This window comes from Pyrgilauda ruficollis, unplaced genomic scaffold, assembly GCF_017590135.1.
Source record: "Pyrgilauda ruficollis isolate IOZ18807 unplaced genomic scaffold, ASM1759013v1 scaffold94, whole genome shotgun sequence".
Lineage (NCBI taxonomy): Eukaryota > Metazoa > Chordata > Aves > Passeriformes > Passeridae > Pyrgilauda > Pyrgilauda ruficollis.
Genome location: NW_024531488.1, coordinates 814866 through 925929, shown reverse-complemented (window position 1 = coordinate 925929; position 111064 = coordinate 814866). Strand labels below are relative to the sequence as shown.

The 111064-nt window shown below is 38.8% G+C and overlaps 2 protein-coding genes across 14 annotated transcripts; one reads left to right on the top strand and one right to left on the bottom strand.

Moving 5' to 3' along the window:
- Positions 1 to 42369: 42369 nt before the first annotated feature.
- Positions 42370 to 90619, bottom strand: TTC37 (tetratricopeptide repeat domain 37). 11 transcript variants are annotated; one of them, XM_041489492.1, is made up of 41 exons: positions 89738 to 90619; positions 87882 to 87979; positions 87222 to 87365; positions 86067 to 86158; positions 85367 to 85442; positions 83585 to 83725; positions 81449 to 81547; positions 81244 to 81352; positions 79614 to 79754; positions 78044 to 78145; positions 75101 to 75234; positions 74381 to 74467; positions 74189 to 74292; positions 73951 to 74077; positions 72626 to 72805; positions 72114 to 72238; positions 71409 to 71662; positions 68344 to 68446; positions 67437 to 67613; positions 66452 to 66596; positions 66162 to 66240; positions 65984 to 66045; positions 65810 to 65866; positions 64660 to 64728; positions 63260 to 63334; positions 62464 to 62605; positions 61141 to 61234; positions 60490 to 60567; positions 59061 to 59185; positions 57272 to 57395; positions 55668 to 55886; positions 54818 to 54890; positions 54047 to 54100; positions 53829 to 53940; positions 52511 to 52639; positions 51758 to 51879; positions 49770 to 49928; positions 47296 to 47448; positions 45402 to 45532; positions 44035 to 44158; positions 42370 to 42666 (listed from the first exon to the last, which is right to left on the bottom strand). In XM_041489492.1, exons 2-41 carry the CDS (start codon positions 87969 to 87971, stop codon positions 42589 to 42591), a joined length of 4689 nt encoding a protein of 1562 aa, XP_041345426.1. In that variant the 5' UTR covers positions 87972 to 87979; positions 89738 to 90619; the 3' UTR covers positions 42370 to 42588. The 11 variants fall into 11 exon arrangements, with proteins under 11 accessions (XP_041345426.1, XP_041345429.1, XP_041345424.1 ...); XM_041489495.1 differs by having other exon boundaries at positions 87882 to 87976; positions 89738 to 89756; XM_041489490.1 differs by lacking the exon at positions 89738 to 90619 and adding an exon at positions 89194 to 89248.
- On the top strand, positions 89279 to 110531 carry ARSK (arylsulfatase family member K). Of its 3 annotated transcripts, XM_041489502.1 has the most exons (9): positions 89279 to 89617; positions 93578 to 93707; positions 95614 to 95773; positions 98366 to 98648; positions 102111 to 102282; positions 104192 to 104416; positions 107540 to 107764; positions 107842 to 108102; positions 109539 to 110531. In XM_041489502.1, exons 1-9 carry the CDS (start codon positions 89480 to 89482, stop codon positions 109544 to 109546), a joined length of 1602 nt encoding a protein of 533 aa, XP_041345436.1. In that variant the 5' UTR covers positions 89279 to 89479; the 3' UTR covers positions 109547 to 110531. The 3 variants fall into 3 exon arrangements, with proteins under 3 accessions (XP_041345436.1, XP_041345437.1, XP_041345438.1); XM_041489503.1 differs by lacking the exons at positions 89279 to 89617; positions 109539 to 110531 and adding an exon at positions 89624 to 89767 and having other exon boundaries at positions 107842 to 109471; XM_041489504.1 differs by lacking the exons at positions 89279 to 89617; positions 109539 to 110531 and adding an exon at positions 91108 to 92402 and having other exon boundaries at positions 107842 to 109471.
- The last annotated feature ends 533 nt before the right edge of the window (positions 110532 to 111064 follow it).

The window sequence follows — 111064 nt, the reverse complement described above, 5'->3', positions numbered from 1 at the left end:
GGGGTGGAGCTTAGTGCCATGTGACTGTGGCTAGGTTGCTATTCTATACCACTCTCATCATTTCTGGGGGAGTTGTCTCAGGGGAAGGAAAGGTCAGCACCCCTCCACCAGTGGGGAGAAGTGAGCTATTTTGTTCCACTCTCCTCAGCGGGAAGATTGTTGGGTTTGTTGCAGACCACCTCCTCTGGTGCTGCTGCCCATCCTCTGCCTGTCGCTTCGAGACATGGCTCTAAGATGTGGTGTTAAAAAGTGGCAACGCAGCTCCAAGACCTGCTGAAAATCAGCACCAGTGTGGGAAGCGACACAGGAGGCCAAGCAGCTGAGGTGAGCCCAAGCCCAGTTGAGCCTGACCAGAGCCAAAAGGAGCCAAGCTGAGCCGAGCTCAAGCTGCTGAGCCAAGGGGAGCTGAGCAGAGCTGGGCAGAGCGGTCAAAAGCAGCAGTGCCAGAAGCAGCAGCATGGGATGGTGCTCAGCGTCTGAAGCCATGGTGCCTCACAGTGCATGCTAGCTAGCTCTTGGGGGCTTGTCCCACAGCTCTTTCCATTGTCGTGGGCAGGTACAGCCAACTGCAGGAAGCAGCTGCCATCTTGTCTTTATCCCATGGGTCATATGGACACAAGCCATGGCGGAGCCTCTGCCATCTTGTCTTTGTCTCAGCAACCACATGAAACCAAGCTGAGGTGGTGAACACCTTTTCTATATGTAAAGCACCTTTGCTCTTTGTATTTAAATTAATATTTTAATGAATTTTGCTTCTGTTACTAGGTGTTACTTGTTCCTTGTTGTATTGCATTTCAGTAAATAGTTATCTCAGCCTATAGTCTCTATCAATAAGAGGACCTAATCTGGCAGCAGCCACACAATTCAATTCAGGTAAGCTAATTTCCTGCAGAACATAAAAATAATTTCATTTGCAAAGCTATTAAAAGCAAATTTACCAGTTACACAGCAGCAGAGTAAGTATTACCAATCTTTGTCTGTTACTTTGCGGAGCAGCATTCTTACTTTGATCAAATAATTTAAAAAGTCCCCTTTGTCTGGAAAGTTATGATCAGAGAACTTGAGTTGGAAAAGCAGAAATTTAGAAAAAGTAGAGTAGCTGAAAAAAAGGTAGACTATATCAAACAAGGAGAAAAAATGTGTGTAAGATGATTTACTTGGTGTGGTGGTCTTAATTGATGTCATCTGTAATGGGAATATTCTCAAGTGAAAAAAACAGTAATGTTTCATAATAATGAAATAAATCACAGTATCACAGAATCATAAACATAATAAATAATGTTTATTTTGAAACAAAGACCTATAAAGGCACTTTATTTTCCATTAAGTATGTGAAATTATACCTATATGTATGTATATTTATGCATATACAGATGAAACCTGGTTAAGAGCTTTTGCTTGTGTTTCCCCACTTTGTACTGTGTTTTCTGCTGGACAAGAACTGGTTGTGTAGAGAACTGAAAAACATAATGATTGTCTGATAGCTGTGTTGAGAGTATAAGGTATCAGTCACACACCTTTACCTGCAAAGAGTCACCCTAATTGTCCCAAGTCTTTATGGCAAGTGTTTGAAATTATATAAAAATCCAAAGTATCCATCACTGAGGAAACTTATGTGGATCTTCTGTGCTAGAAGCAAGCCAATTTGGTTGTGTGATGTGCAAGAGGCTTCCTTAGCACCTGCTCTTTTATGGAATTTGTAAGGAAACCAGAAATTACCATTTTACTTGAAAGATTTTCCACACCTTATGGTTGCATAGGAAGGGTTTGGTCTTTCAAGATTAATAGACTGCTGCCCTTGCAGTTCTATGTATCTAGTAGCTGCAGGATGATAAACTTCCCCAGTGAGATTTGTTCCTTCTCTGGTCCCCATGGAACAGCATAGTGAATATTTGTTTTTCTTCTTTTGGGCCATTGTGTGCAGAATGTACGATATATTAGGCATTCAAGTCTACATATTTGTGCTGAGTTATAGCTCTCTCCTAGAGCATGACAGGATCTTCGAACAGGATCCTAAAACAAGGAAGCTGAGCAAGCTGCTTTTATCCTCTAATAACCAAGTCCTTCTTGTGATACTTCCTAACCACATTGCAAATGCTCTCACTGCCCAAGTATCCTTTCCATCATTTCATTTCCATTAATCCTTCTCAGCACGGTAATTATGCACTGCCTTTTTTTGTGTATTATCTGTATTATTTAATCTCATTCATTCTTCTTTTGACTAGTTTGCTTTTTCAGAGTTGTCTTTGCTTTTTCATTTCAAGTGAAATCCGAAATTCTGTAAAAATCAGTTGCACAGTCTGTCATAGCACATTTCAACTCTGAGTGCCACATATAAGAAGTTCAAAGTGTCAGAACATTTTAAGGAATATTATGACAAAAAGTAAAAGGTTAAAATCCATTTAAGCATCACTTGAACATTTCCCTGCTTGCTTATACTACCTAGATATTTAAATACTTTGTTTTGCAAAAAATACTTCCTTTCTTTCTTATGACAGATGTGCTTTTTGTCCTGGTGCTATTTTCTCCATCCTTGAAAGCATCCCTGAGAAATATATTCATTAGCAGGAAATTAGGAACGAAGTTTAATGATTTTTCTTTCACTATGAGCTCTTTTTGTCTTTTTCTCAACGAACCTGTGACAACAGCTGGTCAAAGAGTTAATTACGCATAGAAGAAAAACAATTTTGGTCTAATGAAATTTATGGGAACATTTTCAAATACATCAAAAGGGCTAATGAGTGATGTTGAAAATCATTTGATGTATTATGCGACCCAGAAATGGAGACTACAGTTTATGAAACAAATTAATTAAAAAGTATTTGTTTGTACTTAAAACCACAAATAGCTACAATTGAGTATTAGTGACAACTATCTTAATGTTCATATTTTTGTATACTCTTGGAGGGTGACGGGTGTGCACTGTTTAGGTAATGACGGACAGAGCTATGCCATGAATCCCTGATCATTTGATCTTAAGGTATTTAACTGTACACTGGCACATACAGAAAACTCATACAGACAAATTTTAGAAAAACCTGGAAATTAATTAATACCAGGCAAGCTAAGCTGCAAATCTCTTTGACAAGCTGCAGGGTTTATAAGCCCTTGCTTCTACTGCCAGAATCTTGGAAGCCCTCCACACCTGTGGAGGCCCTGGTTCAGAGGCGGCAGAGCAGATAGCGCTGGCCTGGGCAGAGCAGGTGTCCCTAGGCTCCTGCTGAGGTGCTGTGGGCACTCAGGGTCACCTGCAGCCCTGGGAGTGCCATCAAGGGAATCCCAGTAGAATCTTACCTACATTTCTACACACCTTTGCCAAACCAACACACTCCTGTTTGCAAAGATCTTGTGCAGACTCTCATTAAATATCCTTCTGAGACACAGTTGTACAGCACAGCTCCTGTGTCAGCTTTTGTGGAAGAGCAGCTGTTTCTGAATTCAGTGTTTGTGAAGAAAACCTTGTACACATGGCAAAAAAAGTATCTGTTCATCAGTCACATTGTCCTCTGTAGGACAAAAAATAACTACACACAACAGGAGCAGTCCTTTTTTTGTTCTTTTTTGTCCTTGTGCTGCAGTATGGGTATGGTATGCAGTATGGGTTGGATGTATTTATTTTTTAACACTGTACTTTTAAGATGCTATAGACTAGTATCATTCCTCTCTGAAAAAGTCCCTTGGCAAGCTGTTCAATTGGCCTAAAAACTGCGTAGGAAAAAACACCATAGGAATAAATAATGTTCTTTATCACTGGTCATGAGGGCTGGGATGCTGAGTCATGACCCTCACCTGCTATCCTTCAAATCCTGTTTCTGAGACAGTCGTGTTTCTAAACACTAAGAACATGTAAAATTCATACTCCCTGGGATATGCGTGGTTTTTGATTCTGGGTCAAGAATGACTGACCTACCAATTAATTTACCAAAAAGTCAACATGGATATAAAGTCCATAATCTTAATTTCTCATGTAAGGTTTGCAGTAGTTCTTTCTAATTTGCTCTTTCTAGTGTTTTATTACTGGATTTCCAATGACAAATGACGGTGTGGAATAGAGTCCATAAAAAGCATTTCTCTGCCTTTAACTTTCAGAACTGTAGTGATCTGGTGTACAGATACAGTTCTTATTTGGTTTCATTAACACACAGAAAGCTGGCCTGTATTTTGTTCACAAGTAGAAAGCAATGAGTAATGACAAAATACTGCCAACAATTATTTTGTCCAAAATAGATGGCAGTGCATACTGGGAAGAGGACAACACTTTATAAGAAACAGAATGTAAGTGCCATGATACTGTATGAGGAGACTTTCTGTATTCTAGTAAATTCACTTCTATGTAAGTAATTCTGCACTGGGACCCCAAATTCTTACCACCTGAAACAGCTCTGTCGCACTAGACTGAGACTAGCAATAACAAGTCTGCAGGTTCTGCTTATTTAATAAAAGCAGACTATCACATGCTGAGAAAGCCTGCTGTCCACATCCATCATTACCTATACTTTGTAATTAGAATTCACAGGGGATTGTCTACTGTGCTGTTTCCTTGCAGAGGCCTAAATAACCTGCCATCCACGGAGATCTTCAGACTGTACACCTGCGTGGATATGGGCAGTAAGCAGGATAATCCCCTTTTGAGTCAAGTGGAAATGACGTTTCTCTTAGCTGAGTTCAGGCCAGTGTGCATTTTTAGGGTTAAGCCAAGGTGAGGTACAACAAAAATAGCAACATTCTGAAGGAATTTGTAGTCAGGCTTTCTGTTCCTTCTCTCTTGCTGCAGTCAATGAAGCCCTCTCAGACATCTTCAAGCAATCACATGAATTAATATATGATAAATGACATTTTAATTCAGGACACCTTCTCCTTAGTGAATATGCACAACAGTGCTCACTGTCTTGTTGTGTATAGGAAGATAAAACCACCACCTGACATCAAGTGGTTTGGGACAGCATAAATACACCCTAAAAATGACATATCCAGTCCTTTACAAATGTTCTGTGTTGAATTTTGATCAAATTATAAAGATGTGCTAAAACAATAAATGAGTTCATGAGTAATTTTCTTCCTGGAAGACACAAATATACTCCACCATCATTACTTTAGAAATTCACTGTTGGGTAGGAAAAAATAACATAGCCCTCCTGCTGTACTTCACACCTGGAGTTAGTTACTCCAGATATCCTAGCACTGCTTACATATGGGAATGGGAACATGTCACTTTTCCCTGAACAGCAAAGCAGGCTGTTCACTGCCTCTGGTTATGCCTTGTGTGACCTTCTGTAGGAATGGCATGAAAGGGTCACCATGTCGGCAGTCTGCACAAGCTTAGAGGAATCAACCATCAACATTTTTTGGAGTGATTGTTACAATGAAATGTTGTTTGACATGTGCTAAGTAGATTAAATATACTAGATTTTAGGGAGAAGTGTTGGTGAGATGCTTATTTGGTAATCCATCTGAATTGACTAAATAATGTTTCTGATCTTCACAAGCTGATGATCTGTCATTGACAGGGACTTAAACATTCTATGCTGTAGGAATGTCAGCTCACTTGAGGTAACATTATCTTCATTACACTGCATTTTATTTTTTTGTTCATTCTTTTTTTTTTTACAATAAAAATACTCATTTATATTTACACATTCTGTCAGTTTAAACAAAAGTCAATTAAAAACACATGAAGTTATGAAACAGTATTTATGAGTACAACAAACCTTCTTATGCTTTCCATAGGAGCTTTTTTCTGTAAATAAAATTGCATAATTCTATTGAGCATCACAATGTTCAGCCAAAACTCTCAGAACTATAAATGGAAGAATGTTACAAAATCAGTGTACTCAGAGTTGTTTCCTAAGAGACTCCTATCAGTCATTTTTGAGTCATAAGGAAGGCTGATATTTTTGATAAATCTAACTCTGGTATTTTAGCATTTTGGAACAGGGATGGGATTTGAAAAGTCTTTTTGCTTCTACATTCATCCAGCATGAGGGTGACGGACAAATTCCTCTTTTCTTTGGCAACTTTCACTATTTTTCATAGGCAGTACTCCTAGACTCTCCTATGATTATTTTTCTTTATGTTTGTTTCCATCCTGGACTATGTGCCAGTTTCTACCTAATTTGCTTTATTCTCTTGGCAACAAAATATTCTACATTTTTTGATTGAAACATATTTGAACCAAATGTATTTAATTCCTACCAACAACTGTGAGCCAAATTTCTTCCTTCAGTTACATCCCACAAAACATTTCTCTGAGTCAACTTTTGCTTCTTCCACTAACAAAAATAAACATGCTTATATTGACTTTTTTGTGTCTCAAGATATTTTAGAAAAACATGACCACATCTGCTCTCTCTATGGAGAGGACTACATGCATATATTTCAAACTTTAACCTACATTACTTGTTCTTCTCCATGGCTACCAAGAGAGTAATTCTTCACGACTGAGGGAGACCTCAGAGTGACTCACTGAGTCTCTCAAAGACACAATACATGTCTCTTAAAGTCATAGTATGAGTATCTTGCAAAGATGTGATGCAAGTAAAGTGTTGACCAACAGAGATCATGCTAAAACTGGCTCTGCCTCAACTGCTGCAAGTACTGCAATTTCTAAAATAGCTGTGATACCATTCTTGCAAGTAATAGGAGGAATGTAAGCAGTAACCAGCCTAACACTGACAGTTCAAAGGCTGTCAGTGATAGCGCCTGACTGAAAAAAATGTATTCAAAATAATCCACAGACAAGCTCTAATCCCCAGTAAAATGTTCTGCCTGCAGAGAACATGATTGACGCCCAACAGGCGTCACTGTAGGGGAGAAGACAGGTTCAGCCCATTGACTGATCCCAGCAGTTATGATGGACTCTTGCCTACCATTTCCCCCATTCTCAACTCACTTTTGTACTATTTCTCTGTGTTTAGGTGCAGCTTGAGTGACTCCAGCCGTGCATACCTTTGGTTCTGATTGGTGTCAAGTTCTCTCACTTTGCTTACTTTGCTTTTAAAGGTACAATCAAAAAGAATATGGACTATGTGCCCAGTGAGGAGGGGTGGTTGCCCCTTGGAGGTGGGTAACTTTGGGATGGAGGTGGGTATTAAGATTAGTTTTAGGCTTTAATGAACCAAGTTCATCTGAGAAGAGTGATTTAGCCATAGTTGTCTCAGCAGCAGGATGTGTTCCCCTCTCTCCCCTGGCTGACAGCTGCTATGCAGTTCATCAGCTGCAAAGAACCACCCAGTTCCCTTCCCTGCTGCAGCAGACCCTGGCCATGATAACTCCACACAGCTCGACCTGCCATTCCATTCCCCTTAGCATATGTGTGAATGGGGAATTATTGAAGAATAGGTTTCAAGTCATGCCAACTGCATTCCATCCAGGGAGCAGCAACTGTGATTTATCCTATAATTTCCGTACTATTATAACCCTTTTTAAGATGCCAGTACAACTCCTCAGTTTCTTCTAATTGTATCCCTAATTACCTGTCCACAGGGTCCCCAGATATTTTCCCACAGTATGTGTGTGTGAATTTTTAGTTTCTGTGTGAGAGACTCTCTCTGGTGTTTCCTACAGAGGTTTACTCCAGAATCTTGCTCCTGACCCCAGCAGTGGACTCCTGCTGACTTTAGGAATCTTGGGGCTCAAGTAACCTCTGGTCCCCACACGTGGGCTTTGCTATCACATTGCCCCACCAATGGTCCCCCTGCTTTTCAACAGCATCTTGTCTGTCCCTATGCTCCTCCCTGTGATTACCTCCTCCATGCCCAGCTGTATTAAAAAGTCATGAGATTATTTCATTATGTTTTGTGGGATTTTCCTTGCACAGTGTTTTCTGTCTCAGATTACAAAAAACTGGGGTCCACCTCTGAGCAAGCCATACTCTATGACTGTGCTTCTCTGAACTTTGTATTTCTTTTCCACAAATGGGTGGATTGCTTATTTTGCTTTTCAAATCTTCCCACTTTATAAGCTGTCTCAAAATAACATTGGAATCATTTAGCTGACAATTTATATGGGTCACTACTGAAAAGCATACTAAAAATGTGTATTTTAATTTTTGTTCTTACTGAGTTTGTGGCCTATGGAAATATACCAAATTTGCATAGCTGAGCAAGAACTTCTTTACTGTGCTGTGTGGGTGACTGTGCACTGGAACAGATTGTCCAGCATGCTTATGGAGTCTCCCTCACTGGAGACCATCTGCAATTCCATGCAATGTGCTCTAGCATGACCCTGCTTGAACAGGGAGGTTGGATGAGATGACACCCTGTTGTCTCTTTCAACTTTCCCCATTCTGTGATTCTGTTATAAAATTACTGAAGAATAAAATACCAAAGTAAGTCTGAATAACTAGAAGAAATTGAAACAAAGGTACAAGTGCAGGATGCCACATGCCAGAGTAGACAGAGCTATCTATGCAGAACACAATGATATTGTTAAGAGAAGTTTCAGTAAATGGAAGGCATCCAAGAAACTTGATTTTTGAGCAGCCCACATTCCTGTTAGAAGTGCACAATCATGAAAACACAGCATGGGAAATTCAAGCATGTCTTCCCTGAGAATTGTGCCTATCTCCATTTAATCCCTGTCTAGACAAGATATGCATTATTCTCACACATGCCATGTAAGTAGCCCATCTGTTCCTCCCCACACCAAATGGTGTGCTGGATCCTGCCATGCAGGGACTTGCTTCAGAAACACGTGGTTATCCAACAGCTCTAACAGCTCCCCAGACAATTTTCTAAGGTGCAAGATATGTGGGAGCCCATCTGTCTGAAAATACAGCTTGCCACAGACACCATGAGCAACATTCTTCATCTGACTCACGGGGAAAATGGAGCAGGAGGGCTCATTGGGCAGTGCTGGGTTCCAGAAGAACATCGCTTGTGCACTCACTGGGGCAACAGCAAACCCAAACCCAGACACACCCTTACAGAGCCTGGGACTTCCCACCCAGCCAGGAGCTAGAGTGCCACTCTGCCAGACAGACACCTAAAACCAAGGGGTTTCAGTCACTAAGTTAAGAAACCAGTTCCTCTACCCTATTGTCTTCTAAGCCTATCTGCTCTAGGATAGACGGTTCTATCTTATTTCATTAATATTTACTCTAATATTTAGATTGTAACAGATAACACTACAGCTGTCTAATGTTTTCCTGTACAAATGTATTTAGAGCAAGTCCATGCTACTCATCAAGAGAACATTCCTTCTCCTCTTAGAAGGGGTTATAAAAAAACTGCCCCTTATCCATTGTTGTACAAGTATGAATTTTACCTCATTTTTAAAAGATGGTATATCAATAACAATGTATTTTAAAGATAAGAAGAATTATATCCTTAATTCTTACTACTTACTGCTTAGAAATAATTAAAAAGAGGTACACCTCTACATTGGAAAATACAGAATTTTCTAATGCAACATAAGGCTCTTCAGTTTATTGTCTAAGTGTGATGAATTTTTTTCTTAATTCTTCTGTTTGGGAAAAGAATTTCCACCTCTTGAGCAATTTTTGGCATGAAAGAAAGGTCAGCTGTGTAGATGAGATAATTTATTATTATATTTACTTCAAGTTATTCTTATTCTCAGAAGCTGAGATTTCCTGATCATCACTACTCTGCTTTTTTGTAAATGATATCTGAAACCAGTGGGATACATTAAGAGGTAATAAGATGAGGACATATTCCAGAAAGATCAAATGTGTGTCATTCTACTAGTGATTCTTAAGTTCGTTCCTGATATTCAGAGTGCAATATCTATTGCTACATTTTATAGCAGATTTCAGTTTCTGTTTTGTCTGTGGATTGCCCTGACAAAGAAAAATACAAGCTTTTGGCTAGATTTCATATTCTTTGTTCCAGGTTTTTATTGGATTCTGTTTGTCATCAAATACAGTTCTTTGGGGTTAGATTTACTCCAGGAACAACCAAAACCAAGACAAACCCCACAAACAATCCAAGAGACAAAGAAAGAAACCTCTTGTGACAGTATGAGTCCATGTGAAAACTGCTGCTCTTACTCTTTCTTTTTAAGCAGGATGCTCTGCCAGGAATGGGGTGAAGACGACTTGAACAATATCCTGTTAGCAAAGCCATTGATGGTGAATGAAGAAATGAGGAAGGGGATGCCGTATGGCTTTTGGTGTTGAAGAATGCTGGGATCAACCTGACTCATCAACCCCAAAATTAAATGTCCTGATAGTGAAATGAAGGTATGGCACATCTGAGAAAGTACTGACAAAGGAACAAAAAAGTGACACTATGGACAACTTGTCTAACTCAGTCATAAAAAGAGAAAAATAGGACGGATATATATATATATATATAATCTGTTAAAATTTCATGTTTATACATGTTATTTACTGCTACAAGAATAAACAATTTTCACAAATATTTTAAATCTTATCTACGTACAATGTTAATTCTTTCTTGTAAGATTTAGGATAACAATGCATCTTTAATTTTTAGATTCTTTCTTACTCAATAGGTTTTCCTACTGCATATTATCTTTCTAATTTATAGATTTTATACTACGTGCTGTACAGTATTTTCTTATTTCTGTTGCAGTCTCTTGGGATGGGAGTGCTGATATCTCTGCCCTTTAGTGCTGGGCAAAACTTCTAAGTGCAGACCAGCTGCATAGCACACAATCAGGCTCAGGCTCATCACAATCACCCACAGGCATATCCCTCTGCCTTTGCCACGCCCAACTGGGTTGCTACCAGCGGCAGGATGAAGTCATTCTTCTTGGCAGCAAGAATATCCTTTCAGGGTACCAGGACTGAGCCGTATTTTGCCTCTTAAAGGCACCCATTTACCCTAGACTGCATTAGCCTTACAGGGTATTTTACTTTAGTCATTCAATGGCCAAGATTTAAACTTCTGAATTTAAAGCATGGTTTTTAGAGTGATTCTGTGATTTGCAGACCAGAGTTGTCTAATTTTTGCATGAGAATGTTTTGACCTTGTTCAGCTAAAAAAGTTTCTAAGCTTGTTTCATCTTCCTTTCGGACAATCCAGACCTTTTTCACAAGTGACTCTAAACTCTTTTTCATACAAGAAAGAATGCAACAAAGTATTACAATTACAACAAAAACAATTGCAATAAAATGAATACCTTCTATTAATAGAGTTTTCAGCCAGCCAGTGATTCCTAACTCTTTGAGCCATTTGTCAAAAGGATTTTCCACAATAGTAAGTTTTTTCAAGTTGTCTTGCAGCTGAGAAAGTTTTTTGTGAATAGATTCGGAATGATCAGAAAAATTCATACAGCACATGCCATCAAAATCTTCACAACCATGTCCTTGTGCTAGTAATACAAAGTGAATGGCTGCTCGATTCTGTAACACAGCATGCCGTACACTGTCAACATCAGTGGTAAGCTCATCTAATACTTTAGAGGTAATGTTGATTTGTTTCCCTGCGCAACAAGCTAGTCATTTTAGCTGAGTGAGGGCTTTTGCAGAAGCAACTTGTGGTGTAAAGAGTGAGGCTAAAATGACAGACGGTCTTTCCCACAATTCAACATTGTCTTTACATTCAGGACTTAATTGATTAACACTGTGTCTAACATGCTTAAATTTGTGACTTATATTGAGCATCTGATGAATAGTAGGGGCAAACAATGTTAGCTTACTAAGATAACAGGGTCCTCCTTGTGCTTTTGCAGGTATGGCTAGCCAAGCTCGATCCCCACAGATAAGGAATACACCTGGAGGCAACATTTTTGCTTTCTCTGCTGCCTTGCCATACCATTGAACAGACCAAATCCAATTGTTACAGTAACCAGTAATGTTAAAATACCAGGGGAATTCAGGGGCAATCCAGATACTATCATCTTTTGGTCTGTGAAGTTTGAAACTGCCTGAGTTAATGTCTCTTATGTAAAGCCCAAAAACTAAACAGTAATTTCCTGGCATAGAGCCTAAGATGCCAAGCTCTTGAGGTTCTATGCTTGTAACATTCAATCCTTGAGTAATCTGAACTGCTTGAGCACCTAAAGGGCGATCAAGATATATTTTGCTTGTTGTCCAAGGCCCAAATTCTCTCATTTGGTTTAAAGGAACTCCCATCAAACAGGTACGAAATGGATTGGAGGGAGTAGCTAATGATAAACAGAATGAATCTTGTCCTGTCTTGTTGGCCCAAGTGACCCAAACATTCTGCCCTTCAGGCAGAGTGTAAATTGATAAAATGCAGGGAAGGTAACAACTCAGCAACGATATCAATGTCCAGGTTACCCATATGCTTAAACTAAACAATTTCATTACTTTTGAATTTTTGTTCCTAATTGACAAAATGAACACCAAGTGCTTGGAGCATGTTTTTACAATTCCTTGTGCATCTGCCCAGGTAATGTCAAATTGTCTTTTTAGAGATTTAGCTGATTGATGAAACATTTCATTACTTTCTCTGGCCATGGCAAATGAGTTAACAGGTGCAGGCAGTGCTGCACTAACCAGTGAATCAGCTATTGCATTGCCTTCTCCTAATCCTAAATTGGTGCAATGGCTTCTTATATGAATAATGCAGCAAAGCTGAGTTCTAATTTTTACAGCTCTTTGAATCTGTAAAAACAGTTCTCCAAGTCTCTGATTTTTGGGGAGTTTGAGCACAGCATCTTCAATACGCTGTGCCACTCCCACAGCATACTCCCCAGAGAGTCTGAGACAATATTTAAAGGTGTATTTGTCCATTTTGACAAAGCCCAAGCAATTGCAGCTAGTTCTAAAGTTTGCAGTGAATCCTCTTTACTTCCTTAAAGCAAATGTTTTTGCCTTTGATCATTTTCTTTCCACACACACACACACAGCTTTTTTGCTTTTCTTGCCTGCATCAGTAAAAGCAGTTACACCTTTAACTGGTTGTCTCACTACTTTAGGCTGTTCTAGCCAAGTACAATCAGCAAGTAAATGCAAGCGCTTATCTGAAGGCTTTGTATGCAAAAGTTTGCCAGAATATCCTAATAGAGCCACTTGAAGTGGATCAGAGTGATGCAGTATCCATTCTAAATCTGCTGTTTTAATAGGTAGGCTAATCCATCCAGGATCCTGACCACTAACATCTTTACATCTTTGTCTGCCTTTTTGAATTAAATAACTGATTACTTCTGTTTTCTGCCAAATGCTTTTTGGAGCAGTAAATGGAGGAAAAAGCCATTCAAGGAGGGCAATTTGTTCACTTTTTTGCGTTTTTTTGTATCCGTGTCTGTGTCTGCATCTGTGTCTGTGGTGTCTTTCATTCACAGGAGTTTCACTTTCACTTTCATCTACAGGAGTGATTCCCCCTTTTACTTTTTGCCAAGCAGACCATTGTATCATTAATACAAAGGGATGATCTGTATTACAGATTAAAAGGCCAATTAACTCTGAATCTAATTTTCGATCTGCAAAAGAAGAAACAATAATTTGTGCAATTGTCTCTAAAGCTTTCTGATGCTCAGGAGACCATGAGACTGACTGTTGTGGGTCAGTACCTCGTAAAAGAGGCATAAAAGGTGCCAGTTGTTGATTTGTGATACCAGCTATGTTACGTATCCATTGTAAATCTCCAATTAATTTTTGTACATCATTCAGTGTTTTAATGTTTGTGGTAATAGATAGCTTTTGTGTCTGAATCATAGTTTTAGTAACTTCCCATCCTAAATATTTCCAAGGTGATTTTCTCTGAATTTTTTCAGGGGCAATTACCAGTCCTGCTAAAGCAAGTTGTTGTTGTAAAAACTGAATAACACTGTCTTTGATGGGATCTTTTTGACAAAGTAAAATATCATCCATGTAGTGATAAATTAAAGTGTTAGGTAGCTGTTGTCTAACTGGCTGAAGTGTCCAGGATACATACAGCTGGCACATAGTAGGAGAGCACCGCATGCCTTGCGGAAGGACAACCCACTCATACCTGGCAGCAGGTGAGGCTTTGTTAGCAGATGGCAAAGTGAAAGCAAATCGCACTGTATCGTCAGGTCGCAAAGGAATTGTAAAGAAACAGTCTTTTAAATCAATCACTAAAATGTCCCAATTTTGTGGTAACATAGTAGGTAAAGGCATACCTGGTTGCAAAGATCCCATTGGCCACATCTGATCATTGACTTTGCGAAGGTCATGCAAAAGACGCCACATCTATAACAAAGGCTTACAGTATTTTTATTAGAAAAATTATTAGATTAATTGTTTTTTGACTTACCAAGCTTTTGAACAGCAGCAGCTCTCATAGAAGTAGTTGGAGCTATGGCAGAAGACACAGCTTGTGCAATTATTTTACTTTGCTCTCTGTCCTGGGAACGATTTGCTAATTCAATCATATCTCCTACTTCAGCAGATCTGGGCAAAGTAGCTAACAATGATTTAGTTTTAGGGTTTGCATTTTCAAAGGCTAACAATTTAAAAATGTTTTGTTTTGCTGCTTTCTCCATATCAGGTTGAGAAATCAGTGCTGATGCAAGTCTATCAATAAAATGAGTATATGGTTCAGAAATGCCTTGCTTAATGTTAGTAAAAGCAGGTGTAGGGTGTTCACTTGGTAAAGCAAAATAAGCTTGTCTAGCTGTGGAAGCAGCTAAATGATGTAATGCAATTGGATAATTTAATTGTTGCTGCACATTTGCAAATCCTCCTGTTCCTGTTATCATTTCAGCAGTGATCCCATTTAATGGATCATTCTGACCTCTTTGTCTAGCAGCCTCTACGCTAGCTAGACGATACCATTCTCTTTCCCAAAGAATTTGTTGTGATGTATCAAGAAACATTCGTGCAAGAGTTCTACAATCATGAGGAGAATTTACATAACCACTATGAATCCAATCTAAAGCAATTCTCCCTGCTTCAGATTTTATACCATTTTCCTGTATAGCTTTCTTTATTTGTTGTAAAATTTTCCAATCATGTTGTTCATAAGTGTTTGGGTTACCAGCAATGACAGGGAAGGCAATTGCCTGAGCAGTGTGCCAATCCCCTTCAATGATAGCATCTCGTATGACACCAGACCACTGTGGGCCACTTGGATGTTTTACGGTTGATGGTTCAGCATAGGGAGGGGGACAAAGTGAAGTGATTGATGGTGCAGAGGGAATGCAGGGTTGAGGCAACATACTTTTAATTGTTGGAGCGGGTCGGGTATACTTACAACTACTGTGGCTGTTGATTTTTTCCTCTGGCTGGGAACTGTGGACTTTTCCTTCTCCAAACAACTGAAGAGAATTTTCCAGCTGATCCTGCAATGCCTGCATTGCCGTTTTCATCTGGTTTTGCAGCTCTTTTAAACTTAATTTGATTTCCTGTTGTTGATCCTCCTTATCTGAGTTTTCCTCCTCTTCATCACCTCCTGGTAAAGCAATCTCCTCCGGACACACAGCAGACGGGATAGGCGGGTACAATTTCGGCCGACAATTTGACCCATCTATCTCGTCTGCGGATGCCTCCGGATTCAGGCTCAGTTTACTTTTGCCCTCATCGGGAGTGAACCCAGAAGCAGTGCCCCCACTCTCACCCAAGTCATTCTGCTCACTTAACTGCAAAAGCTCTCTCACACTCGCACAGGGCTTAGTTGCAGTCATGCCTTTCATAGGACGCGAGCGTCCCCCCCCAAAAAGCTCACCAAACCGATTTGCACCTGACGGAGGTGAGGCAGCATCAGCAGGGGCATCTGGAGAGGAGGTGAGAGCTTCCACAGCAGCAGCAGCTACTGTAGATTCAGCTTTTAGAGCTTCTAAAGTTTTTATAATTGATCTCCAAGTTTCCCCACAGCCAGAAAATGGTTCTTTGCCTTTTTTATCAATTATGTTGTCCCATAAAGCATCCCCCACTTCACGCCACGCCGCCCACTCAAATAATTGAGGGGGAGCGGATAGTAAATTCTCTGATCTTGCCCATGAAACGAGCTTATCTAATGCTTTTTCAGAAACTGCCTCCCCTCGCTTAGTAAGGATACCTAGAAGCAGTTTTTTCGCTGCAGCATATTCAGTTTCCATGATTGCAGCAGAAAGCAGAGGGAAGAAAGGTTGGGACTCTTTGACTTCCTACCTTCAAACCGTAGTTCGCTGACTCCCAGCTGAACTCTGCCTGGGCTCCTCACAGCCTTCGCTCCTAAATCGAAGCAGCACAGTTCAGCTTTTCGATCCCAACAGCTTTTTGCTCATTAACTTTTATTAAAATGTCGCTCTGGCGTTCCTGTGGTCCTTGTTGTTCCTGTTTCATGCACCAAATAAAGAGAGAGAAAAATAGGACGGGGTGGGGAGAGAGAGACAAAAGGAGAGAGAGGATCCCCCAGAGTCAGAGATCAGTCCTCATGGAGGTAATGATCAATGCTCAGTTTATTGCAAATCTGAGGGTACATTTATACTAGCAACGTGGGAATATATTTGATTGGATACAAAGCAAGGCAAAAAGCTAACATAGGCTTAGTCACGTAGCATATCTTAGTAAAAGTATCAGTAGAACATCTCGCTCCATATCTTCTTTGCTTATCCTCGGAACATCCTGCTTCACATCCCTTCTCCTTGGGCACATCTTGGCAAGTGTATCCATATTGTCTTGTCCAAGGGCAGCACATCTCTGCTACCACATCTCTGCTAGCAGGCTCGCATGCAGGGTTGTGCAAGCAGGCCTCTCAGACCAGGGTCTGCATAAAATGCTTTCTTCAGAGTCAGCTGGGCCAGGGATGCATGACTGACTCTGAAACTCTATGAATGCTCGGTGCCACCTTTTAATAGCAGGGTCTTTTAACCTACCACTCCTTGGAGTGTGTGGAGATTCCTCCCTTGAGAGGGGACCTCAAGGTTACACTCAAGGTTACTCCTGTGTTGATAGGGGAGAGAAACAGCAATCTCAATATAATTGATTTCCTATAACGACTTCAATATTGCTTCAGAAATGGCATACTATACTATCCTAGTAGTTATAGCCAAGTATTACATGTAGGAAATTATTTTGATTAAGATATTTTTGTCTAATAATTATAGTGACAAAAAAATGTTCAGTATACATCTGACTTACCGTCCTTAATCCCGCAGGACAAAATTGCATAAAGATTCACTTCCATATATAATCCTTCAGATTATAAACTGGTGACAAAGACAGGGGCTAAGACTGTGACATCTCAAGAAATAGTTAACAGTTTGCCCAGAGAGTTACAAAGAGTGAGTAGGGGGTTGAGAAACAGGGTCTTCCTTTGTCAGTGAAAGAGACCTTAAAGCTTCAAAGGAGGAACTGTGAACAAAGGACCACCCAAGTGTTTCTACCCTTCACACATGTGGTATTCATATTCTCTGAACAGAGAGAGACATAATTCTCTCTCACAGGTTTTTTTTTTTCTGGAGAAGCATAGAGAGAAAAATAGAAAACAATTCTTATCTCTACTTGCTGCGCCTGGTTGTTTTGCACATGTGGAATGTGTTAGGAAGACTGTTTACCTGAAGGGAGTTCTTAATTGGATTCTGGTGATGGTTGTTTATATTAATTGGCCTATTGATTCAAAGCTGTGTCCTGGCTGTCTCAGACAGAGGTTTTCTTTAGTATCTCTTTAATATAGTTATAATATAGTATATTGTAATATAATATATTTTAATAAAGCAGTTGTTCAGCATTCTGAATCAATGGAGTCAGATGCCAAATATTGCCTACGTGGGGGGTACCTTGCATTATGATACATACATATTCTGGAGCATTCCTATGCAGTTCACTGCTGCTGCAGCTCTTGTCACCTGGCTAGCATCACAGGTTCCCATGCCCTTTGCAATGCAAGGAATTGGCACCAGTTCACAGTGTCTTGCCTCAGGCTCCTGCCACACCTCAGTGTGGGGTGTGTACAGCAGCCAGCTGGTTGGAAAGTAATTCAAGTGGGGTGAGATTGCAAGCACCAACTCACAGACCACTGACTAAAGAAACCCACTGACTCCAAAGAATAAGAGTGTGTGAAACAACTGCTCACTTTATTAAATCTTGACAAAAATACAACAAAAGGACTACATAAGGAAAAATTCACAGCGCCACCAACTGGTGGATACCACACAGCCAGTTCAGCTTCAAGAAGGATGCTCAGTCTTTTATACCCCAGGGTGTTGCATCAGCCAGCCCTGGTGCCTCCCAAAGTCTGTCTGTCAGCTCTTCTTTGCTATTTATTGGTGGAGACTGCTTTCTTGTAACTTGATTGGAGATCAGGTGTTGCCCTGCCACACCCCCTAAGCAACAAGCTTTTACATTCCCAACTGCCCCAGGAAAGGGACACACGCGCCCGCCTTCTTTCTACCTGTCTTTGGCAACCCTGGCTGTCTGATGGCAACCATACAAAGGGGGGGGGGGGGGAGGAACTGCGGGGAGAAAAGAGGACATCTAAACTACAATAATATAAGTATACATCACTAAAGCTTTTCTTAATATTCACACAATAGTTATCCCTTAATTGCGAGAACCAATAATCTCATTATCTGTCTATAACAAGAGGAAGACTCAGCAGGCAGACTAATTAACATCAGAAGTGAGAGAATCATTCAACAAATAGACAATAGGATACTAATTAATAAGGAAACTAGGCAAGTGGCAGGCAATGAATTATGATTTCTTTTTTGCCAAAATAGAATTAAAATATAAAATTTTGAGAAGTTTTGCTATGCTAGCTTTGTGGATTTACCATGTAGCACCCTCTTTGCACAATTGTTCAATAAACAAACACATCAGCTCTGTGTATAAGGTTGGCTTACTGCACACTGGATGAATAATATGGCCTTTAGGGACAGCAGTGGGATCCAGCTGCACACAGACTCATCTCTGAGAAGGAGTTTAGAAATCAAAGGTATCCTTTCTGCCCCTCATAACTGAATGGGAGGACTTCTCTAACAAATTTTGTCTGAAGCTCCTAGTCTGCCCCTGGCAGATGATTGCTCTCAAGGTCTTCCCGATCCCACCCTTATCATCCCACTACTCTGTAGGGTGTTGTTACCATGAAAGATAAACATACGTAAGCAGCATAAAGGAATTTTTTTATGTGTAAGAGTCATTTCACCCACAATTGCTCATGATGTGGAACTTAGCAACCCCTTGAAAGGAATAAGAGACTCATCTTTACAAACAAACTGTGGGTCTGCTGGTAAATAGTTAGATAATGAGAGACTAAAAAAAATGGGAAGGATTTTACTGATTGATAAATGGAATGAGAGATTTGTCTTTACAAACAAACTCTAGGTCTGCTGATGAATAAAATTGATACTGAAAGATGAAAGAAGTGATGGGAAAAACCATAAATTCTGTAGCCATGATATTATGAAAAATCCTTTGCTGGGATTTTTCCTCTCCTGAGAAGCTGAGGAGCCTCAGGAGAGAAATGTAAACAATTACTATCTGCTGCTGTGGAATGCAACAGGTGCATCCATAATTGGTCCATGTGATTGTTTTCCATTGATGACCAATCACAGCCACCTGTGCCAAGGCTGTGAGCAGTCACAGGATTTTGTTATTCTATTCTGTTCTGTTCTTGTTGTAGCCTTCTGATCTCTCTGTTCTTTTAGTATAGTCTTAATGTAGTATTTTAATATAATATTTAACATAATAAATCAGCCTTCTGAAATGGAGTCAAGCCTCGTGCCTCACACGGAGAGTCCTCAACAAAATTCCATAAGGAATTCCACTGAGTGACGCAAAGAAAAGACAAAGCTGGGGGGATATACATTAGAAGGGGGTCTTAGGCATTTTGGGAAGTCTGTACCTCTCAAGTACCTCAGCCAGTGGGAAAAGAGAGAGGGAGATGCCATTGAAAAATTAGGATAAAAAGGAGACTGCGTTCTCCAAAACTTAGATGCCAGGGGAAATCCCCCATGGTCTCTCCCTTTATTCTAATAAAGTTGCAGGACTCCTCTCTCTCCTTTTTAAGCATAAATGTCTGATGTTTGTGGATTAATTTTCCTGACATCCTCACTGCACACCCCAGCAAAACTGGAAAAACACTGCCCTACTCCATTCCCCCAGGACATGGTGTGAGGTGGTATCAAGTAACTTCAGGGTCTGGGCTGTGCTACTCCTGGCTGCTGCAAAAGTTAGCCCTGTTCTGGATGGAATCAGGACACTACAACTGGGCAAGGATTGGCTTCCCATGCTGTTTATTGGGACATACAAAGCTCCTGGATTCTCATCATGTCACTGAACAATCTCCTACTACTAGACCAGACAGTCAATGAACATTAAGAGTTTTTGGAATGCTGAGGTCCCACATAGGGTTGTATCTCTGCACACTCCTATGCACAATTGTTTTAGATCTTCTGGAGCCCTCTTGCACGGCCACTGGTGCCTTTCCCTTCCCCCGTCCTCAGGATCACTTATGTCTACCTTTATGTGTCTGCAGCAGAGATGCTGTACTTGCACTTCTGCTAGAAACATCACAATGGCCAAGAGAGGTAGACTCACAGCACTTATTTCACTATTTGTGGAGTTAACATAAAGATGATTCTAACCCATGTTACAGCACACTTAGGTGCTGCAGGTTTCCTTGGTGGATGCTGCTGGAGCTCTTGCCCTGTGGTGGTGCTGAGCAGAGCTTCTGATACATGGCCTCTTGTCTGCCTCACAAGTCCATGCTTTGGTTGACATCATGTGGCTGCTGCTTGAGGAAAAATCTCAATCACATATCTGAAACATTTAACCTGCTAATTTCACTAGCCAGAAGAGTAAGCTAAAAATAACTCTTAAATATGCTGGCACCTTCATTTCTTTATTTTATTGGCCAATTTTTAAGCCATTAGTTTCAATGACTCTTCAAGGTCATCTCTCTCAAATGAGTTGAGTCTCACAGCTAATTAGGCTCTCTCTCTGGATTTTGTCCAAAGCTTCTGCAAGCATGGAATGGGTTGTAGATAATTTCTATGAGTAGGGAAAAACAGCTATAGGACCAGCTTTCAGCTATTTTTTTGTACAGGCATTTTTTTCCCCATGCTGAAGTATTGTAAATGTTTATAGTAACTGATCTGGGAGCTGAACGTCACTCACTATATTGCAACAGCAGCTGCACATAATTTGTGTCGCTATGTAGTAAATTCCTTCAAAATTTGGAAGGCTCTTTCAAGATTAGTGTTAAAATAGCTCCAGTGAAACCATTGTGTGGACAGATTTGCTCTGTGTTTCCAACAGTTCCTGAAAACTAATCTTGGTGTCTTTTAACAGAGCTCTGCACAGCAGGTATGGCCCCCGGTTCTCACAGAAGACTGGAAAAATTGCAGCTGGGCTATAATGAGGAAGAAGGAGTGACTGAGACACTACAGGAGGGTCACTGTGACCTACATCAACAGTGCAAACTGTTCTACTCCTTGCAGGCAAAAATTTCAGTATGCAGGTCACTGTGAACTGTGCTTCACTGGTTATAAAAGTTCTTCCTTAGGTATGGATTTCCAAAAGCCAAACAAAAAGAAGTGATTTATGAAATATGTTAATCGACTCAGTCAACAACTCAGGTTGTACAGGAGCTATTATTCTTCAGTTCTGAAAAGCATACCTGCTTTCTCAGTCCTGTCTTTTGATCAGTGAGCAGGACTCATTTTTGTAATTGACACCATGCAGGGATGGTGGAAGTGGCTGTTCAGGAAGGCACATACTGGTGAGAAAGTCTCTGTGTCAGGAGTGACAGCAGTGTCCTGGAATAACATTTATGTCTTGGTTATATTTTCACCTATGCCTCTGTTGGCAGCTTGACCAGAAAAAAAGTCCAGACTCTCCTTTAGCCATATCCCTGCCTGCTCTCTGCTGAATAATCAGAGAAGTGAGGACAGAACTGTCCAAGTTTCTTGTGAGTTGAGGGTGCATGTTGATTTCTCACATTCTTTTGAAGTGACACCACAGTAAATTGCCTTTCCTGTTATAAAATGGAGGGAACAACTTTGAGTAAGGACAAATTGATCAGCTCCACTTGATGTCACATTTATAAATGTTTCTCCTCTGAATTTCATGCTGTCACTTTAATCCTTAGGGCTCTTGACTTAAACTTGGTTTCCCAAAGTTGAAAATGCAGCTGTGACACCAGAAAAGTCTGTTAGGAATGGTTTCCTAGCCCTTTTTTCCCCCTAAAACTCTCAGAAGTAACAATAATAAAAAGAGAAAATCTAGATGCCCAATTTGGATAGTTTTCTCCTTGTGCAAAAGAAGATACATTCCTTGCACATATCCCTATATTGCTGTTAGTGTGCTTGTTGGGGAAAGTCAGGACTAAACTACCATCAGATCTGTTTAACATGCCCAAGAAATTAGAAAGTTGTTAAAATGCTGTGAACAGCAGAGAAACTTCAAACTCTTGGATTTTCTGCAAGTTTAGAGAGAATTAGTAGTCATGCAGGGCTGCACAGAAGTGTCACTACTGACATTCAGCATGGAGGTAATTTTATATAATTTTGCCTGATTTTTTTTTGGTCTTCTGACCAGATAGAAGTGGAAAAACAGCTTGAAGCTACCCCAGCTCTTCTGTCTTTGTGCTGGTGGAGAAGATTCGCAGGCTATGTTACTGGGAGTGAAGGAGGAAAGAAAGAAAGGAGGAAGGGAAGGAGTGAGGGAAGGTCTCTGGGCCACCATGGGAAAATGGGGGCACCCCAGCTGGAGGGATGGGAAGGGTCCTGGGAAATGGGGGAAAGAAAAGGGATTGTTTTGGCGAGAGGCTGTAAAGCTGCAGATTTTTGGAATGGCGTTCTGTTCACCAAACAGTGTTTTTGAGTGGGGTTCTGCTTGGTATAAGCATAGTGGGGACCCCAGCAGCCTATGGCAAGCCCTGGTTTTGATTGTCCTGAAGAGACTTCCGAAAGAGGGATATGAATATGTCAGTAGGTACACTGGGACGTGTAGGTGCCTCTGCATTTGTCCAGTGCCACTTGTCAAGGGTAGGAGAGATGCTGGGGCTGCCATAAAGAAGCACTTTCATGTTTATCCTACTAGAGAGCAGTAGGATAAACATATTTGTGCCCCCTGGCTCAGCAGGGGTTTTAGGCAGCAGATTCAGAGGAGGCAGTAGATGTAAGAAAACTTGTAGGATTTCATACTCCTTTAGAGTGGGTAGCTGTATGTAATACAAGCCAAGCACAGGCATTGCTGGTCTTGCCCACTCTCAGTCGGGAAGCTGGGGATGTTCTGTACAAGCATCACCATATCCACTAGGGTGTTTTTGGACATTGTCACTGACCACGTTATTTTTGCCTTTATTTAAATTGACACAGGAAGAGCTTAAAATGAGGATTTTAATAATGGCATTACAGAAGTAGGTCAAAACCTCTGCCTCTGAACATTAGCCTAGATCCTGATGCTATCTGGGTTTTGCGTAATTGCTACCAAAATATCATTTACATCTCCAAGGCCATTAAGGGCGCCAATGCCCAAATTGGCCCTCTATGTTGCTGTTTCTAGAGCTAATGCAGAGATGCATAAGCAGCGTGGGGGACAATCAAAGACCCAGTACAATAGCCAGCGTTGACAGCTGGGGTGAGAGTAGCCCCACTGCGGACAGAGAGTGACCATGCCTAGCATGACACAGATTCTTTGTTTTCATAGGATAGTCATTTCCCCTCCTCCTTACCTTGGAGACAGGACTCGCCTGCTGGAAGAGCAATTATCTAGTCAGGAGGGGACCATGGATTTCCATGTCTCCTACCTCAAGGGAAGCAAAGGTTCTCAGCACAAGAGACTGATGCCCAGCCGCCTAAAAACCACATCATAAACGTTGTCAAAAAGCTCAGCCAGGATTTTGAGGTAACACATAGCGAAGAGCATTTCCCTTCCTCTAGTACTGCAGCTCTAGCCCATGGTCCATCCAACACTAAGATTGGCTTCAGTGGCAGCAAAGTTCTCACCATGGCCACCACATTCCAGTTAAATTCTGATTTTTTTCTTGTATAGTGGCACTTGCAGTTACTTATGAAAACAGAGGGGAGGGGGCTAGTCAAAGTAAAGGAAAAAAGGTGTGTGAAATAAAAAGATTAATGAGTCTTGGTGGTGTTTTAGTTTAAAAGCTTAGATTCTATTTGCCTTCAGTATTGTTGGAGTGTGGAGACGGAGCTCATGGGAAATACAGATAGTGCAGGGCATTTTCTTCAAGAGAAATAAAGAGTGAGTGTATTTCTATCTAAAGTATAACATCAAGACTCAAGTTTTGGTTTACTTCTTACTTTTCCTTACTCAAATATTCTAATATTCTTATCTATACAAACTTCTTCATAATCAAAACTCTTCACAAAGTTCAGTACAGATGGCAATGAAAGTTCAGACTCACTTTCTGTTTAAACTGATAGATGGTTTTGTACTGGAGAGGCATAATGGGTTACCCTTCTTCTGCCTAAAAAGACCTTTGATTATTTACTATTATTTGTCAAATTTATGTGACATTTACCAACCCCTGTTTCAGGCAAAGACATAAAGTACAAAAATATTCAGAAATAGAATTTCAGACTGTTTTTTTGTTGTTTTTGAAGCCTCAAAAGTCTTACAAATGCCACTAAATTCAACTGGTTTTCTGTGTACTTCAATAAATAATTGATCTTCTATACACTTATCTCAAGAACTATGCAGTCATGGCTCATCTGAATTTAATTTGAGTTAAAATCAGGGTCTCTGCTAATTTCATACCTTTTTTTTTTCCAAGACTTTGATACCATGGTAGTAAGCAATGCTATGAAATCACTTCCACATTTTAGACTATCCAGTTCCTCTAACACCATGTGCAGATCAAGTGTCTGCAGTACAGCTTTGCTAGAAATATGCTCTAAGCATCTAAATATGCTGTAAGCATCTAAAGGTAATCTTTTCCTTTGTTGTAAATTACTTTTCTCTAGTTCCTAATCTCAGGTGTGTGTTTGCTTAGTGTATCATGGTTGTGAGGATTTGATAAGGGTAGAGCATTGACAGCACAGAAAACAGTGAAGTGAGAACATGTCAAAGCCTCTAAAGAATTAGCAGAGATTTGGAGAATTGAGTTTGGCATGTAGCAAATCAGAGCGGCTGATCAATGTTGATTTCTCAAGCATTAACATAAAAAGAGAGGTTCCATGAGGAAATCTTACTCACTCATACTCTAAATCTTCCCCAAAGCAGGAAGAGTATCCTCCAAAAAAGCCCGTGTTGGAGAAAATGCTGGCTTGCTCTTCCCACTAAGAATGAAACTGAGCCTGGCTAAAGACAGAGGCAGGGAAATGTTCCAGTTGCATCAGGGACATCAAAGGAATTAGTGCCAAGTGGAACATCATAGAATGGTTGTCAATGGAAAGGGTCTTAAAGATCAGAGCTTTGATAAGACATCGTTCATCAGGCCAGGACAGGATTGCAAACTGCAAGAGAAAAACATTTCGACTAAAAGTCTCGGGGTGTAGGAGAGATGTGCCTGTCATCAGTTCTGACAACACCCGTAAGATAATCCTGTATCAGTTGAGAATCTGCACAGAGACTCAGGGTGACCATCAGCCAGGAGCAGGATGGCTCCATTTTACCCTGGGGTGGTAAGCTCCAGGACAGTAATGCTGGTAGGAGAGCAGGGAACAAGATGGAGACTTTTGATTTCCCTCAGTAAACAAAAGGCAGCTGCTTTTCATCCTAATGAATGGCTGTATCTTGTACTGCTTTTGCAGCAAGGGATTGGTGGTCCCATTCTGTGTCTCTGTCTTCATGGGCTTGTGGCATCAGGCTTGCATCAGTGTGAAATGCACTGCCAAAAATACACTTGTGGTATGCAGTACATTCCACCCTTTGAGAACGTTATTCTCTGATGCAGAACAAAAATGGGAATGCCTAGGATACTCAGTATTTTGGTTGTCCATAGTCTGTGTGCAAAGAGGGCAAGGAACAGGGGCATAAATGACAGATTTTAAATTATATTTTATTTCAGAGTCATTACAGCTTTCTCCATCACCTGTGCCCCAGTTTTGGTGGATACTGAATTGTCTCCCTTTTCTGGAAAAGTGCGACTGACACAACTATGACCTAATTCAACAGGGCTGTCCCTGTGCCCTCCCACAGCTCCAAGCCTGTGGGACCAACAAACCCATCAGGAACAATTCTTGCAAACTTTAGGCATTTACAGTTGAAATTTTCCTTCATATTTGTCCTTTTCTATATTATTAAAAAAATAAAATCCACTCAGTGGGGAACATTTTGACTAAAAAGCCAATAAAAGAAACTTATTTTTACACAATAAGGTATTTATTTTTAAAGGGGTTAGAGCTATACTTTGACTAGATGAGTGTTGTGTCGTGCTGAATTACACTGAAATATCAGCCTCAGGCTTCTCTTTTCAGCCTCACAACTAAAATCAGATTTTAAAACCATTCCCTCACTCCTCTCTGTATTGTTAAAGGTCACAGAAACTGCACAAGGGTTTCCTTAAATTAATATTTGTGACCTATTCAGATACCATCAGGATGAGTCACTTCAGAAGAGCCTACTCCTTCCATCTTTAGATCAGACTTCTAAAACTGCAATGAATCACATATCAGGACACATACTGAATTATAAGGGTAGGACAAGATGTTAAAGACCTACTTCTGCTGGACTGTATCCTCGTGCAGGGCTGGTAGGGTGTATGCATAAAGCACTGTTTGACATGCTTTCACTGGAACCAGGACAATCCCTTCATGCAAATGCCTTCTCCACTTAGCCATTGACCCTCTCCTAGGAGACACCTGGTGTTCCCTGCTAAAAGGAAGCCAAAGTAGTGTGTTATTCTTTAAGAGCTGCCCTGTACTGCAGGTGTTTGAGTGGGAGAATAAAATTAATTTCCCAATTTTTGCATTTCCTGGTTTTCTTGTACACTTTTCAACCTAAAGTGTGTTTTCTAAAGGGAAAGTGGATGTATTATTTGTGGAGATACAGATTTTTGAGAAAAAGATGTAGTTACTTTGCTCAAGAAAGAAAAACAAGTTGAGGCACTGAAAAAGGTTGTCCTCAGAAGTTGTAGATGCCCCATCTGTTCAAAGCCAGATCGGGTGGGCTTTGAGCAGTCTGGTCTAATGGAATGTCTCCCAGGGAGGCTAGAATAAGACAACCTTTAAGGTCCTTTCCAACCCATTCTGTGATACTATGACCTGTTCCCAGAAACAGTGCTTTGAGTTGTATTTTGAGACACAAGCAGGAAAACGGGATTGTGCCACTATAGAAACTAATTTGGTAGTTCAAAGTCTGACCACAAATACACTTAGTATTGGAGACCTATGTGGAAGAATGTGTTGTGGTTTAAGACAGTTTAAAACGTGGACACTCCAAAATGAGTTACCTCCCCTTAGTTTCGACCAATCCCTTTCCACCAACAAGGAGAAAATGAATAAGAGCATAAATACGGGAAAAAATCAACAGTTTGCTAACAAGCAAAGCAGCTTGGAACAGCAACAGGAAAAAAAGAGGATAATCACTAGGTACAAAATCTCTAGATCTCACAAACTCCTCAGGAACATAGAGAAGCCCAGAATGGCAGGGTAACTCCCACCCTTCACAAGATGAAGGCTGCCACAGGCAACCTCACGTAGGGAGAAAAAGGGAAGGTGGCTTCATCCTTCCTCCCTCTCTTTACTGCTCAGAGCAGGAGCACTTCTGCTGAGAAAGGCAGCCTGGCATGCTCTGGCAGCTGGCACTCGGTCAGGGTCTGGAACTCACTGAGGGGCTTTGCCCTCCTCGTGGCCTGAGACAGCAGGGCAGGGCAGGGCAGGCAGGGCAGGACAGAACAGGGCAGAACAGGGCAGGGCAGGCAGGGGAAGCAGGGCAGGCAGGGCAGGGCAGGCAGGGCAGGGCAGGGCGGGGCAAGACACAGTCACACCAGGCTCCTCGACCAGGCACGGAGTGAAGCCGCCTGGCCCAGAGGTGCTGCAGCTGCAGGCAAACACTTGCAGAATTTCTCTTGAGGCAGTACAAGAGGGAAAATAATATACATTAAAAAAAAAAAAAAATACAAAAGCACCAAAGTGGAGAGAGCTTGCCTTCCCTAGTGGTGCTTTGACCTTCTAAAGGGACCATGGGAAAACTCCCATTCTTGCAATTCCATGTTCAGGTGCACCCATGGGCATTAAAGTAACAATTTTTTTCACAGATGGATATGCATTTTTGGCACAGATGGAAATGGAATACAACAGCGTTTTGGGTGTATCCTAGGACACTCATTTTAATTTCTGCTGGCCCATTGGTGCAAAAATGATTCAGAGTAGCATAAATGTACTTCACATTCATATCTCCATTTTAGTACCAGATATGAGCTTTTGCTCTGTCATGCTAGAAAAAAGTTTCAAGCCAGAAAAAAGGAACTGTATTGTCCTGTTTTATTCTTCATCCCACACTTAAGATTTTGGTGACTTTTTTCTTTCCTAACATGTCTGCATTTCATCTGAAGTAGTTATTTCTCTCTACTTTTAACTCTCCAGGTTTTTTTCAGTAAAATCTGTACTTTTTCTTTTGGAAAGTAGGTCTTGTTGAGTAAACTTGAGCTATTCCTTTGGTGAGATTATAAATTTCCATTGATACAAGTAATTGCATGTATTTAACATGTGTGGACTTTCATGGGGCCCTTTGTAACAAAAATACTATGATTCAAAAAGAAAGGTGAAACTGGGCTATGTAAGACAGCACATAGATCAACAAAGCAATTATTAAGGAAGCAATCTTCTTGAAGTAGCTTGCTGCTTTTTTTTTTTTTTTTTACTCTGGAGGCCACATACACTTTTCATATAAAACTCTGCAGTTGACATTTATGGATAACACAAAAATAGATCAAGTAAGAACCAGGCAATAATAAAGAATAACCAGAAATATTGTTAATATGGTCTGACTGAGAAATTCTAAACAAGAGATATTTCATGACTGAGTGTCCCCTGAAAAGTTTGGGGAATACAGCAGGTAAATAATTAAATAACTTTTGTAATGATGCAGCATCAGAAATGCCAGGAGTATGACCTTGGGCAAGAGAAGCACAGGGAAATAGGAAGCTAAAACCACTCTTTTTGTGGCACAGAGATTGATACCAGAATAGTGTACCAAGCCCAGCATCCCATTTCTGAAATTAAGAAAATTATATGGTGTAAAGAAGAGCCAGGAATGCAATGGTGGGACAGGGAAAATTGCTGGATGAGTGTCTCTGCACAATTTATAGACAAGAAAAAAGAAATGCATCCAAAGATGTCTTCCTTTCTTTTTACTAGGAGAGCAAGGAAAAATCATAGGGTACCAAAGGATTCCAGAATACTGCAGAGAGAGACAGGGAATCCAAGATGAGAAATTTATGTCAGCAGAGAAATTGGTAGAGAAATATGTGGGGGCATTTTAACTCTGCAGTTGATTTACATTAGAACAAAGTAGGTGATCCTGCAAGAGTCTCCTGATGTTTTTAAATTCAGGTTGACAGACTCCCTAGGCTTATGCTTTTAGGAAAGCCATGACCTCATTCTCCAGTGTTTTGCTAGGTGTGATGCGTCTCTTCATCATCTTCACTGGAGCTTGGTCCCATCTTCTTTGCTGGAGTATCTGCCTGCAGTAGCAGAAAGAAAAGCAGTTTGGGAAAGAAGGACAGCAGGATCATTGTGGGCAAAATGACCAGTCTACTTCTACTTGCATGAAGAAAAAAACCAACCCACACTCAGATAAAACAAGAGGCTGAGCACTCACGAAGTGCCACAAGAATGCAATGAGGCCCCCTCTTCCTTCCTTGTCCATGTATTAGGTGCACTGGTTAGCGTTTCCCACTTCTGAAAAGGGGGATCTCAGAATAATACTGAAGATAGAAAATGTACAATGACAGCACCAAAGTAATCATCTTATGATGCTGGAAACAAAGTCCTTAGCCCATTTTTTTTTAAGGTGAGAAAAAGGGAAATGACATTAAAGGAAAGCCTCATTAAAAGCGACTGTAATTGCACTTCCTGACCTGCCATTTCAATAACAATATTATAATAGAGTTTTAGTGAATAATTGCCATAAAGCTAAGGCATAATGTTGTTTGATTCAGGATTCATCAGTGCTTTCTTTTTTTTTTTTTTTTTTTGCTGCTGAAGTTCCCTTTAGGAAATGCCAAGCTTTAGCTGTGTACCTGGCACCAGCACTGTGGTTGAGATGTGAGCTGGAACTCACAGAGGACTGCCACTACATCATTAATTTTTCACATTTTCCTGTTCTCGAGTTTCAGGATTTGAAATTGTTATGTACCTTCAAAACAGTACAGAGTGATCAGAGACAAATGCTCATGTTTATGTAATTTACACTTATTTACGCATTTGGAAGATGATACATTCCAAATGCAAACTTGTGATGGTAGCTTTCCTCCTTATTTGTAGCTCAACCTTAATCCAATACTATCTGGGAATAAAAAAACTTTAATGGGAGTAACTGCTCTTTCTCACAGCAGATAATATATTCTCCTGTATTCTGTCATGTATAAAATATTAATGTGGATTGGTTCTTAATTCAAATTGTGTCTATTATTTTACTGTCTCTTTGCTTGAAAAATAGATGGATACTTGCTTACTGTGGTGCATTTTGGTAATGTTCGGACCTTCTGAGTACATTTCTGCACTATGTAAATATTTATGTGTCAAGTAGCAGTGATCTTTTAAAAAACGGCCTTGAACATCTTAGCTATACTGACATTTCCATTGAATGAAATATATATTTAATTTGCATCCTACCTCTCAATAAGAATTTCTTTTGGCATGGGAATATGTGTTACAGTAACAAGAATTAGGTAATAAACTGTAAAAAAAGCCACTCTTCTGATAAATACAGATTCTCTTTTTTTTTTTCAGTCACAGTGAGAAAAGAATAAATGAATTAAAAAATGAATAAGTAATCCACAGATGTTTACAAGTGTATTACTTTATCTTGTGGACATTTTTGTTGCTCAGGGGAAAGGTCCAACACAATACTACACAATCAAAAGCCCTGGTGTGCATCTGTGAGGTTGTTCAACTCTTCATAAAATGTAATACTTTGGGAAGTACAGGAGTCCAATATACACTGTTCCTACCATGACTTTCAATGATAAAGGTCCTTGAAATATAGAGAGGATAGCTATACTTTCATCTCTAATCAAATGCTTCGATATAACCATCAGAGGTTTTAATTTCTGTATACTTTTTGATCTGTGTTCAAAGCTCGCACTTTCTGTACAATTCCCAGTCCATCTGCACTGGTGCTGGCACACTCCTCAGACTCTGTTTTGTGTAACTGAAGAATCATGATCTCACTGTAAGCTGTGGAATGTCTTCTCTGGCAAACAACAAATTAGAGTAACATTTATGCAAATCCCAAGCATCCCCATTCTCTTCCTCATTAAATCTGCCAAACAGCAATAATGCATTTAATCACTTTGCAAACAATAATGATGTTATGTGAGAAGGCACAAAGGTGCATCAGGTCTTGAGGCACTGTGAAGACACTTGAGGGTCTTTGCAAAGCTTTCCCCATCTGTGGGTCCTCAGGCAGGGCTCTCAACCCTCCAGCTACACAGTAATGTGGATGTAGTTGCATTAACCCCATGCTGAAAACCCTTTTCTCTCTTCTCCTCAAACAGTCTATTTGTAAGTATTCCCTGTATAGAATATTCAGGATTCTTTCTCTTGTAACTGAGTGTCTGCCCCATTAATCCTCTTTTCTCATCTTGTGTGATGCTTGTGAAGTCTTGCAGATCTTGGGTTTCCTAGGGGAGCGGTGAGCCTGGGTCCCCTTGTTCTTCAAATCAATGGCTCCTTTTGATAGAAGTTCTGGCCTTTGCCACTCTTATCTGCAGTTAACTTGTATTTGCTTGATCTATGCTCTCCAGAGATGTACCTCAGTGTCCGTGCATCATCAGGTGATGACAAAAAGCTGGTCTATTTAGGCTGTCAGCAAAGTGATTGAGGGCTTTTCACTATGGTAATTCACTCTGACTGCTTTAATGTGATGAACAGGGTGCCATGAAACAGCAGAAAAAACCTGTTAATCGACATCCATTTGAAACACTAAGAGAAAGTTAATCAAGATCTATGCTATAAAAGAATGAAAACACAAAATGGAAGTGCGTTGTCCCACAAACTAATTAACAAAGTGAGGTACTAAATGCCACCCATAAGAAAGGTATAGGCCAATTAACTTTCCATACTTTAAAGAAAGGTACGAAATACAAATGTTGTATTTACCTTTACAATTGTGGCTAATTTGTGACTTGACTAATATACAAAAGAAAAAAAATCTTTATGCATTTGCACATCTACCCACTTCTCAGACAGCTCCCTGGGACAGTGGTGCTGCTGATGAAGAAAGGTGGACACACCTTAGTGTGGCTGCACAACATTGTGAGCCCACAGTTTTGTGATTTATTTGTTTATCATTTATTTGTTTATCATTTACGTAATGTATTTTTGCTATTGTTGATTCAGAAATACTTTTGGTTTTAGATGTTACTCTTGTGAAGGTTTAGAGAAGAGGGAGCTCCAGGGAAGGATGCAGTGAGCAAAAGTATCTGGCATCCATATTCAGAACAATGAAAAACAGCTAAGCACTGCATAGCAGACCTAGCGCAAAAAATTTAAAATCTGATTAGAACAATCCTTCACTAACAATATTTCAAGTATTTCTACCCCTTAAAATTGTAATGTAATTGAGTAGAGACTTATTTTAAATAAGACTTAATCTGAGTTCTATTCAGCAGTAAAAATAGACTTTAAAAGAAAACATTTTCATCAAGAAAAAGGAAAATGAATATGGGTGAATGAGGAAATAACAGGCTAAAGTGGCCAACATATGAAAGCTGGGGAAAGAGAAGGAGAAACAGGGAGAACGAGAGCAGTAAATGACAGAGATCAAGATGATGTGAAAGGGACAAGAAATGTCACCAATCTAAGAGGGGAGAAAAACGAGAAAAATGTCAGAAAAGAAACTGGAAGCTGAATAGAAGTAAAATCTGAGCTTATCAAAAGCTAATGAGACCCTACTAAAGTTGTGATCAGAAATAGGAATCTTGAAACAAGGAAGCTTTGTAGACACTAAGATGTGTTGGCATTGAATATTTAAAATAAAATACAAAGTATTTATTTATTAAATATTGAAATGTTTTTCCTGTCAATATAAAATTTAAATAAATTCCATGTCCTTTAGGGAATATCTGTCTCCTTTCCCACTTCTGATTTAGAAGTCTACCATATTTATGTGCTCTTTTTATAGAACTGAAATAAAATTTAACTTCTGGAACAGACTGGATCTTCTGCATAAAACTTGACAAATCAAAATGAGTTTTAAAGCCCAGTTACCTCGTCAATTAATGTGCAGCTGTCAGGGACCCAGTAATCTTTGACTGTGGTCTGCAGTTGTGCTGTAAATGTACAAACTGATATTTTTACTGAAATCCAGATGAATTTTAAACATATTGCAGGATTTCATGGTAAATGAGACTTGCTCAGAAATTTGACCCTTCACAGAAGAGTGGATGCTTATCTATTCTTTCTTGGAGTCAGTTAGGTTAGAATAGCTGCATTCCACTGTCTAAAGTAATTTCAATAGATCTATTAGATAGGTCTATTTTCACATATGAAAATTAACTGTAGTACTACTGGAGCATGCTCTTATTAAATATCCACAAGTATATCTTTATTGATATTTCAAGTCTTTGCTTGTCAAAAGAGTGTAGTAAACTGTCTGTATCTGTGGCCTCACTCCTGCTATATATATATTTTTGTAAGCTCCATGGAAGAGGGGTACTAATGAAAGAAAGTTTAAAGAGTAAAATAATTACATTAATAATAATAATAATAATTTTGTCATTGTCAAATGTGTGCCTCAAGATTGAGCCCAGCCATCTTCATCCTCCTCAGCATCTTGGCTGAGGCTGGCAGGATTTGCATCCCAAAAGGACCATTGTTCTCATTTGATCTGAACCACAGGGGCCTTGTAACCTCATGAGGTAACTGCTAGTGTTGTTCATAACAATAATTTTCAGTATTTGTAAAATAACTTTATAAAAAGTCAATTGTTTCCACAGTTCTCCCTTTCTCCTCAAGGCAGACTTTGCCAAATCTTTCCTCAGTCACCTAAACACAGTCTCAAATAACTAATTTTTAGGTATAAATATCTTCTTTCTCCTTTTCCATTCGCAGAGAAATTGAAGTAGAATCAGAAGCCAGCTTCCAGGGTTTGGTTTTGAGCCTTTGGACAAAACTGACCATTGATTCTAGTTTATGCATAATTTATTCACCTTATTCCAGTGTCCTGGCTCTGGTCAGGACAGGGTTAATTTTTGCATTAACCAGGAGGAGCCGGACTGGAACACAGAGGTTGTTTGATACCACTCATGTAACAAACAGCACCTGTAGACCTCTCCTTCCCCTGCTGAGGCTGGATACTCCTCTGCATCACAAACACACTATCACAGCACCATTTTGTTTTCTTTTGAACAAAAACTGGTGCTGCAGGAAACAAACTTTCTGACCACAGGTGCTCGGTTTAAACTAAAATTAACAAACCCAATGCAACAATTTTTTATTCTTGAAAAATTAAATCTTAGAACTACTGAAATTACTAATAGTGATAAACTGACTTAAAAACTGCTTCTGCAAGGGAACTGTTTGAATGTAAAAGAGAGATTTAGATGAGGTGTTAGGAATAAATTGTTTATTGTGTGGGTGGTGAAGTGTTAGCAGAGGTTGCTTAGAGAAGCTGTGGATAACACTTCCCTGGAGCTGTTGAAACCAGGCTGGACAGGGCTTGGAGCAAGCTGGTCTAGTGGATGTGTCCCAGGACACAGTGGAGGGGTTGGAACAAGATGATCTCCAACGGCCCCTTCCAACCCAAACCATTCCATGATTCTATGATTTTGAAAAAATAGTGCCTATAGCAGACTGAAATAACATACAAATTGAATAGATTTTGCTATTGTTAGGGTTTTTTACCACTCTTACAGTCATTATCACTTCATTTGACTGATGCAGAGCTGTTATTACTCACACTCTATATAAAACACTCCAGTTCAAACATCCTTTTGAAAAGTGATATTAAATATTAGAAGGACTGGAAGCAAGTAGGCTTTTCATCCTAACTGAGGTCCAATCAAATTGTAAGTGATTATTGCTTGCTAGCAAGCATGTGTTTGAAATTAACACAATGACATTAAAATTTTTTTGATACTTGCCTGTCTTCAGGTTCTGCCTGCTTTAATGCCTTTGTGTGGGCTTTCACATGTCTGTCCAACTGCTGCCTTAGAAGCAACTCTGCATTCTCTTTTTGTTTTACTTCCAAGCATTTTTTATCCTTACAAACTTAATTTTCGAACTGCATTCACTGATGCCCAGCAACACAGTCCATGTTAAATGGGTTGGTGTAGTTTCTTCAAAAAGAGTTAATTCAAATGTAAAATTAACACTTTTCACCCCTCAGGTATTTTCCTAAAGTAGACACACTGCAGAAATTGTATTTTGGCATGTAGGTACAACCTTCAAGACAAGGACTGATGAAAAAATTAAATTTAGGAGTCACTAGGAAGCTATTGAGGACATTTGGATTAATTTACACAATTTACTCAAGTGACTCAAGACTACTCCATAGTCTGACAGAGACATAGTCATAATTTTAGGTTGACAAGTATCCTAAATGACCTCAGGGATCAGCTACTCTTCCACCAGATGTGGACAGAAGCACCAGTGACATGGTCTCCGGAAGATCATGCCTAGCACAGGCATTGGCTTGGTTAAGGAGAGACTGGTAAGACTCTCCAGGATGACATCCCACAGCACTGGGGTGGCCTCCAGGCATTCCAGGAGCAGGAATGAGCAGCAACACTCCTTCACCCTGATCCCAGGAGGTACCAAATCATGCACACAAAACCTGAGATCCAACACAAAACCAGGTGCCTTAGGACACAGCCAGCAAAACGGTGAGTTATAATCAGAGATTACTTTTGGAAGGGAAATCTGCAAGGTAAGGTTCAACCCTTGCTGAAGCAGGGCCAACGGCAAAGTTAGGGCCTGATCCTCATCCAAGGGATTTTTGTTCACGAAGACAGAGATCACACAGAGTGCTGGACATCCTGGGAAAGGAAGTAATCCTGGATTATGGCACCACTTTACATCTGTGTAACCCCAATGTACTCAGCCATGGTGTTTCCCTATACCAAGGTGGGCATTGGTGCCATCACAAAGTACCATCCACTATCATTCATTGACAAGAAATTATAGAATGATGATCTCTTAGAAAAGGAAGAGATGGTCTGCTCCAGGTTTTAAATTTAAACAAACCCTCACCATTGTGTGGTCAGTAATAATATGGCATGTTTCTGTTCCACAGCAGCAGTTAGTCCTTGGAACAGGACCAAACCTTTAAATTAATTCCTTCACAGCTTTTAAAGTTTCTCTTCCTTTGCTCTGTGCAATTAATTCCACTTCAGAATTCAAAAGCGATTAGAACATCATCACCATATCTTAGCATCAAGGCGAAGGTTGCACATCAAAATCAGATTAAGAAATTGCTTAGAACTATAACACTCCTGGACTTTAATCTCCATTTATTCTGCCTGATGATAATCTTTTGTACTCAAGGCAGCCAACACTTAGTGCAGCCAGGAAGAAATTAAAAACGTTTCTGACTTCTCAGTTGATATCTCAAAGGTATCATTTGAATTTCCTTCCTCCACTAACAGATTTTGTGATTATTTTGCAGAAAACACACCAATAAATGTGGTTACCTTCCCCTAAGACAGACTGCTATGACAAAAAAAAATACAGAATTACCAGGTGTTAAATCTTTCAAAGCCCCTATTAAATAAGTTGAATAAGGAATGCATTATTGTGTCAACACATACATGTATGCAGAGGCAGGAGCTGTGCTCCTGTGCATGTCATTTCAGTGGAAGCACAGCTCAGGCCCTGGGAGCTGAAGGAAACCTCAGCAGCAGTGCTAGAGAAATGCAGATGATGAGATTCAGCCTGCACCAGGAGGGCAGTTCTGCTCAGCAGATTCTGCTCTGGCAGCTGTCTTCAGCAATGCTCCTTTGTGCATCAGTCTGAGAAGGAATGCCATCCCGAGGATGATGGATCTGGCAGGCTGTCTGCGGGTAATGGAGCCATACTGGGAGCACAGGGAAGCAGCTCAGTTATTCACGGAAATTACTCACTCCATCAGCCACCTGTGCCCCACAGCAGTGTTTGTAAACTCAGAGCTGCGTTCAAACACAATTCTGCCAGGTTTGCAAACATCTTCCCTGGCAGGCAGTGCCACAGGATTCCCTTGTGTTGCAAGGGCTAAAGAAGGTTAGAGGATTTTGACCATATTGACAAGATTTGGAGTTGACCAGAGGATGCGGTGCAACTTGAAGACCAATGGGTGGGCAACTGGTCAGCTCAGGTTTGAGCATATCATCAAGGGGGAATAGCCTCCAAGAGCTGTATTGGCTCAGAAGTGGGAGGAGACACCTTGCCATCCCTCAGATAGACAGCTCTTTCAGGGCTAAGCCTCACTATTCGTGCCAGCAGCTGAGCAGGATTTACACCACTGCATTGCACTTCTTTGGCTGGAAAGCTTGGGCTTGAGATGGGCTCATGAAAGCAACTTGAAAAGGGTTATTTATGTTCAGAGTCTCACACTGCACAGTATGAGATCAAATAACTGGATTTAAATGACTGACTAAAAATAAATAAACAAATAAATATTTAAAAACACGTTTGTCCTGGCCCAGCCAGGAAAAGAAATTTCCTGGTTTATTTTGTTCATTGTGGAAGAGAGGATTGACATGTTCTCTGGGGTACCAGACCTCTCCTTGCAATTCATGGAGTACTGTTCCACATGGGATTAGAAAGCTAGACCAACTCAACATATGGGTAGCAGAAGACAGGTTAATGTGCGCATGAACCTGTATTATGTATTCAAAGGAAAGAGCAGAAAAAAGAGCAGAAGAAAAGCTGTGTTTCCAGAAAAAAAACCAGAAAAAATTTATAAACCACAGAAGTATGAAAAGTTGTATCAGATGAAAAGTGATTTAAAAAACTGCATGCAAGAATTGCCAAATTTAAAAGACTGATCTGGAAAGAGCTTGAGGAAGTGCAAAATGAATAGAGATCATGTGAGAATGGGATTTCATTATATTTATTTTAAAAAGATCTTTTTACAGTAACATGCTGCTGCAGAAACCACTTTCCAACAAAGACAAAAAGAAATTAAAATGACGCTGTCTCTCTCAAAACCCTGCACACAGACGTCTCTCAGTTCAGCCCACCTGTCTTTGCAAACAGCCAGCATGACTCTTGCACAAGAGTTTCAAGGTAATGGTCTTTCATTTAAAGGGAATGTCACAATCTGTTTTCCTGGCTTTTTTAGAGCACCCATTTCGTTTTAGGAAGATCCCTCACCTTCATATGGAGGCAGCAGTGATTCTCTCTCGTATAGATCCTGCTGCTGTGATCATATTTAATGGTTTTCTATTATTTCAATATTTTACTTTCCATTCTCCACCAACAGTAGCTGGAAAAAGAGGCAACTGGATGAATTGCAGCTACCCAACATAGAGCATGCATTATGTAAATGAAGAGAGAAGCAGTCAGATGGTATTGCTGATACATGGCAGCTGCTTCTTATGGGGACAGTCACAGTGATGTATCTCATAAAGCGTAAAGCACTTCACCAGATGATTCTGGCTGTTCACAGCAATTACAAAGACTTTCTCCTGAGTCACTGAGTATCCACCCACTGTAATCTGTTCTGTGTGACTCAAACCTAAGCCATTGTAATACCCTCCCGTTTGCAGCTGATGGTAAAAACAGCGGATGTAGCAGGTTATAAAAAAAAAATCACTCAGCCCTCTCTCCAAAGGAACAGAAGTCTGAAAATCACTGCATATGTATTTCACATCTTACATGTTCTCAGTTGAAACCTGAGCATCTGGTTTCTCATCTTTCAGGATGTCTGTGATCAAGTACTCTGTCTCCTTACTTCACCTCCAATTCCTTCATCATCTGCAACCCACCTGTAAACCCTGCCCCAAGGCTGTAGTAAATTAAGCTCTCTGTTATGTAAAGTCTTAGTGCAGCTTGACAGGACAAGGCTTAGCTACAAGAAGTTCTCTACAAGAACTTCTGAGTGAGCACAAGATAACTCTCAAAGAAAGTCATGGCTAAGAAATTTCAGAATAAAAGATCTTGGTGCTGAGAGAGTTCTTTACTTCAAGGAAGTTGAAGATAAACCTGTGGAAAACAAGGATAGAAAACCTCTGTTTATAGCAAACTTTGGCCATGCTTGTGTTCAAACTCAAGTCCAAGGACTGCTTCTGCTTGCCAGTCCTCTGGCAGGGCTGACCCTACAACAGGGGGAAAGGGGGCTGCTGAAGAGGTGCAGAGCAGCCTGAAGGGGACAGAGACAGCCTCTTGACTGTCTCAGCAGCTGTTGGTGCTTCAGCACAGATTGGCATTCTGGAAATCAGATGTGTCTGGAATTTGTAAATTTCTAAGCTCTATGAAGAAATTCGTTTTGACTGCAGCAGTGACAAAATGATTCCATATTAAAGAACTGTTCCAGAAAAAAAAAAAAAAAAACATGTCATTGGCAGCCACATTACAATAAGCACTTCAAGAAAAAAATAGGCTGCTCAGTTCTTGTTCTCAGTTCTCAGTTTTTCTTAGCTCCTAAGAAGTTAACACCTATGTGAGATGCTGAACAAACACAAAGAGCTACTGCACTGTAATTTGAAAGTTATTGCAATCAGTGAGGTAACAACAGCTTACAATTCTACAATTTTTCAGACTTTATTGACAGTATTTGATTGTACCATGGTGCAAAAAATGTGTTACAGGTGCTTGTATCTCTGTTCTGGAAAAAACTGTTAACAGTTGAAAAAACTTTTAACAGTTGAAAGCAACCACTATTTAATCAATTGTTCCAATTCTTTTACAGGACTTCAGTAAATGAAGTCCGGTTCATGAATCTCTGGAGCTGCTCTAACAAATATGGAACACAAAATGAAAAAAAGAAAATTCAGAAAGACATGAAAAAAACACTATCCAAGTGACCTCCCAGAAGAGTGACCACCAAGAGCAAGCCTTCTCAAGTCTCAGAGGTGCTCTCTCTAGTGACAACCCGCATGGGATTAAAAAAGCAACCTCTAGTATATGAAGACATGAAAAGTTCTACCTTCAATTCATTAGATTTCATTCCATTCTGCCTTCAGCATAAACCAACATAATAACTTATAGTTGGACAATGTTTTTTTTCCCTCCTTTACAGCAAGAGCAGCTGAAGAACACTGACTACCCAGGCAATGAAATCCATAAGCAACTCTCAGCTCCCCAAATCAGTGATGCTTATGTGTCTTTGTATTTTGCTGTGCTCTACATTACATAAAATACATGGTTCCCTCAAGCTGCAGGAATTTACAAGATTTGCCAGTGTTACTTTGCCAGTACAGCAGACTAGCTACAATGTGCCAATTTTGCAGAGGCTATACATTGCTTAAAAATCAGGAGAGCAAGACTTTTACCTTGTGTTGTTGCATTTTACAAAAGCTTACATTTAAACTCATATTCCCTGAGCACTTTCCACTGAGTACTTCACAACTTACAGAGATTTATGGAGTGTTTTTTCCCTACAGTGTATGTAATACAACTTCTGTATAATTATCTTATACAAGGAGCTCATCACTGTTTACAGTGAAAACAAGTTAATGGTCTTTTGAACAGAAAAAACACTGTACTACTACATTTTTTTTCTAATATGGAATGTTCACAGTTGACGGTTACTCAGCTGGCGTCTCTGGGCTGTTGTCACCTGTTGGCTCTCCTAGATGCTAGAAGGTATTCAGGGCTCAGTACTAGCAAAGTCTAGGCTAACGCTCACACAGAAGGATTAAGAGGGGCAGGCAGCTGCTTACTGTGCTGCCAGGAGGCTGGTGATGACAGCTTTTCTACCACTAGAGTGGGTGGCACACATACCAAGACCATATGCCAAGGATACAAACCATAGGCTGCAAGCATTTCTCCAAGTTTTTAATAGCAGGAAGCTAAAAAAAGTTACAGCTACTCTTGAGAGTCACGTCTGGCTTTTGCAGCATTTCCATTTAAGATTTGCAGTTACTGATAGTTCAAGGCTATTTGACAGCAGCTCTGTGAACTATAATCGACCTAAATTTAAAGAAAATAATTTTAAGGAAAGTGAGAGAATGAAAGTGTGGAAGATAAGGAGAGATTCTTGCTATTTAGAAGTTTCGTCTTACCTCCACAGACTAGAAGCCCCAGCCCACTGAGCTGAGTTTTCCTGTTAAAATGAGAGTGGCACACTCTCCAGAGATCAGCATGTGTGACTTGCACTCCAACTCAGCATCCTGTATTCTGTAAGCCCAGTACAACTGGCTCCAAAAGCAAGCGCACGTTCAATGCTGTCCCACTGCACACTTTTTTTAGTGCCCTTTCCTGCCTATAATATGGGATTGTATAAGCCATTGTAAGACTCTGATGGACAGAAATTTTAAGATTTAGAGAAAAAAACTGCTATCATGACTCCTGTCAACAGAGTGAACATCCTCATGGTAAATTTCACAAGTCAGAGTCATTGCTTCATTCATTTTATTTCATGTACATAAAAGTAAAATAACAACATATCTTAAAAACGGCTGTCATAATTAAGCAATCAGCAGCTGAGTTACCAAGAGATGACAGAAGTTGTCTGCTACCCAGCTCTTAAGATTCTGTGCCAAGAAAACCTGGCAGTGGAGTTAGTAATTGTACTTCTGTGTGTGTCCAAATGATGCCTTAGGTTTTAGTGTTTATATTTTCCAGATTCTGTGCTACTTTAGTGTGTAGCTCTAAGCTTCATATTAAGGGATGGTAAGCTTTCTTCACAAAGTAGGGAGACAAAACAATTCCTTTCCCAGCTTGGGACCAAGGACAACCATCCAAATCTCAGGCCCAAGAGCATAAACAACGTGGATTGAAGAGAGAAAAACAAAAAGGATGGGACTTCATAACCTAAAGCTATAACTGGACAATTAACTCCAATATGCTAACGGACCAGGACTTATAAAAGTGTGAGACCCCATGACCAGTCATCTGTTTTGTGACCATTTTGGGTTCATCTGGGGTGTAGCCCTGGCTGGGCTCTTGTACTGCCCAGGATGTATCCATTGAGGCCTTCCAATAAATACCTACTTTATTCTTTAACTCCATCTAGTCTCTGTTCTAGCTCAGCCTTCACAAGGCATCAGTTCTGGTGACTCAGATGGGATAGAAGGCATCTGGAAGATCCCTGGACCAAAGGAACACCCAGCTCCTGTGCCCCCACTCCTGCCAGTACTCCTGGGGGGCCCCAGCTGCGGTCCAGAAGGTATCAGAGCCCAAGAATCCTCAGACCTGACAGAGACACATGAGTAGATAAAGTGGAATTCTGTTTGCTAGCTAAGTTAGGGGGGAAACACTCTATTGTGAATAGCAACAAAGTTTAAGTGGGGGAGCAAAAAAAAGCAAATTTCAGGGTTTTCTTTTCAAAATAAATGTGATTTTATGTGCGTAACTCAACATGAAAATAACCTACTTTTGTTCAAGAAAAAGCAAAAGTAAAGACAAGGCTGCAGTTGATGAAACAGAAAAAAATAAATCAGACACAAACAAAACAGCCCAAACTTTATATGCTTCTGGAAGGTGAACTAATTCAACTGGATCAACATAAAAGTATTTTGCTTGAGATAGTCCATTCTAGGCACTTGCTGACAATTTCTCATTTAGTTCCAGAGCTCTAACATCTCCATTAGCTTTGGCATTTTCTATAAGCACCTGCAGAGAAAAATAAAGAATGACCTGAGAATTTAAGTTTTTTTTGTTATTGTCTTAATGGCAATCTGAAATGTACTTTAATTCCTGTTAGACAGTTTCGATAAAAGATCATCTAACCCATAATCCCCAAATAGGAAATACTCACAAATACACATCAACTTACTTAAAAGATCCAAACTCTGCACTATAGTGACTGTAATCACTTCCAATGCTCTGTAAAAGCATTATTGATTACTTTGACAAGTAGTTAACCTGCTGGCAATTAAACAAGCAGACCTATTTTCCTGCTGACACACACCTGTCCCCTGCTTTATATAACTCTTACCTTTGCATAAATCTCCATTTGCCAAACTGAAGTGTTCTCTGCAGCTACTTAAAAAAAAAACTGCCACATCCTTTTCCCTCCCCCAGTTAAGTTCATACTTCCCTGATTTATTTTCCACACATCATATTTCGACCTTTAAAAAAGGTCTCCCAGCAACTTAATGTTCATAAGCTTCTGGCACATCTCTTGTAACCCAATGACATTATACATACTGAAAAGGAAAACCATTAAGCAGAACCAAGCAAATCTCCAGCCATTATTATCATACTCATCAGCAGGGACTATAAACAACTTTGCAGAAGCAAGAGCAGCAAGATCATACCAGGATCTTCTGAACTCATTAAATCTAGATTTTTTTATCTGTGTCTGTGCATGTCTGTGTATGGATTTTTGTCCACACCTTTTTATATGTATCCCCAAATGCACTTTATATTGGATTCACATTTCACCAGGGAACAGCCCTCATCACCTCAGTGGCAGAACTGAGGATAGGAGAGTGTATTCAGATTTTGAGGAGAAAAGTAGTTCTCATTATAAGCCAAAATGAATGACACCCCACTTGCACTACATGAAAGAGCTGCATGGATTTGTAAGTTTGATCAAATACATTAGTGAAGCACTGTCAACACAAACTAATGCAGCATCTACTATGTACTGAAAATAATGTACCATTACACACATTAAGAGAGAGCACAGAGATTCTGCTGCTCAGATCTTTTGGGCCAGGGACATGACATGTTCTAGCCAGGCTACAGGGAATCAACATTATTATTGCTAAAATTTTAATTAAATGGTCCTCATGTCTACTGAAGAAGCACCAGTAGAACTGTTCCAACTTTGGACTGGAGACTTTACTGTTTATTTTTCATTACTGCATGGAGGAATGGAAGACATTCAAACAAACTGGTGTTGATTTCAAAAACTGAAGTACATTGCACCTCAAGAGCAACACCTTCCTAGCCTCCTTCTACCCCACTTCCCAGTTGCAAGTACAATATCAAACATAAACAGACAGAAGTTCTGTATAAGGTGTACTGTCTTACATCTATTAATTCACAATCATCTTTGGCATACAGATGTTGCAGGAGGTACCAGCGTGCCACTGACACTATGGTCTCTGGATTTGCTGGTTGGTAAACAACTCTCTCCAACATTCGCCGAGTCTCCCTGGAAACATAATCAAAACATAACCAAATCAAATGCAACTGAGCAGGCCCCACATAACATAACAAAGGAAGCAACAATGGCCAAAAGTAATATACGGGAAAGCCCTTATTGCAGTTCCTGCAAACAGAGACAAGACGTGAAATTGCAAAAGAGAAGGTAGTTGGAATAGAGTACTACACAAAGCCTAAAATCCTCTTTGGCTGATACTACCTTCCAACACCAACACACCATGTACCTAACAAAGGGATTTTCAAATTCACAGTGCCATTAGAAATCTGGTAAAAACTGGCAACTACATGTAGGGATGTCATATTCATTCACTGGTGCTCCATCAGCTTTGGCTCTTGTTCTAAGAATTCTGTGCTTTATAGCCAATGCGATATTCCACTACATTGTGATTTAACAGGCTGTTGAGAATTTACATGTTTTAGTTTGTTATTAGTATTCAAGATTACTTTATTGTTTCAGGATTTTGAAACACCTAGGCAGATCAATTAGATCTTGTAATACACTGTTCATGTAATTTAATATCTGGAATAGTAATAAGACTGATTTTAATTAAATTTTTATCTTAATTTTATTGTAAGTGACAACCATCACAATCACATTAGGCTGTCATCTGAAGAGCCAACAAAAAACATAAGCCAGTTTCCTAGAATTATCATCAAAATGGCTGAATTACTGGACAAAACCATACAAAAGCTGCCAATTTTCCATAGCTTAAGCAAAAATACTACAGAAGACAAAATGGACATAGCAACCATATACACAACACAGCAAGACTCCAAGAACCCCTTCCCTAAATCCTTCCTCAAAAAGCCACTATGTCCACCTGGATGTTCAGGAATGGGCATGAACTTTCACTGTGAGTAAAATTTGGGATGAAAATTAATCCTAGCAGTAGTCAGGTCACTGATATCGGTTTCCACTGTGCTATTTTAGAAGATTTTTCAAAACGTGTAGAGTCCCTGATGAATTTATTTAGATAGCATGCTTTTAAAATAAAAGTTGCCTTAGAGCTGTTTTTTTCTGGGTGGTTGGTTTTTTTTTTTCCACAAATAATGGAAGATTTGGCTGCTCCCCACATCACTAACCCTTTCTCCCCTCTCCCTTTTATTTGCCACACTATTTCAAGAATTAATTTCCGCTTTCAAGTTTCTTTAAGATCTTGAAGTTAGATCTGCAGATAATGACCACTTGTATTTTTAGACACTGTATTCCACTGACAACGGATCATGCATACCGTGCTCCCATTTTGCGATTATACTGTAGCAGGGCTTGAAGCAGAGCTGCCAAAGGGCAAGGAGAAAGTTTCAAAGCTTCAGTTGTTGCCTCCTGAACCAAGGATGGCCAGTGTTCATTGGAGACATTAGCCTATTATAAAAGTTAAGAATAAAATAAAGAGAATAAATAAACCAAGAAATTAAAAAAAAAAAAAGAGGAGAAAAAGCAGGGAAAAAATGACTTTATTGTAGTATATTTGCATCGCTCTAGAAAGCAGGTTTAATTCAAGCCATTCTGAGAAGTATTTGGCAGGTTATAAAGACACTTGTTTAAAAAAAAAAACCCACTTCTAACAGTGGTTAGAAGTTACTAGAAAAGTCATGTTAACTTATTTAGGATCAGCCTTGCCAGCATTCCCCCCTGCTAATTTATGTACATAGTCTTTTTGTTTTTTTCATATAAATTTTAGTAGTGCTTCAGAAACCCTTGTAAATCTTCATACCACATATAAAACTATTCTAGAAGGTAAAATTTATCCCCAGAAGTGACATCATTTTTTACCAGAAGTCAAAACCAACTCCTAGACTGCAATCACCTAACAGAGCGACTATTGAGCAAAGCCATATTTCTTAAGAATATAAGCAAAGCAAAGAAAGAAAAACTGGCTTTAGAAAAACCTTATTATCCCCATTGTGTCTGTATAGCATTCAAATTACTGTATTTAAAAGGGTGACCAAATCTTTACTTAAAAGATAATTGGGAGACAAGCAATATTCAAATACAGAGCTTTCATGGACCTGAGCAAGTTTTTCACCAGGCTTTTATACATTTCATTAAACCAGTGCAGAAATGCCGAAAAAATATCCACTCATCAGCTTCTCTGCTCACTTAAAAAGGTTGAGATGAGATAATCAAATTCATACTAACCACATTTTTAAACAAAGTCTTGTTTATTCTTAGGCAATTCAGGCCAGCCCTTGAAAAAATAGTATTAATCAATTTAGTCGGTATCTTGAGATCTCTGAAAGCATTTAGGAGCAATAAGGAACAAAGCAGACCACTAAAAACTGACAGAATTACAGCAGGAAAAATACTTCCGCTTGACAAATTCTGCCTTTGGAAGCAATGGGCTTGTGAGAAAAACTGAGGACAACTCTCTTCTCCGAAAAGGAGAACAGTTTTGCAGGTTTATCCTCAGTAAACTGACTGCCTTTTCTTACACAAGATCTCAGGATATATGGGGGTTGCTTTGCCTGATTTTGATTACAGATTCATTAATTTATGAAAAAGCACTAGCCAAGATCACAGCAGTATCTACATTTTACAGTAGACTTTAAAATCTGGTAGTGAACTTCAAGTTTCTACAGTGACACTGCTAGAAGATAATAAACACTTGCCAAGATTCTGATATATGTTCATCTTGCCCCCCAGTGCAAGGAATAGAGTACTTTTTTTTATTCCACAAGATACAATTCCCTTAGATTGTTCTTAGACTTCAGTGCAAAGCATCATATCTGGAAATGACTATACAGCATAAAAATACTTGAAATATGACTGACTGATTTCTCCAGGCACCAGTGAAGAAAAAAATCTGTTGAGGCAGTTGAATAAGACAGACATTTGAGGGGTATGGCAATTTGGATGATCAAACTAAAACTGTTATAGACAAGCCTTACCAAGCAAGTGAGCCTCTTAGGCACAAAGTGGTTCTATGTGATTATTACATTGCAACCACTCTTACAAAGACATGTTCTAAGAATACTCCACTGCCCCTTGATGTCTCATTTTATTCTCTAGCTATCATTCATAAAACATAAAGTAATTTCAACAGGGACATCATTTATGACTACAGAAACCTTCTATCCCACCAACTTCTGTGAAATCATGCAATAATGTTATACTGGTTATCCTACCATGCAGATTTCCAGTGCGAGCATAGCTAGCCTGAGAAGGCTGGATAACTTCCCACTCCAGTTGCCCTGCTGTGATGCCAACTGCAGACTCTTCCTATAACACATCTCTGCTCCAGTCATCATTCTCTGAGACTGATATATTTTTGCCAGCCACTGAAAATAAACATCCAACAAAATCAGTTATGAAGCCACCAAAATACACATCCATTAGGTAATACCATTTAGTCCAATTTATGAGAGTACCACGGCATACTATTAGCTGACACCATGCACCCAGTCCTCATTCCAACAACATACTGTGCATTGCCCTGCAGAAAAATTAGTCTGCTGCAGAGCTGGCAGTACACCTCACTACAGTAACTTATTTTGAGAATTCCCTAGCCCACTCATAGACTTATTTTGATAGGTTGTCTCAGCTGCTGCCTGCTCTGCCAGCACAAGATGTCCTGGATTTCCTCATGAAGAGAAGGAAAAGGATTCCAGCTTCTCTATCTTTAATTCTGTAGTCATCACACATTTTTTGAAGCAGATGCAGTCATATTTGCAAATCCTTGACATGTACATGATATGCATGAAGATGTGCAAACCATATTTAGAAATATTCTTTGCTGGATCACCAAGTAAACAAAGTCATTACCTTGCTTTTGAGCAAAGGCCTCTAAACTTTTCCTAGCTATAGACTGCAGGGTGTTAGAGGAGGCAAAAATTATTAGTGTTTTCAGGTGCATAGAAGTTACCCCCAGTTACAAAGAGCAACACACTGCAAAGTACTAATTAGCACTGGTGAGATTGTGCATTCTTGATGTCAAGCTGCAGGTCTGCTTTTTAGAGTAAAACGTTTATTCATGTGAAGGAAAAAAAGCCTCCCTCAGCCTCAGCTCTTTGCAGTTGAAGATGTCTAGCATTCAAGAAGTAAAGAAGAGAACCTCCATGCAAAGGCACAAAGGCAGCTTTGCCAGATCTACTTTTCTCTATTTTCCTGACAAGTCACAGCACAAAAAGTAGGACAGCCATGAGAACAGCGGTCCATAAGCACCCTTAAATCCCATGTAACAATTTAGACAAAAGCCAAAAACTTAATCAGAAAGAAAAATTAATGGCCCCTCTAATGTAGTAAAACTGTAAGGCATCACAATGGATAAATCAAACTCACAGGAAGTCTAGAGACAGAAAACATAAAAGCATCCACTAGAAGCAAATGTAGCAGCCAAATTTTTCAGAATGCTAAGCCCTGAGAAATACTTCCTTTAATTGAAGATGAAAAAGATCTTCTTCACAGGTATTTTATCTGTGGCCTGGATTAAGAAGACTAAAACAAATCATCCCCTCCCACTCCCTACATCACATGCACCCATTTCACTTACTCTCCCTGCTTGTAAGGAAGATGACTTGGCTATGCAAGAGATGCTTGAAGAATGTACACAAACCCCAATTTAATTTAAAAAAATGTTGTTAAAAAAGACGATACAATAATTTCTTGTGTGCCCCCTATTTTGCAAATTCAACCTGAATGAGTTCTGTATTCAGAAAGATGAAGTCTCACAAATCACAGAAAAATGCATTAAAAAAGCACCTTCCCCAGAAATAAAGTTCTTGGTGTGTCTGAAGAGAAGAGGATCTGCAGCTTTCTAAGAAGCAAGATCATGATCTGTAAAGCAGCCTTGCAGTGATCTTCTAAGAGTGAAAACAACTTCACTGAATCTTACCACAAGCATTGCTTTATTTTATCAACACAGAGAGGAGTATTATCAATCCTTCAGCTACATAAAGGACACTAAAAGTTCACGTAATTTCTTTAAACGATGTGCTACTTACATTGATAAAGACAGATAACTGCAAACTGAAAAGCACCTGCTAGAAAATGAACATATTTGGTGTTGCATCACCAAAAGGATCTCTTGGCATGTGTGAGTCTTCTCAGACAGACTCACAGAAGCAGCATATGAAGTGAGATGTAGCACTTCAGTGTCAATTAGAAATGATTACTTATCATGCCATGGAAGGGAATTAGTGAACAATGTTACTGGGAGTGATTCTCTGCAGTCAACTTACTCAAAAGAACAGTGACACCTGAAGTCAGGACATTATGGAGAAAGAGAGTTATTCAGGTTTTCAGACCCTTAAATAAGAAATTGTGTATTACTGCAACCATTTACTTCCATTTATTCTTATGAAGTATTCAATTTGTTTCTGCTCACATATCAAATCACAGATCCCTCAAAGGGACTCCAGACATTTATCTCAAGCTTTTAATTCTCCTGCTTCCATGTCTGCTTGGTCTTACTAGCAGTCCTTAATATTTGAACTTCTACAGACATTAACATGATGTGTCAACTTTGGAACAAATAGAACTTAAGCTGTTTTTTCTGTCAGTGACTGTCAGCAGATAAATAAAATCAAGCAGTGAAATAAATGCTCACCCTCTTGCAGCAGGTGTGAGTGGCACACCAGTCAGGGAAAAGATTCACACTTACTTGCCAGGCTGCAGCTGAGGATGAACTGGACATAACTGTCTTGCGAAGTTCCTCCAGGATGTTGTCTGGAAGTTCTTTGTGAGACTGCAACAGCTGCTTACACTGAACTTGTCTCAAAAGCAAAAACAGAGCTGGGTGCTCAGGGCAGCTTTTTAAACCCTAAAACCAAAACAGTCAGAATTATCATTCTCCAATATCAAGGACACTTAGATTTTCCATTCTGTTCTTTCCAGAAAACAACACTGAAAGCCTTCTCAGGGTGCTTGAAATACAGCATTTTTCTCCTCTGCTGCACAAAGGAGTATTCCAGGGACTGACCCATAAAAACAGCTAACATTTTTTCTGTCCTCAAAATACATTTGAAGTCTAAGCTCAATTTTACATTTTAAATTTACATTTCCAACTCTTATTGGTTTCTGAAAGACAGTTCTCACTTGGTTTGACAATTATTAAAAATTTTAGGCCTATTAATATAGGCAAAAACCCGTCTTGAGGCTAAAAGGGACCTTGATTATGCTTCAAGCAATTTCAGTTCTCCCAGATAAGACACTTTATTTTCACTGGAACAGAAGCACTTTACTAAACATTTCCTATTCAGTAACAGCAGGTATCCAGAGAGTATTTCTTTGAACCAACACAAAAAAGCGAAGACAGAAAACTAGCTATCCATTGCTTTACTCAGCTCAGGTGGAGCATGTGAAGCTTCTGCAAACCTCACTGCATGTTATTTTCTGTGCTGAAATCACAATACTTCCAAGAATTATAACTCAGAACAGATTTGTTTTAACAAACAATACCTGAATTTTTCACACATTTTTTAACAAATTATGTTGCCTGTGAATGCTTCACAATTGAAGGACAGCAGTCTCTGACTCTCCACTCCCAATTATACTGCCTTCTGAGAATTCTGGGGTCCAAAACTACCACTGATAGTTTGTGGTAGGAATATGCTATCCTTTTTTCTTACACTAATTGCAGACACTGACTGTCCTCTCCCCATGCTATTTCATCAAACAAAAATTAACATAATACAAGCAAAATCCATCACAACCTTCCCCCACACCAAACTGGGAGAAGGACAGACCTTGTATGTCTCAAAATCTCCAATCATTGCTAATATAAGGCAGGTCAGTAGACAAGTTGGCCAGAAAAGGAAAAAATCTCACCAAGCAAACAAAGAGGTAAGAAAGTACTTCCTCCTGAAAACCAGCACGTTCCATCAATCTGCTTGTCTGGTTTAGGTTTTTTGTTGTTTGTTTGGGTTTTTTTCTTTTAACTCCCATCCACTTTAATGAAATATACCAAAAACAAGGACCATATTTGCATGCGATTAGTAATTTTCCTTAATGAAAATAAGGGATGTGTGCTTTTTTGCTTATCTTTTGCCAAGTCTTCTGCTTATGAACACCCTCTTGAATGCTGTTAACAGCCCAGCTCCCTTCCACAGCTGTGTTGCAGCAAGAACTCTCTTTTTTATAATTAAACTCGTAGCATCCACTTGCAGCTCTGAAACAAAGTACCAACACAACCCAGAAGAAATCCAAGTCCCATGTATGTCTCCTATCCTGACTTCTTGCCTTGAATTTTGGTAATGTTTTGCTTAATTCTAGGCAGAAAGAACAGACTTCAGCTTTATCATGACACACATGCTACTTGTTTCAACTATTAACACAGTTCTGATGTTGCGAACAGGATACTGGGGAGAGGAGAAGATGTCAACCATAGTTCAGTTGGTCAGAGCATGGGGCTAGTACTGCCAGACTGGAAGGTTTGATTTCCATACAGGCCATTCACTTCAGAGCTGGACTTGATCTGATCTTTGTGGGTCTCTTTCAAATCAGAATATTCAGTGATTCTGTGAACTATTGTATTTTGTAGTTATTATGGAACAGACAGTTGCTAATTCAAACATTACCTTACTGTATAATGCACAAAAATAATGCCTTCTGTCAATTCTATCACGATCTGCCAGTGTGACACCATCATACCTTGTTACAAAGAGCTTCAGCTTCTGACAGTTTACCGGTCTCCCCTAGACTGGTAATAGCTTGACACAGACACCAGTCTTCAAGAGTACGGACATAATTTTGCGGAAGATTACTTTCTCCAGCTGTAAAGACAGACAACACACTTAAACAGGTTAGTATTTATGCTGTAGTACAACACCATGGTCACAGGCTCTAGATCTGGTAAGGGAGAACTTTTTAAAGTTTTAATGTGACATGGCTCCCTTCATTAGTAGGAACATTGAAAGACCGCAAAATCAAAAGCATGAGGGGAAAAAAGCATACACCATTTAAATTAATGGTTTGAGATCAATCAAGCATGGAATTTTAATTCCAGTTTTCAAAACACTATGGGCATTGAGCAAGAATGAGCACCTACTGGAAGAGTTACAGAACTCAAAATTACTTTAGCCTTTTCCTGTAAGTACTGCTGCTGCAATGTAATACATCCACAACCTTCATGGGTGTAGGCATCAGAGTTCAGAAATACTATTTTAGAAAACCATTTGGAAGTTTGAAGGGGAAAGCAAGCTGCCATTAAGTATCTAAACCTATGTGTATATTAGAATTTACCAGTTTTTTTGTGTAAAATACAATTACAGTTATTGAGTAATTGCCACTATTGAGTAATTGCCACTAATCCTCAGCCTATTTGCAAGTTCAGAAGAGTATTGCAAGCTTAGATAATTTCAATTTTATTTTGCTTTTTTTAAATAGGAAACCCACGTAGCTTACTTTTGGCTGAAACTGTAGACACAAGTGTCATCTCTAGGCCTGTTCGTTTCGGTTCAGTGTTGTTTAGACAGACAACAGTGTTTTCAGCATGACAAGCTGCCATTAGCACTGCCCAAGCAACAGGATTATCTAGAAAAGAATGATCAAAGGGAACTCACGCCCATTCTAAATATGCTGGTAGTTCACTTAGAACGGGATTTACCAGATAAAGCATAAAAGCATACCTATCAATGGAATCACACACTGTAAATAAGATATCAACAATAAGAGAAGTAACTGCGTTCAAACCAAGGAAGGTGGTAACTACTTGCTGCTAACTAGTAAGATTCATCAGATCATAAAAGGCAGATGCTGTTCCTAAAGCCAGCTAATATATTTTCCACAGATAGCTTCAGTGTGCTAACCTGAAGCTGCCAATTTATTTTTGACTGTTCTGTTCAGTCTGTTCTGCCCACGAGCATGAAAGTTATAGCAATAGGTGCCTACTTTCACTGCCAGCTAATTCCTGTGTCAATTTCACCTTTAAATAGCTCTGTGAAGAACACCTACTACTGTAAGAGCAATCTCTGTCCTGAATTGGACAGAGCTCAGTTAAAGTTTTTATTTATTTAAATTTTCATCCCTAAAATAATTAATTTCGCCAGCAAAATGAAACAAAACTTGAAGATCTAACAAAGTAAAACGTAAAGTATACTGCTTTTAAATAGCAGTCATACACTCATATTTTCTCTAGGAAAGTAACTGACATTTTTAACTTGCAAGCCAGCCTTATACATCAGAGCAAAATGACTCTAGAAGAAGCAATGTTTTAGTATTTCACTATCAAGTAAACATTAGCCATTAAAAACCCCACCAGGCTTGCACTTCTTATGCTATAGGAAGAAGACTAGTAAGACAACCACAGAGTTCTCTATAGTTCATAATCCACACATTTTAACAGAACTTTTCTAATCAAAAATCTCAAAGGAGATGAATAATTCTCTTCTGTCTGGTGTTTCATACTGAGGGAACCTATGTTTTTCAATTTTGTCTAGTATACTAAATAATACTTATGTATTTTCCTGTTGAGAGATTAAGAAATTGCTCATAGTTTAGAACAAGCCTTAAAACCCAGTGATATTTTTCTTATTGTCTGGCTTAATTCCCATTCCACTAAATTTGGAACAAAAGTGACAATTTCCACTCTAAGCATTATACATGGATAATCCTAAACAACAAATCAACCCAAGAAAAGCAGATTTTACTTTAATCCAGTGATTTTTGCTTCTGATGGAAAAAAAGACAAACAATCACTACTGTGTTTGAGAACAAGAGTAACCTGGACAGACATGGATGGCCTTCTGAATATTTTTCAGAGGATTGCTTTTCTTATCTTCTAACATGTGACATCCTGCTACCAACTGATTAACTGCAATATTCAGCAGGACTTCCTATAAAACAGGACACAAGAGTTACTTAACATTGTAAGTGATCAGACAGAATTAATTTTAGGACTGTTTATGGAATAATAAAATCTGCATTTTAAGAAAGGCAAACCTTTCCACAGTTTACATCAAGTGTATGTGCCACACTTCCGGCCACAGCTCCTCCCTGCAAGATTAAAAAAACAAACAACTGATTTAATTACATGGCTAATTAATTTTATGCAAAATATAACACCAAAATATTTTTATCTTTGTTATTCACAAGTACAAAATTTGTACAATGAGGCAATGTCCTTGCTTACAGCATGATCTTTTTATAAAAAATTAGCAAGAGACATTCTGGACTAGAGTTTATCCATATTTCAGCCCCATATTGAAAAGGGTTTGTTTTCAGGTGCTATTTCTGTTTATATAATTAGCATAAATTAAGGCAAGGAGTATTTATTTGGAGGAAAGCTAATAATAAGCAGAAAAGTGGCAAGGAAACACTGACTAATGTGAAAAGTGAAGATGACTACATTAACCAAATTAAAAATAGGTAAATCTTAATATATATTTATTTACATAAACACATCTCTATAAAACTAAACAAAAGAAATGATACATAATTATACATAGTACAGCCTTTTATTGTTAGCATAATTCTAGCAGATCTTTCCTCTAAGTTTACTTCAAGAACCCTCATGGAAGATGCAAATAATGGTATATAAATTCAGTATGTAGCTGCGCACTGCTTTGAATGTAAGCCTTACATTTTCATATTAACTGGGGAAAGTCCACACACTGAAGGGTGGGTTTTTTTTCAGTTTTTCAGAAACAATAGAGACTACTTGGAATGTACACAGCACATGCGCATTACACTTACTTTTGGCAATACACTTACTTTTGGCTTTTTTGATGCATACAGTGGAACTAGTCGAGACAGAAGAGACCAAAGGGCAGGATTATCAGGGTAACTAGGGAGGAAAAGGGTATTAGACTGTCTGGTTTAGATATGCACCTGGTCTTCCAGGACTCAGTAGGCACTTGCTACAAATATCAAACAGAGCTTTTTCTATTAAGAATACAATGCAATGTCTTAAAAGGTAGACATGGGTAAAAACAAACAACACAACATTGAAATTATACTGCTAACTAAAGAAATACAATGTACAGCATGCATATTAATATTCATGGGAAGAAAACAAACTTTACGCCTACACGTCTTGTCTTCATAGTAAGAAGAACAAGAAATTTTAGTTGTAGCTGGAAAAAAACAATTGCACGAAAATATTTTCTGAAAACCCTTGGAGAAACTATGATGTGTGCCTTCCTGAAAGGCTCAGAATGGTAAAGCTAATCAAATTGAATTTAAACACAGACAGCTAATGGAAGAAACAGCTTCAAAGGCTGCTAAATATTAATAAAAATGCAAGGGACTTTTCTAGGTTATGATACACAGGATGAAAAATGCTTCCATAGAGGAGTAAACTAACCTACCTGTCAAAAAGCCCTCCAAACAAAATCAGAAAACACTGAAAAGCTATGAAACTTCTGCTATTTGATTCCATAAATAAGAAAGCAAACTTGTCTGCTAAAGGTACAACCTTAGGTGAGGATTTCATCTTTGAAAATGAATTTTTTAAAATAATTTTTTTTTAGAATAATGATTCAAAGAAACAGGTTTGCTTACTCTTCAATGTAATCAGAGCAATACATTTACAAGGCAATTTAAAGCAAGACAATCTATATACCTGTGTATTGCTTTGGAGACTTCCCTCTGGATTGCCACATTTCTACCTTGTAATGCATAAACAGCAGATGCAATAAGACACCTCTCATAAATCCCATCATCCCCTTTTTCATGCTTCAGTAATTCTTTTAGGGCTGCTGTTGCAAGTGTTGCATCCTGCTTTACCAATCCCAGCGTGCACAAAGCCTTCAGACTTTCAGTACTAGGTTCCTTTAATGAACTGTTGAATCAGAGAGAAGGAAAGAGACAACTATTTCAGAGTACAAACTAAGCTTACTGATAATTGTTACTTCTGAGTCCTCTTGCTCCTATGTATCATGAAAGGTATACAGAATTAACACTCTCTGTGGGATCCTGGATCAGGTTAGATCTATATCCTTGAAGACCAGGTGACTACAGGCACCTAATCAAGCTCTTAATGATTACTTTTGCCTTCAAAAAAAGACAAGAATGTAAGCTTCTATGTTTTGTTTTCAGTCCCTAGCAAGAAAAAAAAAAAAAAAAAAGTTTTTAATTGAACTTGAACAGCCATCAAAGGGACTCCCTGACAAGTAGGAAATGGTACACTATCATACTAGTTATCCCAACACACTCACTGCTAAAAATCTCTGTGCTAAGCTGGTAATGAGAAATGAAAAAAGAAGCTTCATGTTCAAAGTCCTACTCAGGCACTTCAAGTCACCTAGCACAAATTCCAGACAAGAATATGACAATATCTATTGCACCAGAATGCGTAATTTTTGTTCCTACTAGTAAAATCCACCAAAATCTGTTTGTAGCACTGTTTCCAATTCAGATCTAGACATACTCATTGTGATGTTTCTTTCCTAAGACATTCACTACCTTTTTTTTTAAACACAAACATATAATGTCATTAGACTCTCACTGTTCATGTTTATGACAAAAATAGAAGCCTGCAGTGATTTATAAGATGTAGGAAATATCAGTTTCCTAGCCAACTAACCATTAGAGTTCACTGTATTAGTAACTTCAGGAGTCTGCTGGTAAGACAGGCACTGCACTGACACTACTAGAGGTCTCTACTGACAGAGTTCCCCCTGAGAGGTGAGATGGTAACTCTTAATTTCTAGCTACTAGGAAGCTAATAATGATGCACAGGCTATTTAGCCTCCACAGATTTGAAAAATAACAGGCATTCACCACTTAATTGCACAACTAGTAGAGATCTGCTTCTTTTCATTGGAAAGCTACAGGATTGTCCTGGTCTACGTTGCTGGGCACGCAATAATTTCTGAGATTTTGACTACTTAAACTGAAATTATTTTCACTGATCATTCAGAGTTCTTAGAGCTAATGAGCAAAAACATTGCCTAGTGCTTAGGACAACTACAAAGTAACATTATCTTTAAAGATAAAGTTTTCAAAACTTCACGGATATTGGACATCCAAACTGCTCAGCCCTTCCACTCAATACTGCTTTAGGAATGTGAAAGAGACAGACCACAAAAGAAAACCAGACATATCACATGAATAAGTACACTGCATCCATTTCCACTTTTAATGCTGCAATACACAAAGAAAATATCCACCTGAGCTCCCACAAAAACAATAAAATATCACATTCTGAATATTCCCTCCACTCACCATTTAAACAGCAGTGTCTTTGCAGCATCCACTTTGTTCAGTTTATATTGTATTATTGCCAAGGCAGTCAGGATATGTGCTTTATCTTTTTCAGACTCAGCAACAGACAAGGCTTTTTCATAGGCTGGTAAAAATTCAATTGAAGGAGAAGAAAAAACACAACCTTTGTACAGCCTTTAGGATAACACGATATTAGAACAGAGACACTTTAGGTTCAGGTTCACTATATTTTCTCAACTCAAATCATAAACAGAAGACAAAAATAAACTGACTAAGACTTTGGAAGTAACTATGTTTGGAAATACCAGATTTACTGTTTGGAGCCTGGGAGTTGTTTAACACATAGCAAGTAGAAACAGAAATGAAAAGCAGCACTGGGATATTCAGAAAAAACCTGCAAGAACACAGTATAAATACTTTCCTCTGATAGTTCATTTATGAAATGAAACTGTAGTTCAGATGGACACACTCATTCCCAATACAAAATAAAATTATTTAAAACACTGAGCTGACTGTTCCTTTGTGAGCACCTACACTTCTACACTGATTATTGCATATACCTTTTAATGAAGTTGCACATCTCAGAAGTGTGCAAAACGACAGTACAATTACATTTACCACTAAAGCAAAGTGCTTTGAACACCACATTAATCTCCTATCAGAGAATCATAGAATAATTAGGGTTGGAAGGACCTCTGGAGATCAACCCCTCTACCATGGTAGGGCCACCTACAGAAGGTGACACAGGACCTTTGCACGAGGGTTTTGAAAGTCTCCAGAGGGGAGAAACTCCACAACCTCACTGTGTAGCCTGTTCCAGAACCACCCTCAATGTAAAGAAGTTCCTCCTCATGTTGAGGTGGAACCTATGTTTTAGATGATGTCCATTATGCCTTGCCCTGTTGATGGGGCAAGTGGCTGGCACCATCCTCTTGACACCTGCGTTTGAGACATTTATATTGATGACATCACCTCTCAGTCTTCTCTTCTCTAGATTACAACTGATTCTTCCAGAAAAATAACTTAATTTGAGAACAAGGGAGGCTCAGAGAAAAACAGCTTAATGGACAAGAATCCCACACTTGAAGAAATTTAATTTTCCTTACTACATTTGAGCAATACTAGGACGATACTAATAGATTTTCACACAATTACAGAATAGGCTGAATTGGAAGGGACCCACCAACACCATGAAATACAACTGTGCAGGACCCTTGAAGAATCACACCATGTGCCTAGACCATTGTCCAAAAGCTTCTTGATCTGAAGACAATACTGGCGCTATGACGACTTCCCTGGGAGCCTGTTCCAGTACTCAACCACCCTCTGGGTGAAAAATCTTTTCCTGATATTCAACGTAAACCTCCCCTAAATCAACTTCAGGCCATTTCCTAGAGTCCTGTCAATGGTCGTGAGAGTGAAGAGATCAGTACTTGTCCCTTCATTTCCTCATGAGGATGAAGACCATAATGAGGTCTCCTCTCAGTCTCCTCTTCTCCAGGCCAAACAAATCAAGTGACCTCAGCTGCTCCTAATAAGGCTTCCCCTCCAGACACTTCACCATCTTCACAGCCCTCTTCTGGATGCTCTCTAACATCTTAATGCTCTTCTTTTATTGTGGTGCCCAAAACTGCACATGGTACTCAAGGTATTAAAATAGTTGTGGTGTTTATACTTACACAATAGGACTGAAAGAGCAAAACACTGAATGTCAGCTAGGTTGGTTAGACAAACAAATTTTGTTAAGATTGACCTCAAAAGAAGTGTTCCATAATGCTCTGAATTTTACCTTTGATACTTTCTTCTAAGAGTCCTTTCTTGAAGTAAGCTAACGCTAGCCCCACAATGCCATCAAACTCTGTTAGGGGTATTGATGTGTAAACTTCAATGGCCTCATCACACCGCCCAAGAGCACTGTGGAAAAAAACCCCAGTCACTGGTAGGAAGGATGCAACAACAGCTGTTATAATTCAGACAAACTGTCCTTGAGGACCAGTGTCCTCTACTACATAGCAGTTTTAAACAGACACCTAGAAAAGAGCAATATTAGGACAAGAATGTGCAGTAATCCCCACGCTTTCCCTGGTATAGCAGTTACTCTCTCCAACTATCTGTTGCATGAAAAACAATTTATAGGAAGAAGTCCTGCACATCTGCATGACAGCCGTATATAAGGCAAATGACTTAACGATCATCACAGTGAAGAGGGAGAAAACAGCAAAGGAGTAACATGCAAAACGCAAATCAAGCTTTTTTTTGTGTGTGTGTAAAAGCATATCATGCACACAGACAGGAAAATGCACACACAGAAAGATTACAGCATTCTTGTTCTAAGACCACTATGGAAAGAACAATAGCTGATTGTGTTTATTAGAACTATTTATCAGTTACTAGAGATTTGATCTTGTGTGCGATCAAATTGCACACATGAAATAACACATATACAGCTTGGATGTGAGATTTCAGGAGTCTGAAGAGTTGCTTCTAAAATCTTCCCCGAAGTTAGTAAATTATCACTTTGTCACAGGTTAGAAGTTTCAGTGTCATGTACAAGACTATATGAAGTTTCCCCAGAGAGCTAACAAATATTTAATTAGTAGACCCTGAGCTATCTCACATCAAAGAGAAATTTGAAAGTCTACATACTTATGTCCCACATTCCCTCAGAGCCAGAAGGCATCATGAAGGGAACTTCAAACTGTGAGTAGGACTACAGTATAGGGATTCATCAGCAGAAAGACCACACACAGGTACACAACAACCCAACCTCACACACTTCAGGTTGTTAAAGTCAATATAAATTCTAAGGGTAGGTAGAAGGGCTTTTGAACGAACCTTGAAGCAGCAATTTTATTTAGACAAAGCTATCACATAGCCCACGGGTCAAGATTGTAAAAAAAAAAAAAAAAAAAAAAAAAAATTCAAAAAACCCCCAACTTAACCCCCAACTTAAAACAAGTTAGCACCAAGCAAAGGATAAGAGAATAACTGATATGCTACAGTCTGTGAAGACATACAGCAATTCCTTACAATATGATTTTTTTTTATTAAACTACCCATTTCTGGAGCAAATACAAAGTTCAGTCAAGCCTGTCTACAGTTAGGAATAATGTTTAATAGATTATTTTTAGCAACCATCTCCTCACCATATTTTGTACTGCTGCATTCACTACCTTCAAAGCTGAAGTTAGGAGCTCAGAAAGTCAACCGACACTTACCACAGTGACCTGCCATAGTTTTGCATTGCTGTATTGTATTTCTCAGTATCCTCTGAGGTTTTCAGCAGCGAAGCTGCCCTAAAATTAACCACAATGAATGTTACTTATCATCTGACTACAAGATGCATATTTTGAGAACAGTTTTCAGAGGAAAATGGACAACTGTTTATACAAAAGCTTTTCTACGCTAATTAAACACAAACAGAGCCTATTTCACTGTTTTAATGCATCAACAAACATATTCACCAAATACTGTCTCATTTGCCACCTTCCCTTCTTTGAAAAGAAGAGAGAAGAAAAATGAACCCAAAACAAACCCAAAGGCCAACTACTTCCATTAATTAGAATGGGACAGAGAATAAAGCTAAAACCAAGCTTGCCTTCTCTTTCAATTTCATTTAAATCCCACACAGTGAATTAGTCAATGTAATGGTAAGACGTACAAGTCTTAGGACATCTTTACTTTTCCAGTTCTGTGTTCTGCCTTTCCAAGTTTGGTACAGGAACATCCACACACCCACCCCTACAATACACTTAGTTGAAATGTACTGTTGAACTGAGAAAGTAAACTTTATCTACGGAAAAGAAAAACCCTTAGGTTTTTCAGCTGGTACAAGGAAAAGGTAAGCTTTCCAAGGGTGTACAGTTTACCTCCCATAGGCATAGGCTGCCTGCTGTTTTAGATGCAGATACTCATTCAAAAACCCAAACATTGTGAAAGCAGAAGCATCATCTGGATTTCTTTCTAGAAAATCAGAATTGACAATGTAGGAAAACAAGATCAGTAAGCTGTGAAAAAGCATTACAAAACCATTGCTATATTGAAGCTACAGTACATGCACTGAACACTTTGCCAAATCCTTCTGTCAGCTGCTCATGAGAATAATTTTGACCAGCTTGCAGGCAAACACAGAAATGCTAGATGACCCAAAACATGACATCAGGTTGGCTTGAAAATGTTTTAAAATATTTTGATGTAACTTTAATGCATAATACACTCAATATATTTTAAGTTTTTCAACAGGCAGATTTTTTTTTAATTAAATGGGAAAGTATTCATCTTTCATTGGCTCTAGTAAAATACTAGTAGAATCTTAGGTTTTATTCTTTATACATTCTGAAACAATTCTATACAATGTGCTGTAGGACAACCCTGCTTGAGCAGGGAGGTAAGATCAGATGCCACTATGGTCCCTTCCAAGATTAGTCATTTTGTCATTTTTAATTAATTGCTAAGGTACAAATTTGTCAGCTGTCGACTCATCTCAGACTAATAACTCTTCTCCCCAGAACAGGAAGGAAGGCTCCTTTAATAACAAGGAGTCCCCTTTAATAACAAGGCACAAAGAAATAACAGTCTCATATTCACATCTCATTTACTGTGAGATGTATTTTCTAGCTCTCAAAAGTCAGCAACAGATTACTCAAATGATTTATTTACAGGAATTCTTGCAGACTAATGAAAATCTGCATTTCCTCTATCTGCTTTCCAGGCTAGACATATCTAATGGGGAAGCTGGCTTGGAATCATACACAAACCAGAGTCCATCACCTGCTGAATGTTAACAAAATCATATACTTGAGAATATTGAGTTACACAGCACACAGGAACAATCCTCGTCCAAGCTTGACATCACAAGAGGCACTTATCTTCACTTGTGCATACAGACACATGCAAAGGGAGTCTGAGAGCAAACACCCTATGAGAATCATGACAAGGCTCCGGTCCCTACTTTCGTTGGTCTTTGAAACAGTTAGAAGGAGTAAGCAGACAGAACCCATATCCATTTAATTGCTGTGTGATAATGAAAATTGGTAAGTGGTCTGCTTACCCTCTTTCAGTTAGTTTACAGCTAAAAAGCCTCTCCCCACCTCAGCCAGACCTCTCTTGCCCAGAACTAGTACAGGTTTATCTATTCATTCTGAATGCATCTGTTAGGCGTGACAGGTTAGAAAAGTATTTAAATTACTTACCTGTATATTTGCCCAAGACCACTTGGGCTGCTGGTATAGCATTCATTTGAACAATGTTGTACAGATACAGTTCAGTGTTTCTGTTGGCTTTATCCTGCAGCGTTGAACACACCCAGTGGGCATAGCCTTTCGCTCCCTCAGTCTCAAGAAACAAACAGACACCCCCCCCAAAATAGGAATCATTAAACCTGCTCAAGATACAGCAAAATAATTGCACGTTATAATAATACTAATTCAATGTTTTAGGACAGAGTTTTGGCTAAAAGTCTGCATCAGTGTTAAGCAGAAGAATATACCAAATTGAATTACTCCACACATACTTTTAACTTGCCATCTGAGCAAAGCAAATTCTTACATTTTCATATAATGTGCTGCATCACTTTACAAACAATAGGCAAAAAAAAAAAAAGCTATGAAAGAATAAGTCCTCCACTTTTTTAGAACACAGGGTCCTGGCAGTATCCTTGCTCTCTCTCTCCAGAAATATTTTATGCCTTTGATCTGTGTCCAGTTCTGTGGAACATGGAGAATGTTTCTTCATGATTAAAGAGCTGATTTCTTGAACCCTTGGGACTAAAGAATTTTATTAAGTAACTGCCTGCTATACAATACCAGCATAAGTCAGCAACAACATGGAAGCCAGACAATCTCATCTGAAACATGACTGTACCAGTTTCACTACTCAAGACATGCCTATTTAAAAACAAACAAACACACAAACAAACAAACAAACTTATCTCCTAAGTAGAGAGACTGGATATACAAAAACTTCAGAACAATACAACTGTTAACTTACATGCATACTGAGTTCAGTTGTGTGCCTGAAGAGATCCATGGTATCATAGCTGCCTACAGTCTCTGCAATAAGAGCCTAGAGAGGAGCAAGAGCTGCTATGGTCATGTACTTTAAAAATTATGACATTGACAAAAACCTTAGCTCATATTATGTCAGGCATATCTTAAGCATTCAACATGAACACACTTTCTTCTCATAGTCTATAAGCAAGATTGGTTTCAAAAACAAAATAAACACAAAAGGAACACAAGCCTCCACATATCAGTAATTTAAACTCTTCGGCTGCTACTCTACACTTTTCAGAACAAAGACTTGCATGTATTAGAACAATTTATAACACAACATCTGACAAGAGCTGAATTTCAACATGTGATGGTGCTAGTTCTTTTCTAGAATCCAGTTTTCAATTAGATATCATTAGCTGGTGAGCAACATGGCATTATGAAATTCCCCTATGATGATCATAGAAATCACAAGTATCTCAACTATTCACAGATGGCCTAGATATCAGAAGAAGCACATTGGCTCTCAGTGGCAGGGGAGGAAGGGACTTCCCAGAAAATGAGAAGTGCTTTGTCCCAGGTACATTAGAAGCTTACTTATTCTGACAGCGGCATTAGAAAGGGGGACTGAAATGAGAGTTGGGTGGTGCCATATAATGAACTAGTGGTACAGCTGAAGCTGAAATAACTACCACCTTATAAAGACAGTGCTTTGTTGATAGTTGTCTATAAAAAGCCTCAGAGCACAGTGATTGTTCAGTTAATATTTTGTCAGAGAACTCACAATATCAGCTAGAAAAACATCATATGAGTGTGTCTGATGAACACAGTAGCTTCCATTTGATTACCACTACAGAAACAAAGGAAGTAGAAGCTCCCTCAAAACACAATTTTTAGCAACATGAATAAGTGCCAGTTACTAGGCTGAAGTTTAAGTTCTTTGATGTGGTATTCACATTCTCTGAACAGAGAGAGGCATAATTCTGTCTCCCAGGATTTTTCCTGGGGAAGGCAGTGAGAAGCTCAGAGAAGAAGAGAAAACAATTCTTATCTCTATTCACTGCTCCTGTTGTTTGGCACATGTGGAATGTGTTATGGAGATTGTTTACTGAAAGTGGTCTGTTAATTGGACTTTGCTGATGGTTGTTTGGATTGATTGGCCAATTGGGTTAAAGCTGTGTCGTGACTTTCTGGAGACAGTCACGGGTTTTTCTTTAGTATCTTTTTAGTATAGTATCTCTTTAATATAGTATAGTATTAGTGTAATATAACCTAGCTTAATAAAGTAATTTTTCGGCATTCTGAATCATGGAGTCAGAGCACATTACTTGCTGCACTGGGGTCACCCTGATTCAATACTTCGACAACTGGTTTTGTGTGCAGTTTCATGATTTTTACCTGTCCGATCCAACACAACAAGTAAGAAGGTTCCAGAGACTGGGCTACCTTGAAGGCTTCATGAGCTTGCTGTAGAACCAAAGATAACATTGCTGTTGAACTGCCTGGCTTAGTAACAGAGCACTTCTGAGTACACACAGGTATTAACACAGTAGTAGTATTAGAAGAGACTTAATGGACTGAATTACGTCAGTACTAATAACATCTTCTATACCAGAGAGAACAATGTATTGCCCAGAGAAATAAACCAGTTTAGTCTTAGAGAAAACAGAAAAAAAAATTAGAAAACTTCACTATATAAAAATTTCCCTCTGTTAAATATGCTTCCTTCCCAGCTAGAGAATTCAGAAGCTAAATGAACTCTTGGAACAATTTAAAAATCTGACTCTTGGAGGATCTGTTTTGAAAATTCACTTTTTTATAATACAAATGTATTTTCAAAAGCTTAAAACTGATTATCATGCACAAGTCATCTCCCTATGGCCTACACATGCTTAAGAGTTCCTCCCTCAATTTGGCACAAGGGGAACCAAGTCTTAGCATTAGCAGTCTTAGCAGTAAGCAGTCTGTACTATCAAGTTATTTTTCTTAAAAATAATTCTAATCATCACATTTCCAATCAAACAAAATTTCTGTAATTTCAACCAGCAAATAGGACAGGAAGTACTTTAACTGCATGAGAGCTCCAGACTTCACTTAATATGTACACTAATTTTTCTCCAGAGAAACTCTGAAGATTAGAGTGTTACAGTAAATCATACATCTGCTGATGAGCAGAAAGTAGGTATCTATGGGAACTCAAACACTGAGAGTTCAGCCCATACCTACAACTAAAAGTTCTTGGCCAAACCTGGTATGCCCTGGTTTGACTAACCGTTTCTCTGTCCTTCCATTAAGTTTTCATTCCAGCTGTTGGAAAAAACTTTGCAAATTCAGCAGAAGTTCACAATTCACTTAACCTTAGCCCACCAGAACAAATTTTTAATTTATCTGCATTTCTCAAGTGCCAATCTAATTTCCTTTGAAGGAAATATCTTTTGAATATCTTTTGAATTTGAAAGAGACATTTGAAACTGACACTCCCAACCCCATATAAACCCTTAAAAAAAACAGAAAGGAAAATTATACTTGAGGATGGGAAATAGATTACCTCAATGTTTCCAGTTGCCAGATACAAAACCCCCAAGTTGGTCCAGGCAACAACATTCTAAACCAAACAAAGTTAAAACCAATATATTACTACACTCCTCAGAAATAGCAGTGTATCAGGGGAAATGTCTTAAATGCCCACTTGAAACAGATGGCAGCTGCCTACAGCACTTACAATTTGCTCAGCTTGAACAGATTTGATGAACGAATGTTGTGCAAGAGCATAATTCCCAATAGCTGGGGGGGAGAAAAAAAAATGGAGACCCAGATGTAACTGAATTTCAAAACACCATTAGTCAAGCTTCCTTCTAATTTAGTATGTAGGAGATCTAGGGCTGTCACTTAAGACTTACCACTACAAGAAGCAACTACTCCAAGTGCATTCCAATAAAGATGATTTTTGCTGTCAAGTCTCACAGCTTTTTTGAGGCACTGGAAGAAAATGAAATGTGGATTGTAATGATAAGGAGAGCAAAAATTATGACCTTATGCACTTACTTATTCAGAGATGTTGGTTTATTCTGTATAAATTCTCTCTATATACAGAGAGATATATTCTGTATATTCTCTCTATATACAGAGAGAGTATGCAGAGAAGCATGAACAACAGTTTTAAGAATGTACTAGGAAATACAGGCAATACCTGCAAAGACTTCTCTAACAGTTCACTGATCTCATTCATGTCAGTGCCCACTGCTGTGAGATGCTCTGCTTGGCGATAATAATTTATTCCAAGATCACACCATATGCTTGGCAAAGACATCAGTTTTAAAGCTCTGCCATAACACCTACAGAAACATGAATCACAGAATCATTATTCCGAGCCTCTACATGAAGAGCAGAAAGCTGAAAAAGCATTCAAAAGAGTGCTTAAAAACCTAAATGAAGCAAACATGCATAAATACAAACAAAACCAGACAAGAACTGAAAGCAAAAAAAAAAAAACAATAATACATTTTCATTCAGACACTTACTGTGTGTCTTAATCTGGTCTAAAGGCAGCCTGTAATGCTCACTGCCACAGGTGTGGTTACGTAGGTGTGCATTAAATCAAAGCTCTGTCAGTTACATTACACATGCTTTTACTTAAAACAAACATCAGTCATTTTTACAGTTCATCAGGCTTCCCCTAGGAAGTACTGGACTTTACAGATCATGGTTGAGATTCACTAGGTCGATGCATTTCCTGCCTTACAGATCCAGCTGAAAAAAGTTTAGAGGGAGTCACAGAACAGCGAATTTCTCACAAGAAATTTTTTACAAGAAAGAGGCATAGACAGAAAGCTGAAAGTGTTATCTTGGACTTCCATTGTCCTGGGAAAATTAGTCAGCAAATACTGCAACCACTGCATTTAAACAGGTGTGATTTGTGGAACAGCAGGAAGAATCTAGTCATGTGCCTGGAGACAGAAAGAAGAGCAGGTGCTGACAGCACTGTGGCAATACAGGAAACATACCCTGAAATAAGTAGTGTAATCTGGAAGAAGCACGAGAATCCATTTATCCAATATGCAGGTATCAACAGATAAGCACGTATTTCATTTTCTACAAATTAAATAGTCTAGAATACTTGAGACTCTACAGAGTCTTAAACAGCAGAGAAGCTCTTAACAATAAAAGAATATTACCTTCCTCCCAGTATGAGAAGCTCATTTTTCTTCAGCACCTGTTTGGTTGCATTTTTACTCAGAAGGGATCCTGGTACTTGAACATTCACTTTGGTTGGTGAAATAACATGCACACTAGTACAGGTATCTCCTAACAGTTTCCAGAGGCAAGATACATCAGGACGGTGCTTTACTGCCCTACAGTTATAAAGAAAACACACATAACACCCACTCAGATACTCCAACATCCTCTTCTGAAAAAAAGTGCCACTTTGAAGAGCTGCACAACCTCAAATGCAATTAATCAGTGAGGTGTTTGATTTAATCCGGTTTCCTCCTATTCAAGCTACAAGCCTAATAGATCAACATTTAAGAAGAAAGAGCAATAAAAACCAACCAAACAAAAACACCCCAACATGTCAGCTGACTACATGCACTCTTGCATTTGTCATATTAAAAGACATTACTCATCTGCAGAAACTTGATGAACTTTCTTCTCTAATGGTAGTTATTCTAACGATTAATTCAGCATATCTCGTATGAAATACAAAACAAAAAGACTGAGAGAAAGAAGAAATTATTTTCCTCATATTATTTCTGGTAGGAATACATTCCTCCCAGATCCATATATCAGCAGGACTACACAAGAGAACTCTGTGTCATTTCACACTTTTTTTAGAATCAAATGACTCTCTACCTTTGAAAAGAAAAAAACTTAAAACTCTGTAACTGCCATTCATTTAAGCAGCCTATGTTTAGAATCTGTTACTCAAATAATTTTTAATAAACACATTCTTACTTCCAGACTAGAAGTTCTAGTCCATTTGATTCAGTCTAACTGAAAAATTTCAAACATTTAACTCTTATTTTTCTGCCTGTCAACCCACAATCCCAGAGGAAAGTAAGGAAGTGAATATTTAGTACCAACCTTGTAAAATATGCAAGGGCCTGCTCTATGTAATCTACAGCCTTCCTATCCAAATAGTTATGAAGGGCTGATCTTGCCAGCATGAGATAACACTCACCAAGTCCTGAAAGTAAGAGAAAATATTCTCTGTGAAAATAAATGCTTTTAAGATATGCTTAAAAGTACAGCGAGGAAAGAGCCTGGAAGCCAGGTCAGCATTTCCGTTTTGCACAAAAGTCTATACCCTGCATACACTGTAACAAAATTGAAAGACACACAATGCTCCCAACAGAGACTTGGCTTTTAATCTATCTTGTGAAGTGTGAACTGTAGAATAATTTAAATATTGAAATAAACCTAATTAATTATAAAAAATAACATTTAAACTTTGGGTTTATCTTCAAATATTAAGTAAACCCCTCCTGAGAAATCTGCATTGTTACATCTTTGACAAATACACCAACTTGCAGTTTGCATATGTCAAAAATCAATCCTGAGAAATAAAAGGAATAAAGAATGTCCGGGTAGGCAAAAGGGAAAGTCTTCAATGAAGAAAACCTGAAGCCAACATTATTCAATCCTATTTATGTAAGAATTTCTTTCATACAGTGTATCGAGTCTGGCTGAGATGGAGTTAACTTGCCCCATACCAACCCTCATTGCAATGCTATGTATTGGTAGCTGGAAAGGTGCTGATAAGACACCAGTATTTTGGCTGCTGATGAACAGTGTTTGAAACAGCATCAAGGCAGTCTACAAAATTCCCTCCTTCAGCATTAGGCTGGGGGTGGTCAAAATCCTGAGAGGAGACACAGACAGGACAGATGACCTAAACTGACCAGAGGAATATTCCATACCACATCACATCTGTTCAGCCATAAAAGCTGAGATAAATGTGGAAGAGATTGCAGGGGGGGCACTTGTTATCACATTTGTTTTCTGAAGCAATTACTAGGCAGACTGAAGTCCTATTTCATGAGAAAGAGCTGCACATCACTGCTCATAGGAAGTACAGAATAAACTTTGTTTTCATTTGCTTCTTCACGTGGCCTTTGCATTTGTTTTATTAAACCGCATTTATTTTGACCCATGAGTTTCTTCAATCTTGTCTTCTGTTCACATCCTGCTGAGAAGGGGAGTGACAGAGCAGCTTTGTGGGCAGCTGATGCCCAGAAAAGGTCAACCCACCACAACTGGAAATAATTCCTACTATGAAAAAGGAACTGCATCATTGGTAAAAATTTCTAACATTTTGGAAATAGTAACTGCTTCGTTTATACATTTGCTGGCACCAGCAGTGATTCTGTCTGGCAGTAAGTCACTGGATATGAGTACCATTCATTCTCAGATTATTTTGGCAGTTCTGAAGCTATCCTCCTCATGCTATTGTAATCCTGCACCTACACCAAAATAGTTTTACAAGAGTCTTTATCTTGGCCCCCCCAGAAGTCCCAAGATCATGAGCTTATCAGATGTCAAGATGCTCTGCAATCAAAAAACAAAATTGATTTCATTCCCTGAAATTACACACAAGATATGCTAGAACAGAAGCAGAATAAGTATTTAGTAGCACAAAATCAAAACATTGAAAAGATGCAGTGAAGTAACACCAGTACAGTTATTCACTCAACTACCAGAGACCATGCTTCCAACAGCTCAACTCAGAAACTGTTCAAATTGATTAGAACAGTTGAAAATGAACACTGATGGGACAGTCGAACTTCAGAGAGTTTTAAGGTCCACAAAATTTACAATATTGGAACAAACATCCTAAGAAGTCTCTAAGAAAGCAAAGGCTGTTTGGAGACTCAAAAAGATTTACGGCTAACAAACCTGAGATTACAATGCGAGCCTTTATGAAAGAAGACTTGGGAGATGTAAGAAAACAGTAAATATAAAGGCAACTATAGGGAGGAATCTTGATACTGTGTACTGAAATACTCAAAACATTTTAATTCTAGTAACACTGTCAACGGTTACTTACAGACACTGAAAAAACCATATCCCAGTGTTTTCATATCCCACAGGTCTATACAGCACCTTTGCAAACTGCTGCTGCAGTCAGCTTTTTCCTTCTTGCCCAACAGCTAGTAAAACTGCCTAAATACAATACACGCAAACTCCATTATGGAGCTTTTGCCATTCCACTTTAGTCTGGAAAACATTAGTGGAGTTATACCGGAGGAGGTAGGTAAGTCAACCCCACTGTAACTTCTTCAGATTAAAAAACCACTGTTGCAATAATAACCCAACATTTCTGAATTAACTCTTCCAATAATCAGTTTAGATTCATCCAGAAACCAGAAGGCCTTACATACAGTGAAAAACTAATCACAAATTCAAACTAGCATCAAGCAGCAAACAGCACCTGCTTCAGACTGGTATATGGAGTGAGAATTATTGAAGACTAAGTGGCAGGAAGAATGCAATTACTCATTTTTAATAGAAATTTTATACACTCCCTGCGTTGTATAACTTCAGAATCACAGTTCTATAATAAAGAAGTTCTAATTTCCCCACTTTTCTCTACTCCTACCTATATCCTGAAGGTCTATACCCCTGCCACCTGTAACGCTTGTGAGACCTCTTGGGATCCACTGCTATTTTTCACTACTTGAAAAAGCTCAGAGGAGTCTGAATCACTAGACTAGAAGTGAGGAATGCATGGTCAGAAGCAGAAGAAAATCAGCATAAGCCCACCTCTTTGAAATGGCAGTCTGATTTCATTGCTGTTGAGCCAGTGTTTTACTGCTTAGGTAAAATTGCAGCACTGTTAGATGGCTTCCTCCATGTATCTTCAAGTCTCCTACTCATTTGGCCTGGTAGCCACATAGGATGAACTACTTTTCATACTTACTTGAAAGAGAAATAATCACTCACATTCATCATGATTTAAGAGTTTTTCAGGTATTTGTAATACTACAAACTAACTTTCATGCGAGGGACCTCATGGCCCTACATACCAAACACAACTCCAACCTTCCATACAAGAAAACCTCAATACACCAGAAATTCTCCCAGAAGACTGAAACACTACAGTGTGTAAAGAGAGGAAAAGCGAACACTTTCAAATTTAGACATACTACCTTTCAGTGCAGGCACATAGTCTTCTGTCTTCTTTAATATTTGTTGATAGGTAGCTATAGCATTTTCATATTTGCCTAGAATCTGCTCAAGTGCTGCAGCTCTGTAAATGCTGTACACAAGCCCTGGGTTCAGCTCACTTGCTTTCCTGAAGGATTTCAGAGCTGTTGAGTAGCTTCCTCTGTTGAAGTAAGCCTCCCCTAGAGACTCCCAGCAGTTGGAATCCTTTGGATCAGCCCTGAGAGCTGCCTGCAAACTGAAGATATCAAGACACACATTTATTTAAATGAAACATGATACAACTGAACATAAATTATTTCCTTTTATTGTATATGCTCAGGACACTAATTTTGCATTATATACTCAGCAGAACACAAATTCATGATTAGATAGAACTTTTAAACAAAGCATAGTAGGTTTTTCTTCTTCAGAGGGCACTACACAATTTTAGGAATTGTATCTCACCCTGGCTATTCAGCGCTATAGCATCTTGTCTGTGCCTGTCACCAGGCTTGTTACTACAAAACACTGCTATGTTAACAAGACTACATTCTGTGAATTCTAGAACTGAAGAGAATTGAAGAGAGACTTTCTCAGATCAATTTCCCTTTGTTAAGTACAAACTTATTTTGAAAACTTGCTATGAGCAAAGACTATTTCATTGGGATTTGTAGAAAAGGATTTAAACCAACCACCGGTTGTCTTACTCAGCCACTGCTTGTGACGGTTGACCAGTTCTCAAGTAGTAAAGTCCACGATGAAGCCAGGCCCATTTTGCTGTACCAGGTCTTGCTTTTTCAGTTACCTCATTCAGGATTGACAGAGCAGTATCCTAACAAAGCAATACATGTCAAGTTAGTAAACAAAAAACATTTTAAAATATTCTTATAACTTTCTATGCTCTTCTCAAAGCAGCAAAGTGAAGGATGGAAAAAAGAAGTTACACAAGGTAAATAAAGAAAACCCCCAACTTTCTCCTTAAGTCCCCTACAAAAAAAAAAATCCTTTATCTATATCACACATGATGACTCTAATGTAATGCTTGGTTCTCCCACCCTTCTCCTAGAATAAATTTAATTTGGAATGGGAATATAAAACTGAAGCAAGCCCAACTAGAAAAGCTGCTAAACGATGACAGAACATTTATCTTCTGATTAACAGGAGGATTAATAGAAGAACAACAAATCAGCAGCAATCTGACATTCTGAATGTACAATACCATGTCTCCAAGTTCCACACTTAAGCTGACAGCTGCTGTTCCAGATTCTTCATCTGTCTCATCCAGTTCAAAAGCCTTTTTATAGCAACCACGAGCTCTGCTTTTGTCTCCAGCAATGTCTCTGTAGTAGTTACCTAGATAACAAAAGGCACTTCCCAAGTAGCTGTCCAATTTTGCAGCCTATAAGGAAATACCAACACAACATCAGACAGCATTCTAAAGGATTATACTCATAGACAGGTTCAGTGATAACTACTTGTTCAGCCTCTACTTATCATATTTTTAAGCCCCTTCTGTGATATATTTGAGCTGTCAAACTTTATTTTAAAATTGCGCAGATTACTTGAGCTTTAAATATCTGAAAAATCTGCTACAAATCTCATGACACAAAACATTTTGTACTCAAAGTACTAAAATAGTTGTGCTAGGAGAAAGTAAATCTTTATGACATGTCAAAATTTTAATGTTCTACTCTGTTTCAATCATTATGTTCATACTCTTACCATATAACACCAGAATTAACTCCAGCCATGTCTAAAGTTTCAGTTCCTTCTTAGATGCATTTGGCAGATTTGCTTATAGTTAGGAAACTGACAGCCTCCAAGCAGCAGGAAACAGTTTTGTCAATAATAATAAAGATTGCATAAAATGGTTTAGAACCAAAAGAACTGTTCGACTACATTTGCCACTACACTTAGCTGTTATTAAAGTGCAAACAGCAGGCAATGATTTCAGTTCTCGATACCTATCGTGAAGTAACATGGTGAGTTTATACTGCCTAGAATTTTATTTTGTATAATTCCAAGTTACTAATACAGATGCCAAACTAAAGCTTTTGGATTCATGTTATGATCTATGTTCAGAGAAAAAGCCACAATTACCAAAGATGAGGAAAAGCATATAAGTTATGGGGCTTTACCAACTTACATCCTTGGACAGACAATGCAACCCTAACACTATTCTCAACTTTTTTCCCTCGTGTTTTACACATCCCCCTCCCCCCTTTCAAAAGGTCTTCAAAAACATATGCAGCATATCTAGAGGTCTCTACTTTCCAACCCCCAAGGTGAGGAAATCACCATTAAGTTTTGCCAATTCAAAGGCCTAAAGAATTAGTAGAAAAGAGGAAAACAAAAGCAGGGAGATTCAAGGTAACTGCACAGCTCCCTGCAATGCCTTTTTGCACAGCAGAACCTAGTTTGCAGGCTCTGGAGGTTCATACATAGTAACAAGGAGAATATTCGAGTCTCTCAGTATATTTTCCATATTTGGCTTCTGATGTAGGAAAACACTAACTCTACCTCAACAGTTAAAGCAGTCTTTACCTTCAAGAACTGAGTGAGTGCTTTTCCTTTGTCTTTTTTTGTCTCATCGCCCATGAACCAGTATGTGAGCCCCAGGTACTGATGATACTCTGCAGTTCCAGCCTTTCTTTCAATAGCATTTAGAAAACTAAAGAAAATGAACACACGTCAGATCAGACAAATTCCCAAAAGCTGCAAACCACTATATTTTACTGTCCCATAACACTTCCCTGTTAGAGGAAAGAAAACAAAAGTCTACCTTTTTTCTGCCTGCTCATAGTTCTTTTGGGAATAATGGATGAAACCCTCTAGAGCAGAGGCCTCAGCCAGATCAGGGTGGGACAAGAGAAGCTCTTGTGAAACCTGCAAAAGGATGTCATTTTTCCCCAGTTACTTCCTCTGTGAAACCAAGAATTGTACTTAGCTCACAGGCATGACAAAAAGCACTAACCTTTGAAGCTTGATCCATTAAACCTTTGTTTAGATAAGCCCGACCCCTGAGAGCTGAAATCACTGGATCACCGCTTCCATCTACAATCTAGAACTCCAATAAACACAATTAATTTATTCCCCACATTAAGAAGTCAAAGTTGTCAAAAGCAGATAGACTGCATGAAGATGAAGACAAGAAAGCATTTAGAAGTTTTCTCTATTACCCCTGAGAAGATTTAGAATAATTCTGATGAAGAGCAAGTAGAAGACTGTAAGGACAAAGGTGCAGAAATATGAAGAAGAACAAAGAATGAAACTGTGTGACAAAAACAAGGGGAAGCAACTTCTGCCAAAGCTTAACCATTCAATCTTAAAGTAACTTGTTTTTCTTCATGACTAATGACAAGTGAGTGTCATGGATGGACATGGGAGATTATAACATGAATTCAAATTAAGATGGGTAACAGCATAGAACTTAGCAAGAAATCAGCAACAGTGAGCAAGACAAAGTCAAAAGTGACAGCTTCCAAAATTAGAATTGCAAATGAAAAAGAGCTGCAGCAAAGCCTGAAAAAGCAGGGACAGAAGACGTGTTTGAATTACACCACAGCTGGTAGGAATGGTCTAAACCACAAAGTTGAAAGGAGGCCAGGGTAGAAATACTTAGCTCAAGTACAGAAAGATAAGAGCACTTTTTAATATTTAAAAAAACCCAAAACATTTTCGTCAATAAAAATACCTGCTCAAGTGCTTTAATGGCTTCGTCTGCAGCATCAGCATCAGCTATTTTAATCAAAGTCTCTGCTTTCAGCTGAAAGGCAAGGTTCTTCCACTGAAGATTAGGACCCTCAGGAGTTCCAAGAGCTTCAAGAGCTGTTGACAAGAAGAACCTTTCATCAAGTAAAATGAGAAAAGAAAAAGTACACAGAGCAGCACTCTTCCAAATATTTTTAAAACCTTGTTAACTACATTTTTTCTGTCTAATAGAACACCATTCAGACTGTTCTCCCCCATAAATAAGAAATTGTCCCATAAGATTTCTATTCATTCAAGTTTAACAATTAAGTCAATTCTAGGAGGTCATCTCAGATGCATGGATACTGACTGCTTTCTAGCTGCTTACCTTATAAATTAAGTACTATCATTTTTCTCATTAGAGTTCTAAATAAAAAAATGACCTTTCAATAGACAAGTTGTTCTGCATTTCAGTGTTCAAATAAAAGAATACTACTGAAAACAGGGATTTCCCTTGATGCCTATACAAAAGTTACTTTGTACCCCTTAGTGCAGTTGATTAATTTTCAAATAAACAGTATCATCTTACCTCAGAGATGGAAGGCACCTCTGTTGAGGATCACCTTTCTCCAAAGGCAAGAACTTCCTACATAACTAAATTAATTGTATTTATTTATTTTTTGTACAAAGAGTTGCTGTCTCATTTGATACAGCCACTGAGATAGGACAAGTAAAAAGCAATGTTTCCCCAGAATTGTCTCCAACTTTCTACACATGTTTTGGATTCAAGAAAAATTTCTGCATCAGCAGCATCTTTCAGTAAGGAACTTAACTTCTTGCATTGAAAAACAAAACTTGTTTTTGTTTGCTCTGATCTTAACATTTTAGTTGCATTTGGCACTAGCCAGACCTCACGTACAACAACAAAACACTCCATCTTTATTTATATTCCACATCATTTGCATCTTCACAGAGTTCAAAATTATCTCTTCTGCAGGCTGTAAAAGGACTTGACAGGTTATTTACTTGTTCTCATATGCTGCATTTTTTAACCCATGTGAACAACCTCACTTCCAGTCTATTAACTTCTACTCTTATTTTCTTTTTGAAATGGGGTAGATAGTTACCAAAACTACACACAGATTTTATTATGCTCCTGAAGTTCTTAAAGACACTGTCTGCTTATGGTATGTTTTACTTCTCTGAAGTTGCTAATATTTGACTTGCCTGTAAAGCATAGCAGGGGAAAAAAACAGTCCTATTTTTTCATACCAAATGAGGACCTTCTGCACTTTTCTTCAAAGAGAGTGCAGGGTAGCTTTGTAAGAACACTTCAGCCCACAACTCTATCATTCCACATTTAAAATAATGAATAAAATTCTATAGTCTTAACACTCAGTTATGCACTCTGTTAATCGCCTCAAAGTTTTGCAGTCTACTTTGTATAGCAGCAAACTATAACCCTATTATTCAGCATTCATAAACAGCAGAGATATTAGGGAAAATGTCAGGGACACCTCCTTCCAGCCTAAAAACAGACATAATTACTATACTGTGCTCTGCCTTTTAACTTAAAGCAAAAAACCCCAACACTCAATGTACAACACTCAATGTAACTTTGCTTCTTAATCCAAGGCTACTCATTTCCTTAACAGTCATGTAAGGGATCTTGCCAATTACCATCTGGAAACCTCCTTTATTTATGAGCTCATAAGCTCCTTGAAGGAGTTCTAAATTAGCAACTTAAAAAAGGCTCTCTACTGCAAAGTGTTTTTCTACATAAATTCTTTAACTCCATTGTTTCAGTTTACACTATTACAACCACTAAATATACCAGACCTGTCAGTGTTTTCCCTGAACTTTCCTTTATAAAATTCAGAGCCATGCTACCTACTTCCAAGTATTTGGGTGCCAAAACAGTTTCAACAAGCAATTATGGAAACCCCTTAAAACTTCAGCATTTTCATCTCAGTCAATTCCTAAATTGGTATCTCATAGTTCCTTAATGCTATGTTTCCTTGTCTTGTTTTACACATGCTGCTATTAACACTGTAACATAGACAATTTGTTAGATCAATCTGAAAAAGAAGGGTCACAGTACCAAGTTACCCTGAGATCTTCCATACTGAACACATATGGGAAAAGAATTTCCTTATTTTCCTTCTTTCTCCAATAAATGTCCTTTTTACCTATTTTGTTCAGTTTTCATTTTTCCCCCACCCAAGTTTACAGGTCTTTTGAATTCCCCTCACCAGCAAGTACTTTCCCTTGATTTCCCATGATTGTTTGGCCAGGTCTGTCTGGCCACTTTTACTTCTTCCAGTCTTTCTTAGAAATTTTTCACTGCATTTCTCCCTGCCACAAAAGACATCCACTTCAGCTGCCTCTTCATTTATAACCACTAGAGAGTGGCCCTCTGGTTCAGCTGAGATATGCATCACTAGACCGCAATAATTGCCCTCACTGCCAGCTAGCACAGATGAAGTTTTACACTCAGTGAGTTTCTTTAGATGCAGCTGTACTATGCCTCCTTTTTTGCATTTTACCTTAACTTGATTAAAAATTTGTTTTTCAGGTTGAAATATGATTATCTACCAGGCTAAATATTTGTGACACCTACCCTGCGGTTTCAGACAATCTGTCACTTGCCAACATTGGTCAACCACCAGCAGAAGCAGCACAGCAGAACACATAAACCTTCTAAATATTAACCATCAGACAGCTTTCTGGATCCACTTAACCAAGTATTTTCTCTGTTCCTGAGACTAAGCACCATAAGGCGCTTTTCACCTCTCATAAACCAAGAGAGGTAGCACAAGCTTGAGACTGCAAAAAGCAAGGGACTGTGACTACTGCTAACTCAGACCTACCACACAAAGGCCACATTGGCTGGACTACATAAAGCAGTGCAGCACTGCAACTGCTCTTTAAACTAGCAGGCAGTCACCTTGATTGCAGGACAAGACAGCGTTCCTGTGTTCATGGATTCTCATCTGTGCCTCTGCTAGATAATACCATGCTGCTGGACACTGGTTAGTCTTCTGCAAACCTAGTAAGAGTTTAAAAAAGACACTTTAAAAAGTTGCTCAGATTTGCAAATACACTGTAGCTAGTAGATACATTATTTCCATATAATGTCATCAAAAACATATTATCCATCAGATAGTAAGACTTGCCATAGTTTTTTTCAGTCTAATTTTAGACTGTTTTGGACATAGAAGCCACCATGCAACAAGGCAAAAACCAGAAAGCATGTAAGTTAGGGTTAATTTTTGCATATAACATTACATATAGTGAAACTTTCTGGTGAACCTGCCTTAATTAAAGACTCACTAATAAAACTGGATTTCTGTCTTCTGATGTATAACTACTAAGTAATGCCTGGAAGCCTCAATGCCTAAGATGCAAACACATGGCTTGGTGTAAGACGTTATTTTCAAACTCTCTACATTTATGCATTACACAAAGAGCCTCCTCTTTGCGTTCTCTCTGCTGTAAGCAAAGTCTATGTGTAAAAGTAAAACCAGAAAAACAATTTAATATTAATTAAAATAAAATACTATCTTTTGTCAAAACAAGCAATGGCCATTTAAGCCAGAAGAATTGTTTTTCAAGGAATAACTTTTCCTCTTCATGTGCTCTTAGGCACATGAAACTTTTATTTCATATTTTAGGCAAGATGTTGTTTCGCTGTAGAATATTCCACAATTCCATTTCAGAAACATTCTTATTCTAAATCTAGAAGGATTGGATGCAGGACATCACAGCATAGTCTGACTGACTCATGAATGCTTACATCCCAGTTATTTACCCAGTTTCCACTGTTAGCTGCCACAGCAGCAAAGTGAGGGTGGGCAGTCTCATTTTCCAACTAGTATACTTATGAGTATTTTGGAAAGAGCTTTGCCATTTCAATACAGGCAAGTTAATTTACAAATGAGTAAGCCAAGTCTTAAGCAAATACGGTTACTGTAGAACAACAACAAAAAAGAAAAAAACTCTTAGAGTATTTCTCCCTAAATACTCATTGTGAGTCTTAACCCAATTTAAAATGAAGTAACTTCAGAGAAAAAGTTACTCTGTTGTTCAGGTAAGTTGTTGTTCAGTTACTCTTGTTAAGGTAGAGAAATGCAGTGACCCTACTGGAGAGTCTGCATTACATTTTACTTCATAAATTTCACATTCCTTCATTTACTGCTATTGGTCCAGTTAGTGTTTCATATGGTTATTTCCCCAATAACAGTAGGATTAAAAACAGTTTACCTTAAAACACTACAGAGCTTACTATAATACAAAGGAAAGGCTTCAGAGATGTTATACTTAAAGCTATATTTAAAACATTTCAACACAATCAGACAAAGTGTTCAGCATTCTTTTAAAATCTAGCTGGTGTTAGCATTCTACTACACAAACTACTACACAAGTGTAAGATTCCCTAAATTTTCAACATAAGCTGGTGTTCAAGTTACAACTACTCACATCTCGTATTACCTTCAGTAATATCACATATCATTTACCTTCAGTAAGACTCTTAACAGCCTCCTTGTATTTATTTTCTTTGAGGCATTTTATACCAAATCCAATGATGCCTGGACCGCTGCTTGCATCTATCTCCAAAAGTCTAGAGAAACAGTGCAGGGCCTTTTCCGACAAAGTACCTGGTTTCAGAAAAAGACATGGTTTTGTAGGGTTTTAAATGAAAAAAATAATTGCAACAGCTTACCTTATCTATGTAAATGATCATTACCCTTTTGAGTTCAAAGTGATTTTCCCAAGGCTCTACACACTTATCATCCACTATCCCACAAAAAAACCCCAAAACCCAAGAAGCAATCTAAATACTCAGTACTGTGACCACAAAATCAACTGACAGTCTGAAACCTGAATAACCACTTTTGCTAAATTACTCCAGGTATACTTCCTTTATTAATAAATATTAATTAATAAATAATATTAAATATTGTTAAGAATAATAGGCTTTTCACGTATGTTCAGCTGAAAGCCCACATGCCAAAATCTGTCACAAATAAATCAAAATAATTTCCTTCCAGAAGAGACATTGCACACCTACAAATTTGCTGTGAGATAAACTTGTTGAAACTACCTTGCTGTGAAACCACATAATTTAATGCTTTTGCTTGATGCCACTAACTTTTGATGCTTATGTTTCGCTGTGATTGTAGACTTGTCATTATTTACAAGAATTTTGTGACTTGTAGCAAAAACCTTCAAACTATTATTTTCCTTAAGAAATCAATGATTCATGTGGCATAACTGTTGCTTTCATCTGCATCTGCTAAAGGTGACTTTACAACGCATTTAAATTAACAAGGCTATGAGAAATGCAGGACATGAAGGATTAAAACACATGACTCAGATATAAACAAACAGCCTTTCTAAAACATAAGCAGCATCCTACTCCCTCCAAGAAGCTTGTAGGACGGTGAGATATTGCCAGAGTGTTAGTATACCAGAACTGTGCTAACCTTCTCCTTTGAAAATTAGTTTCTGCCCGTTTCCCCAAAATGTAAAGCATTTTCCAACACTTTACGAATTGAGAGTCTGGGCCTCATTTGTCTTCATACTTTCAAAACAAGGTGAAAAATTCTCACTTGCTGTATTTTGCTATCATATTCTATTTCTTCAAAACAGGAAATGACCTTTTTCTACCTAAGCTGAAAGTTATTTCTAGAGGGGTTTTTTTCTGACTTGGTTTCCTTGCTTTAAAAAGAAACAAAATCAACTTTTGATGCCTTAAACAACAAAATGAAAAGCTAAAATCTAACAATTACCTTTGAAAATGATGAAAATGTGTCCAACACTATTGCAATGTTGTTCAGTAAATGACTCAAAATAGTAATGCATAGTTTCAGATCCCTGCACTTCTGAACAAACCAGGTTCTTCTGGCTTCAAAGAGCTGGACTTCACTTACAGCAAGTTTTTGTCACTTATGGTCACGACTCAGTTACAGGGCAAGGAAATGACAAGTCATAGGACCAAACACTTTATTTCCAGAAACATAATACAGAAGTAAAGAATGTACTTGTACACTCCTTGTGAAAGGTAAAAGCTTGTAAACAGATTGCCACAAAATCAACTATTTAAAAAATTTAAACCCCAGAAATGCCTAAATCCATCCTACTCACCTGACTGAACAAAGTGCAAGCAGAGTACTTCCAAAGGGTAAGTCATAGTAGGGTACAAAGCCATCATATCATGACAGGTCTTTTCCAACCTAGCTACTTCATGAGGAAACTTGAAAGGAAAAGAGTAAACAGTTATTTATGTGAATTCTCAGATGTGAAATAATACGTCTATTTTCTTACTAGAAAGACACTAACATAACCTTACTTTGGACAAGCACTGTATGAAGTCTTTGTAAAGATTTTGGTGGTCTTCACCAGGAACAGTGTCAGCAGAGTCCAGCGCATGCTCAAATGCAGTCAAAAGCTGAAATAACAAAAAATCAGGAGTGCAAAAAAAATTATTTTAGGGAAATGTCATCTTCATAGAATAGAATATTTCAGCTGGAAGGAACATAAAACAATCACCTAGTCTACATGCCTCAGCACTTCAGAGCTGACCAAAAGCTAAAGCGTTATTAAGAACATTGACCAAATGCCTCTTGAGTGCTGATAGATTTGGGACATCAACTGACTTTCTAGGAAGGCTGTTTCAATGTCTGACCACCCTTCTGGTAAAGAAATGATGCCACATGTCAAGTCCTGTAAAGCCACCCCACACATTCCATCACTAGATGCCAGAAAGAATAGCTCAGCGTCTCCTTTTCCACTTCCCCTACTCAGGAAGCTGCAGACAGTATAGGGCACCCCTCCTCTCCTCCAAACTGGGAAAACCCAAAGTTATCTGCTCCTTAGAGGACATGCTCTCCAGCACTTCCATATTAAAGTGGATAGTTACGTGTTATTACCTAGATCCTACTTATAAAGTTTACACTAGTGCTATGAACAGAGAAAGAGAAAGACATGAAGCAAGTTTCCTATCATGAAGCAGCACTCAGCAACTAAAGCATCTAAATTGTCTAGTACAAGATGAAGCAATAATATGATGCCACAAAACATAAGATGGTACAAGGAAGGTAAAATTTTTAAGAACATAGATTGCTCTTCAAACCTAACCCCAGTTTAAAGAAGGAAATTAGGTTACTATCCAGTAAGGTTAGCTGTCAGCCTCTCTCTCCACTCTGGTCTAGAAATCTAGAAGTCTAGTCTAGTCTTTTTTTCTTGACTCTTTGGGGAACACAGGCACCAGAGTACAGGCTTACAAACAAGCATGCTAAACATAAAGTTGTACACAGCTTGTCACTAGAGAAATACTGAACTGTGTTGCCTTCAGGTCCACAGCCTTCCAGATTCAGGTGCTTTACTCAAAACTGCAGTAAGATGTAGATTTGCATGTGAAACCCTTTCCTGAGGTTTATGCTATTTTAGTATTTTGAAGTAATTTTTTCTTTTCGAAAAAGAAAGCAGTGCTGCTTGCAGCACCTCTTTTCTACACTACCTTGAAGTCAAAGCCTTTGCCTTCTCAAAAGCAGAGATCCAGATTAAATTTTCTACCATCTGAAATAACTTCAATTTGTATTTTCTCCTTTCTGAAACACTGCTATCAAGTGGACTGGAGATGATAAATTTCCACTTTTCATGTTGAAGGAGGTTCATCTTGCAAGAAGAGATAAATCAGATAAAACAAAATTAACTTTGTTCACAGAGAACACAGGATGAGTATGACTCATGATCATTCTGTTTGGTTTCAATCAGCTTTGACACTTTCCTAAGAAGTTAAAGCTTAATATCTAGAGGAGAAAAGAAAATTTGAACCAAAACATTTCTACCTAGGAAAAAGAATAGGTACAAAGAAATGGAAAAACCTCATAAATCCATCTCTTCCTACTTGGATGAAGCAGGGGGAAGTTTGCTGTTTTGAAGAACATCTGTATTGGTTTTGTGTGGCAAAGTTTTGCTAGTGGGAGGCTAAGTGGGGTGGGTTCTGTGAGAAGCTGCTAGAAACCTTCCTCATGTCCAACACAGTTGATGCAGCTGGCTTCAAGGCAGACATGCTTGGCTGAGGTCAAGAGCATCAGCAATGCTGGGAGCGCCTCTGGGATAACAGATTCAAGAAGGAGAAGAAACCAGTGCAACAGCAATTATAAGCAGAGAGAGGAGTGACAATACGTGAGAGCAGGAAAAGGACTTGTGCTGGAGCAATCTGCTAGTGAAGGACTACACCCTGTAGAACAAACCATGCCAGAACAATCTGTGAAGAACTTAGGTGACTCATTACAACTAAGGCTCATCTCAGGCTTCTGCACAGTTGCTGTTTCTGTCAGAAGGTAAAACTGCCCAACTTTTCCTCAGAAGTTTAGTACCTCTGAACATTGAGACAGTCAACTCAGACAAACAGGCTGCAATTACTAGTTGCACTGGACATATACATGTACATAGCTGAACAAGGAGTGAGAAACATTACCAACTGCCCAGTCTTATTGTCCTGGTTCCTGGTACTGTCTTTCAGTAACTGGATCATCTTCTTCCAAAGCTGATGAAGTTCTGCCTTTTCTGCACCGTCCTCCTGTTTCATCCTTATTAGTTTCTGCCAAGTTTCAGCCACCTGTCAGGAACAAATGACCCATGCTGATTACTCTTTAAAGAGTTGAAAGACCAATATAAGTAGTCAACTTGTTACCAAAATTCACTGAAAACTGGGTAAATAAACTCCTTAATACCAATGCAGCTTTAAGAAACTGGCATTATTTACTGGGTAAGGGATGCACGGGGAACTGCTCCACCTGGCGTGCATTCCGATTCTCTGCAAGTGCGCTGCTTATACACAGTCACCACACCCATATTATAATCACTTACTACCTTAAATCCCTCCCCTGGTTCAGCCTTTTATACTCTTGTTTAGGCAGCATCTGCATTCCTAAGCCAGATGACCACCCGTTATCTTCCCTTTGTCCTTGCTCAGAAAGCAGGTCCTGCACACCCTGTTTCTTTGCCAAAAGCACACAGACACAGTAGAACTCCTCATTCTTGGGTTACCCCTTTGGTATCAAACTCGATCACTCTAAGGCAGACAACACAGTAACATCTACAGTAACATCTACAGTAACCCAGATTTATCTGCTTTCTAATCAGAATAAACAGCAAATCCCAAAACATTGTGTGGAACCCCTCTACCTTCCAAGGTACAGTAAGTAAGCTAGAGAACATCAAGAGTATATGAATTCTGATTCTGGTTCCTGAAGGAAACCAACAGTAAAAGTAGACCTAAATATCTAGAGCACTACAAACAGAAAGAGAACAAAAGCAGCAGTCCACACTGAAATTCCAGTATGTAAAAGCCAACAGAAATGGAAAGAAAAAGTAGGGCCTTGAAGGCTAACTTCAGTTTCTTGTTCCATACAGATTATGCCTTCATATGCTAAACTATCAGCATTAAATTTAGTTTAAGAAGCTGGTATACAATGAGGCTTTGGAGTGAACTGATAGCCTTCAGCCTCATGCTCTGTACTATGTACATTTTTCATGTTCCATTGCTGGAGGAGAGGTGGGAAGATGACATGGAGTACAATCATGAACCACCATGTAAGAAAACAGCCTTTTTCAAAGAGCAAAGTGAACAGCTTAACTCCAAAATACACATTCTGTAACAGTATTATAGAGACTGCAGGAAACATTACTGTTGAACCACACAGGCATTTAACAACTCCACCTCGTTGAACTGACTAGAGTCACAATGATTTCTGCAAAGCTTGCGTTGCTCTGAGGATGTTTTTCATGTCCTTATCCTTGTGTTGGGAATGCAGTACAGAAGACACATGCAACTGAGTTCAGGCTGTGTATATATCCTACCTTACCCTCTAGAATGAAGATTCAGGCTAGGAAGGGATCACCCCACCAGTGAAAGGCTCATCGGACACCCAGCACTGGCCAAGCCAGGCAAAGGACACCTGACTTACACATACTGCATTTAATATCATTTTTGACTTCTAGAAATACAACAGAAGAATGATATTCTGCCCCTTCAGTCTCAATATTAACAGTCTTTACCAGTTCTGTCAGTTTAATAGACTGCATCTAAGTCTCACCCAGTGGAAAAGACAAAATACAGTTAAAATCAGTTCCTCCTGGTTGTGGTCCACAAGGATATCTTAAATGGTCTGTGGACCATAACAGTGGAATTGCTTGATGAAAAGTAATTAGATCAAACAGAAACTATTGTTAAAAGTAAAAAAAGTGCTTGACCTACCTCTAAATATTTCTTTTCTTGATGGTATAGTTCCACAAGCTTGTTACATACATCACACCATTTCTGCTTGTCACCACTAGAAAGGAAGAAAATCCCCCCAAAACAAGCTACATTTTTCATATAACAGTGTAATGTTTTTCAAATTCTGACAAATAATTTTCAGTAAGTTCAGTTAAACTAGTATTTAGAATATATACTAAAAATTGCCCTGTAAGTTTTACTCACTGCTGCTCTGAACAAAACAAAAAAAAATACTTTTAGGGACTTTTCCATCAGTTTTCAAAATAAGAGAACAACCAAACACTCCAGTCAGCTGTAGTGACAGTTGAGCTAGATTTGTTTAGAACTGTGCGTCTACAAATTGGATGACACATATTCTGTGATCTTAAAGCAGTGAAAAATAAGCCTTCTTATTAATGCAGGCAATGACCTATCAGAGAAAAATGCTTCAAGGCAGTGAGTTTAGACAGGAATAGCATAACATGGAATTCCCTAAACTACTAGCCTCAAGTAAAAGTAAGCTAAGAGAGTTTTTGCTCTACCAAAAAGAACAGGAAAAAGCAGAGAAAACTTTAGCAAAAGGGCTGAACTAGTGATGTGGGAAGGCTTTAAAAACCCAGAGTCTACATTGTATACCACCAATGGCATTCACTGAACTAGAAACCTTAAGACTGAGTTTATGGCATTCAATATGCTTTACCTTTCATAAAGTTCCAAGAGTTTTTGGTAAACATCTGCTAAGTCTCCTTTGACATCTGTTTGGTTGGGTTTCTCATACAAATTTGCTAATCCCTTAAGAAAAAAAAAAAAAAAACCAACAAAAAAAAGTAAAGGAAGCAAGATTTGATGACAATACTTATGTTATATGAGAATGCTACGTGCTCTGTATACAAAAAAAATCCACTGGGAATTCCCTTCAATAGGGTAAAGTGTTAAGGCAGTAATCACTGTGCAGAATTTTGCACAGCCCACTCAATCTATTTATATTAAATGAAAAGCTTTCTTCACTTTCTTAACTAGTAACAACAATTTTTTTGAAACTTGTATCTATTACTTGATCTGGTCTGCACAAAAGACAATATAAAACTTCACTAGGCCTTATGACTGTATATGTAATACACAAAAGATATAATAATATATATATATACACACACCCCCAAGTAATGTATCAAGAAAGCCAACCTAATTGCAAAAGTGAGGAAACTTCAACATACACTGAATTCAGGCCCCAACAGTTATACTTTAAAATAGCTTTTATACTGAAAATACTAAGAACCTCATTATCTTAGAAAAACATTGACTGTTGATATCAGCAACAAACTTAATATGAAACCTTATGTTTCATGAATCAATACATAACAAAACTGTAGGTCGTAAATTCGTATTGCAATAGGCTCTAATGCACACACCACACAGCTATTTTAAATGTACACTTTTGCTTTCAGGTAACAACATTAATTAACAATCCACTTGATGCTGAAAGCTGAAAAAAATACATTACTACATACAACATTTTCTCTCCGTAAGAGAAGAACTGTCAAGTGTTTCTTGTGTTACAAGCATAGTAATTTTTACGTGGACAAATTTACTGTATTTGTTTCAATTCGTGTTCTCCCTTGCATGTCTCACAGCTGTGTAAGCCTCACAAGAAATACAAACTCAAATATACTGAAAATAAAGTTCACCATGATTTTACATTGGACACACAACTAATAGGAACACCATCTACTCCAAAGCTTCTGTGGAACTTAAGGGCCTCAAGAAAACAAGATAACAGGTCTTAACTCTGCTTTATTCCTATATTTAACTCCATAGTGATACTTTTGAGGGAAACAAAAAGTGGATATTCACATACCTGCCATGCCAGTAGTTGGTCTGGTTCAAGTTCAATAGCCTTCTTGTATGCTCCTTTGGCCTGATCAGGCTGCTCTAACTCAGCAGCTGCCAGGCCAATGAATACCCAAGCATTGTAGTTATTTTTTTCTTGCTTCAAGACTGCCTAAAAATAAACAATTTTAGAGTAAAACTGATTAAAGAAATGTAACTCATAGATCCATGTACTGAGTTTTATCACTACACTTTGGTGAATTATTTTATATGCCAATATTACGAGTGAAGTAATTTTAAGGAAGATGCTGAGATTAGTAACTTCAGTTTCTTATACAAGAAGATGCTCATACCTGAAGTGTTGAGCTAGTAACCTGTATCTGCAGCTCAGCACTTAAAGCTCTCCAAGGAGGTCTGGATTAGAAATAGATTTTTATCTCTATCACTCTAGACTTAATACTCTTATCACCACAAATAAGCAAATTCAAAAGGAAAGGGAATAAAAGTTTACATGTGGGAAACTAACACAAATAATCAATTAAGTTAAATCTGAAAATCCACCTCAACTATCACATCAATAAGGTACTCTACACTCTGCACTATTAATTATACAGCTGTAGAGGTATCAGAAAAAGAACAAAATGTGCAAAAAGCTTCAAACTTACCTTCCAAGTATAAATTTAATTACCTTGCAATGTTTTAAGGCCTCCTTATACTGTTTATTTCTTATTGCATCTCTAGCACTCTTCAATGCTGCCTTCACCTCCTTATTTGACATTGTGGCTGCTAAATACAAAGGACGTGTCATCAGTTCTTGTAAAAACAGATATTCTGACACATATAAAATGTTAATACCTTTATTGCACAGAGAGATACCTTTATTTAAACAGAGAGATATAGTGCAGTATGCCAAAATGCATACAGCACCAGAAACTGATGAAAAAGATGGCACGGTTGAAACTACTCACATTTAGCTCCAATGCAGGATACAGTCATTATTGCAAAGAGTTAAATGATACAAAGTAGCTATCCAAGAATGAAACTTTTTTTACAGGTTAAGATAAATTTAAGGAAGAGGTGTTCTAAGAGCCTGTAGTCACACTTAGGAGAAAACACCCTACACATAGCAGCTCCTCTTTAAAAAGAAACTAAGCAGTGAACCGTGCTTAAGAACCCTATTGCCCGAGAAACGTGTTGCAGTGGCTGCTAAGAATCGAGGTTTTTCTTGTGTGCTTTCTACAGCAGCACCATGGCTATCTGCCACACCGCGGTGTGGCCGACCCTGCTCCTCTCCCTTCACACATGCTTACAGCAGATTCTGCTTCTGACTACTGCCATCAATCAAAAAGAAAAAGCATTTAAGAACACAGCAAACAGGCATTCACGCTTTTTAACACAATCTTGCAATGTTTTGGTGTATGTTGTACACCGGAATGAACTTTAGAAACACCACAGTCAAAGCTGTCAAGCTAGGATGAGACTGAGGAACAACACTGCTGCTGCCAGCACCCAAAAAGATGAAAAAAGAAATCAGCTGAAGAACAAAAAAAAACTTTTTAGGAGCTGCAAAGGAATGGGTGGACACAGGACGCCATCGAATTTCAAAGATTCCCTCAACCTATAAAGAAATCTGTCGGACTTGCATTGCTCAGCAGGTCCTGGAGATAAATTTGCTTCCTACGAGGGAACAGCTTCTTCGGCCATCATAAACGCAGCCCACCGCGGGCACTGTCCAGCATGAAATGCACAGTCACCTACAGGCAAAATACCACTGCGGCTCAAACCTGGGCACCGGGGAGGCGGCCGACCCCAGAGCGAGGCTATCCAGCCCGGCTGGCCTGCGGGTGGGGTCCAGGGCCCGCGGATGGGGTCCGCGCCGCGAACCGCCTAGGGAGGCAATCCACGCCCGCAGCCCACCCAGGGAAAGCCGCAGCGGACCGAGCCAGGGCACCACGGCGCGTCGCCACCCACCCCCGCCCCCGCCGCCGCCACCGCCCCACCTGCAGCCACCGCCGCGCCCGCCACCTCAGCCGCCACCCGGCTCATGCGCACTGCGACGGGGGCAGTGACGCGGCAGGGCAGCCGCCATTTTCTCTTGGGGCACTGCGGGAGATGTAGTTCCCATTTCCCGGGGCAGGCCGGCGCCCTGGGCACCGTGGGAGTTGTAGGCCACAGTGAGCGGGTAGCGTGAGGTGGGGTCTAATCTTACGCTGTGGTCGGAGCCCCGGAATCTGCTTTGGGAGCTGCTGCTCCTTGGTTAGAGTTGGAGGCCACGGTGGCGGGGCGATGCGAGACAGAGGGCCGCTGGGGCTAGCCGGTCTGGCGCTGCTCCTCATGGCCCCCGGGGCGGGAACAAGGCCGCGGCCCGCCACCCCCGGGGCCCAGCCCCGATCTAATGTGGTGTTGGTGGCCTGCGACTCCTTGGTGAGTGATCGGGGCGTGGAAGGGCACGCTGACAAGGTAGGGTGGGGGAGAGAAATCCTCGGCGGTGGCCTGGATGGAACTACAGAGCACCAGACACCGCGGCCCTGTTGGATGGATTACCTAGGCCAGAGGCAAGGAGGCAAACGGGAGGTTAGTGCGCGGGGCGCCGGAGCTGAGCAGGGGCTGCAGCAGGAGCAGCGGCAGCGGCAGCAGCGGGCCCGCCATGCGGCGGGACACTCGCACCCTCAATGTTCCGAGCCAAATGCGGCCCGCTTCCCAGAAGGGTGCGCCTTGCTCGCATCAGAGGCTTCACAGCAGCCGAAAACCTCTGCACAAGGTGGCTCCCACGGTCTGGTGTGATACAGCTTGTCGCCCGGGAGCGGGGCGTGCCACCAGGACTCTGTGGCAGGGCAGCCGCCCCTGGAACGGGGCTGGTGTGTAAAGTGAATGCTCTTCGGTTCGTTTGAAAAGCCTGATGGCAAGCAAGGTCGCTAAACCCTGTTACCCTTCCCATTGTAAATCCTATGAATGTTAAGTCTCCACAACAAAGGGGATAGCGATTTCTAGAATCACGGGTGAAATTACTGACTTACTGAGCACCAAGTGCTGGATCATTGAGGCTCTTGTAGGTATAACAACACAGTAAACTTGTCAGACGTGTATCTATAGCAGTAAGCATCTAGAGGCTCCATTACAGTGATTTATTAATATATTTGGTTTAGCCTTCAGACACAGAAGTTTTTCCACTCAAAAATATTAATCCTTGCATGTATCTTCACAGTTTTCTCACTGTGCCCACCAGCACACTAGAAATGTTTGATGTGCTTTACTCTGAGGAGCCTTGGTTTCTCTGACACACCTGAACACTCCTTGTTGTGGAATCAAACATAAGCTCCATGGTGTTAAGCTCCAGGTGCTTTCACATTTCATCACTTCTCTTCCACTATTGCAGAAGTTTGATCCCTGGCCTTCTTGGGCTTCCCTCCTTGACTGCACAGATAAAAGCAGTTGGCTTCTTGCCTGCTGCCTGTTTTTCTTGAGATTACTTTTTCCTAAATATTTGGTAAACATGTATTATCTTTTTTTCAAACCCTATCTTTAAATGCATTCATTGTGATTTCAAAGATAAAGAAATAACTCCCTCTTTATTTATGTGATAGCTCCTTATTGACTTTCCTTCCTTTGACTCTATTCTCTGTTAATTTTATTTTCAGTAGTCTTTCTTAATATTCCAAAATAATGCATATTTTTCTCTCCAAATTTTCAGCTTTTACTAGAAGTCTGTTTACCAATAGTTAAAATGACAGTATTTAAGATCCTGAGGGTTAGTCAAGGTCCATTTTATATCCAGATGCTAGCAGAGGCTGCAGACAAACCTTAGGTGAACTTTTATATGTCTCCTTTAAGCAGGAAGATTCTTGTAGACCATATTACAGTGATTGATGAGGTAACCCTTAAAAAAGAAAAATATAAATCCCACAATTTTTGTGGAATTCTTAGGGAAACAACAAGGTGCTGTTTTGAAAAGTGTCATCTTTGCATAGTGCATACAGAGTATAGTAAGAAAAATGTGTTGTGTAAGCTTTTCTTCTGAGATGGATTTGAAGGTAGAAATAGATGAACCATTTTGATAACATCACTAGTAGAGAATAGGAAGGATGGGGTACTGTTGAAACTTAACAGTTTTTCTGGAAAAAAGCTTAAGTCCTGCAGGCTGTTAAAAGGTCTGGGCTTTTATTAGAAAGCAAGCCTGCCTTTTTTGTGGGTGACACTGCCTGTGCAGGAATCACAGCTATTTTGCCAAGTGGGACAAGAATTTTCTTCACAGTGATGCTGGATTGTGTTTGGCGTGCAGAGCAGTGACCTCTTGCTTGAATAGCTAGCTTTCTACTGCTGTGTCACACCAGGCATTGTGCTATTCCAAGGGTTTCCTGCTGAAATGTGCTAGTAGGCAATTCAGCTCCTGAATTGCTACTTGAAATTCACTGTGTGATGGATGACAGGCTTTGCTTGCAATGCAGCTCAAGTTTCTGGACGAAAGGTGCTTGTTTGTGTTAAAGTAATTTTATTTCCTTAGGTATTTCAAAACCTAGAAATCCTACGCAGTTCTTAGGGGATAGATTTCCCAAAATAGCTATTGAGCTTCCACCTGCTTAGCCAATTCAAGACGCTTACTACTTTCACTGAATACCCTTTCATCTGTAGAAACAATAATCATGTCACAGTACCCCAAGCGTACAGTGACACCAAGAATATGGAGTTATTTTGCTGCTGTGTCATTGAATATGGTATCACTGTATTAATGTAAGGAACTCTTGTCTCCAGCTGTTCAAACAAGACTTTGTTGGAGAAACTTAAGAGTGTGTTGTTGACAGGACTGCACGGCAGTTGAGTACTTTTGTCATGGTTTGGGAATAGTATTCTCCAATTTACTGTTCTCACTGAAATCACTCCAAACCATATGCCACTTGCGCGCTTCTCTGTCCCCCTCCTGTTCCTCTGCGGCAGGCTAGAGCAGAGATTGGAGACACAAAAGATAAAGATCATGGATGGGGTAAGAACGATTTACTAGAAACAGCAAAACTAGAACAGTTTACTAGAACAGTAACAGCAATAAAATTAGTAACAAAAATGTACAAGAGGGGTGAGCAATTCACATTTGAATGCTCACCACTCTACTATGCAGAGCCCGACAGTACCTCTTGGCTGCCACACTACTGGAAGGGACCCCTTCCCCTGTTGCTGAAAAATCACATGAGATGGTCCACAATAACCTTGTGGTAAGGTAAGGTAACCTTGTCTTACCTTGTCCCCTCCTGGCTACTGCAAAAATGAACCCTATCCTGGCTGCAACCAGGGTAACTTTCTAAAGAGCACTTTCAGCCCAAAGTTTTGTTCAAGTTCTTATTGTGTGTTACAGCTTTATTTATAAACTACTGAGTGTTTGCTCAAGATGGCCATTTGTAATAGTACAAGATTAGGTGATTGCTCATTTAGCATGTTCTGGTGTGAGCTGAGTTCAGAGTCTGGGGTGCTGAAGTTAGCTCTACTGGTGCCAAATGAAGTGAGTGTCTACAATGCAGGGTTATCCAAGAGTATTTCTGCTGGAAACCGAATGCTAGGAATTACTTTTTTCGGCAGTTAAAACTGCAGATGCACTGTCGCCTGTCTGTTCACTGAAGAGCCAGTCAGGCTGGGGCTGTGTTGGCACATCTTGTTCAACCAAGGAAAGGAATAAAAGTGACAGATAAAACAGAATGACGTGAAATATGGCACTCTGCATGAAACCTGGTTTCATGTGATGATAATCTTTTACTGTAAAATTACCTATTCAAAATGTTTAACCTTTTTTAAGTTACTGATTGAAAAATCTGTTGAAACAAATAGGTTATTAAAGTGAAATAAGCATTATGAAAGCATCAAAATTAGCATTATGGAAGTATCAAAAGGGAACCATTGTGGGTGGGATTTCTGTGGGAGAATAGCATTTCTTTAGCTTTCTGATCCCTTTTCCAGTCCATAGTTTTAAATAAGTTCACAGAGAAGTGGTATGGATAAACCTTTAGAAAGGATGAGGAATCAATGATGGTTTCACCGAAATATGTACTAGGCTGAATCCCAATGTAGATGTGGCATTTACTCCTTTTTACCTTTCACTGTGCCTATTCCCATTGAATGTGTCATGGTAGGACCCACCTCTGAAGAACTGGAGCTTGGAATATGTATAGTGATACAGTGGAATTAATTTTACTATAAAGAAGCCCAGTTATCTTTTCCATTGCACTTTTTCAAAAGATCCATTTTATATTGTTCTACTTAGAGCTTCTCAACACTGTTTTCCAAACCTGCTTAGAATTGGCAGCACTTGAGCAACACCAGTCCATGGTAACAAATATATGAATTAATTCTGCTGATAGTTTGCATTAATGCTGTTTACGTGTTGCTTTTGTCTCATTGCAGGATGGACGCTTGACGTTTTTGCCAGGAAATCAGACTGTGGATTTACCTTCCATAAATTTTATGAAAAGACATGGCACTGTCTTTCTCAATGCCTACACCAATTCTCCAATTTGTTGTCCTTCCCGTGCAGGTAGAACCACGCAAAGCACCAGATAAATACTTGCACATGTCAATTTAAACGTGTGGTAATAATGGGAAATCTGAAATTATTTAATGGGGAGGGATTTGTTTTATTTTTAATAAGATCCTTTTTTTTTTTTTTTTTTTTTTGTTAGTTTGTGTTTGAATTCTTATGGTATTCTGTTGCATCTGTTTATCTCTTCTGTTTCTTATGTTTCCTCCTTTATTTTTTTGTTTCTCCTTTTTTCAGTTAAGTGTAAGCTCCCAAATCTTTTTACAAACTCCATTGAAACTTCAGATTTTTAAAAAACCTTCAGGATTTGTAGAGAAATCATTGATTTTTTCTGCTGCAGTGCTGAACCTACACTCAGAATTACTTTCTCTTCCCAATACAAAGTTAATAAATCTTTCCTCTATTCAGCAAAGAGTTATAAATAGTAATAGCTGAATAAAGTGGTAGTTGCCACTGTCTTCTAGGTACATGATGCATCTTTCAGTAGCTTTAATTGAATACTTCCATGTTTTTCTTTACTTAATGCGATTTTGTTCTGTGTTTAATTTCACACTTGCAGAATTTGCTAGGAAGATGGAAGGAGACTATATTCCTCAATCAAAGATTACATCTTAAAACATTTCTACCTTTTTGTTGCAAAGGCCCTCCTTAATCTGTACCTATAGAAAAGTCCCCCTTCCTCTCAAAGCATACACTGAAAGAAGCTGCAGACAGAGGAAGTCAAATACAGTGTTACATTTTTAATATTCTCTTTATTGGTTACCTAGTTCCCATTTCTTTTTCTCATGGTCACATTTTAAGTGGGTGATGTTACATGAACAAACAGTTGGACTTTCTTTCCTTTTCTTGATGCTTGAGTCTTTCAGCCAATTTTTATTGCTAAGAACAATACTTTATGTTATTTAAGTTTAGGAAGCTTTTGAAAGTGGCACATTAGTACTCCTGTGGGAAAGAAAGTGCATAATGAATTAAATGATTTATCAGTTACGTGTAGTGTTATAGGTAGCTGTGACTACTGAGCTCATATGTAGGGCTCTGAACCAGCAGAATATCTTTTGCTTTGCCAGGAGCTTGGATACCTGCAAGGAACTGAGGGTGCATCTATTGTGAAGGTGTCAGGGATGATACCAGAAGAGATAGTGGGAAAGAGGGCTTTGGAGTGGGGAAAGGACCAGTATTGCCATGTGGGTTGATGTACTTTGCTTACAGGATATTTCTATTGCTTGTGAAATGACTTAGTTCTGTTCTGAGACTACCTTTAACTCTAAATTAGCACTGGAAAAAGCAAATGATTCTTGATAAGCTGCAAAGAAATAGGAATTCACTTTAAAAATCTCCCCTTACAATTCCTTTGCAACACTTGCCTTGGTTTCCTTTCTTCGTGGCATCTTCTTTAATATTCTCACTTTGTTTCTGAAACTGGTAGTGAAGTAGATTACCCAAAAAGAATAAAATTGAGGGCATGTTGTATTTATACGAATACTATATTGTAATTCTCTCCACAAATATACTTAACTTTAAACTCACGTTAAATCTAACTGTAGTAAGGGTAACTAATACTCTGAAAAGTGTAAATACAGGATTGTTTCATCAGGATCTGTACTACCATGCCATTTTCTTTCAGAAATCAAGAAGAATATTTTCTCATCTAATTAGAACTTGATTTAACGATTGCATAACACCTGGAAAGATAGGACCTTCTTCTGCAATTCTGGGGATTATTTGAATAAATTTTGATACTTGTCTTGATAATGAAGTAAGATTTGGAAGAGTAATACTTTGTATTCCTTGTTCTATTGTATTGCAGTTTGGACTTTATATCTATGTAATAATGATAAGATTAATCCCTTCCCAACCTTATAGGTGGGGAGTACTAATCACTCATAATTTTTTTTCTCGCCAGCTATGTGGAGTGGTCTTTTCACTCATATAACAAAATCTTGGAATAACTTCAAAGGTCTAGATCCAGATTATGTAACATGGATGGATCTCATGGAGAAGCACGGCTACCATACACAGAAGATTGGGAAATTGGACTTTACTTCTGGACATCATTCAGTAAGGTAATCAGGTAGATTCTCCTGCTGTGAAATGGGCAGCAGTGAAGAAATCATGTAGTGTGCTGTCACATTGTTTCAGTCTCCAGTTGAAATGATAGTGGCTTTAACTTGAAACAAATTGTGTTAGGTACCTAGCAGAGATCTGTCCTGCAACTTTATGGAGAAGCAAGCATATCTCTTGCTTCTGTACTTTGTACTTACTCTGTACAGGTAAAAGCCAAAGTACATGTCTCTGTACTTTGGCTTTTACCTGTAGTTGAAATGTAATACAGAAACTGGTTTTGTTCAACATGAACCGTTATTTTCTACCACTGGTATTATTTCTCCTTAAGTGAAATTCATAAACTGCTTTTGCCTTGCCTTAAGACTTCCTGACTTCCTGGTAATACGAACAGTGTAGGAAAAGCAGAACAAAACCCCATATGCATAATAATTAAATATTAAGCCTACTCTCACAAAATGTCAGAGGTTTTGAGAGGTTTTTTGAAGACTGTAAGTGTTCAAAGACTTGTGCTGTTGTGGTGGGTTGACCCTGAATGGACACACCAGGGCCACCATGATAGAACGAGCTGTTTTGTGACTCCACCTCCTCCACTGAGCAGGCAGGGGAAATAACAATGACTTAATGGTGAAGATAAGGACAGAGAGAGATCACTCAGGTACACAGCAAAACAGACTTAATTTAGGAAAATTAATTTCATTTATTGCTAATAAGAAGCCAGAGTAAGGGAATGAGAAGTAAACCCAAATCTTAAAACACTTTTCCACCACCCTTCTATTCAGGCTTAACTTCCAAATTCTCTGTCACGTCTACTCACAGTGGTTTGGGAATGGGGACTGTGGTCAGTTCACCACACATTGTCTCTGCCACTCATTCTTCATCAGGACATCTCCTCACTTCTTCTGCTTCAGTATGGGGTCCCTCCCGCACTAAAAGGACAGTTCCCCACTGATTTCTCCAAACTGAGTCCTTCCCATGGGCTTATGTTCTTTACAAAGTGCTCCACCGTGGGTTCCTTCCACAGGATGTGCTCCTTCAGGAACAAACTGCTCCAGTGTGGGTTTCCCCAGGGAGTCACAAGTCCTACCAGTAAACCTGCTCCAACATGGATTCCTGTCTATGCAGGTCCTGCTGGAAGTGCAGGGCAGGCTTTCCACAGGATCACAGCCTTTTTTGGATACCCATTTGTTTTGATGTGGGGTACTCCATAGGCTGCAAGTGGATATCTGTTCCATGGATTGCAGGAATCTTCTCCATGGGCTGCTGGGGAATCTTCATTCTGTGTTGTTTTTATGAACATGCTCCATATCACTGATTAATAATTATGTCGTTGTTGAAATAATAATAAAGAGAAGCTTTTTCTTTAATAATAAAAAGGTTAGAGTCATTTAATGCTTCCTTTCTAGTTATGAGGGGTTTTTGTTCTTTAAACTTGATCCTAATCTCAGTCTGACTGGATAATCGACTGGCCTATGGCCTACGTAGTATTTTTTTCTGTATAAATCAGTATTATAACATTGGGTGCAATTAGACACACCCACACACTTCTTTATCATAATTTCATTTTAATGTTTATGAAACATGCTTTCTCTGTAAACCAGATACGTTAATTTGTTCTAAGTAATTTATTTAAGCCTGTTTATGCTGAAATTATGAGCCTAAACAAGAAGTTAAAACAATAAAAAAATTGTTACAGATAGTTTTTCTGGAAGTTAAAGTGCACTGATAAAATCCACTTTGGGGACAAAACCAGTTAGATGCTCTTTAAACAATAATAATGTTGTGTTTTGATAAAAGCATGTGATCAAACTTTGAGCAGTTTTATACTTTTCTTTATAATTTGCTTGGTTGTATTGAAATTGCCATGAGCAACAAGATGAAGATTAGTCAAGGTCTTAGATAGTCTGCCTCTTACCAATGTCCACCATCATTCACTCTAGCAAAGAAACAAGGACATTTGCAGCTCAGTGTTTTAGAGACACAACAATTCCATGACATTAGAAAATCTGTTTAAAAAATATTTTATTATTAAAATGTTGCCAGTTTTCCCTCCTTCTTGCTTTCTTTACACTCTTTTCTGTTATTTGTTTGATAGGATTTATACAAGAGAAATAATTCTTACAGATTTTTGTCTAAAGTATGTTTAATTAATAGTACAAGCCGTATCCAGGATGTTGTTTCTAAAGGCAGCCTCACAAGTAACGTTATTTCCCACTAGATTCTTTCACATAAAAATCTCAGTTTACAAATAAATAGTGTGTGAATATGTGCCGAAACGTGGAGAAGGGTCCACAAGATGGAGTCGTATTTCTAGGTATTATTTTGTAAGTGTGAGAAGAGCCATTCTGACATAAATGGGTAATAAATAAGAAAGAAGATTCAGAAGCAGACATAAAAAGGCTGAAGGTCTGAGTATAAAATGCACAATCATTATTGCTCAATTGAATAACAATTCTCCTTTATGCAGGAATTGGAAATAGATTGCAACTGAAAGTATAGGGGAAGTTCTTCAGGAATTCATAATGCTTTTTGCTTGGAGGAAAAGTGAAGAAAACATTTTCTGTTGAGTATGTGACTTTTGTATGTATTTTCAGTAACCGTGTGGAAGCTTGGACTAGGGATGTTAACTTCCTGCTCCGACAAGAAGGAAGACCCATGGTGAAAATTACAGGCCATAGGAAGCAGTTTAGAGTAATGGAAACAGATTGGCGGAACACTGATAAAGCAGTAAATTGGATAAAGGAAGAAGCTGTTAACTTTACTCAACCATTCATTCTTTACTTGGGACTAAATTTACCACACCCGTATCCATCACCCTATGCAGGAGAAAATTTTGGATCCTCTACATTTTTAACATCTCCCTATTGGCTTGAAAAGGTATGTGAATATAAAATTTAAATATTAATTTATTAATAATTGTACTTATTACAAACTATTTTATTCCTGATTTTTCAAGATACACCCAGTTTTGATATTTCACTACACAGTAAGAAAGTACTTGAATGAGATGTTAGATTTCTGATTAAAGGCTAAGAAAATAGAAGTGACAAATTTGTCTCTGTTGTGGGAAATGGTTTGTTGGCAGTAGTCATTGAATCAATAAGTAAGTATGGAGTTCAATGGCTAGAAACACATTAAGGAAAATGAGATTGTTGCTCTTCTTAGCTGTAAATTAATTTTGGTAAGGGTCTGAAGCTCATTGTTGTGAACATTCTGTATTTTGCTTGTTAGAAATGATGCTATGTGTAATAATTTTGTCTGAGTTCTGCAGTGAAAGGTTGAGTTTTTCTGCAGTATGGACCTAGAACCTAAAGCAACATAAGACACAACAGAAGTCTTCCTTTTCTGTTAACTTTTTCTTTGCTACTGTAGGTTTTCAAGTGCAAGATAGTGTCCTTATGTACGTGTAAAACTAAGATATAGCACTCCATTCCAAAGAAGAAATACTTTCTTTTCAGTCTTGTATAATTTTCAGTTGCCATTAACTGCCATAAAATATAAATGTACTACAATAGATTTAATTGCAGAAATGCATTAATATTCTCTGCAGCTGCAGAATTAGAATTACGTTGATAAGACTTTATACTTCAAAAAACTCCTCCAGTGCAATTTATGTAACTTTTGGCCTTTCCTATAACAGAGCTGCTAAACCTCTTTATCAAGGTGTACCAAAAATACAGATACTTAGGAAAAAAGTATTTACAAATGAAGGTTGAGAGATGTGCATTTTTTTCATAATGGTGAGGGTTGTGAGTTCTTCTGGGAATGGTGAGAAGTTTGTGGGGAGAGGAAGAATTTGGGTAAAAAAACCCCTTTCAATTGCAAAAAGCAAGATCTAGCTTAGTTATTAAGGAAAACTTGCTGGGTGCTGATTGCTAGGTTAGATGTATCTTGGGAATCATAGGTACTTTTTTGTGAGTCACAGACAGTTATAACATCTTTGACAAATTTTTGTCGTCTTTTATCCAGTCAGAGTAACTTAACTACACAGTGCTGGGCTCCTTCCCACTACTGTGTATACATACTGCATTGTGTGGGCCACATATTACCATTTACTGACCATTGGCTGGTTCTTCTGCAATGTAGCTCTTTTTTGGTCATGGAAGAAACAGTCTTTTAAAAGTACAGAGGTAATCTCATAAAGAAGTTTGGTTGCATAGATGAAGAACTGAATAAAATGTCCTGTTTATTTGGGCTGTAATACAGAACAGAGTGTCAACGTGGTACGTTTGTGAAACACTGTGTTGTTAACCAGATGGTCCCCTGTATTTTGCACAAGCTGTCCTTTTTTCAGGGCGTGTGGCTTCTTTCCTAGTTGTGAATTACATGTCTTGGTTTAAGACAATTCAAAGAGGTCATAATTCTAAAATGAGTTCCTCCCCTTAGTTTCAACCAATCCCTTTCCAATAAGTACCAATAAGGAACCAATACCAATAGATAAAGTGAAAAAATAAGTTTTCTAACAAGTGAAACAGCAACATGCAGAAAATAGCAGTGAATAATCACTAGGTACAAACTTGCTGAAGCGCAGGAGCTCCACAGGAACAAAGAGACCCCAAACTGGTGGGATCCTTCTAATCTGTGACAGCGCCCCACTGCTGACTGCCTGCAGGGGGCAAAGAGAAAGTGGTGTCAGGCTCTTTCCAAGGTGGCACTTGCCACAAGTGACCATGCACTCCAAGAAACAAAGGGAGCGGATGGCAGCAAACTCTCCTGGGAAGGTTGAAGCTTGCAAAGGTCTACTGGCAGATGGGAAGTTCTGGCACATATGGGAGTAGCACTGCTGTTCTCTGCTTCCTATTGCACCGGCCGGATTCCACCAGTGTTGGTGCTGGTGCCTTCTGATCTGCTGGTATGTTGGAGAAGGGAGCAGGGAAAACTGGTCTCTGGACACTGATTAGGAGTGGCCCAATCCCCTGATAGAGCTTCGCTGCCTATAGAGTTTGCAAAGATCACTGGGAATACAGTTTCTGTTTGCTAAATGCAGTTTTTCCGAGTTGCTACAGTTGGAAGCCCAGAAACTTGCCCATATCAGCCCCCTCTGAAGCGGAGTCTTCTCCTTCAGCAGAAGAGGAAGTCAGTCTGGGTTTCCTGACCTTTTACCGGTGGTCCCGTTACTGGCTTCCCCAGGCTGCCCTGCAGTTCTGGTTCCGGCCATGCTTGGGGTCTTAAAGGCACAGTAATAATCTTACGGCACAGATAGATGTGGGATACAGTAACATTTTGGGTTACCCAGCACATTACCATAGATAGACAAAGGGATTGTGGCTTTGTGAATACTTAAAACTGGGCTGAAGTCCTGTAGAAAAGAATCATGGATGGAGAGGGACGCTTTTTGCACTCTTATCTTAAGCAGCTAATAAATACCATTTGCAAAGCCCACAATGTAACTCCAAAATGTAGCCAAGGACCTTGAGCAGTAATAACATGACTGAAGCATTATTATTTTATCTTAATGATTTTTTTCTAGCAGTGTGTTTTCGATAGATCCTAAGGAAGCTTACATTTTGTTGTGTCTATTTGGCTGTTACAAAGCCAGGTTTTACTTTGTGGGCGCTTGAACTCTTGCAGGTTTATCAACTTGTTTAGCTGTCCAGCTTTTCCTCCAAGTAACAAGGGAAAGTACAAAAGGAAATCGCCTCAAGTTCCCTTTTATTTAAGGGTATATTTACAAGTACGACAGCCAAGGCTAAATGTGTATGTCAAATTTCAAGACTCTAAAGCTAGTACTGAAGCAGACAATATCTGTGACTATGCACAGTTTGAATACACAAATAGATTGGCTTTTTGGTTTCATACTGATGTTACATTTCTTTATAACTAAATGGATTGACATATATAGAAACATGTAGAAAGTACTAGAAAATTGGATTAATGTAGTCAGTTCTTCTTATCAAGATGCCAAGACTTGTCGTCACTGTCTTGGAGGCTTTCCCAGACTACATGGTTTTCTGTGTTGCTCTGTAGTCCTACATAATGCCCAATCTTTTAGATCCATGGGTTTATAGTTATTCTACAGTTACAAAGACTCTATGCCAATATTCTGTACCTATTCTAGCAGAGTGTTCTGTGATATCTCTCTTAAAAATGTACAGCAGTGTGGTTCCTAGCCTTAGTTTCTATTAGATTTTCATAGGTTTTTAAAAAACAATTTACCTGTGGAACTGTGAGGAACTATGGAGGAGGTAGCTGCATGGTGTAACAATTAAGCAGCTAGTGTTTCCTGGACCACAAATTGAGAACTGTGAATTTATGCTATAATTTTTAAAATTAAATCTGTGTTAAAAATCTTGTTTAATTCACTTGCTAAAGTAATGTTAATTTCCGCATATTTTTTAGGTAAATTATGAAGCTATTAAAATACCCAAGTGGTCTTCTCTTTCAGAGATGCATCCAGTAGACTATTACTCATCGTACACCAAGAATTGCACAGGAGAGTTTACAAAGGAAGAAGTGAGAAATATTAGAGCATTTTATTATGCTATGTGTGCAGAGACAGATGCCATGCTGGGTAGGTAATGTCTTATTACACAGTGGGTTTTCTAGTTCTGATTTTTTTTAAAGAAAATGCTGATAGGGCTGATCTTTGGAGATAAAACATAGCAAACAGAACACCACAATTCACATCTGGGAATAAGTTGTGGAAGTTGCTTATTCAGTCTGTATGATAAATGACAGGATAGCCTCTTAGGTGAGTTGAGACCACTCTGAAAAGTAATCACAGCCAGCAGTCAGAAGCTCTGTAGAAAACCAGTGACTGCAGCAAAATATGGCATGACCCATTGCACTGGTTTAAAACCCAGTGGGAAAATTACCCCATGCAAGCTGCCCCTCCTCCCCCATCCCCTTTTGACAGCATGGGAAGTACTAGGAGAGACCAGAAGCGGGAACAACAATTTTACTGAAAAACTCACAATAAAGAACAATACAGATAAAAGAAAACACAAAGGGAGAGAGTGCTCCACCCAGAGGAAGGGTGTTCACCAAAAAAAAGCTAAAACACCCTCCAAAGACAGTACCTAGTGTAGTTTTCCCAGACAAAGGCAAGATGACACCTGTCACCTCCATCCCCTCCACATGCAGCTCAGGAAAACTAAAGCAATGAGGTAAAAAAGTTTCTGCAATTTATTATCCTTCCAGCCGAAAGGAAACAATGGAAAACAGGGACAGAACAAAGCCTGGAGATAAAGGGTCCAGATAAAGCCAGATAAAGGGTCCGGCTCTGTAAGTGTTTGCCCTGACAGTGGCAGCAGTGGCAGAAGCACTAGCAGCAGTGGTGGCAGCAGCGTTTTGTCTCATCTTCCCACTGCTCCAGGAATAGTTACAGCTTATCAGGATTTCAGAAACAGTTACAGTCTCGATTTCAGCAACAGTTAAGTGAACAATTCACACGTTTCTGCTACCGAGGTAAGACTGAATCAACTTCAACACCCCTTAGCATATCTTGCTGAAAACCATGCCGCCTCCCTGACATAGGTGGTATGTTGTTAAATAGTGCTGGAAACTCTACCCTTCTTTTCCTCTGTACCCAGGACACCCATGTACAGGAGCAACTAAATCTCTTTGATTAAGTGCTAACTGAAATAATGGAAACATTTTTGGGAAGGGGACTGACTGTAAAAGCTGAGCTGGAAGAAAAGATAAATTTTAGGGCATAAGTCGTTTTCCTTAGAGGCCGATTTCAAATGTGTAGACTGGATAACAGCTGTTACACATGGACTGAAGAATAAAGTTACATTTGGAATGTCCCCTAGAAGCACATTATTGAAAGTTATGAAGAAATAATTAATTGCACATTCAGAATTCTTCAGAGTTTGCAGGAAAGTCTACAGATAAAAATGCAAGTTGGTCTTAATTTACAGCATTTTATTTTTCCATTTGAAAAGTGCCCATGAATGTACAAGAATTTGTTTGCATACTAACATGAAATTCATGATCAAATAAGCTAATCTTTTAGGCATATGACCTAAACCAGGACAGCATATTAGATTGGTAAAGTGAATTAAAAGACACAGAATTGCTCCTCCTCATTTTATGAATGAAGATAAATCAATGGAAACCTTGCAGGTTTAGGAAATAACGGACTGCAAAGTAACTGCACTGCAGTTGTAATTTTATAACATTTTTTAACTAGTATGTTTAGGCATGAATCATCCTAAAGTTTTAATATTTAAGATGCCTAAGTGCTTTGCTTAACTACCAACTTCATTGATCTTGGCCCTGTCTTTGTTGCACAAATGTACATACAAAAATAGAGGAGTATATGTTGTGTTTTCATTGCACAATGTACGTGCAACAAAAGAGGAGTTTCCTCCACTGGACTAGGAGTGTTCCTTGAAATTTACATGCTGCTTTGCAGGTAAAGACCTTGGAAGAAGCATTTTGAATGTATCCTTTTCAGTATCTTTTTGTTGTTTCAGGTGAGATTATTTCAGCTCTGCGAGATACTGGGCTTCTTGGAAAAACAATTGTTATATTCACTGCAGATCATGGAGAACTTGCTATGGAACACCGTCAGTTCTATAAAATGAGCATGTATGAGGGAAGTTCCCACGTTCCTCTTTTAGTTATGGGGCCAGGTTTAAGAGAACAGCACCAAATACCAAATGTAGTGTCTCTTGTGGATATCTATCCTACTATGCTTGGTGAGTTAAATAATTTCAGGTGACAATTTTTTTTCTCCTTTTACTATTACTATTCTGTATTTGTATCATAATAGTCAGAATGATGTCTCAACTTTGAGGGAATATAGTAACAGAACAGGAGATAATTTATCTGTGGACCAGAAAAAGTAAAAAATGGATGAAAAAATAAAATAAAGAAACTTGTTGTCTTCCTTATGTAACTGTCATCCACATGATTACACTGACTGATTATATATAGGGTTATTTGTTAGTAAAAAAAGGGAATGAACACATTTTAGATATGAATAATCCTTGCTAACCTTCACACCCCACAGTTTACTGTAGAAATTACAGTGTAAACGTATCCAGAGATGAGATTAAACTTGAAAGGAGGAGGACAGGTTCATTGACTTAGTAAAGGAATGTCTTTTATGCAGGGCCATGTGGAAGAAGTGTGATGAAAGCTTTGTATAGGAAGTGTAAAAATTATCTGGGCACACGTAAAAATATGTGATAATGAATATACATTCTTACCTTATGAGATTTGAAAATCCTCAGTATTGGACTGTTGTGATAAGGCACAAAATGATGACACAGACACTGCTGCTCTTGAGGGGAACAAAAAAGAAGAGCTTTATTTTCTGACTCCAACATTTATAGTTTTCCAAAGGTGACAGTGGATTGGAGGGTGACAGTGCCACCTCTCCAATGCCACTGGACAGACCAAGGGTCCATCAATTCTCTCCACTTCCATGAAAGAATGCAAAACATAGGTTATTTACAGAACTGTGTGTGAGAAAGTTTGTTGAAAGAATGTAAACATCAGAAGGTTTAACAAAGTCTTACAAAATCAGGGCGACATTGGACAGAGAATAAAATAAAAAGAACTAAAATTATTGAGATGGAAATCACTTTTAAGAGGGAATTTTTGAACAGTTATCTGTGATAAATCATGCAAGAGACAATTCTGATTGCAATTAAACATCAGGTAAAGTTATCTTTTGAGGCTTTATCTGTGATTTTTTAGGCTTCCAATTAGAGGAAATGTTCTTTTCAAACCAGTCTGGAAGGCTTGCTCTCTAAGAGGTGTCACATGTACACCACAATTGCCTGGAGAACATGAATGAATAAAACTGTACTTTTAGCAGTAAATGTCAGTGAAAAATCCACTTCTCTATTAAGTTGATTTTCTAAAAAGTAAACAGAAGTTATTTATCTGTTTGTGTCTTCTCAAAGCTTTTGAACCAGTTATCTAGTGAAAAATAGGATATAAAATCTGAGTGGCTTTCTCTTCCAAATTTTAATATCAGAATTGTTATGTATATATATTTATACTACATATGGATTTAATACTAGTTATGGTAGCCTATGTAAAGAGTTAAAAATCTCTTATTTCTTTGTCTCTTTTTCCCAAGTGACATAATTGGTCAGATGGTTTGACATCCGTCTGTCTTTTCCTCCTGGGGGGTTTTTCATTTGGGCTTTTTTCCCCCAGAACTTTGTGTGCATAATTCATTCCTTCTGTTCAGGCAGTTCCCCTTCTCTGTACTCTGAATGTCAAAAAGGCATGTATGACAAAAATGAAAACCTGAAGAGCCATCTCTATTATGTATTGTGTTCTCAGTCTGCATGCTGTTGCTGACTAGTGAGGAAACAGATTTCAAGTCTATTTTTGTGACATTTAATTGCTTTGCTTCGTGTTGTCACAGGAAAATAATCTCTCTTAAGACGCCATCCAAATGCTTTAGTCAAGACTGCCTCCTGCACTGGCTTTGAGAATAAGTGCAAATGTTTTGATTCCAGCAGAACCTGTGTGATATGAGTGTACAGTCAGAACTGCAACAGCTCTTGCCTTTTGTAACAGGATGTAGCATAATCTCCAGGCAGCACTAGCTGTTTTGTTATTTCTGTATGGAAATACCTTTGGCTCACTATTGGAAAAGCAGGAGCTGCTGAATGGTTGGAACATACTTTGCACATAGAGAATCCAGTTACTGGAAGTAATAGTGTTACTGGTTTAGGATGACAGAAGAGCCCAGATCTCTTTTTCATTTGTTGGAATGTAGTATGTATTTGTTCAAATTTTTTTGCCCATGCATGACCAGGAGCTGCTTACTGGGTGTACATGTTATGGGTCTTCTTAGTACTTTGTCAGATGCTGGCTGGGCAGAGGGCAAAAAGGAAGATGTCTGCTGATGAAGGAAAGAGTCACCTATGAGCAATTTATATGCACTCAGTATCAACGCTCAATGCCAAATAGATTAAATACTACCACGGTGCTCTGTGAAATGGAAAGTTTTGAATTTTGAATTACTATAAATATGGTTTAGTGGGGTGATCAAAAATAGCAAAAATAGCAGTACTGTCATACGTGGTTTTTGGACATGCTAGGGATTTTCAGCTATGTTTTTCAGAATGTTTCTGAAAAACCTTTGCAGTCTTTTAACCTGATCTTTTGGAAGCTAGAGAAACTCCTGGTATAAGTTGATGCTGAGGAGCTTATGGATATTACAGCATCTTCTAGTGGCTGTCTGGTAGGCTATGGAGTCATCCGGTGTTTTCCGTACATGCACTGTGTTGACACCACTTCAAATATCATCTTTATCTCCAGTCCTGCCAGAGAAGCAAGTGGCCCTGCTCCTCAAGTGTCCCCACCAGTTACAGGTGATAATAATGGCCACCTTTTATGAAGCATTTCATTATTCACTAATGAAGAATGCTACAGATGAGCTTAGCACTGTTATTGTTCAAGACAAACAGTTACAACATGTTGGATGTGGAGCCTTTAAGGTCGTTTCATGCTGTGTTATTCTTTTTCTTCTGCCTGATATAGTCAGAGCAAAAGAGAAACGTTTGCAACCACGATTAAGGAATAAAACAGCACCATCTGTCAAAGGAGACTATTGTGATCCCTTTTCACAAACTTCTGTTAAAGGTTAAGTTATACATAGGTGATATATTTGATCAAGATGCTGGGCAGCTTGCCTTGGGAAGTTCCTTGAGATATTTTTTATTGTGTATTTTGGGATAATAATTAGGAGAGCACATTTTATTATCCACATTCAGATACTGGTAGCATTGTGTTAGACTTTTTTAAAACTGAAAACTGAAGTAGCATTTTGGTTTTTTTGTATCTTTCCTTAGATATAGCAAGAATTCCTGTTCCACAGAACCTCAGTGGATATTCTCTTATACCACTGCTACGTGAAAAAGCTGAGAGTGAAGTGTCACCCAGAGGACCTCGGCCCTCATGGGTGCTGAGTGAGTTCCATGGATGCAATGTGAATTCCTCTGTGTATATGCTGAGAACTGGCAAGTGGAAATACATCACATACTCGGATGGCTCTTCAGTACTGCCCCAACTCTTTGGTATGCTGCTTCTTGACTGACTTGTTAATTTACTTCAGTGCAAATTAAATCTTAACTGACTTTTTGTTTCTTTACAGACCTTACTGCTGATCCAGATGAGCTTACAAATCTTGCCATAAAATTCCCAGTAACTGTACATTCTTTGGACAAAATACTTCGCTCTATAGTAAACTATCCAAAGGTTTCTACTTCTGTTCAGGAGTATAACAAAAAACAGTTTATCAGTTGGAAACAAAGTTTGGGTCGTAATTACTCAAGTGTTATTGCAAACCTTAGGTGGCATCAAGACTGGTTAAAGGACCAAAAAAAGTATGAGAATGCAATTGACAAGTGGCTTGGTAAGTAGATACAGACAACCTGGATTTCATATGAATGAGGATATAAAAACTTTATGCATTTGTAATATTATGCTGTATTTCAAATGGTAGAATTATTTTCTTATATAACCTATTGAAAGTAAAGATAACTGAACTGTTACTGCTTTATGTCAGAAAGCCAAGAGCATTTTTGTAACTAGCCAGCACAACAAAACTAGAGTTTCAGATGTTATTATTCTGTAAGTGTAAGTGTATATAGAAAGGATATTGTGCAAATACTAATTGTGTGTATGTAATATTTAGCTGATTGCAAAAGTACAGAGTATTAAGCATTCAAACTCAATAGGAACTCCATTTATAATATAACTTCCATTTATAAGAAAAAGCAAGGATTATAAAACTTAGTGAAGTAAAGTACCAGTTGCAGTGGGATTTCTTGTGTGTATTATAAGTCTAGATTGAATAGACATTCATCAAAAAGTTGGTAACCAGTACAGGTCTGAGCATAGATATGGCTCATGCAAGTACTTAACTATATCAGCATTCCTGTGTTACATGTGATTGACTTCCTACGTTTTCAAGGTCTGCCTGCTAATCTCTTGCTCCTCTCTGGTCATCATCATAAATTAAAAAGAAAAACCCTTCTTGCCAAACCTATGAGTAGAGCAGTTCTCTGAAGAATGATAGTGTGATTTGCATAACATAAAATAAAAACTGCTTGAATGCAGTTAGATCCTGCAAGTAAATGCTTTAATGCCCATCAGTGAGTGGCGAATTGAAACCTAAAATGTACACAGAGGAGACACAATTGAAGCTTGCAGGAAGAGTTAACAGAAAAATACTGTTTCCCATTTTTCCAGTGACCTGACCAAAAGAAAGTAGTTTTGGAAGAAGGTAAGATTTAGGCAAAAACTCTTCCATTTATGGGAATATGTAATTACAGCAGTGCTTAGATTTGCTAATTCTTGGTCACCATCATTGCTGCTATAGTACCAGTTCACAACGACATTATACTTCGTACATAAAATGTTTTCTGAAATCTGTTATTAAATGCTTAGTAGTAACAGTAAGCCAGTAAAAATAAGCATAAAAATGAGACACATTTTCTGATGGCTCCACACTCATTTCATGAGCAACTTCCCACACACAGTTAAAAAATCTTGAAACCCTGTAGCACATGCCGTTATAATTCTTATTAAAATGAGTTCAGGTACAGTTGAAATTACTTAAACAAAATAAATGGGCTGCATAATTAGAGGAAGTATTTATATCCATATGAAAGTTTGTTCAAGAGAAAAAAGAATAAAGAAATTTTCTCACTTTCCAGAGATCTGGACAGAATACAGTATATTGTCCAAAACAGAGTAAAATAAAATTATGGTGAACTGGATGTGTTTTGTGTATGTACTTTTAAATGATTGAATGTTTAAAATGTAAGAAAAATTGTATTTTGCCAGTTCTGTGAACATTGCTTTCCTGCTTGATGAGATGAGCCTTGAAGAGAACTCACTGATGTTAGGTTTACAAAACAGCCATTTGTGATAGTCTTTGAAATGGAGGAACAAATAGGAAGAAAACCTTGCAACCACGTCTTGTGCCACAGACTGTCCAGAGAAGCCCAGTGCATGCGGACAGGCTTCTTGAAAATTCAGGAAACCTCAGGAATGGGCCAGCTCACAGACCAGAGCTTGTTTTTGTTCAGGAGACCAGGTAAAATCATTCTTCTGCTGGGTCACATGGCTTGCAGTCTGATTGTAATATGGAATAGCTGTCCTCCAAAAATACGAAGTAGAAAGATGAAAGAGAAATTATTAAAACAGAAGGCTGCACTTGCTAGTGTTGTATTTAGAAAAGTTTTAGTATCTGTTAGTCTTGAGGAATAATTAGAAAGATTTGTGTTTTCCAGGAGACCAGAACTTATTAAATTAGTTTATGACAATGGAACTCAGAGCTGGGAAATGGTGATGATAGGTAAAAAGGTCTAGAAAATATTTAAAAAATAATTGGATGCCTTTATTTCAGGATAAAGTGTAAGGAACTTAGATTAATAGAAGGGGCAAAATAATTCAGAAAAACAGAATTTCCTTTGTGTTCTGTTGTGTGTTCTCTAATTTTTTTTACTGCGTTCCTTGGTTCTACCAGTTTTCCATGAAGTTTCTTTAGAAGCAAGACTAGAATTATTTCGTTGTGCTTTTATTTTCTTGGTCTTCTTTTAGACTCTTGGCAGGGTTTTCTAGTTGTAGACACTGTAAAGGAATACAGGTTCTTAAATTTGTGTCTCCTTGAGTACCGTTTTCAAATTTAACTCTTTCAAAAATATTGAATGTGATTTTGTTTTATAGAAGATGTTGATGCTCTTCTGGGCATCCATGAAAGGTGTTGATATTTGACTGGCTGGATTGGGATGGACAGACACCCTTCCCCAACAAATCTAATTTAAAGCCCTCTTCAGGAGTTAGAGCCTGCTTTGTTCTGTTCCTGGGTCACATCTCACAGTAACCATTTTTGGGAATACACCTCTCATGGGGGCACTGGCACTGTGCCAAGTGGCAAGTCTCTGACCGAAGATGCTTTTTCCCTGCTTTGTCAGATGGACCCCATTGCACCCAGGAAACCAAGGCATGGCAAAAGGGCTGAGTAACCAAAGTCCTGACTATGGCACCATGGTTCCAGTCATTTGTTGCCCCTCCAGGGTCATCTGGCCCTTTCTTAATAATATAATTTCATGACATATGAGCCCATTAAAAAAATGTACATTATCATTCTGGTTTCAGATTGCTCAGGCATAACTAAGAATAAGCCTTTGAAATGTGAGGAAGTGTGTCAAAGCACATCCTCACAGTTGTGTTATGAGCCATTAGCAACAAGAATAAAGCATATTGTTAATTTTAACAAGTTTAGAAAACCAGGATAGCAGTATCATCTTTCAGACTGATTTTTCACTCTTCTTTTCCTCTTCTGTTTTTTTTTAGATTTTAAAGAG

Excerpts from the sequence above, each read along its gene's own strand:
- TTC37 (XM_041489490.1), bottom strand. The coding sequence starts at position 89,239 with ATGAGCCGGGTGGCGGCTGAGGTGGCGGGCGCGGCGGTGGCTGCAG. Across the intron at positions 72,806-73,950 it reads CACTCACTCAGTTCTTGAAG|GCTGCAAAATTGGACAGCTA; the intron begins GTAAAGACTGCT and ends ATTTCCTTATAG. Across the intron at positions 60,568-61,140 it reads GCAGCCTATGCCTATGGGAG|GGCAGCTTCGCTGCTGAAAA; the intron begins GTAAACTGTACA and ends GGTTAATTTTAG.
- ARSK (XM_041489502.1), top strand. The coding sequence starts at position 89,480 with ATGCGAGACAGAGGGCCGCTGGGGCTAGCCGGTCTGGCGCTGCTCCTC. Across the intron at positions 89,618-93,577 it reads TGGTGGCCTGCGACTCCTTG|GATGGACGCTTGACGTTTTT; the intron begins GTGAGTGATCGG and ends GTCTCATTGCAG. Across the intron at positions 107,765-107,841 it reads AGTACTGCCCCAACTCTTTG|ACCTTACTGCTGATCCAGAT; the intron begins GTATGCTGCTTC and ends GTTTCTTTACAG.